General features: G+C 45.0%; 3 protein-coding genes and 1 pseudogene across 6 annotated transcripts; 2 read left to right on the plus strand and 2 right to left on the minus strand.

The window, feature by feature from the left end:
- The first annotated feature begins 13,161 nt into the window (after positions 1-13,161).
- MYOG (myogenin) lies at positions 13,162-16,034 on the plus strand. Its single transcript, XM_032636857.1, has 3 exons — positions 13,162-13,677; positions 14,442-14,523; positions 15,129-16,034. The coding sequence occupies exons 1-3, from the start codon at positions 13,207-13,209 to the stop codon at positions 15,248-15,250; spliced, it is 675 nt and encodes a 224-aa protein (XP_032492748.1). The 5' UTR covers positions 13,162-13,206; the 3' UTR covers positions 15,251-16,034.
- A 6,965-nt stretch (positions 16,035-22,999) lies between these two features.
- On the minus strand, positions 23,000-56,956 carry PPFIA4 (PTPRF interacting protein alpha 4). Of its 2 annotated transcripts, XM_032636847.1 has the most exons (29): positions 56,723-56,956; positions 54,619-54,720; positions 54,068-54,232; positions 53,679-53,753; positions 53,358-53,447; positions 52,591-52,782; positions 52,145-52,291; positions 51,741-51,875; positions 49,775-49,858; positions 49,347-49,478; positions 48,919-48,981; positions 48,137-48,228; positions 46,169-46,277; positions 44,405-44,613; positions 42,634-42,874; positions 42,145-42,180; positions 41,794-41,927; positions 41,324-41,490; positions 39,335-39,428; positions 38,767-38,848; positions 38,025-38,225; positions 37,259-37,321; positions 36,626-36,652; positions 34,724-34,899; positions 31,139-31,236; positions 30,212-30,387; positions 27,626-27,694; positions 23,745-23,922; positions 23,000-23,139 (listed from the first exon to the last, which is right to left on the minus strand). In XM_032636847.1, exons 1-29 carry the CDS (start codon positions 56,954-56,956, stop codon positions 23,090-23,092), a joined length of 3,621 nt encoding a protein of 1,206 aa, XP_032492738.1. In that variant the 3' UTR covers positions 23,000-23,089. The 2 variants fall into 2 exon arrangements, with proteins under 2 accessions (XP_032492738.1, XP_032492728.1); XM_032636837.1 differs by lacking the exon at positions 36,626-36,652.
- Positions 56,957-71,320: 14,364 nt separating this feature from the next.
- Positions 71,321-85,219, minus strand: TMEM183A (transmembrane protein 183A). Of its 3 annotated transcripts, none has more exons than XM_032652756.1 (8): positions 84,997-85,219; positions 84,713-84,802; positions 83,731-83,898; positions 78,749-78,908; positions 77,691-77,871; positions 75,196-75,276; positions 73,430-73,585; positions 71,321-72,082 (listed from the first exon to the last, which is right to left on the minus strand). In XM_032652756.1, exons 1-8 carry the CDS (start codon positions 85,103-85,105, stop codon positions 71,897-71,899), a joined length of 1,131 nt encoding a protein of 376 aa, XP_032508647.1. In that variant the 5' UTR covers positions 85,106-85,219; the 3' UTR covers positions 71,321-71,896. The 3 variants fall into 3 exon arrangements, with proteins under 3 accessions (XP_032508647.1, XP_032508657.1, XP_032508666.1); XM_032652766.1 differs by having other exon boundaries at positions 71,386-72,082; positions 78,749-78,905; positions 84,997-85,186; XM_032652775.1 differs by lacking the exon at positions 71,321-72,082 and having other exon boundaries at positions 73,449-73,585; positions 75,196-75,256; positions 84,997-85,186.
- A 57,637-nt stretch (positions 85,220-142,856) lies between these two features.
- LOC116740735 lies at positions 142,857-143,552 on the plus strand (annotated as a pseudogene).
- The last annotated feature ends 68 nt before the right edge of the window (positions 143,553-143,620 follow it).

Here is a 143,620-nt window from a genome sequence, read left to right on the forward strand (position 1 = left end):
GTGTGTGTATATCCAGGTGATCACCCAGATAAAGGCAGTGTGCTTATAAGTAGAAGACATTAAATGCTTATTAAATAAATAAATCCTGGCTCTTGAGGACAAGTCAGGCAGGGGTTGAAGCCCAATATGGCTTATTCCACTCTGCCATCTGTCACCTCAGGCAGGCCACTTCCTCCTCTCTAGTTCTCAGTCTTTCCTCTTTAAAATAAGACAGTTGGTCTAAGGTTCTTCCCAGCTCTGATTATCTATGCATCTATGATTTCACTGTAGTTAGCAAATGTGGGGAAGAGGAGTGTTGGGGATATTGGAGGTCAAAAGTCAAGATCTTGGCTATCAACCTCCAAGGCCAAGAACCAGGCCTTGGCAAGAACAGCCAGCAAGAGCAAAGCAAAAGGAAGACAAGTCAAGAGGCGCCATCTGTTCTGTGTGGCAGGGAGTGAGGTGCCATGAGCACCACTGATCATGCCAACATCCACTCCCAGGGCTATGCACTGGTGCCAGGCATGCCCGCCAACTGGTGGATAGAATGCTCCCAAATTCATGACTCCAGGAGCGAGGCTGTCTGTCTCAGAATAAACAAAGCGCCAGGCAACTTGATGCAGCTCATCTACTCCTCAGAATGCAACAATCCTTTTTAAGGTCAAGGTGTCGGGCTTCTTGCCTCTATTAGTCTACAATTCTATGTCCCTCTGAGCCACATCTTCGTTTTTTTTTCCCAAAGGGTATCAGTAACATCCAAAGGGCCAGGAATTCACCCCAGGTCACAAAGCACGTGGGCCATGATGTTCAGGTCAACCCAGAGGAGAAGTGACCCTGAACTCTCACTCTGTGCCATAGAAGGGACTTGCTTTGATGGGCTTCATTGTTTAGCTCAGCTAATTAGTAAGCATGTAGTGTGCAGCCACCATGTGCACTTGCTGGGTACCTACTATATACCCAATCTGAAGAGAAGTTGGTTACCAAGGTCATCCAAGGCCTGAGTCTGAGGTAGCAGACCATAATGGAGAAGACTGTCCACTGAATTTGAGGTTGGTCAGGCTGGGTTCTAATCCTGCATCTATCCTCAGTCAGTACCATTAGAAAATTTCTTAACTAGAACTCGCAGTCTGAAAATTGTAAGATACCTACTTCATAGAATCATTGTAGAGACAAAATAGTGCCTGGCAAACAGGAAAGTCCTAAATGATGGTGTAGCTGTTGATGATGACATGGTGATGATGGTCACATTGTCCCCCCTGAGTCAATCCTACTTCAGGCCCAGGGTACTTCCCTGACTATCCAACACCCACTGGGTGATACTAGATGGAGAATGCAGCTGGCTATGGGTTCAAGAATACAAGGAAACATTTCCCCTCACTCCTGGACCAGGAAGCGTGAGAACCTCACTAGCAAACAAAGGAAACTGCCGCTTTCAGAAATCTGGATACAGTCAAGAAAGATGAGAAAGACAACTGGAGCCTTCGAAAGCCAGACACAGGTTTGTGAAAGCAGCCCGATTAAGAGACCAGGGATGAAGGAACAGGGTGAGGGAAGGGTAGGTGCCTGAGATCCTATCCCAGTCTGGTCCCCTGACCCACCTCCCAAGACCTCGACTTCCCCATCTATAAATGCGGAAAAGCAAACTATAGGCTGAAGTGAACTATGGCTAGAAATTTGAAGTCAGGGCTATGTCTCCATCATTATGGAGCCAAGATGGGGTGGGGACATGGAACATACGAGCTGGTGAATGTTTTGATGTGTGAATTCCATGGGTGGTCTGAGAGTGAGGCTTGGAACTTTAGGAATGGAAACAGCCTGCTGAGGAAAAGTCCCTGGACCCAGGAAGCAAGTTTAACCCAACTGCACATTTACTTCCAGGAGGCCACATGCTTTCAGAGGCAGAAAAGCAAATGGGTCCTGCTTTGGGCTGGCCCAAGCTCCCACAAAGAGGGGAATGCAGAGAGGCAATATGGCTCAGGGAAAATACTCCAGGCACCAGGATCTGGAGAGTGGAATGCAGTGTTCCCACAGCTCGCTATGCAGGGAACGTAGCAGATGGAACTGCCCTGACTTGGGGAAACATTTGGTTCCTTGTCTCACACTGACTCACTGTAGAGGATTGTGAGGAGGGCCTGGAGACAGACTAACAAAAGAAAAGGTCAGGAAAGGGAAAGCCAGGAAGCTGTGCAGAAGTTTCCTAAGATCCTTCCAGAGGCCTTGAGCAGGTAGTGACAAAAGGTCAAACTGGATGGGACCTTCCAGAACACCGAATCTAATACTTTCATGTTACAGATCGGGAAACTAAGGCCCCTAGAGAAGTCAGCATAGCACAATTGAAAGAGGCTGTGGAGTCAGGGAAACATGAACTAACCGCTTAAAAGCTATGTGATTTAGTACAAATTTCTTAACTTCTCTGAGCCTTAGATTTCTTCTTTGTAAAGGGACTGTGTCACTTGTAAGAAGTGAGTGAGGTAATGTATGTAGACCACTTAGCATAGTGGCCAACTCACAGTAGAGACTCAGTAAATATTAGCTTCTGTTTCTCAAGGTCACATTGTGGTTATCAGCAGACCTAGGACTAGAGTAAAGATGTCCTGACTCTTGACCCAATGAGTTACACATTCTACCATCCAGCTACAGAAGAGTGTCGAAGACAAAACGTGCCTGTGATGTGCCGTTAGAGATGGGGTAGAGAGGGGATAAAGCGATGTTAGAAGGGATTTTCTCATGACCAAAGAATGGGAATGTATTACCAAAGGTTCCATTTTGGGAACTTATTTAAGTGTGTGCTTGGAATGGATTAAAGGCTGCGAGTGAACTAAATGTCATCTTGATGACCTGTTTGGCTCACAGATGCAGGAATCAACTTACCAGAGGCAGGGCTGGTTATACTGTTCTCTAAACCCCCCAAAAGAAAGGAAATGAATATGCAATCATTCATTCAACAAACATTTATTGAGTACATGATATGCTCAGAGAAACAGGGTTTCTAGTTACCATTTTGCCTATGAGGAAATGAAAGTTCCAAGATATTAAATGAATAAAAGGCCATACAGCTAGCAAGTGTCAGGACTAGGATTCAATGCCAACTTGATCTGATCTTTGCCCTGCACCACATTGCATCTCCTGTCTTCTGATAGAGAGAAAGGAGTAAGATTGTGTCTGGGGCTGACATCCTCGGAATGGTGTGCATGGACAGAAGGTCTAGGGGGAACACCCGGCTTGCCCCTTCCTAAGAGCAGAAGTAGTCCCTGGAGGATGCCTTGTGACCTTGTCCCCGGAGCTGTGAGCTTGCTCTGGGGGCCACCCTGCCCTGGGTAGGAATCTCTGTCTAGAATCCCATGGCTCTCTCAACCAGGATAAGACATCTCCCAGGACCACTCTCCAAGACAACCTCGCTGCCCAGGAACTCCACTGGGACTGACATATTCACACCCAGAGTGATTAGGGGCAGGCAAAGAAGGAAATTCAGGCATAGACACAGTTCCTGTGTGAAGGGGGAGACATCAGGTAGCTCTCACTCTTTAGGGAGATTCAGCCCCTTTCCCCAGAGAGCTCCCAGGAATAGCATAAACTTGTGCTACTTGTGCTCTTAGAGAGCTCCCAGTCTGATGGGGGACACACAGACAAAGGTAGGTTCAATAATAATCATGGAGCTAAAGCTTACTGAGTACATACTACATGGAAAAGCATTCATATAAATATGAACTCTTTTAATCCAAACAACAACTTTATGAGAGAGGTCTTATTTTTATCCTTGTTAAACAGATGAAGAAATGGAGGTACAGAGAGGTCAAGCCACTTACACAGCTAGAAAGTGATAATGCCAGGATTAAAACCCAGGCAGTCTGGCTCAAGGGTCTCTAAAATAAAAGAGAAAGAAAAAGCAAGCCCGTAGGCAGTGCTGGACAGTCTGGGGATACTCGAACTACTGGTGATTCCAGGTGACCAGCAACAGTGGTTCTGGTCCAAGAAGGCTGCCTCAGGAGCATGGGCAGTCTTAAGGCTTGTTTGGAGCTCAGGGCCCAGGGATAAGGGTCAGAAAGCAGGCCTGGGGCAGAAAGCAGGGCTGCTGAGATTAGCAAGCCAGAAGTGAGGGCAGTGAAGGTGAGACTCCTAGAGAAGCAAGACCAGGTAGTCTTGTGAAAAGTTTAGATAGAGCACCTGAGAAAGGCCCATGAGCCTGCCATGGAGAGAGCTGGCTAGGGACAGAGGAGCCCCAGAACAGAGAGGAATTAGGGTTGGGGAGAACAACAAGGAAACATCCAATGGATTATTGCGAGGATTAAATGAATTACAGGTTATCTAGCACTTAACATAGGGACTGGAAGAAAGGGCTCCATAGGCAATGACCCATGAGTTATTTAAAAGTTTAATTTCCAAATATTTTGGGGGTTTTCTAGAAATTTCTGTTGTTGGTTTCTAATTTAATCACATTGTGTTCAGAGCACATGCTCTCTATTATCAATATTTTTAAATTTATTGACACTTGTTTTGTGGTCCAGCATATCTCAACCTTGTGCAGCTACTGTTGGGTGGAATATCCTACTAATGTCAATTGGCAAAATTGATTGATAAAGTCGTTTAAGTCTTCTATTCCCATGTTGATTTTATCCACTTGTTCTATGAATTACTGAGAGAGGATTTTTGAAATCTGTAGCTAAAATTTTGGATTTGTCTCTTTCTCCCTTCAGTTTTGTCTTTATGTATTTTGCTTTATGCATTAATTTTTGCTTTATGTATTTTGAAGGTCTGTTATTAGGTACATATACATTTAAGACTAACATGTTTTACTGATAAATTGAGCCCTTTATCATTGTATAATGTATCCCTTTATGCCAAGTAATATTTTGTTCTGAAACCTACTTTTTCTGATATTAATATAGCCACTCCAGGTTTCTTACGACTAGTGTTCCCATGGTATATATTTTTCTATCATTTTACTCTCAACCTATCTGTGTATTTGTGTCATTAATTTCTTCTAGACAGCCTATATTTGGATCTTATTTTTTTTAATCTAGCTGATTTATATTTAATGCAATTATAGATATGGTTGGGTGTAAATCTACCATCTTGCTAATTGTTTTCAATTTATCCTATTACTCTTCGTTCCTTTTTGCCTCTTTTCCTGTCTTCTTCCAGATTAACTGAGTATTTAATATTCCAACTTATCTCCAGTATTGACTTATTAGCTATAGCTCTATGTTTTATTTTTTAGTAGTTGCTCTAGTTTTGACAATATTCTTCTTTAACTTATTACAGGCTACTTTCAGGTAATGTTACACCACTTCACATATAAGTAAGAACCCTACAACAACAGTATACTTCTTTTCCCACCTCCCATTCTCTGTGCTATTGTTGTCATATATTTTATTTTTATGTTATAAACCCTACAGTACATTGCTATTGTTTTTACTTTAAATAGACAACTATCTTTTAAAGAAATTTTTTAATGAGGGGGGAAAGTCTTTTTATATTTACCCACATGTTTACCACTTCTGATGCTCTCATTCCCGTATGTAGATGCAAGTTTCAATTTTGTATCATTTTCCTTCTGCCTAAAGAACTTCCTTTAACGTTTATTATAGTGAATATCTCCTGATGATAAATTCTGCCAGTTTATCTTTATTTGAAAAAAAGTCTTTATTTCACCTTCATTCTTGAAAGATATTTTTTGTTGGGTACAGAATTCTCATTTGATAGATTTTCTTTTCTTTCAGCACTTTATTGTTCTACTATCTTCTGTCCCTCATAGTATCTGATGATAAATCAGCAGCTTTAAAAAATCTTTGTTCTTCTATACATAATGTGCCTCTTTTTCTCTGACTGCTTTAAAAATTTTTCTCTTTATCACTGATTTTCAGAAGTTTGATTATGATGTTCCTTGGTGTGGTTTTCTTTCTTTTTATCCTTTCTGGGGTTCATTAAGTGACTTAGATTTGTGAGTTCATAGTTTCCATCAAATCTGCAAAAATTTTAGTCATTATTTCTTCTAATATTTTTCTGTCCCCTTCTGGGACTTCAATTACATGTCAGTTAGTCCACTTGATATTGTCCCACATGTCAGTGAAGCTCTTTTTAAAATAATTTTTCTCTGTGTTTCATTTTTGATTTTTCCTATTGCTTTGTATACAGATTCAATGAACTCTTTCCCTGCAATGTCTCATCTGCTATTAATCTGTTATGAACTGAATGTTTGTATTCACCCCCCTCCCAATTCATATGTTGAAACCCTAATCCCTCAATATAATCAATGTAATTGTATTGATATTTGAAGATGGGGCTTTGGAGAGTTAATTAGGTCATGAGGGTGGGGGCCTCATCTCATGGGATTATTACCCTTAAAAGAAGAAACACCAGAGAGCTTGATCTCTCCTTCTGTGCACCAGGGAAAGGTCATGTGAGCACACAGCATGAAGGCAACCATATGCAAATCAGGAAGAGAGCTCTCACCAGAACCCAACCATGCTGGTACCCTGATTACAGACTTCTAGCCTCCAGAGCTGAGAGGAAATAAAATTCTGTTTAAGCCATCCAGTCTATGGTATTTTGTTATGGCAGCCAAAGCAGACTAATACATAATCCTATCCAGCGAAATTTTGATTTCTTTTTATATCTTCTATTTCTCTCTTCATTATGCTCATGTTTTTCTTTAAATCCTTAAGCGTATTGAGCATATTTATAATAGCTCTTTTAATGTCCCTATCTGCTAATTCTATCATCTCTGTCATTTCTGGGTCAACTGACTATTTCAATTTACTAGTTTTTCTCCTGATTGTAAGTCACATTTTTTCCTGCTTCTTTGCTGCCTACTAACTTTTGATTGAATAACTGACATTGTGAATTTTATATAACTGAGTGTTGAATTTTATCATATTCCTTTGAAGAGTGTTGGACTTCGTTCTGGCAGGAAGTTAAATTAGTTCGACCCTTTGCTTGAGGCTTATTTTTAAACTTTTAAAAAGCAGATCTAGAGTACCTTTTACTTTCATTTTACTACTAAGGTGTGACTGTTTTGTGAGGTTCTTGCTAAAACTAGTGGAAGTTCAAACAATTCCTGGCTTTATGTGAAGCTAGGAATTGTTAAGATACAGAGGGGAACAGAGGTTGAGGGGCTTTTGACTAATTGGATTTGGAACGATAAGAGATAGAGAGGAACTACTGGGTGGTGGCATTAGTCATCTACAGTAAATAGGTGGCAAAACCACTGTGGTTGACAAGGAAGACAGTACTCATCATCCCCATTTTAAAGATAGAAAACTGAATCCCAGAGGGGAAGAGATTTGCCTCAAACCATACAGCCTGGGACATGGCAGAAGAGATCCTACCCCCTACACCTGGCCACCTGACTTCCTATCCCACAAGGTTCCCTCCATATCAGTCTAGAGCCTTGGCCACCCCTGCAGGAACCTAGGAAAAGCTGGGTGCCTGAGTTCCAGAGAGAGGAATGCAGGGAGGGTCTTATAGCACATTCTGGGAAGAGGTGGCTATTGGGAGAGGTATTGGGGAGGAGAAGACAGAGCTGGGAGAAAAGCAAAGGCACCTCCACCCAGTCAGCAGCTGCTCCCAAATATGTCACAACTTGTCAAAGAGGCAGAAATAGAAGCTGTCCAGGGAGTAGAAGGGGGGTGGGGTGGCATGCTAGGGCTCTCGGCCCACAAGGAGGGCAGAATTGAGAGGCTGGAAGGGAAGGGGGACAGGAGAGGGGCTGCCGTTCGGAGATGAGTGTGACAAATACATGCCAGGCAGTTCTAGGTAGGCTGAAATGGGTCCAGAGAACATTCCAGTTGCCTTTCAGTGAGATTAAATATGGGAGCAGAAGTGGAGATGGGAAGGGACAAAATATCCAAGGAAACCTGCCCTCTCTGATCCTATGAGTTCACCTTCAGAGCTAGGTCTGATTCAAACAACACTCAAAACACCTACCCCCGACCCCAGGAGCACTTCCTCCAGCCCCACATGCTGAGTCAGAAAAAGAATGTCACCTCTCAAAGGGCCGTTTGAATCATTCAATCAAGTATCTTGATTTATAAACAGGGGAGTTGAGAAGCAGAGAGGAGAGATGACAGTAATATGCCCTGACTCCTTATCCAGGGTTTCTTCCTCCTCTTTCCCTGAACTTTCTCACAGTATTTGTCTCAACCAGGAGCTGAAGTTCCAGCCCTCATAGGGATTTCATAAGAAATCCTCACCTATATTTCCAAAGGCCCTCAGGTTCACACTGCCACACACTCTCCTAAGCTCTGGTCTGGTTATTTAAAAAACTAGCTCTGTGCTTTGTGTCTACCAATCACCTCTCCATGACCCTAACTTCCCAAGGACCTATCCCCTTCCACCTCCAGACCTGCACTTCCCCACCCCAAGGCCAGAGATTCTTGATGAATGAGCCTGGCTCTGAGCTCCAGATTCCAGGCAGGGACGGATTTCCCAGCCGTTATTTGATGCTCAGTTCTCAATGGAAACAATGTGTGGCCTCTGGAGGCCTGGAGCCCTCCCCTCCCCCTCATCTCTCCACCCTGGCTCCCATCTGCCTCCAAACCTCTCCTCCTGTCTCAAGCCCTCAGGATTCCCCCTGGTCTCCCCAGCCTATTGTCTCTCACCCTTCTCTTGTGTCTTCTTTTCATCTCTCCATCACTACCTCTCCTGATATCTCTCTGAACGCTCCATTTGAAACCTAGAGCACCTCCAGTTCCCTCACTGCCTCCCACCTGTGGCCTCAGGCTCACCTGGAAAGCATGTACTCACCTGAAGCACCCTTCTTCACCTGTCAGCCTCAGAGAGGGAGAGGAGGCACCTTCATTCAGCCCCGAGGCCTAAGAGGCAGTCCAAGAGCTTAGGTAGTCTAAGAGCCAACACTCGTGTTCACACTTCTGACACTGGTGCTCTGTGCACCCAGTATGTAGAAGGAAGAAGGTGCACTAGCTGATCCTTAGACTACCTTACACCTCTGACATTCTATGATTCTGTGATCTGTTCTCAAAGCCCCACAAATAATGCTGATTTGCATGACGTGTTCTTGCATCTAGGTCCTGTTGAAATTTACATGCATTCCCGCCACCCACCTCCCACCTGGTCCTCATCCATAATACCAGAGAACCAGCCTAGGCAAACAAAATGTGGGGCCTGTTTGGAGAAGCCAGAGGCTCCCATTCTTCCAGAACCTTCTCCTTGATCCTCTATACCTAGACACGTGAGACTCTGGGATGGGAAACTTGCTTTGATGTGAGTCAAGTAAACTAGCAGCCCAGGTCAGCCCCCCTGTGAGGTCAGTAGGGACTGGAAGATGCTGGGAGTCGGAAGGTTGGGACTGGGTATGCAGCAGATGTGGAAGGAAAGAGTCAGGAGCAGGTGAAGGGGATCGCTGAGCATTTTGAAATCCAAGCATTACCATGCAAATGAGATCAGCCCAGCATGCAAATAGACAGAATCCAGTTGAGACACTCAGGGTGGGGGCACAAACAACCTGGCCCTGGAGCCCCAGCCAGGGATAAGGGCTTCCTCTGGAGGGAGCAGGACTGCTGGAGGAGGAGGCTACAGTCAGAGCAGGGGGCCCTGAGTGCCCAAGCCAGCAGGGGTGAGGATTAAGGCCTGACGCCCTGCTGTCAAGTTAGAGCTGATGGATCACCACTGGTGGCAGAGCACAAAGGCTGTTCTGTGCTTGGCACCAATGTGTTCCCATCCATCAGAGGGCAGTTTTCATGGGGTGGAGGAATATGCAGGGGGAGCCTCTAGGGGCAGCTTTTCTTCAGCTCAGTTCTAAGAGAGGAACAAGGAGAGAAAAGGGTCAATCGCTCCATTAGGGTTCTGAGGTGAGAGACACCTGGGCCACCCTATCTTCTCAGTCCTGGAAGGATCTGTGCCTCACAGCTGGGACTTAACATAGTCCCCAAGCCACTCACTTAGACAGACATACACAAACACATCCACAGACAGGGAGGGATTCATTGAAACCTAGACACACAAGGTCACCCCTAACCTCCCAGTCCTGCCCTCACATTGGGTCAGAGGCAAACGTCACACAGATCTAAGGCCAAACTCACACCCAGACTGAGGGCAGGGACTGATCTTATTTGCTGCTCTTGCCTATGTCCAGTCATACCTGGGGAATAATAGAGAGTGGGCTCTCAGGAAATTGAGTTGAGCAGAGAAAGGAGTAAATGAATAAATTCCTTCTCTGGATTACAGTAGCATTTTTCTAGCCTACTCTATTATCACCTACTTTGTATAATCACCTTCCTCACTCAACTGTGAGTACCTGGCAGGCAGAAAGACCACATCTCATTCACGTCAGTGACTCTCACACTCAGCACAAGGTGCACAATACCTGTTCCTTGAATGAAAGAGTGAATGAATAAATACACACACGCGTGGGGTGGGGCCAGGTCTTCCCTGCTGTTTTGGTCCCCTAGGGGCAATGAAGACAGCTAGGGAAATAGCCTGAGGGAGAGGCCAGGAGTGGAGAAGAGGACAAAGCAAGTAAGGGGACTAATGTTTTGGAGGTGTTTCCATGTGCCAGGTGCCCTTTCATCAATACAACAACCACTCCCCTATAATACACATGTACCATCCCTTTACCAGCTGAAACACACATCCTCTCCCAGTTGAATCCATCCCCTTGCCTCTGAGTGGCTTGTTCAGGTCTTCAGCACTTCACTCCGGGGTCATTGTCATGGTCTTCTGTGCCATCTCCTTGCCTCAGATTTTCAAGTCCCTCCATTCTGCCTAGGTGGGCCTCCTCTCGTCTTTTGCAGGCTTGTCCAATCATCCACTTACCTGAACCCTGAGCTCCATACAAACCCATCTACCCAATGCTCCCTTCACCCTCCTCTCCGCTTCTCATCCAAATCCTACCTTTTCTCCAAGACCCAGCCCAGGGCTCTCCTCCCCTTCCAGCCTTTGGTGATTTTGATTTTCTGTAAACTTCAACACTCATTTGATGAACCCACTCATTTACAATTGGTCGTGGCCCCCATGTTTACTGCTGAATTAAAATAGCTCTCTCTTGCATTGTAATTTAACATTCACACAGTGTCCACACTCATCAACTAGAGAGTAAGATCCTAGAAATAATCACAGAACAAGCCCAGTTCTCCTGCTTCCATTTTTAGAGGATGTGGGCACATGGTTTAGGGGTGAGGCAGACTGGATCCCCAAAGGACAAAATAATGCAATTTCTGGGTTTCTATAGGAACTTCAACATCACTTTTTATCTCAGCGCTCAGAGATTAGAGTGTAAACTGAGACAAGGGTTTTCTTTTATTTTTTCTTTTCTTGATGGGATGTATGTTAGAAATAGAGATTCTTCTTCAGCCTATCTTGTCTGAGTCAAAGCAAGGTTTACAACCCACAGCCCCCAGGCTGCCACTCTGTATCACAGTGGTAAGGCCAAAAACCAAATGAAGACCTTGCTGCTCCCCCTCAAAATGCTTGGGTTTTTTTAAAAAATTGTCTAGTTATGTCCCCTCCTCATCTCTGTTCCTTACCCCAAAAGGACATCAGCATTTTCCTGGCTCCTCACCACAGACAGTGAGACGGAGGAAAGCTGGGTTTTTCAAGCTCCATTCAGATCTCACCTTCTCTGTGAAGTCTCCCTGAGTCCCTAGCACAGTTCCTCTTCTTCTTGTTATCCTTGCCACTGCTTGGAACTTATAACATCAGCCTCATCTGTCTTAGGAAGAGGAATCAGACTTGGTCCAGAGTGTCCTAGGGAAAAAACTGGGACCACAGGACAGAAGGTAGTAGAGGGAGCAGATTGCAGTTCAAAACCCAGAAGGTCTCCCTGCACATCAGTGGAATGGGCTGCCTTGTGAGGACAACAGATGTCAGACAATGGCCACCTGGGAAGGGGATTCGGACATCAGGGGTTGGGTAGAACCAGGTGACCAGCAGGGTCTACTAGATGGTAAGGTCCTCAAGGGTAGAGACCCTGCTTTGAGCATCCCTGTAATCCTTCAGTCCCAAGATTGAGCCTTGCTCACTGCTGATTTCTGAGGCCCCCCCTACTATATCGGGACCACTGTCCTCTCAGACCCCAAATCTTCTGCTGAGAGATGTCCGTGGACGAAGAAGCCCGAAGATTAAGTAGTCCCTCCTCCACCTGATATTTGAGATCTGCATGATATATATAAAGCTGATGGCTCAGAACGGAAGACCAGAACAACCAAGCCAAGTGGTCAAGGAGAGGGCATATTTAAACTGAGTTTGAAGGTCTCTGCTTTCTCTCCTTTCTACCTCACCCACAGTAAGGAGCCAGGAAAATCCTGGTGTCTAAATGGGGCAGGAAACAAAGTTGAAGAGGTGCCATAGGAGGACAGATAAATGATTCAGAGTGAGAAAGGGAGGAGACAGGGGGCTTAATAGATCTTGACCTTGCCTCTGTGGGGAAGGTGGAGACGTGTAGACTGTTAAGTTCTAATCTCTGCTCTGACCCTGGCCAGCTGTATTAAAGAGAAAACTTCCACTGACACATACCAAAAAAGAAAAATAAGACCAAAAAATTCCTTTTGCCTCAATTTATCCCCAATCACATGAGACTTAAGTGACATATGATGTCAAAGCTTCTTTGAAAACCCAGAAGTTGAATCCATCTGCCAATCCTTGTTACCTCGGACACTGAGTATCAATACATGCCCCCAATTTAAAGCACTCTCACCCTCTGGGAGGGGAATCTTTCTAAGAGTTTCATCTGACTGATATAGTCTGGGTAAGGTGCTGTGAGGAAGCAGGGGGATGAATAAGTTGACTTCTTAAGGCCCCTACCAGCCTAAACCTACCCCTTCCTTACTCCTCCCTCCACCCCCACCCCGCCTCTTTGGGACTAGAAGCAGGCAGGCCGCCCAGCTAGGAGTAATTGAAAGGAGCAGATGAGAGGAGAATGTGTGTCCTCCCCCACCTCCCCAGCCCCCATGGAGGCTGTTGAGAAATGAAAACTAGTCAAATTACACCCTATGGCCTCCCTACCCGTGCACAAGAGCCGGATGGGGGTAGGCTGGCTGGGGGCAGGGGTGGGGGTGCGCAGGGGGAGAGGGAAGGGGAATCACATCTAATCCACTGTAAACGTCTTGATGTGCAGCAACAGCTTAGAGGGGGGCTCAGGTTTCTGTGGCGTTGGCTATATTTATCTCTGGTTCCATGCCAGCGGGGAGGGTTTAAATGGCACCCAGCAGTTGGCGTGAGGGGCTGCAGGAGCTTGGGGGCTGGTGGCAGGAACAAGTCTTTTCTGACCCCATGGAGCTGTATGAGACATCCCCCTACTTCTACCAGGAACCCCACTTCTATGACGGGGAAAACTACCTGCCCGTCCACCTCCAGGGCTTCGAGCCACCGGGCTATGAGCGGACTGAGCTCAGCCTGAGCCCCGAGGCCCGAGTGCCCCTCGAAGACAAGGGGCTAGGGACCCCCGAGCACTGCCCAGGCCAGTGCCTGCCGTGGGCGTGTAAGGTGTGCAAGAGGAAGTCGGTGTCTGTGGACCGGCGGCGGGCGGCCACGCTGAGGGAGAAGCGCAGGCTCAAGAAGGTGAATGAGGCCTTTGAGGCCCTGAAGAGGAGCACCCTGCTCAACCCCAACCAGCGGCTGCCCAAGGTGGAGATCCTGCGCAGTGCCATCCAGTACATCGAGCGCCTGCAGGCCCTGCTCAGCTCCCTCAACCAGGAGGAGCGCGATCTCCGCTACCGAGGCGGGGGCGGACCCCAACCAGGGGTAAGTGGCCATCCCACCCACCTGCCCCAGGGGGAGGGGGGGCAGCAGGCACCTGGGTAACCTTAGAGGACCCCGTGGTAGGGCTCAGTCAGATGGCTAGAGCAGGAGCCAGACAGGGTCTTAGGAGGCTGCAGGATGTCTTCCTTTGTTAGAGCTAGGCTGCCCAGCTGACCTCCTGTGTCTCTGGGTCCTTTCCAGACAAGATAAAGGCAGTGGGGAGAAGAAGCATGTGGAACGGGACTGAAGGAGGGATCCAGGAGCAAGTCCAAAGTCAGCTGGATGAGGGGGAAGACAGGACCTAAAAGTCAAGGCCAAGTGTACCTGAGAAGACTGCTTTGCCCCTCACCCGACCCCCTCCTGGGTATGGCTGAGCAGAGAGCAAACCCACTCAGTCTCTCTCATGGAACCCCAACAGGCCTGCACAAAAGCGGCCCTGGTTGGGCCAGACATTCTGCCTCCTTCACCCTTATCCCAAGGTCAAGAAAACCACAGACCCCCTTAGGCTGGGTGTCCTATGAGGGCAGAATCACCACGCAGAATGGATGCTAGGAATGGCCCTGAAGCAGAGGCTCTGTGGCCGGAGAAAGGCATGAAGGGAGGTGATTTTGAAGATTCTGGAACAGGGGGTGGGCCAGGCTGGAGGGCTGCAGCTTGTGGCCCACCCTCCAACCCCACCACAGGTACTTCTGCCCATTGGGACTGGACGAAGAGACACCACCAGGAATGGCAGTGCCCTGACCTTGGGCCTTTGCCCTGTCTTGCAGGTGCCCAGTGAATGCAGCTCCCACAGTGCCTCCTGCAGTCCAGAGTGGGGCAGTGCACTGGAGTTTGGTCCCAACCCAGGGGGTAAGTGAGACCAGGACCCTGGTTACTGTATTGACTCAAACCCCACAGGCTATCTCTAAGCCCAGTTCTCCCCTCTTATCTTACTCCCTGCTCTAGTCCTCTTCCCTTGGCCTCTGTAGGGACCTTTCGAACCCAGGGCCCCAAATGGTGGGCTAGAAGGCCATGTGCCTCCCTGAAGCCTTGACCAGCTAAGGAGTTGTCTAGGCCTCCTGCAACTCCCCAGCTGGTGCCTGGTAGATGACCTTCCCCACGGAGAGGACAATGTCCCTGCCCCAAGGGTCCCTGGGAATTGCTGAGTCAGTGCTGCAAAACTGGGCCAGCAAAGGGCAGTTCTAGTCTCCCAGGATACACCATTCTGGCTCCACTTCAGAATAACTGCTTCTGAATTCTAAGCCCACCAGGGGATATCAGAGAGGACACACTGGCGTGCACACACACATACACACACACACGTGCACACAGCACTAGGAGAGGCATGGGCTGGGGAGTAGGACCCTGAGCTTTTCTCACCCATCTGTCTGGGAAAACCAAAGGGCTCAGCCCCTGTCTTGGGTCTTAAGACACTTTTATCACCCAGGTAACATCTTCCTACCTTCTCCTTACAGATCACCTGCTCACAGCTGACCCTACGGATGTCCACAACCTGCAGTCCCTCACCTCCATCGTGGACAGCATCACAGTGGAGGATGTTGCTGTGGCCTTCCCAGATGAAACCATGCCCAATTGAGATTGTCTGCCAAAATGGGCAACCATGAGAGCCCCCCAAGCTGGCCACAGGTGCCACCACTCCTGCAGCAGGGCTCTCCTAAGCCAGGCTGTCCTGATGCCAGGAAGCCAGCCTTGGGGCTGCCAAATGCCAGACTATCCCCCTCCTCATACATATAAGGTTAACCCACCACCCAGAGAGGGAATGGATGCTCTCATTTAGCTAACTCCTTAGAGCAGAGAGCAGTTCTGTTTCCAGGGAGACAAAGCAGGGCACCGGAGTGCCCCCTTGTGTAAGCCCCCTGGCTCAGGGGGCAACTCAGGAGCTTCCCTTTGATCATAATGCAGCCTCCAATTCCACCCCCTGAAAAGATACACTTTGAGAGACGAAGACAGTGTCCTGACCTGGACAGACTATGTACATCTCCTGTTGTTGTCTCTTCCTATGCCAGGGTTAGGCTGGGCCTGCCCTGAATTGAGAGAAGGGAGAGGAACAATCAATCCTCTGTTCCCAAGTCACTGGGGGGCCAAGCTTTTGCAGTGAATGCTGGGAACCTTCCAATGGTTTTATGTTTTGTTTTGTTTTGTGTGTTGTTTGTAAAGCTGCCATCTGACCAAGGTCTCTGTGCTGAAGTTGCCAGGGACAGGTGGGGGTGGGGGGTGGGCGGGGACTCCTGGGGTGATTTATTTTGTTAACTAAGCATCGTGTGGTTTTGCCATTGTTTTGTATATTTTTTTTCCTTTTTTTTTTTGCTAACTTATTTGGATTTCTTTTTAAAAAAATGAATAAAGACTGGGTGCTAGAAGAGTGTCTGTGATGATATAGAGGGAGGAGACGACTAATGCTATAGCCTCTCCCACCTCAGTGGTCCAGACACCTGGCAGGGCCAGGGCTTGTGGAGCAGATGGGGCTCCAAAAGCGTCAGAGGCACCATGTTGCTGGTGGTCACTAGGCGCTGGGATCCCTGCTCTTTTTACCATTACAAAGGAAGCCAGGTCTGGTCCATTGGCTGGGCGAAGACAAGATTCTACAGAAATCCTTGTGGGACACGCAGGAAATTCCGTTGAGCATTCTGTTGCACTCTAATTCATAGACACTGTTCACAGTCTACTACACTCCATCTTATATCCCAACAGGTCCATTCCCTTCCAATTAACTGAGCATATACTCATATGCCTAGCACTCAGACCACAGCCAGCAGACAGGGGTGTGGAGCTGGAATTTGTGGGTTTCCCCTCTCTAATCCCTGCCTCTCCTCTGGTGCCACATTAGCAGGAGTCCTGCGAGGAAGTGGGAGTTAATTCAATCAGGGTGATTAGGGTCAGACACTATCACTTTCTTCCAGGCCAACTAGCATGTCCCCTCACCACACCCTTCCATTCCTCCAGGCTGCAAGAGATTCTGGTCCCTGTCTACAGCTCAGAGAATGAAGGCAGTTCTGCTGTGGGTAGGGGAAGGGGCTTACAAAGGAAACAAAGCTGGGGCTCTCTTCATGTGGGATGCCATCTTCCAAAGACTGGCTTCCTGAGGGGGAGAAGGTGGGTGAAGAATTGGGGAGAAGGAATTTGGATAGAGATCGCATGATATTAACTGAGAAGGCATCAGGAGCTAGAATTTGAATGGACTAAAACCTTTATTAATTCCAACTGCTTCACGCTAAGTGTGTCTGATTTATTGCAACTTATAAGTTTCAGAATCATCACAGAAGTCAGGGGATTCAGAGTGTGCTACATTCCATCCTGCATTCAATTCCTCAGGGCCCTTTATAAAACACTTAACCCGGTTTTATCAACCAGGCCCTCATACCCATTCTGCACTTGCTCTGGGCTCAGCTGGGCCGTCTCTACCACACCTGTCCTCTTGATTTGTTCCTGGAGAGGGGAGTCAACACACTGTTCCCAGAGGTTTCTCCAGAAACTCCATTTAAGCAAAAGGTGAAGTAGGCTCACAGAGCTCAGGTGAGGGTGCAGAAGGCAGGGTCCCCCCCGGGGCATGCTCATCCCAAACCACCAGTCAGGGCTGGGCCTGTTGGGAATCATAAACTGGCCTAATCTGTCCCCGTTTGTGGGATTTTCTTCTTGGGTTTATGTCATTGTGTTTACAGCTGTGGACAGGGAATGTTGCCTGCCATCCCAGTAAACAACAAACGTTGCCTGCCATCAAACTATCATCCACTGTAGTGGCAAGGTACTCCCTGAGGGGAATGCAGGATGGAGAAAAAACAGGAGGCATTATGCGCTTCGGATACTGGCCCTAGACTGTTAAGATGCACACCTAAGGAATAATTTCAGTGAGCCTGGACTCTTGCATCTTCCCATACATAGAAAAGCACTAAAATCATTAATTTGATATGCCTATTTTTTGTGATTAGCAGTAATCTTTGACATCTGACTACATTTTTTTTTCAGCAAAAACCCCCATATATCCTGGCTCCTCCCTTAACTCTTCAGAACGGTTCCTCAGAGCTATCTGAGAGGCTGTCTCCTGGGCTATAGTCCTCAGTAAGTTCCCTGAGTAAAACATATCTTGCAACTTTTAGGTTGTGCGTTTTTCTTCAGTTGGCACAGTTTTACCTTCTTGGAAAGGCTGGAGAGGAATACCTAGGTCACTGCCACAACTCTTAGCTCTCCCTGGCTCCCTGCCCTTGGAGATGAGGAGAGTAACATGTGTGGGTGCAACACCTTGGCTCTCCAATCTATACTCACTCCCTTATTATGCACCAATAATACTGAACTACCCATTCAAGGGGGATCTTCTCCCCTCGGGTTCATTTCCTCTGCCCCTGGTACCTCCCAAGCTCCTAGGGTAGATACAAGCCTGCTGCCTTCAAGTTGCCCTCCTTCTTACTGTGGGCTCGGTCTGACCAAGAGAAAGGCACTCATCTCTCCTAAGGAACTGATGGGCTCTCGGGTTGCTGGATATATTTCTTAAGTTTATTCCTCTTCAGTTATCATGTCAATTGGAATCCGAGGTTCATATTCATAATCTGTTACGAATGAACAGTTCTAAGCAATGGCTATTAAGGTCGATTGTTCCTGACCATTGTCAGGTGTAGTCATTGCCTGCTTATTTCTTTTTCAGTCTTTAAGTCCTTAAGCCTCCCACCAGGAAGAAACAATTTGCTGGAACTTCACATGTGTGAATGGCAAACTTTGCCAAACTGGAGCCCAGCCTCACTCATTATTTTCACAGAAGAAACATTTGTCATCAAAGCACAGGGACTTTCTTAAATTAACAAATGCTTGACCTGCACAACTGAATTACAGATAAGACTCCAATTAACGAGTAACGAGTCATAGTTCTTTGGGGAAATTAGCTTACGTCTGGTCTCCCGTGGAAGCACATGCAGTAAATCAAAGTTAAACAAATGTTGCCTAGTAGGGGACTTTAGGGAATCTGCCAGAATAAAAAGATAAGATTTGAAATTGACATACCAATTGTCAGTGTGTAGAGAGGAACTTCTTGGAGTCTTTAGACAGTGTGAATTGCAGAATGCTTGAAGTACTATTTGCTGCACTCCAATAAACATCCTTCGGTATCTAACTTCTCAAAGTAACCTACTTGGCAGACTGAAAAGCCTTTCTAAGTGCTGCAGGTACAGTAGTAGGAGGTTGGACCAACTGGAGAGGGAGGTAAAGGGGGTAAAATGGAGGGTGAGCGAAGAGGAGCCCCCTCGGCTCAGGTATCTGTTCCTTGGACAAGACCCACCGTGTCACGTCCCCTGGACTTGTCTGAATTCCTGGTTTCTGGGCTCCAGGCTAGGGCAGAGATGCCTGGAGGTGAGCTAAAGCTCAGGAAGTACTGAAGGCTGTGAATTGGGCTAGGATCTTGGCTAAGGAGGCACCACCTAGGCCCAAATGGGATCCCCAAACCCCACAGCGATTCTAGCTGTCCCTCACTGCTCAGCCACAGGAAACCACCTGATCCAGATTCTCTGCCTCTCACTCTGCTGGGACCGTTCCTAAGGGAGGCAAAGGAAAGTGTCCTAGGAAAGAAACCTAGAGTCTTCTTTCTCTTTTACAAATGCTGACAGAAACATGATGTTGGGGTCTCATCTCAAATGCAGCATGTCCAACATCAAGCTCACATTTTCACATGAGCCTGTTCCCTCTACATTCCCCAGCCCAGTAGATGGCAACTCTGGGAAACTGTAGTTTTCCTGGATTCCTTCAGATCTCACTCCTGTAGCCAGCTGGTCATCAAGGCTGGTCAACTCTACCTTTGATCATTGAGAGGGTGGGAAGGGACCCCCAGAGGCTTGTAGGCACTAGGCCAGCATCTTCCCTTGCCTGTTTGGCCTCCCTGAGTCACAAGTTGCCTTGTCTTACTCCCATCCTGCCATCTGTGCCCATGGACTCTGCCATCCTGTATCATCAGTGGGTCAGTTAGCCTTGGAGAGGGTACAAAGCTGGATGGTGGATTATGCTGCCCTCAGGGAGTTCACCATTCAGATGAACAGAAGAAACAAGGCTCCATGAAAATCACAGGAGCCAAGTGCCGCATGAGTGGTACAGATGTAAGAGTTTGAGAAAGGGAGCTGCGAGAGGCTTAACTTCAGGGTAAGGTCTTGGGCTCACTTAAAAGAGAAGCAAGTAATATCTGTTAAGCACTCCTGGTACTGGGCCAGAAGTTTTAACAAACATCTGCACATCTATCTTACCAGCTGCATGGTCTCAGCTTTAGAATTTCCTGTTCTGCAAAATGGTGATGACGATACATCACAGGGTTGGGAGGATTTCACGGGCCAATACATTTAGCATGCTTAGAACAGTGCCTGGCACACAATAGTTCTCAATACTTTTTAGCTTTATTTAATAATAATCCTTATAAAAACCCTCTGAGATAAGGTTGGTTCATTTATTCATTCAAGTATATACCTAACCCTAAAGGAGCTTCCCCACAGCCCAGTGGGAAACAGACAAAGAGAGGACAATGGCTGGGCAGCATCACGGTGTGCACAGACTGCCAGGGGCGCAAAAGGTTGCTGGTTATCTAATTCTTCTGAGGAGAGGCAGGCCATGCCTCCCAGGTGATGCTTGAAGTGGGTCTGGAAGGTTCACAGCTGCAAAGGCAAGGGAAGAAGTATTCTGTGCTGCCTTCTGGTGATGGGCCTGCGTAGACGCAACACTTCTGAGTCAGGTGGACTCGAGACTGTTGGGAGGAGAGGGCACTGGAAGAAGTCATGATGGCCTCCTGTCCTACACCGAGGAGTTGGACCTCAGTGCTGGGGAGCTGCTACAAAAGCGAACAGCAGCGTGATATGACTAATGGGTGTTTAGCTTCAGTAACTCTTGCATCAGTAGGAAAGTCTACGAGGATAGTGAAGCAGGTGTGTTCAGAGGAAGAAAAAGAAATAAATCAATCCCAGCAGTCAGGACTCCTCACTCCTTTTCCTATACTCCCTTGGCACAAGTAGCTCAAACAGTAATCTATCAACCCATGGTTATGTAAGTAAACAGAAGGTTACTGACTACAAGTTTAAAAAACTCTGATATTTACTTTCCAGATTACAGCAGCCCTTAGGACTGTGGAATAAGCTAGATGCATCAGGTAAGCTCAAAGTTTAAAAAAAAAAAAAAAAGACCAAAGCCATATGTATGTTATCTCAAAACCAGGTTATTTATTGGTATGTACACACTCACACACACACACACTCACACTCATACACACCCATACACCCATTCCTGATGCACTGTGTCGGCAGTACGGTACTGAGAAGGGACCTGAAAAGATACAGGAAGCTGGTGAGGGGGTATGGGTCACAAGTGACTCCCCAAATAAAAAGTATATTGACTGTGAGGCAAGGGATACACCAAGACAAGAGCCTTCCATCACTGTGTGCATCACCTCCCTGCAACAATCCCAAGATGCCCCCAAAGAGACCTGGGTCCTGCCAGCTGCTGCCTTATGACATGACTAGTTAAGATAGGGTTGAGTTGTAGAGGAGAGGCTGGGGCTGAATTTCCCACTATGCTAGCCTATCAGAATTCCCTGAAGGAGTCAGATGGCCTTGTGGTCTCCAACTTCACCGATCTTAGGAATCTGGGGTTTCTCCATAATCTTAACATCCATTACCCAGGGATAGGAGCTCTTTCTCTCCATCCAACTTAGTTTCTGCTCAAGAACTCCTCCAGCTCCATTCCCAGTGGCCTGACAGACAGGAAGGGCAGGGAACAATGAGGGAGAGCAAGGGAAGGGGAGTTGGATGCCTTGCCCATACCCATGGGAGCCCACCCAGCCCCACCACTGGTGGACCTCTCCTCTACTGAAAAGCAGCAGAAACCCGTAAGCCTGGTACTGCCCCAGGCTCCAGCACTCCTTCTGGACAGGGTGCTCTGACCCATCATCCCACCTGCTAGCCTAGCCACCACTCAGAATCCAAGTCATCAGCTTGCAAACCAGCTGCTCAGCCACCTGCAGGGTGGCACTTCACTGGCTCCTCTCCAGGAAACATGCTTCAGGCACTTTTCCTCTCCTTTCACTTGGATGAAACCTTAGGTTCCATCAGCTCACCCTGAACTTGGGTCCCAAACACTTCCAGGCACCTTTGCGGGACGAGTACATGGGTTAAGAAGAGGGATTTCTTGGAAATAACATTCCTACCAAAGTGGGACCTGTATCCCTCAGCCCTGGATGCTGCCGTGCTACTGGGGAAAGCAGCTGAAACTGGGCAGGTCTCAGGAATTTCTGGACGAAGCAGTCCCTGCACACCAAAAGAGCCCTGAACAAGGGGGTAGTGGTGTGGGGACAAGCAAGAGAATGACAGTCTTCACCAACACTGGATTTCCTGGACCTAGGACATGATTCACTACAGGAGAATCTTTGTTTTCTTCCTAGGAGATCAGAGGAAGGAAGCCTCAGATTACCTTTTTCCCAAACCAGACTTTAAGGCCAATGGCCTTAAATCCACCCATTAGGTATATTCTTATGGGGCTGGAATTATCAAAGAAGTGGGGCAGAGGGGGACAGAAAGGGAAGGAATACTGGGAGCATAGCTGGCAGTGCAAGGTTAGCTTGATCCACAGCCAAGATCCACACAGTTCCCTCTCCCCCCAGCCCAGCAGCAGCTCTACCCTACAGCTGGGGCAGGAGGCATTCCCGCTGCCATCTGGGCTTAAGGTTACCACAGGCCATTGGCTCTCCCTCTAGCTGACCTGCCTGCACCTCTCACTGGGCAGGTGGGCTGAGTTTCCCCATCCTTATGCTTGGTGTTTGGGATTCAACTTAAACCAGGGCCTAGAATCTCCACCTTAGCCTTCCCTCTTCCCAGGTTCATCATCCTGAGGAAGAACGGGGCCTTCTACAGCCCTTCCCAGCCCCCAAGGAGGTCCTGGAGGTGAGGCAGGAGCTGCAGCTATGCAGATGAGTTGGGGGAGGGATAATGGTGAAGGTGCCAACCAAGAGCAGATGTAGACCATCTAGTACAACCAAGAGGCGGACAGGAACCAGAAAGCCAAATAACCCAAGCAAGGCAGTCTGAAGTGCCATTTTCTTGGAAGGGCCATCCCCAGCCCTTGACGCTGTGTCCTGGTCTCTGGTGGAGTTTGCAGTCCAGACCAGCTAGATGCAGAAGAGGGAAGGTGGAGTCCATCCATCTTGGGCTGCCTTCCTCTCCCTCCCGCAGACCCACAAGCATGGACAACCTGGTTGCCTCCACAACACCAGGAAACCCAGCCACATCCCAGAGAGCCTTACAAGGGACACACGTTGGACTTGGGGTAGAGGCACGGCTAGGGGGTAGACAGTATATTCTGAGACAGGAGACTAGGAGCCGTGGGAGTAAGGGGACCGAGCAGGAGGGTTAAGGGCTCTCTGAGCCTGTGAAACCAAGCAGGAGGAAGCTGGCCTTGGGGGCTGTAGCTAGTCCCGGAAGGCGGAGAGCATGTGTCCGTAGAGATAGTGAGAGTGTGCTAAAAGAGAGGGAAAGAGACAGGCGTTGCGCGGTGAGCTGGCAGTGAGTCCCTGAGAGACGGGTTGCAAGGTATCTGCGGCGTGCTCGCAAGCTCCAAGCGCCCAAGGCCAAAGAAAGCAGAAAGGGTAAGCCGGGCACCGGGCGCGAGCAGGGCTGGAGCGGCACTGACGGCCGGAAGCCAGGGACAGGTGCGGGGAGGCCTTTGTGCGGGCGGAGGGCTGGCCGAAGAGCGCCCGTGCCCAGGGCCTGGCCCACGTACCCCGAGCCTCGGGCACAGCCCCGTCAGACCCGGGGCGGGAGGCGGGGTCAGCAGGAGTAGGTCCGAACCGTGGAGGTCTCCAGTCTCTGCGCCCCCGCCGTCCCGGCTGGGAGGAGTCGGCAGCCGCGGGAGAACACAGAGCGGCGGGTTAGTGCGCGCACAGCTCGCCCGTGGGGCCTTCCCGGCCGCGCCTGCCCGCGGCGGCCGTTAGTTAGTGCAGCGCCGGCGCCGGAGCTGTTTACCCGCCTCGGCCTCGCCTGAGCGCCAGCGCCCGTCCCACTCCGCCGCCCGGGGAACCTAGGTCCTGCTGGGCCGCGGCCACGCCCAGCCAGCCTGCCACTCACCTTCGGGCATGATCCTCTTTGGCGCGGCCGGTGGAGGCTGCAATGGCCCCAGGGTGGACACGCGGAAGCCTACCGGGAGCGTTTCGGCAGAGGCGCTGAGCAGGGCGCTGCCATGGTGGTCCCGCGGCCGGAAGCGTTTCCTCCAAGAGGGTGCGCGGCGGAACACCTTGTCCTCCCCCTGCACCGTGGGGACACGCAAAGGACCAGGGCTACCTTGGAACTGCCACGCTCACTCCCTGCCTGGGGTAGGACAGTCAATGGCTGGTTCTAGGGGTACCTTTCCCTTCGGAAAGAAGGAAGCAAGGTCACGTCCGCTTTTAGGCCCTCAGCTTTTCCTTGTGTAAAGTGAATGGGGCAAGTGGATGACTCCGGGGAGCCCTCGCGACTCTGAAGTTCCCTGTCTCTTGGCTCGCGGGGTGGGGTCCCCCTGTTCGGATGTGGCATCCTGCAGTTGAACTGTTTCTCTGCCCACCCCAATCATCTCAAACTGGGCTTGGGGTGCCCATTGACCTTTAAAGTATTCCTCCTCTCAGGCTCATCCATGGGAAGTAGTCACCAGCCAGCCTCCATTCACTCCTCCCTGCCTTTCTGGGGCCTCAGTATGGCTGCAGCACCGGTGTGCTGAAAGAGCGCTGGGTCAGGAGTCAGGAAACCCGGCTTCCATTTTATCAATACTAGCTATGCGACCCCGAGCAAGTAACCTCTCTGAGCTTCAGTTTCCTTATCTGTAAATGTAAAATAGGAATAACAGCATCTGCCCTACCTATTTCTCAGGCTGCCTATCCCTGAGGGGATCAGGGGAGAACATTGACCCATTGATAGTGATGGGTCAGGCAGATGGCCAGTCAGAGGCAGGTTCCTCCAAAGGCTCCTGCTGTCTGCCCTCTCACCCGTGCCAGCCAAGTCTCCAAAATAACTGTCTCTGCCAGAGGGCACCCAGAGCCATAACTCTACAGGATGTCCCTCTGCACAAGCACCCACCCCACCCTTCAGAGCCCGCATCCATCCTGCTTGGCAGCCATGCCTAATCCCCCTCAACGCTTATGTTCTTGGAACTGGTGCAGGTAGACTGCTAGCAGCAGGAATAAGAGACACTAACCCACCAGTTCTCACCTAAACAACCTCTCCCAACCCCATTAGGGTTTGTTGTTTGTGCCCTGAGTAGGCCAAATGCCCCCATCAGTTCTTAGCACCATGTATCTCTGTCATAGCATTTTTTTTTTTTTTTTTTTTTTGTGGTATGCGGGCCTCTCACTGTTGTGGCCTCTTCTGTTGTGAAGCACAGGCTCCGGACGCGCAGGCTCAGCAGCCATGGCTCACGGGCCCAGCCGCTCCACAGCATGTGGGATCTTCCTGGACCGGGGAACGAACCCGTGTCCCCTGCATCAGCAGGCGGACTCTCAACCACTGCGCCACCAGGGAAGCCCTGTCATAGCATTTTTAAATGTACTTAGGAGATTATTTCATCAATTCCTTTCTCTCCCTCTCTTCCTCCCCCCACCCCACCCCTTTCAAATTCTATGCTTCATGGGACAGAGATTATGATCTTTTTTGTTCCAACCAATATATCCGCAGACCTGAGTAGTGCCTGGGAACACCATAGGCACTGGATAAATATTTGCTAAATGGCAGCTGGCTCCCTAGGCAGGCATCCCAACCCTGAGTTTATCAGGAACTTTCCTCATCATTTCTGTCTTCGCCATGATCCTATCTTTAACCTAATCTAGAGACCCTTCTCTTCTGCACGCTCTCTCTCCCTCCATTTCTATCTTCAGCCAACCCTAAGGACTAGTTTCTGTTTTTCTCCCCTGTCCCCTAATAGTCAGATGTTCTTTGTGTTCCTCATCTCCTCATTTCCCTTGAGTCCTGACATCCATGCATGGGAGAACTGGATATAGCCCTCCAGGGCCTTGAAGCTTGAGAGGGGAAACTGAGAACCAGAATTGTCAAAGGAAAGAGTTGAAAGAGACAGCTCAAGGTTGCTGATGGTGTGCCGGATGGCTGGACAGGAGGCAGTCTCTTGGATCGCCACCCTCCCACCTGCCACTCCCCCCACCCCCAAATCTCACCTTATTCCTAGGACCTGGCCTTCTACTTAAGCTTCCTTTTAAAGAATCAGTTCTCTCCAGCCCCACACCTAGCTGCATCCCAGAAAGCCCACTACATTGCCAAGATGATGTCACCTACTCAGTAACCACCCCAATGCCTGAAGCCTGATAGGACAGCTGTCTCCACTTTTAGGAGGCAGCAGGAGGTAGGAAAAAGAACACAGGAATCAGATACACTTTTGCTCCAGTCTGGCTCTGCCACATGTCAGCCTGTGACTGCAGGTAAGTTACCTCTTTGAGCTTCAATTCCTCATCTGTAAGATGGCATCATAACCTGTCTCACATGATGACTGTTAGCATAAAATAAGATGTCTGTCGTCACTGCACCACCATGCCTTGCCCAATGCCTGGCCCAGAGTAGGCATTCAGAGAATATTTTTGTTAGGATTGAAGGAGTAAAGAGTTTTCTAAGTTAGAAAGCGCCATTCAAAGATATATGGGAAAGCTGTATCAAAGAAAGCTTAGAACCTAGTGGGTGGGGAATAAGTAGGAGGGTCCACCTTGCAGGGGCACTGGGAAGATTCAGATCAGAGTGGGGACATCTGGTGGGGTCTGGCAGTTTCTCTCCTTGAGTGGAATACACACACACACATATGTAATATGTATGTAATATATGTGTGTGTGTAAATAACACACTCCAAATTTCAAGGCACCTCTGTGAAGAAAACACCCCTCCACAAATTCTGTATGTTTCTGAGTGTGTCCTATCTACCGAGGTGCAGTAGTCATTCCACAAAGGTGGGGTTTAGCCCTGTTAAACCCAACTAAGAAGAGACTAACTGATAAGCAGATAACACTAATGGTGTCCCACAAGGAGGCCCAGAAGTCTAAACAGAGGCATTGGTAGAGGTAGGGGTGCTGCAGAGAAAATGGGGATCAGAAACAGTTCTGATTGATGATGGAGAAGCTAAAAATAAACAGTCTGGGCTCTTTTTTAACTTGTTTGGAACCAAGGCAGCTAAGGCAGACCTGACAGCAAAGGCAGGCAAGGTTACTGGTAAGAAAGGGAGGAGGGAGGAGGGAGGGGAGAGGAGGCAAGGGCTGGGGAAGGGGCTGTGCCCTCAGGAAACACGTATGTTTTAGGAGGAGCATTATGCTAGGAGCATCAGTCTAGCATCCTAATGCTAGATTAGGAGCATCTCTAACAGGAGCATTGTGGCTGGAACTTCGGAGTCTTCCAAGACATAGTCCAACCTGAACTCGAGGAGAAGGCCTGATGAAACTCAGTTGGAAGGGACTGTTTCTTCAGTGACCTGGGGCATAAGAGTAAAACTAAGAAAGGAAGCTGGGATGATAGAAGCCTGAGCCATGTGTTTAGCTGTGTCAGACTGCACTGAGGAACATGTGAGCAAACCTGTCATCTAATGACCTCAGAATAATGTCTACCTCCAAACAACCACACTATTGGATGGGTGGGAAAACGTAGCAGGCTGGAGATGTGCTGTGCTCACAGCACTGAAGAGAGGGGCTCTAAAAGATAAAGAAAAAGGTATGATCCCAAAGAGATGACCTTTGGGGAAGACCTCTGATCCTGTGTGGTTAGGAGGTTTAGGGCACAGAGTTGGAAGAGGCTAGAGGTACCCAGAAGGAGTTTCATAGAGACTTCTCCAGGCCTATTGCTAGGCCTGTCCCTGCCTCCCCAACCCCCTGATATCATGCCCATCCTCTATGACTCTCCTCCCTTAGGCCACCCCACCAGTCATTAGCCCGAGGAAAGCAGAACTCATGAACTCCAACAAACCAACAGTGACCAGTTCACAGCCAGGTACTCACGTCATCCAGTTTCCGGTCTGTGCCTAAGGCCACCAGGTTGTTGAACTCTCTCTCCATCACCTGGCGTGCCTGGAGTCCACAGGGTGAAAGGGGGAGAGAAGGGAGGGGCTATAGTTAGTGACCTCTAATGCCATCTTTCACCTGTTTCCTTGGGGGTCCAAGGGCAGAGATGGGGTTTTCAGTGCATTTAACCCATTAGCCCTTGATGCCGCTCCTTTGAGCTAACCTTGGTGTCCTCTGAGAAGTCAAAATGTTAACCTTACAATTTTTTTCATATGGAGCAAATTAGAAAACTATAATTTTTTTAAAAAGTAGGATCATAGAACACGTGGATGGACAGACTTCACCTACTGGGGAAAACCACCCCCCCCACCCCCCAGTTTGTCTCTGTAAGGGAGTGTCATGCCATGCTATCTTTCTGGAGGGGTAAATAAGCATGCAGACCATGGATAATGAAGATTTAACTTATTTAGATTATATAAATGTATTTTATAAAGTTCCACATCAAAAATTAAACTTAGGAAAACTGCTCAGTCATGGATATTGGTGGCCCTTGGGCTGAGTGGGGCATAAAGGCCTTCTCTATAGGCCTCTCAGCAATTTCTTGCTAGGAGATTTGAGAAATGCCAGAAACAAGAACATTTTCAAAATTACCACCAGATATTCTGAACCATTTTTAATGAAGGATTCCATATTGGGTCAATCCTACTTCCCCTAATAGCTAAGCTAAATGAATGGGTCAGAATAATAAGAACAGTTAGAGAGCAACAGAGAGTAGCTCTGCTACTCTTTACAGATGTACTGTTGTCCACAAAAAACTGGATGTATTTAGAGATAGGAAATGAGAGAAAAACAAGCCCATTTCTGGGTAGATAATATTAACCATAGAATTCTGTGGGGACAGTCTTTGTTGGTATTGGGAACATAATATTTTTTTAAGTGATCAGAAAGGAGAAGCATAGTTAATTTTCAAGTATCCAGGTGACACTGTTCCTCTGGGTAATGAAAGGTGACTATGACATTTACAAACTTCAGAAACATTTCACAAAGTTGTATGAGTGGGCAAGAAAGCAGCTGATGGGGTTGGAAATGGGCAAGCCTAGAAAAATTGCATTGGGATTTCCCTGGTGGCGCAGTGGTTAAGAATCTGCCTGCCAACGCAGGGGACATGGGTTCAATCCCTGGTCCGGGAAGATCTCACATGCCGTGGAGCAACTAAGCCCATGTGCCACAACTACTGAGCCTGCACTCTAGAGCCCACGAGCCACAACTACTGAGCCCGCGTGCCATGCAGCCATAAAGAAATAAATAAATAAAATTAAAAATGACTCCTTGATTAAAATAAGAAAAATTGCAGCTTGGGGGAAATCTCAGCTCTTCCTAGAGAGCGAGGGGAATCTGTGCTATCCATTCTGACTGCTTGGGATGGGTCATTGCAGAGAGACTGTAGGATGCCCTGGCCCTGTGTGCTGCCATCACCCCTAAAAGGCCAACACTCCACCCAAAATTACAAGACAACTCAGCCCTATCCTCACACAAGCGAAAACTCGTCTGCTCCCAGAATAGCTTGTGCAGCTCTGGTGGCTGAATTTCAAGAGATCTGACAGCTGCAAACAGTCCAGACAAGGGCAGCTAAAATGATCAGGGCATGGAGACAAGTCTATATGAGGAAAGGCTAAAAGAATTAAGACCACTCTGTCTGAAGAAGTAAAAGCTTGGACCCAGAGGCAACACAATCAGAGTTTATGAAATCACAGAAGGTGAGAGCTAGTCAAATACAAATACCCGTACTAAATCGTAGACAATTAGGATGAGGCAATTCTCTTCCCCGGGGGAGCCGACTGTGGGTACATTTAGGACAAATAAAATTAGGTAGTACTTTACACAACAGGTAGTAATTCTAGAGTCCATTACCCACAGGAAGTTAAAAAAGCCAAACATATAAATAGGTTCAAGAGAATTTAGGTATATTCTTAGATGACAGCTCCATAATAATTATCAAATGTAATGGAAGGAGATGTCTAATCTTTTGAGCTGTTGACAGGGAGACAAAGCCCTGGCATGGAGAAGCTCTGGGCTGTGTTATTTGGTATATTTAACTTTCTAAAACCTAGGGACCCAGGAACAGATCCCCCCGGGGGTGTGGGGGGTGGAAACAAAGGGGATATGGGTTCTCTGGTCCTTGTGGGCCCCAGCGCTAGTTTTCTTCTATGAATAGTCAGGTCAGAGAAGCAAGTAGAGGAAAAGTCTCAGCTGTAAAGATGGGGCTGGGAGGAGACGGGGGTGCTCACTGCAGTGTGGGGATTAACACAGTATTCCAGGCCTGTGCTGAACGTGCTCTGTATGTGAAGGGCACTTGTTTCCTAGGGGGGCTTGGTTATGCACAGGGACCACTTGGAGGTTTGAGGACATTTGTGATCCCCTCTAGAACAGGCCTCCAGAAAGCCCTCCCACCAATCCATAAACTTGCACATATCAGAGGGAGAGAGAGCAAGAGAGTGGAGGAAAGGGAGAGACCAAGATTGAGACTGATGACCAAGATGAGACTGATGACCAAGATCAGACTGATTGAGACTTACAGCCTACCTGGGTATTCTGCGTGGGTATCTGGAGGACCAGGGCCAACGTGTTGTGGTCGAAGTTCTCGTCCAGGGCCAGCAGAGCACCATGCACACCACTCTCATGGAGGTTTCCTGCATAGTCCCGGAGCCCAATAGACTGGACCCAATGAACCACCTGGTCGTTGGTCCAGACCAGCACATCTGGAGGGCAGGGGAAGAAAAGGAGCAGAAAGAGACAGGTTTGGCCAAGGCCCCTCCAGGGACAGAAATAGAGGTTCCTAGACCCAGAGCCCCAGTCCACCCTGTTCTCTTGGCTCCTAGCCACCCCTACCCCCCTCAACTTTCCACATCTTCCTTCTGTCCTCCCTGGCACCTGGGCTCTTGGAGAACCAGCCCCACACCACTCCATTCTTGCCAGCCTGCAAGACTCAGGGTCAGGCTAATAGGCTTTCTCCCCAGAGCCCCTGTACCAGTCATCCACTGCTCCCAGGCGGGAATGGCCCTCTTCTTATTCTTTCTACCTTCAAGGTCTCTTCTAAGACTTGCCTTTCTTTCCTGTCCAGCCCCACCCAGATCACCAAGTTCCACGAGCACTTTCTCACACCAGTCTATAGCACTCTCCCAAGGGGGTCATTGCATTTGTCTCGTTGGTGGCCATTGTCTAATGTGCTGGGGAGGGGGATGTTGCAGCTGATTGGGCGGGGGCTATTTTTCCTCCACCAGATGGCAGCATCCTTTGGGCATGGATTGCGTCTCCCTCATCAGACTGGGAGCTCCCTGCTCCCTAAGGGCTGTGTCTTCCCTCTTAGATTTGGAGCTTCCCTGTGGCACAGAATGCCTCTTCTCCCTTCACTCAGCCCAAGGCAGGGATCTGTGAGGCAGGTCCCTGCTCCCCCAAAGCCGCTCCCACCACAACTTTCAGAGGAGGCTCCATTGAGCCTGACAAGCTTACCCTTGATCTCATGCTGGCTTTCCTCCCGCCTCTTCTCCAGCTCCTTCCGGTCATAATTCAGCCTCTTCAGACACATGATGCCATACTGAAGACTGGTTCTGCAGGCACACAGCCCCCCTGAGCCAGAGCCTCACTGGGGCCGTGTTTTCTACCACGTCTGCCCCATATCCAGCACCAACCACAACCCATCAAGACCTATATGCTCCAGCACAAAGAGCATCCCAGCCCACTCCTTCTCCTCCTTCCCCCAGGGCTTAGACATAGTCCATCACAAGGCTACTTCCCTCTCTCTGCCTACCCCAAGCCCTCCCTCTCAGCCAGGGTGTGGGCCTGATTGACAAAGGAAAGTTCTTTGAATGATAGCAACATATCCCTCCCTCTCCAGGCACTGGAATGACAAAGAACCCTCCAGATATTCTTTTGTGTCCCCATTTCACTCAGAGTCCTTACAATGGCCTACAATGTGATACATGATCTGCCCCTATACTGATAGCCCTGCTGTTCCTCAAACGTGGCAGGAACGCTTGGCCTCTGTGCTTTGGGGCCTTTGCAGTGGCTGCTCCTTCTGCCTGGAACACACCCCCTCCCTGCCCCCCAGTCTGCTACATGGCTTACCCCCTTGTCTCCTTTAAGTTTTTGCTCAAATGTTATATTTTAAATTCAGTAGTTACCTTGTCCACCTGATTTAAGACTGCAACATCACCAGCACCACCAATCCCCCTTACTCTGGTCTAATTTTTTTTTTTCTACCACCTTTTATCTATTAACATTCTATATATTTATAATTCCTTGTCTGTCTCTCCCAGTTACAATGTAAGCTCCATGAGGGCAAGGAGGTTTGTTTTGTTCACTGATGTATCTCAAACACCTAGGATGATGCCTGACACATTCCACAAATGTAAACACCATGGATGCTAAATGAATGATGTGAAATAATTCACATAAAGTACTAAAAGTACTTTAAACTGTACCAGGTGCATAGTAAGCACTCAATAAATAATTACTAAGCCAGGCCACGAATCAAAGAATCCGTAGGTTAGAAGGGACCCCACACATTATCAGTCCAAGCTCCCCACCTAATGCAGGAGTCACCTCTGTAACATCCTTCTGAGTATTATGAACACCTGTGCCTAAATACCTCTGGTGACAGGGAGCTCACTACCTCTTGATGCAGCTCATTCCATCTTGGGCAGCTTTCCCTGTAGTGTTCTTCTTTAAACTTGAGCACTACTCTGTCATTCAGCCTCTCTGGGTTTTGTCATCTACAAAGTGGAGGAATAAAATAGGTCTCTCCCAATTCCAAATACTTTTGACTCTATCATTGAGGCCATTGCTTTGTGAGATTAAATTATGCTTGATTTCTCCCTACTTCTCTCCCCTCAGTTCTACCCAGGTAGCCCATCTGCCTAGAACAAACCCTTATAGCTCAGAGACACCACTTCTAAGGAATCCTGCTCAAGGCCACTGGTTTAAGCCTTGGTCCCCTGGAGGGCGCAGATGCACACATACCTCCTAACTGGAAATGCCTCCAATTTCAATCTCACTTACTATAATTTTCAGTTCAGTTCCTATGACTTTCAAAGCTGTTGCACAGCTTAGCAAAAATATAAAGCCCTTAAAGTCAGATCAACCTGGATCTGAATGCCAGCTGTGCCACTTCCCAGTTGAGTGGCACTCAGCATATGTGAGATGGGGGTCATAACTCTCCTGCAGAGTTACTGTGAGCATTAAAGGTGATCCTGTATGAAAGGGCTTAGACCAGCCCCTGAACATCAGAGGCATTCAGTAATGGTACCACGTTTGGGAGGACATTACTAATTATTGTGTGTGCTTTTTCTCCTATCAGAATAGGAGATTCTTATGGAAACCTGCTCAATAGAACACTACGGTCTAAGGAAAAGAGCTCTGAGTTGGGTATTAAGAAAGAAGGATGCTGGCCCCATTCTGTAACCACTTGGCTGAGTGACCTGGTGACACTCAATCTCTACTGGACTTGTTTTCTCCATCTGTGAAAGGAGAGTTTTTAAACAACCCTTTCTCATCGTTAAAAAAAAAGTATGATTTAAAAGAATTTTTAAAGATATAAGAACATGCTTATGAAATATTAAGTGGAAAAAAAGCAGTTATATACCTAATTGAGGTAAGAAATGTGGACATGTTTTAGAAACTGTGAAGTACCCAAGATTTAGAGCTAAATCTGGAACCGTGTATATAGGCTGAGAGTCTCTCATGGGCAAAGGGTCGGGGAAGGACTTCCATAATGCTGTGTAGGGTTGGGCTGCCTGATCCTCTAGCAGCCGAGGCACATCTCAGCTTGCTGGGGAATGGCCCTTCTCTCCCCAGCCCTATCAATCACTGAGGAGGGAACAGGTGCAGCTAGGCCTGGCAGCCTCCCGGATTGACAGAAACAAAAGATTCTCTTTCAGCCCCGGTGGTGAGGGAGGGGTGGTGCTCAGGGCAGACACAGATGGGGGTTCCAGCATAGGCGGCTCTGCAATGTGGTGGCAAGAGAACTGGGTTTCAGTCAGGAGACTTGCATTTTGCTAGCGTCCCTGCGTGACCTTGGGCCGCTCGCTGCTCCTTCCCATGCCTCAGTTTCCTCACCCATAAAATATGGAGGCTAACTAGATCCCTTCCAAATATAACTTTCTGCTGTTTGTGAGTTGGAGAGACCAAGGGACACCTGCAGAGCCCTAAAAGAACCTTGAAAAGCCACACACTCCCAGCTCCACCCTTTGTCACATTAACTACTCAAGATAAAAGACCTGGCTCAAATAGCAGCTTGTGTGATTTGAAGTTGGATGTTAAAAAGGACTTCCTAAAACCTATCAACTCCTGGAACCATTACCGAAAACCTATGTCTTAGGAGGGCTGCCTCCCTAGCTCCAGCTGGTTGTTTCCATGCTGGGATGTGCCCAGAGAGCTTTCTCTCTTTCAAGAGAAGCCAGACATCCAGAATTTTGTTTAACATTTCCTAGTGTTTAAATGTTGGCAGCTAAGGTCACAGTTTTAAAAATACAATGTAGGCCAAACAAAGTACATGTGTGCGCCACGTTCCGCCCTCAGGCTACCAGTTTGTGACCTCCACTGCAGATCCTTTTGCACGGAAGACCTTTTCAACAAAGAAGAGGAGAACACTGGATGGCTTCCTGTACAAAAGGATGTGTGTTTAAAACTGAGAGGCTCAGATCTGGGATGCCGGCAGGGCAAGCATCCAGAAAGAACTTTCCTCTCATCTTGTAAGGAATTAGACACCTAAAATAGATGCTGGGTTCAGTGTGAGTCTTCTCAGGGTAAATGTAGAGAATTCAGCAAGCTCAATGACAAGAAATAAAACTCATATCTAGGGGGAAAATTTTCCAAGTGAAGCTAAAGAGAAATGACTGTGTCTTAAGGGTTGGAGGTGAGAGGCCTAAACCCTCAAACTGCAGGGGAGACAAAGATTTGGCTTTCCCCAAAGGGAGACCTGTTACCACCCAGAACAGGCAAAGAAAGAGATGGAAGCACCTCTATTCCTGGAGACAGACCCCCAGAGTTGGGGGAGACCTGTGTAGGGAGGTGGCCCCGGGTTCCAGCCTGGCTCACCGGTGGAAGCTGTCCACCATCTTCAGGTGGACCCGCAGGTCCTTCTTGGTGAGGTGATCCAGCATGCGAGCGTCCACAAGGCACTCCATGAAGTAGCTGCGGTACTGGGGGAGCCCCAGACTGGGCAGCCACTGGTTCCCAATCCACTCGTGGTTCATGTCCCCATAGGCCAGGGTCTGGAGAACAAGATGGAGGAGGCTGGGGGCAAAGGCAGCGCTGGCAGGTTGCAGCTAGCAGTTCAAAAAAATCTCAGCTTACTTTCACTGAGGGGCTGGTAGAGGCGGGAGGTGAGGATTTTAAATGGAGCTTTTTAAGATCCTGGAATGATATATTCCCACTCACTTATCAATTATCTACACTAATGAACAGAAGCAACCACCTAGGCAGCAAGTCATAGGAAATCCTTCCCATTGACTCTGAAATGCATTTGTGGTGCTATAAGGCAGACTCGCCTTCCTGATTTTCAGTCAGCCTCAAGCCTGCTGAGCCCAGCGGATAGGCTGCATTACAGAGGGCTGCAGAGTGACAAAGAAAGCCAGTCTCACTTGGGAAACTGGCCTCACACGGTCCACAGGGAGTTACGTTTGGCTAAAGATATAAAAAAATGAAGTAAGGTGAACTGCGCCTGCCAGCGCTCTTCTCTAAGGCTTGGTTGTCTCTCCAGAGATTCTCTAGGTCCTTCGTGTGCCGCCTCCCCACCCCACCACACACTGTGCGCCCCACCACCCACCCAGTCTGGTTCTGAGAGGCCTGCTCCACTTAGTCGTTGCCTCCTGCCTTGAGGGCAGGGACCTCCTCAACCATCTATCCTTAGAACAAATTTTAATGGTAACCCTCCATCACTCTCTTTCCTTACCCACCTTGATTTTTTTAGAATTGAACATTTTATTTTGTTATCTTTTAAAATAAAACGATTGATACATATAAAACATATGTAGCGTATGTTCATTACTAAGCATAAAAACGAAGTTGACATCATTGGACACCATCCATGTTATCCACACTGTTGCATCCATCCTTATGCTCTTTTTCCCCATCTTATGCCCTACTGCCCCCCTAGAGGTAACCACCATGCTGAGTTTTCTGTCCATGATGCCCCTGCTTGAAAAAATTTTCTTATAGTCACCAAGGTATATTTCTCTAAATAATATGTTTAAATTTGCTTGTTTTTGAGTTTTAATAGAAAATCTTTGGGGACTTACACTTTTCACTTTACACTATATGTCTGAGTCATCCATTCCCTTTGCTAAGTAGTGTTTTACTGTGAGAACATACTGTAACTGATCTGTCCAGTCTCCTGTTGATGGGGTTGCCCAACAAGTACAAACAGTGCTACGTGCTTCGTTTTTATTCATGGCACTTACATCTATCTGATATATTATCCATTTATTTGTTTGTTTACTGTCTGTTTCTCCCCTAGAATATAAGCCCCATGAGGGCTAAGTTTGCTCACTTCTGTATCCAGAGGGCATAGAAAGGCCTAACACCTAGTAGCTGCTCAGTAAATCCTTGCTCACCAAGTGAATGAATGAAAGCCCTTTGCTCAGCTCACCAGGGGTACCCCTGAGAGGGACAGGAAGAGGAAGAGGATTCATACTAATCTAAGTCTCATTACTCCTGGGAAGAGGGTCGAACTGAGGGGAAGAGGCAGGCATGCTGGGGGCACAGCCCTCCAAGGCCCCTCACCTGCCATGGTGAAAAACCAGAAGTAGCTAAAGGGGAATGAGGAAGGATGGAGGTGGGTGGCTTCAGCAGAGGAGAGAACCTGTGCCCAGGACTCTTTGTATGAAGAGGGACCTAAAAGACTGGGGCTCAGAGAGTCCTGCAGGGGAGCGAACCTGCTGGGAGAACACTACCCCAAACTGCTGCGAGTTGGTTCTGGACAAGAGGAGGGGGTCTTACCTGAGCCCAGCTGCCCTCCTCACTGTCCTAGGAATGAGTGCAGCATGTCAGGGGAAACAGGCAAAGTCAAGAAACCTGGCAGCCTCCACCCAAGGTCCCATCAAGAAGGAGAAGCAGACACCCCAGTAGCTGAATGGGTGACTAGGGAAAGCTTGTTAGGAAGGTTAAGAGAGCACAGAAGGCTGGTGCACGCGCCTGTGTTTGCAGCGAGAGGGGATCAAATGTGTGTGTGGCAGAAACACAGTCAGGCGAGGTGCCAGGTCCTCCCAACCCTCCCTGTTCCTCCACCAAGGTTCAAGCACAAGGGTTACGGACTCTGTGGCTTCATGACAATAGCAGGGCAAAACGCTCCCAAGCCCTGCTCTTCTTCACTGGAGTATACCAGTAGCCCAGGGTGAACTTGTGACCCCCTGGAATAGACCAACCCCCCCCCCCACACACACACAAACTGTTTCCATTCTCACTTCTTTCCCACCCACCCACCACCCTGAGAACAGAACTCCATCACACATCAGGGATACCAATCTCGTATTAGATCAGCTACAAGCCCCTTTGACTTCCCACAACCTTTCCCTCATCCTCATGCAAGTCATCAGCCCTAACCCCAGGCCCAGGGTCCAGGGCCAGACTCACTGTTTTAGTGGATGTTGCCAGAGTTTCCATCTCTTCATGGGTGACCCAGACATTCCCAGAAGACTGTAAGCAGAGAGGAAACCTAGCTGGTCCTGCGTGTGAGCTCCTAGGCTCCCCATCAGGCTGGGAGCCCTAAGGACAAGACATAGCTCCCTTCCCCTAAGTCCTCCCACAGGCCCAGCCCAGAATTCTGCACATCGTCTAGCTCTGAGCAGCCCTCTTTTATTACCGTATCTGCACTGCTGAGCACAATGCCTGGCACATAGAAGTACCCAACAAATGTTTCCTGAATGAATATTAATAAATGGTGCGAATCTGGAATAAGGGCTGACCCCAATCACAGAGATGGACTACAGTGAAAGGTTTTACCCTGGGGGGTCCATGGAGAGGTTTACATTCTTATGGAGAGGTTGGCGGACCAGAATTTACAAATGCCCTACTCCCTCTGCTACCCCAATCTGGCAAAAACACAGAACCCAGAAGTCCTGTCTTTGGAAACTCTGCCCAAAGATCTAAAATTACCGGCAGGGTAGGTATGGGGAGATGGAGCTCATGAGTGGTACATGGGAGGCAGGGAACTAGGCCTGCTGGGATTCTGCTAGCAACAGTGTTACCTCCTCTTGGAGACCTGGTGGAACCCTTTGTGGGGATGGGAAGTAAGGGGCAGGACTCAAATGCTACCATCTTCCCAATGACCAATATGAAACTTTGTAAACACTATTTTGGGGCTTCTGAAAATGTCCTGGGTGAGGGAGAGGCCACTCACAGTCCTGGAGGTGGGCGGGGCAGAGGGGCTGGTCAGCGACACCATCTCCTGGATAGCCAGCCGGAGCTTGAGCCGGTGCAGGGCATTGCTGATGCCAATTTCCCGCTGGATCTCTGTGTCCGAGAGGGCTGACATGATGGCACCACTCTTGACGTTGGCCCGGCAGGCTGCCACATACCAAGCAGGCATCCCCACCCAGAGCTGCAGATATGGGGCACAGAGGGTAAATTCAGCCCCTTTCCCAAGATCTGGGCTCCACTGCAAAAGTCTGGCAATACTGAGAGGCAAGGGCCAGGCCTCATCCATGGCCTCAGAACAGCAAATGAAGAGCAGAGGAATTTAGAAATGTGGAGATGACCATCATCAAATGCCTCTTTTTCCCCACTTTACAGATGAAAAATCTGAGGCCTGGGAAGGTGAAGGGACTTTACCAACATTGCATGGGTGATTAGCTCCTGGGGGCACCTATAGGAAGAATGAAAGTCTTAATGGGGACACCTGTGAAAGTCTTAATGGCTCAGTCTTAATTCCCCTTATCCAGACTTAGCTACTTGAGAGGCATGAGTATATAGCATCGATTCTGGCTAAGTGCTAGGTATGGCACTGTGCACTTGGTACGGGAGAAACATGCTGGGAAAATTCTAGAAATACCACCCCTTTGCCCAAGGAGTCCTTGTCCCAGTCCACACATCCTTCCCACCAGACCCCTGAGTAGACTTAGACTCCCTTTGCCCAGGTTTACCTCTAGCCAGGAGACCACAGTAGGGCCGTCCCACTGGGCAAAGGGCATTCCTTTTCTGCGGGCATCTTCAAGCAGCTGGTGTCTTGCAGGAAGAGGAACAACAGACTCACTAGTCCTTCCTTCTTTCTCAACCAAGCTTACTCCCAGGGACCATGGGCTGTGCCAAGAGTTGGACTCCCACTACCCCTTCTCCCCACCGTTGGACTGCCACCCCTGCTCTATTCCTGAAGCAGTGTGACACCAAGACATGAAGCAGCAACACCTCTCCATTCCCAGAGGTGAGGGCTCTCGCTTTGTTTGCACATGGCCTGAAACACATTCTACTCTGCTCTGTCAGAGATCCCCAGATGCTGGGTCACTCTCCCACAGCACCTTGTCTCCTTCTCACTCAGGTCATCCTAAGAACAACTTCCCAAACCCTGCTGTGCCCACTTAGACCAGGCCAACTCAGTCCAGAAGGGGCCTTGCTGGGCTCTGGCTGCCTGAACTCAGTCCCATGGCAGTCCAGGGAAAAGAGTGTATGAGGGGTTGGACCCCACCCTGGCAGAGACTGGCCGGTGGCTCTTACTTCTTCTTCAGCCGCCGGTCCTTTTCTGCCTGGGTCCCCAGCTTGGTAGGTACCATGGGCTCCTGCAGACCGAGCTCAGAGTCTATTAGCAGAACTAGAAGGGAAGAGATGGCATATCAGCGAGGCCCTCTCTGCTTCTCCTCCCTTGGCCTGGGCCGGGACCGGGGAGCAGGCCAGCAGGAGGCTCCTCAGCATGTGACAACCCGAGGGTCTGATGGGACAACCCATTATTCCTGGAGCCTCCACATGACATCCCTACAGCCAGGCAGTCCCACAGTGGCATCGAGTGGGTCACTCCAAGCCCAGAGAGCCTTCCCCTGGGAGCCTCAGCCCTGGAGGTGTTTTTCAGCCAGACGGATGGAAGTCGTTCCACCCTAACGGCAGCAGAATCCTAGACAGAACTTGTCCCTCCTCCAAACCAAGGGGAAAAGGAAACCCAGAGAGCCAGAGTGGGCTTCGAGGCTCAGACAGAATTATCCTGACCTGGGTTGAGGGTGGGGAAAGAGGCACGTTCAGAGATGTGTGTCTGGGCCTCTTTCTCAGGGCCACTCACTTGCACAAATCTCAAAAGGGAACATGCATAGCTCTGTCCTCTTCTGTTAAGGATCTCCTGAACCGATGCTAGAGTTCATGGCAGGGGCAGCATTTTACAATTCATTTAAGCCCTGGTCACTCCTCACAAGTGCACAGAGGACCGAGGGTGTTGGTAATCCAGAAGCCAATCTGGGATGCTGTCTTAGGTTTAGGTGCCAATGTGGTGTGGGGAACATAGGAAATCATAAGGCTTCAACACGAGATGCCTCTTCCACTGACCAGACCTTCTCAGCCCTGCCCCCTCCCATGTGTGGCTGGCTCCACAATATATTTTGCAAGGCCCTTATGAGCTGGCCCCAGCCTAGGGTCTAAACTCACCTCTTCTGCTCCCTCTACCCTCTTCCCTCCCCACTCTGAATAGACTCAACTGCTTACAAAACTCTCACACCCATGAATCTTTGCCTTTCTCAGACCCCCCCCACCCCCCCGCCTCTTCCCCTCACACACACACACACACACACACACACACACACACACACACCTCTTCTTGGCTTGGCTAATTCCCACTTAGCCTTCAAGCTTCTGCCCAGGTGTTGCCCAGCAGAGAAAGCTTCTCCTGTCGCCCCCACCACTCCACGGCTGACCTCTGAGTTCCAGAAGCACCCAGAGCCTATTGCTATCTTAATATTGTTTTAGAATCATCTCTTTATTTTTTCCTTTTCATTAGAAACTGAACTCCTTGAAGGAATGCACTATTGCTCCGATACCTAATACTAAGCCTTGTTTACAGTAGTTACTCAATACATGTCTATTGAACAAATAACTGAATAGATGAGGGAAAGAGAAGGAGGAAGGGAGGGAAAGGAAGAAAGGAAAAAAGGAATAGGGGAAGGGAGAGGAAGATAGCTAACATTTATTGTGTACCTACCACACACCAAGCACACACTGGAACTTTATGTCGTCATAGAGGTGTTAATAATGCTACCCTTGCCCAAGCACTTACTTGACTATAATGTCTACAAAGTCACGATTAGGCATTGTGATATTTTGAGTCCTGAAGGCAAGATGTACTAGGAATTAAGAACTGACTCTCTTAGAGAAAGAACTAAGAAATTTCTCCTGAAGGTCCTGAGCACAGTACCTCAGAAAACCTCCAGATTGGAAGAAACCTCAGAGGTCCAACCTCACGCTGAATACAGGAACCCCTTCGACAGCGTATCAAATAAACAGCCTGATACTGATGCCTGACACTTCTCGTGGCAGGAGCTACCACCTCATGAGGTAGCCCTTCCCGCTGTGAAATAGCTCTAACAGAAAACTTCTTCTCCGGAGCTGAATCTCTGTGTCTGTGGCTTCTGCCCACTGGTCCCTGGGAGGCAGGCAGAGAAGACTGGATCCAAGGATACCCTCCTGCTTCTGCCCTCTACTCGCACCCATTTACTAGGAGACAGAGACCATGGCCCGTGGCTCCGCCCTGGCTCAGCTGGATCAGCCTGCCTTTCTCCTTCTTCCCAAACAGGCGGCCGATGGATGATTTGATGCCCTTGCGCTTGGTGCCCTTGTGCAAGGAGTCCTGGCTGCTGTTGCTGCTGCTGGGGTTGCTGCCTGGATCCTCCAAAGCACTACAGGATGACAGCCAGGAGGGGGTGGAATGAGAAGAAACATACTTAAATTACAGCATGAGAGATGGAAGTTAGACTTCAGGAAGAACTTACAGTAAGTGTCAGAGTTGGGAGGGTTAAGGGGGTATGATCAGAGCATGTGACCAAAGGAGACATGGGACTGTCCTTCCCTGATGGTGTTTCAAAGACAAGTGAGATGTTCAGACACCTGGGACAAGTGAGATGCAGCCTGTTCAGAGGCAGAGAGAGGGACGCGTTAAACTTGGGAATGGAGAGGCTCAATATGGGGTCCGCTCCATTTACCTCTTGCTTTCTTCCTGGCTCAGGGCTGGGTGGCCAAGCTTCTCTAGCTGCAGCGTCCTGGGTGAGGAAGGAGGAGAAGTCTCACATTTTATGGTGGCTTTATCCTCTCGGTTCTCTTGCCGAGACACTGGTGACTGAACAGACAGTGAAGCCGTCAGGGGATAGAGGGAGAGATCTGGGGCCTGCCTACCCAGCCCAGACAGGCAGAGGAGCACGGAGAAAAGCAGAGGGGAGGCCCTAGGGGCCTCTCAGAGTTCAGACTCAGACTCAAGGGCCCAGTGGGGAGAAGCCAAAAGGGAAAGGCCTGGGAGAATTAACCTATTAGTACCTGCGTCATCAGGCAGCACTCACCAGCAGCTTCCTCCTATGCTTTCTTAAGTCACTGGGCTGGAAGAGAGAGTGAAGGGTGAGCTTGGACTCACCCTTTGGTTGCTTGAAAGTCTACCCCAAGGGGAGCCCAGTGGTCTTAGGATGAGAAGATAGGATTCAGTGCCTCACACAGGCCTGAAGAGAATATCACAGCAAAACAAAACAAAACAACAGCAACAAAAAACTGGCTTGAGAAAATAAATCAGGGCTACCTCTGGAAAGAGAAAGAGGTATGGGCATTGGGTGAGTTTCTTAAGCATTACCCAAGGGAGAGGGTAAGGAAGATACTACATAGCCCTTTCCAGACCCAGAAGGACATGCTGGTGACCTGGTATGCCAGGGTCTGCACACATCATGAGAAGAAGATGCTGGGGCCCAAATGAGAGAGTGAGCCCTGCTGTGCCTTCTCAACTCCCCTCGGCCAAGCCCAGTGATGACAAGGTTGTTCATCAACTGCCCCAAGACTCTCACCAAGGTCATGACCCCCATTCGGTCCAGGTCCTGGGTAGCACTGCGGGAAGTAAGCTTAGGTGTGGAGCGGCCGCTGAACGGAGGGGATGCGCTGGCCAGGGACAGGGCAGTCAGAGAGGTGGGGATGGAACCACGTTTGCGCAGCTGGGTCAGGTTTAGGGCCTCCATGCTGCCACTAGTCACTCGTGTCTCAATCTCCTCAGCACGGAGCTCTGTGGACTCCTTCTCTTCCTGGATCATCCTGGGAGGCAGGTAAAACCGGATCTCATGATTAGCCCCAGAGAGGACGAGCAGGAGGCAGGTGTGGGCACTGCCTGCAGTCACCACCCAGTGACCCCAGGTAGAAGGCAATGGCCAGGTGTGCCCCATTGTTTTCGGCATTGCAGGGACATACAAGGCCCTGTGGGCAGAGTTGGTTCTATCCCACTGCAGCTTAGACAATTTTCTCTCTTTCTTGTTAACTGGCCTAATGTAACAAAACTCCCTAATTTAACAAAAGCAGTTGCTGGGAAAGGAGGCAATTTAGTCAGTGGAATATAAACCTTCATGGAAGTCAGAATTCTTGACCTACCACTATCTATAGGGCCTCAGTTTCCCAATATACCCAATGTCAGGAATGGTCTAGGTCAGTATTTCTCAAACACAGGACCTTTAATTGATACTGATCCCTGATGGAGCTTTTCCTGTTCCAAGGAAAAATTAGAATAATAGTGATAATGTCATGTGTATGAAGGGGGCACTCAGAGAGGAATGTGTGTATGCACACTCACACACATGTACACACACACTCTCTCTCTCTCTCACACACACACACACACACACACACACAAACTAATGTAAACATGCCAACTATCCTTTAGGAACAGGACCTATCTTTATTCTCAGAGCATGTCTTTCCAACTTTAGGGATGTTAAAATATCCTTTCTTTTGTAGAATGGTTGTGGTAGGAAATGGTAATTATCTTTAATGTTTCATTTTGCAGAATGAAAGTTGGCAGTCCTATGTTAGTACCCTTCTCTTTGTGTGTGTGTGTGTGTGTGTGTGTGTGTGTGTGTGTGTGTGTGTCTAGTGTTTTCTTCTTAGCTGGTCTGTGAAATCCAAAAGTGTGGGAACCATTGAACCAGATGACCCCTACAGCCCTGTAAAGCTCTGACATTCTCTGGTTTGGATTTTCTCTTGCTGTTTGTCACAAACATTAATAAACTCTCTACAAAGGCAGGGTGAAGTGTAGGTCTTCATAACGTTCCCTGCCAATGGTTTCTGTTTGATGCCTCATTAGAGACCAGAGGCATGACACAGTGCACTGAGTTTAGACCCGAGTTTGAATCCTGGCTCTGCCACTTACTGTATCGCTTTGGGCAAATCACTTAATCTCTCTGGTTTGTTTCCTTGTCTGTAAAATGGAGATAATGCTGTCTCCTCCAGTGACTGTGATTAGACTGACCAAAGCTCTCACCCTGAGTTGGCCTCAGTATGTGGGAACTACACTCATAATGGTTATGTTTAGCTTCAGGAGCTTCAGGAACACAGTCTCCATAGACCTGGGAGAGAAAATGAAGCCTAAGAAGTCAATCTGAGGTCCTACCCCTCTCTGTCCAGCACTGGGCCAGAACCTTGCCCGATGCCCCACGCAGGGTCCCTAAACTGTGGCACTCTAAGGTCCAGCTGTAAGAGACAAGCAAACACATGTAGAATCTCTCCTGCGGTGACCAAACACAAAGAGCCTCTGTCCTTCAAGGAACCTCCCAGGCCCTCCACCCCTGCCCTAACCTGATCTCCTCGTTGATAGCATCCAGCTGCTCCTGCAGCATCACGGCCAGGGTCTGGGCGTCTGAGTGGCTGCTGGGGGAGACAACGTCCACGGAGCCCACCAGACCCCCTGGCTCATCCTCATCCACATCAGAGATCTCAGGGTCACTGTCAAAGGCAGGGGTGGCTGTGGGGACCAGCACCCCAGGCAGTGGAGATGGCTCCCAGTCCTTAGCAGAGAAGGAGGATAGAGGAGTAGTAATAAGACACACCAGATGACTAAGGAGCAGGACCCTCCCAACCTATACCAGCAGCATTGGCATCTCCTAGGAGCTTGTTAGATATGCTAAATCTCTGGCCCCATCCCAGACCTACTAATTCAGAATCTGCATTTTAACAAAATCCCTGGGTAACTTACTTGTATGTTAAAGTCTAAGAAATACTACACAAACTCAAGGAGCCAGATAGCAGAATGGTTAGGAACAGATTCCAGAGACTGCCTTGCTTTGAATCCTGGCTCCACCCAATACAAGCTACGAGAGAGTTGTTTCACCTCTCTGTGCCTCAGTTTCTTCATCTGTAAAGTGGGAATGGTAATAGTACCTACTTCATAGGTAGCTCTGAGGATTAAATTAGGAAATGCATGTAAGGCACTTAGCACAGGGTCTGGCACCAAGTAAGCATTATGTAAAGGCAATCTGTTTCTACTCACACAAAAGGTGACTAGATATAGGAAACGAGAAAAAGCCAAGCAGGCATGACTGTCTTGTGTCTCAGAGTTTCAGCACATTACAGGACCCTCCGATCAACCCTCAGAGGAGGTAGCTTCTCAGAAATCATTCTACAAACCCCTTCGGTAGACAAAGGTCCAGAAGCAGAAAGAGCACAGAACTGGGCTGGGAGTGTGAGAAGAGCAGCGGAAGGAAAGGAAAGAGGCCATCTCTAACCCCATCCTGTATGACCCAAACCCCCAAGATCCCCTTAGGGCTCTTTTCCCACTCCTGCAGCCTTTAGACTGAGGTCCTGGGCAGCTGCTGTGCTCTTATAAACAGAGGAAAGGGAGAGGGGAGAGAGAAAAAGAGATGACTTCAGACTTCAACTCCCCCCTTACACTAGGGGTTCCCTAATGGCAGAGATGAATCTTCCACCATCAGACTAGGAGTTCCCTCCTTCTCCACCTATATCTTCTGGTGCCCTAGAGCATGTAGAGGATCTGGGCTCGAGACAGAGCACGGTTAAAAATTATGGGGCTAGGAAGGAATCAGACTTCCCCAAAAGATTGAAGTCAGTCCTTTTCTGCCCCTAATCTTTCCTGTTCCCTCTAAATCTCCCTAGGCAGACTCCACATGAGCTACATGCTTCTCAGAAAACTTCAGGTGCTGTCCCATGGCCAGTTAACCTGTCATCCTCTCTCACCTACCCATAAACCACAGCTTTTGTTCCAGAAAGCTTGCCAATTCCATCTTGCCCCTGCATCCCCCACCCCAACCACTAGAAATACGTGCTGCACACCCAGGTACACATGCACAGGCTTCAGTGGGGCCCCAGGGACTAGCTGACCACCCACCAGCCTCTACCTCTTGCCCACCAGGAGGTCGAGGCGAGACACAGCTGTTGCAGTGATGGCCCCAACCCCAAGGCTGCAGCTGTCGTTGACACGGGGGAGGGTAGGGGGAGGATTTGCATCACACCAGCCGTCTGTGAAACTGGAGCAAGGCGCGTGGCTGAACTGACCCCAAACTCCCCAGGGTAGACCCATCCACACTCACCCCTCCACCCCCTCACCTTGGCAGACTCTCCCCGCAGTGCTGAGTAGGAACGATGCAGACCTTGAGGTACATGGGCGGTTGCGCTCAGGGAGAACTGCACATCTGCTGCACTGCCTATGTGCGCCCTTGAGTGGCGGATGGGGGAGAGAAGACGAGCCCTGAGGACTGACAGCCCCAGCTTACACCCACTGGGCCCAAAGAGTTAAGGGATCGTCAGCTGGGAAAAGAGAAGTCTTAGCAGGACATGAGCTTTTGTTAATGCCTTAAGGGCTGCCAGGTAAGCAAGAGATTAGGTTTATTCTCTGGTGCTCCAGGGGTCAGTATGATCCAGGGGAGAAAGCTCTAGGGAGGCAGCTTTCCACTTAACACAAGAGGCACCTTCAAATAGCAAGAGCTGGCTTATGATGCAACTGGTAGCTTTGAACAAGCTGCACTCCCCTCAGAGAGGTATTCAGGTGGAGACTCCCTGGCCACCTGACAAGAATGTGTGGGAGGGGTCACGGCACCAAGATAAGTTGGAAGGGATGATCTCTAAGAGTCCTTTGAACTCTGAGCGTCTTTGTTTCTTGGTCTTCTCCCTAGCAACTACCTCTGGTCTTCCTCTGGACTAAGTCCCTGGCCAAAATTCAAGCCAGGCATACTCCCTGTCCGCAGGAAGCTTCAGGAGGCCCTGACACTGTATCAGAGACACGGGCTAGAGAAAGCATTTTGACTGCCCCAAGGGTCTATCCCAACCCTGAAATTTTAGGATCACAGTAATGATCCTCTGGAATATCTGGAGCCTCCCCTACTGACATTTCTTCCCTACGCCTTCCCAGTTTAGAACTTGAGGGAGCCCAGAGCAAAGGGACAGGGTGAGCCTACAACAGGTTACACAAGCTATCTGGAGGGATGGGGGAGTTTCTGCTTATTCCCCCCTTTTCCCTGCAACTCAGTCCCAATTCCATGATGGGGCCAGTGCTTCTATAGTCACAGCCAAGAACTCCCAACCATTAAGGAAAGCAAGCAGTGCCAAATAGCTTGGTGAACTCTGGGCTATGCCTTTTTAATTGGCGTAGGGGGTTGGTCTCTTCTGAGCAACCTACAGGAAGGGGGAAGTAGGAGGAATTCCAACTACCATTTTCTGTCTCTATTCCCTGCTTCTCTCCACACTCCTATACAAATATTCCTAACAAACTTGAAATTGATACCCAAGTCTCTAACACCCCAGAAACCCACAGGCTTCTCTTCTTCACGTTCAACATCTCTTTCCCTAATTTAAGCCCTACCCCTCTGCACATATACATGTACAATTTTCCTTTAACCTCTCTTCAAAGAAGCTGATCCCTATCTCTCTGATCTAACGAGAGCATGACCATAGGGAACCTTATGTGTTCTGATCTAAGAGACTTTGGTTTGGACAGAAAATATCCAGGAGCCATGAACCTTGAGTGGCCTCATCTACTTCAGTCTCCTCGATCGTCAGCCTGCCTCTCTGGGCAAAGAACTGAGCGCAGGCATGAGGTCTGAGTTCACTGCCAAATGCTTCACAAAATATGAAGAAAAATCCAGAAGTTCCCTAAAACATGGGCCTACTTTAAGCATTAGGTTCAGAGCCGTAAATAAGGTGTCTCAAAGTAACTAGAGTGAACCAGATACTCCCTGTGAGCAGGCCCTGTGGGACACAGGTGAGCATGTAACTCAGCAGACCCCTCTCAAGGGCGTGCCCTCTGTCAAGGAAGCAGGAATCATGCCCTGCGTCTCATGGCAGTGGCGAAGGATCATCCTGTGCTTTAGTTGCCTCTCAGCATCCCTCAGAGGACAGGTGCTCCCTTCTTAACTGCCCAAGTGAGCTGGGTGACTTTACAAAGTTCCCACCCTGAATATGAGCAGGACCCTGAGATCCTGGGCGGTGTTTTGGTGGGAGGAAGTCTCCTCCCCCAGGGCCTGTCTAGGTCTGTCCAGGACTCCATCACAGCACACTAAGCCTCCTGAGCTCCAGTACCTGGAGTGGATGCCATCCACTAATGGCCCTCCTCGACCCTTCAGCTGGTCCACCTCTTGGCGCAGCTTCTCCATCTCTTCAGACAGACGGCCCTGTGCCAGGCAGAGCCATGGTGGGGGTAGGGGCGAGGGAGGAGAAGAGAGAGGAGAGAAGGACCAAGAGAACAGCAGAGTTGGGGAGAAGCAGAAGGATGCACTGCAAAGTCCAAAGCCAGGGACCCAAGGCCAAGCCCACAGATGACACCAAAAGAGAAGAGGTCCAACTGGAGAGTGAGTAGAAGAGTTGGCAGGGGCAGGGCCAGAAGGAAGGTCTGTCTGGAAGGACTCTACCAGAACAGGCCTGCTGAGCTCTCACTAACAAGCAAATGCATGACAAATAAGGCTGGGCAGCAGAGGGGCCCTCAGTGAACTCCCAGACCTCACAGACATTGCTAGCACAGGGATAGTGGCTAATCCGGCCCAAATCACCAGAAAGCAAGAGCTTCACCAGGTTTGAGGCCCCACCAAATCCTTCTGTCGAGTCCTTCACAGCGTCCTGCCTCTCTGCTACCCACTTTCTGCCCTATGCTTACGGCTAAGTTTCTTCTTCACAGGTGGGTGGCGGTGATGCATCTACTATGATAGGCTTTAGGGAGGATTAGTGAAATAATGTGTGTACATGGACTAACAAACTGGCTAGCACAGTGCTGGGTTTTAGGGCAGCTGCTTGAAACACAGGCGTGTCCCTTCCTCACAGCAAGCCCAGCCCTCCCGGGCTGGCAGGGCTGGCCAGCAGCTGGGTACCTTGTCCTGCTGCCACTCTTCAATCTGCCGCTGGGAGCTCTCCAGCTCTTGGACCAGTGTGTTCTGGGGGAGAACAGCTGTGAGCCAAGATGCCCCCCTTCCCCTCCACCCCGGCTCCTCTACTCCGGCTCAGGCCTTCCCCTTCCAGCAAGATCTGCCTTCCGGTCTGCTCTCCCAGCCCTACCTCTCCTTGCCAGACCGCCCCACCCCCAGCCCAGGCTGCTCCTCTTCAGCCTAACTCCACTCCACAGCCCTCGGCAGTCCCCGCCTCGCCCAGGCCCCCACCCCCGCCCGCTCCAGACTAAGCTCTCATACCCCAACCATTCCTGCTCGCCCGGCTCCACCCACACCTTTACCCACCCCGCCCCTTTCCGCCAGCGCAGTCCTTCCGGGCAGCCCTGCCCATCCAGGCCCGCCACCCACAGCACCTTCTCCTCCAGGGCCGCCATGCGCTTCTTGAGGTGGAGCTGCAGGCGCTCATTCGACTCGCTAAGCAGTCGGTCCACGGTGTCTGACAGTCGCTTGCCGTGGTCCTCGTTCATCTTCTCCCGCTGGCGCACCTGCATAACCAGACCACCTTGCGCCAAGCCACCCCAGGGCCATCTCACTGCAATCCCAGGGAGCCACTCATTCCTGCTGTGGTTCCAGCCCACTCACCTGTCCCCTTCTTATCCTCCGGGGGCCCCTGTCTGCAGCTTTCCTGACCACCTCCTCCCACCCCTCTGTGGCTCTGTCCCTGTCCCTAGCCAGGTCCTTCCCTAGCTCTCACTCTTCCTCCTTTCCCTACCCACAGACCATCCTGGGATGCCGCCCTGGGGTTGAGAGGAGGCTCGAGGGTCTGGCCCGGTAAGCTCACCCTTGCCAGCTCTTGGTTCTTTTCCTGCAGCTGTCCCTCCAACTGCCGCAGGTGCTCCTCAGTGCTGCCATGCCGCTCTTCAGCCTGGAGGGAGGAATGGGTCAGTGCAGCCCGAAGATCATCTGCCTTCCTGCTCAGACCTTGTATCCCATGCACCCAGGTGCCAGAGCGGCCCTTGGGAATCAGGGCCTCAGGGACCAAGAAAGCCAAGCTCTCCACTTACCATCTTGGAGCATAATTGCCACCACCGTTGCCTTTCTTTCCAAGTACCCCAACCCTGCCGCTTTCCCCCCACCCATACCCCCTCCTTCCTGCTCAGGGCTATAGCCTTGAAACATCCCAGAGCTGGCAGCTCAAGAGGCTAAATTCTCCCTACGCTTCCAGAAAAAAACCCCACTTGAAAGCATGAGCGACCATAAATCTCTATGCCTCCAGATAGATGGAATTGTCCTTAAGAACATGGACTCAAACCAGACTGGTTCAAATCCTGGCTCCCTCCCTTCCCAGCTGTGTGACCTTGGGCAAGTTACTGAACCTCTATTGAGCCTTTATCTCCTCAGTTGTAATAACAGCACCTACGCCCATTGCAAGGACTAAAGGTGATAATCCACGGCAAACACTTAGGACACAATAAGCACTCAACAAATGTTAGCCATGGTGATTACCTTTGTTATTAAAGCAGCCTGGGTAGAGTGGTCTCCCCTTCCGTTCATGCATCTTCAGAGATGGAGACCCCACTGCCTCTTCTGACAAGGTATTCCAGACTATCACACATCTTACAGTCAGGAAATCCCTCCTTAAGGCCCTTCTACTATGACTCCCTTGAACATATGAATCACTTCAGTCCATCCCTTCTTGTCAGTTTTGAGAGTTACTAAAACTGACTGCTCAGCATCCCACACATAACGTCTTCTGCTGCACTTTAAACTCTGTCCTTCACTCCTAGGGGCCTGAAAGGCCTTAGAGACGACCAAATTCAACCCCATCATTATAGAGATGATGACATCATCACAGAGATAATGACACAGACGCCCAGTTAGGGAGGGAGTGACTTTTCCCAGGTAACAGAGCAAGTCAGTGGCAGAAGCAAACGTGGTCCCGAGTCTACCGAGGTACAGCCAGGCTGCAGGTTCCATCCCCAGAGCCCCCAAGCTGCCACACTGGCACAATGGCCAGCCTCTATCCTCCAGAGGCTCTGGGGTCTGATGCTTATTAAATATTGGTTTTCTTCTCTCCATTGCTTGGGTGGGTAGCTATGGTGATCCCACATGAGGCACCCCTGAAAGCCTCCGACCCGCTGTAAACACTCCTAAATTCTCTTGATTAAGCCACCACATGTAGATGTCCATGCATTTACATAGCTCTTCCAGACCTAGGATGTTTTCAGCCTGCATACCTCCATAAAGTTAACTATCCATTGGGTAAAATTATATTCCCTTTTATTTGTCCAAAAGCTGAAGCCTTCAAACAGCTAGGGATGGTCCCTAGATCTAGAATGCTTCAATTTGACAAAAAAAAAAAAAAAAAAAAAGATATGCTCAGCCTAAACTCCCACCCCATTCAGAGATGTATAAACTTTGATCATATTTCCTCTCAGATTTCACCTTTCCAGAAATGAAAGTTCTATTTTTTCCACTTCAGACCCCCGACCAAAGGAAGTATTAACTACAATGGTGTAAATGATAATAAAAATATTTTGCATCAGCACAGTTTCTTCTACTTATTAAAGTACTCTTACATCCCTTCTTATGGAACTGTCACATCCCTGTGGGGTGATGAGGGCAGGGATTACTCTTCCATGTGACAGACACAACAACAAAGTGTGTTTCCTGGAGCCATGCAATGAGAAGCAGTTTCCTGGCCCCCAGCCCAACGTGCGTCCCACTCTCTCCATTCACTGCCTGGCTACATAAGAGCTCAGGAAGCAGGGAACAGAGGAAGATTCCCAGGCCCTTGGCCCACTTGCCTTGGTGAGGGCTGCAATTCTCTGGGCCAGCTCAGCCTCCACCTCTGGCAGCGTCTCAGCCTTGCGCATCGTCTGCCGCAGTTTCTGCTCCGCTACCTCCAGTAGCTCCTGCAGATGCTGGGCTTTCTCCTCACACTAGCAAAGTAGGGGGTGGGGAGAAGAGTCAAGAGGGAGTACTGAAGCTTCCCCCACCCCCTGGCCCATCCTCAGTAGAGAGCAAGTGATAGGTCAGAAGCCGCAGGGAACAATCTTGATTCTTGGCTACCCAGAGATACCTGACTTTCCCTTTCCCAAGGCGACCAGCACCTCAGGGTCTCCTGGGCCACCAAGGGGAGGTTCCAGCATGGTCATTAGGACCTCCAGGGTCAAGTACAGTGTCCCCCAACCCCATCTGCAGGAGTTACCTGGCGGTGCAGGGACTCCTTATTGGCCAGCTCATTCTCCAGTTTGTCATTGAGGTCATGAATCGATATGGCCTCACGCTGAGCAGCCAGGTAGCGCTTCTCCAGTGTGGTTATTCGCTTCTCCACGTCCTCCTTCTGGGCTAGAGCCTGAGCGGTACAGGAGAGGATGAGATGAAGGTCATCAGCTTTTTCCTGCCCTCATCGTGTCCGCACCTCCCCACTAAATCTGGCTGGCTGTATCTCCTCCACATTATCCTATCAGTTTCTGACCTTGACCCATCCCTCCCACCACTCGTCCCCACGTTGGACCCTACCAAGTGTTCAGTCTTACACTCCTCAGCCCTTGCCTGGCTCTCCCTCTACACCCAGGACATCCAGCAGCTATCTTCCTGAGTGCCAAATACCTGCACCCAGAAAGATAGGGTCAGGCCCAGGCCCTTGCTCACTTCCCGGAGGTCCCGCTGATGTTTGCTGCTCAGCTCCTCCGACTTGATAAGGTCCCGGCGGGCCGTGCCCAGGTCCTCCTCAAGTTCGGCCACGGTTGCTGTCAGGGTGACCAGTCGCTCCCGGGCCTGGCTCAACTCAAAGTTCTGCTTCTCCAGGAGCTCCTGCAGCTCTTCTACCTGGCCTGCGTCATGCTCCAGAGACAGTGAACTATCAGTCAGTCATCAGAGCCTTGGGCATCCCATTCCCCTGCCCTGCCCTGGGGAGGTGGGAAGAGGGACAGCACAACCAGAGCAGATCACAGCTCTGCCCCCAATTTTAGAGCACACCTCCAGGTACACCCTTCTTCCTCTGGCCTCCAGAAGCTCATTCCAGACAATGACCAAACACTCTCACTCTCCTGTGTATCCCTTGAAAAATAATCATGTCTAGTTTTACCTGCTGTTTCAGCCTCTTGTAACCTAGAAAGGGGCATGGCTAGGGGAACAGAGGCTCAGAAAGAGAAGTGATCTCTTAGGTACATGGCACCTAACAATGCAAGTGAACAAACACATTATATGCTTAGCAGTGTGCGTACTGGGCACTAAAACAAAAATATGTAGAGTTCTTTGCAGATGGGGTAGGGGGAAGAAGGAAAGAGAGATGGTACCATTGGAGATAGCTCCAAATTTAATTCAAGCAGTTGCTCTACTGCACTAAGAGAGGGCAGGGCCCCCACCTCCTGTCCGGGGTAAGACACGTCCCCTCTATGCAGCTCCCCATGACCCACCTTCCACAGGCATTTCGGTCCCAGTTCCACAGTCCCCTCCTCTTTTGCTACTCCATCCTGAACCCCTGCCTCCTGCTGTAGGGCAGACACCTGTAGGGCACAGTCCCCAGGGCAGTGAGTCAAAGAGAAGAGAACCTCCTATATATTCCAGGCCCTTCCAAGTCTCCCACCTCCTAGAGAGAGATGTCTCCTGTTGGCTAAGAGTCTCCAGTTAAGACAGAGGGGAGAAATCTGATGAGGAACAGAGTAGGGAAAAGGGGTAAACCAGCCTTGGCTTCCAGGAGCTGTAGTCTACAGATGGAGGGAGGGCAAGCAGCTTACCTGCTGGTGGGCACCCGCCAACTGCTCTTCCAAGGTGGTCACTCTCTCCAGGGCCACCCGGAGCCGCTCTCGCACCTGTCCAAGATGAAAGGGGAGATGAAGAAAGAAACAGAGACCCCACTGGACTCAAGTTGGAGAAGCCTGGGCTTGGTCGACCACCACTGAGCATAAGGCAAAGAGAAGGACCTGCCAAGGGGCAAATTTCTGAGAGGGAACCTAATAGGAGGACCTGGAAATTGGATTAATGGTAGGAGGGAGCCAGTTATGAAGCTAGAAGGCAGTTTTCCCTAAACACAGGATTCAGAAATCTCAGAGAAGGGATGCATGGAGGCTCTGGGGAAGCCTGGCTGGATTGGGGGTGGAGGCAGGCTGTGGGCCAGCCTAGGTACCTTCTCATCCAGGGCCTTGTGGTGCACAAACAGTGACTTGAGAGCCTTCAGCACCTCCACCTCACTGGAAACCCCTGAAGGTGACTGAGCCTGACGCTTCACCACAGTCATCCTCAGTGACCGCTCATGACGGGACACTAGGCACTCCAGATGTTCCAGAAGCAACTGGCAGAGAGAAGGGGAGGGCAAGAGGAAGGGCTGTGAGCCCAGGGGCTATAAGCAGGGTCCACATGAACAGCCAGCAGACACGAGTACTGCCATGTGTACCATTGTTAGAATGGTGAAATACTTCTGTGTGGGTAAACAGCTGCTGCCCCAACTGAATACCTGCCCTAGCCTCTCTCCCAAGACCCCGACCTTTTCCTTGACCCCGAACTAGAGGTGAAAAGCCTAGCACTGATGGTTGAACAAACTGACTATCACCCCAGGGTGATATAAGGCAGGAGGAGGTTAGGATAGGGCTGGGGATGTGCTGGCCCTGGCCATGCCTGCTCCCTTGGTCATACCCCCCACCCCCAAAGCACAAACACACACCAGGTCACCCCACTTACCCTCGTGTTATTCCGCTCTGCTTTCAGCTCTGATATCTCTTCCTCCCTCTCTAGAAGCTGCTCCCGACACATACTCAGCTCCCGGGTTAAGGTGGCAAATTCCTGAAAACCCCCAAGGCCCCTCAGTGCTTGGGGATCCACCACCTAAGCAGTATCCTGCACGCCCGAGTCAGCGGTGGGATCCTCTCACTCGTCCCTTGCTTCCACCAACTGTCCCCAGAAAAATCCCTATCCATCCATACTACTAGCATGTGCTTCTCCAGAGGGGAAGCATTCCAAGGATGTGGTAGGGTGCAAGGGAATACAGTTGCACAGAAGAGTGAGAAAGTCACCAGGTCTGCTCTGCGCCCCTTCCCCCTCCAGCCACCAATATAACCGGATTATGTCCTCCCTCCCATTTTGTATTTCTGTTTCTCCAACAATCCAGTGACATTTCCCTTTAGAAGTGGATGGAGGGGAGTTTCACTTCTGGTTTGGCATTAGTAACGTCCCTCCCCAACTCTAACCCCTCTGACACACTGCTGCTAAGGTAATCTCCCAAAGCACAGTGTTGTTTACACCATTAAATCCAAACTTATTATCCTGGTTTCCAGCTTCTCTCTCACAGTTCCTTTCCATACACCCTAAGACCTGGTCAACCTGGGTAACCGCTGTTTACAGTCACTAGTAAACTTCTTAATTCCACACCTTTGCTCAGTGGGCTCCCCCGACCCCTGAAAGCCCAATCTTCTATCAACACCTGATCTTTCAAAGTCCATCTCAAAGGACACACCTCCTTGGGACCTTTCCAGACTTCCCAGTGGAAGGCTTTCTCCCTCCTCTGAAAACCGTTACGAACACAGGCACTCTGAGCACCTACCATGTACCAGCTCCTGTGCTGGTCACTGGAAACACAGTAACAGAAAAGACATAATCCCTGCCCTCATGAAGCTCCCAGTGAGGGGTTGAGATCAAATCTCAGGTCTGCCCGTTTGTGACCTTGGACAAGATACCTAACCCCTTTGAACCTCTAATCCGAAAGACAATTATCTGGAAGCTATTTTAGGTGTTGACACTGTTTTAACAATCCTTTGGGGGCCCCTCTTCTCTTCCTCCACGTTTTCTTCCTACCATTTGGGTTCTTGTCTATCTCCTTTCTAGTGTTCGAGCTCCCTGGGGGCAGGGACTGGCTCCTTCATCCTGGGGGCGGGGGGCTTGTTCAGGGCTCCGAACACAGCAGGGTAGGATGGGCCCATCTCCCACCCCAATTTCTCACCAGGGCTCCATATTCCTATCTACAGAGCATCACAAGACTATGCCCTCCGAACGCTTCTGGACCCTGGGTAGGAAACTCAGCTACTCTGGTTCTTCTCCCCACACGTGGGGGAGAGGGCCTGGAGCTGAGTCCTGAGCTGTGTGGCCCCTCAGGGCTGCCTCTCTAACCCTTGCAGCACCCCCACAGGCAGGGTGGCCATGAGCAGTTTACCAATCTCCTCAAGTTTCAGCTTCATCATTTGTAAAATAGAGATGATGGCGATAACAGCGCTAACTTCGGCACTGTGGAATTTAGTGAAGGAAATTCCAGTCAAAGTGCTTAGCACACAGAAAACACAATAAATGGTGACCATTATTGCTAGTAGTCATGTTGATTGAGGAGAATAAGGGGGGTATCACAGCTCTGCCTATAATTTTCCATGTGATGCCTCTTGTTTTTTTCATCTGTGCAATGAGAGGTCTAAGGCTTCTCCCATCTCCATTCTCTGTGGTTCGCCACCCACCACTTCCAAGAACAGGACCCTGGTGAGGAGCCTCCAAGGTGGAGGTGTCTTTCCAGTATAGCCTGCCACCTTCTGGCTGCATGGGTTCACTGCAGTTGGCAACTAAGGCTGGGTTTTCTTCCCGCATCAGTCCATCCTTTTCTCCAGGTGGAGCCAATTTCAGCCTGAGGAGCTTGGGAGTAACAGGGAAAAGTATTATGAAGCAAGGCGAAGGAGAGTAAATGCTCTGTGAATTCCATTTGTTGAGACGCTAATAGACGAAGAGAGCTGAGGGCCCAGAAGCTGAGGGCTCTGAAAGGCTGGGTGAGGGGAAGGGGATGAGGGAGATGCAGACTATCGGGCCTTACCTGGGGAAGGGCAGAGTTAAGGTGGCACTGGAGCTGGTCTCGCTCATGCAGGGCATCCTGGAGCCGGCTCTGTGTCGCCGCCAAAGTCTCCTGATTCTCCCGAAGGGACTCCAGCAACTTCTCCCGCTCATCCAGCATGTTCACCATCAGCTGCTCAAAGTTGGCGTCAGCATCCGTTCCATGGGGAGACCCCAGGGGGTCCCCCTCGTTGATTGTGGGCATCACTTCACACATGGTGGGGGTGGGCAGGGCCTTCTCAGTGTCAGGGCACAGGGGAGGGGTTCACAGGGTTGGCACCTCCAGGGCGACCCGTGTAGGGGTCTCAGAGCAGGCAGTGCCAGGTGAGTGAACAGACGGCATCAGTTACTCTCGGTCTGAAAGGGGCCTGGTGCCCAGAGCGCCCCTGTGAAATGGAGTGAGAGGGCCTGGTTTAGCCTCTCAGCGCTGGGGCTGGGTGCCCTATGTCCCCAGGCAAGCAGGCAGCGGCTGAGCGTGGCCATGACAGGCAGGGAGAGCAGGGCTGGAAGAGGGCCCTTTCCTTAGACTGAGCACTGGAGCCTGGCAGAGTCCCAGCTGGGTCCAGCAACAACCATCGTTTCCGGAGGGCAGTGGTCTGTTGGGGAAGAGACTGCTGTGAGAAACAGCTGAGCAGAGAAGGGCATCCAGGAGGTGGGTGAGGGGAGAGGAGGCAGGAACGTGGACCAGAACGTGGGGGAAGAGGGTGAAGAGTTGGTGCATGGCCCTTCTCCGGGCTTACTCACTCAGATGGTGCCTTCCTTAGTTCTCCCAAGAAATGCACATGCCCACTGCTGTAGCCTCTGTCACCAGCTTCCCCCACCCACAGCTGTCAGAAGTGCAGCCGCAGTGGAGTGGTTCCCCCACCCACGTGGCTTGCTGGCCAAATATAGAAATAATTCAGTAAGCGGCAAGGGAGCAGCCAGAAGCCTGCCCAGAGTCCTCCCGAGACCTGAGGCTGTGAGAGTGGGAGGAGAGGAAATAGGGTCCCTACCCCACCCCATAGATTTCTCCCCCACATTCAGGCCAAGGCAAGCACAGAAGGGGTTAAAGGGCTCTTAGTGGGTGTGAGTCCCATACAGGATGGACTACTGGGCTCATAGGAAACAGGGACAGAGTAGCTCCTACCCTGACCACTGGCACAACATGGCTCCTTGAAAAGGCACAGGCTGGACACTGGGGCAGGCAGATAGCCCTGACCTGCTCCATGCCCATCATTCAGGGAGGAGGCTCTGGCTCAAGTCACCCCCTACTCCTGAAACCTGGCAGACAGCAGGCTTCCATTCTGAACTCATGGCCTACCACCTCTGGGTTGGAGCAGAGACAGAATGATGTAAAGGATTCATGTTGGTAGGTGGGGGAGATGTTACTCTCCTAGGGCAGGGCTTCCATGTGGGGCCCCTGCTCGTGCCTGGGAATCTTCTCCCTCCATGTAACTTCCCAATGCTGGCACTGTCAGAAAGTCACCAGCTAGGGTGGTTAGCATGTGCACAGCCTGGCAGTAACGCCTTGAGCCTGGCACAGGGAAGTCCAGTGGTCAGAGCAAAGGAAGGTGAACCGAGGAAGGCAGCATGCAGCTAGGGATTTCTGCCTGCCGTCAGCTTCCAACCTCCCTGCTCACTGCTGGAAGGGTACCGCCTTAATCAGTTTTCAGAGGGAGCTGTCTTCAGAGCTCCTGTTTTATGAGAGATGGGATGTGAGACACCCAGCACAGTAATGGGCACTCAGAGAAGCCCTGTAAATGGTGCTTTCCCTCCTTCCCTACCCCATCCCCATTTGGGAGACACAGGGACAGCTTCCTGTTCACCCCTCAGGTAGCAGACTGGGGAATAGGCAGACTGGGAGGGTCAGGGAGAGGACAGGCGGCATCTGGACCCAGTATGAGGTGAAAAGTCAGACACAGGGAACCTCTGGCCTGTGGCAGGGTTGAACCTAGCAGGGGAACCAAAAACGGGCCGTGTCTCTTCTACCTGAACCCCCCTGTCATCCCCTTATCCCCTCCCCCAGAAACGGGGGATAGCCAAGGTGAGGCTGGGGAGGAACTTGGGCCTGGATAAGATAAAAGTTAGAGTGCCAGCTTGAGAACTCCCAAGCTCATACCCACAGCCATTCCCAGAGGGCCCAGTAGTTCAGGCAGCATGTGGGCGTGCCCACACAGGGAGACACAGGAACTTGGAGACTTAGGACATACACATGTTCCCAGACACAGAAACTGGATACACACTCTGATCCAGGGATCCATTCCCCAAGCCGGACAGCCACCGTAAAGGGCAGGGTTCCAAGAGGTGAAAAGTAGCACCTTGGTCTGCACCCTACCTTACCCCAATATCGCTGCCCCAAAGAGCAGCTGGGAGCAGGTAGGAGGGGCTGCTACCCCAGTCTTGCCAGAGGTGCCATCTCACTAATGCTAATAACAGCAAGTCCTCTGATTCTCCTACCCACTTCACCCTAAAGCTCCAATCTGTGAGGTTTAAAGGCCACATTGGCCCCCCATACCTCTCCAAGCTCATCAACAGCCAGGCCCTCAACCCTTCCCACTCCCCTACCCCCATCCCAAGAAGAAATGAGAAGCAGAAAAGAAGGCCAGTCTGGGGAAGGGGCCCCCTATGGCAGAGGCTGTCTTTTGGAGAAGAGTATAGTGTGCTCAGGAGCTCAGGGACTCAGTCCAACAGATCTCCAGGCAGCCTGCAGTGTAATATAGAGGAAGGAGCCCAGAGCGGGGACTCTGGAGACCTGAGCTGCACTTCTGCCAGACCAGCTGAGTGATCTTGGGCTTGTCATGACCTACTAAGGCCTCTACTGTAAGAACCCACAGCCCTTATTTAGTCCACCTCAGAGGGATGAGATCATGGATAAAGAGTTTGGAAAAGCACCCCACAATTGTAGGGGAGTACGAATTACCTTAGTAGTGGGCAAAGGCGGGCCTGTGGGTGGGTTTTGCCCCTCTCACTGTTGTGGCCTCTCCCGTTGCGGAGCACAGGCTCCGGACGCGCAGGCTCAGCGGCCATGGCTCACGGGCCCAGCCGCTCCGCGGCACGTGGGATCTTCCCGGACCGGGGCACGAACCTGCGTCCCCTGCATCGGCAGGCGGACTCTCAACCACTGTGCCACCAGGGAAGCCCTGTGGGTGGGTTTTTTATGGCTCCTTATGGGAAAGGGGTTGGGAAGTTCTCAGGAAGGAAACATAGGACCTCAGGCTGCCCACAGTGATGTGCTGGCCATTTGGTCTGACTTGGCCTCCTCAAATCCTCCGAGTCATTCTGGTAACTGAGAAGCTGGCTTCAGTGCCATCAGCCCTTTCCCAGCCTCCTTCCAAACCAAGAGCCAGGTAGCGACTCCACTTGCCCTAGTGAACTGGCAACATGTAGAGCAAGTTGAAGATGAGCCCAGAGATGTACGCCAGACAGATGCCCGTGAGATGACTGTCCAGGACTTCCTCTCCCCGTCCCCACAAACTGCACAAGCATGGTGAGCAGATGGGAGCTTGAAGACAGCCACATCAGGACGCCTGGCTCTTCCTGGCTCCATGGCCATCTTTAAATAGCGCAATTATCATCTCAGCCTAACACAAGCCTCCTCAGCTCCTGCATAATTTCTAAGTAACACTCACAAGTCCTGATTCAGAAGCGAAAGCTACCAGCCCCCAAAGCAAACATATGTGAGGGGTTTTGCCAAGTGAGGAGTGTGGGCAGGCTGTGACACAACAGAGAAGGGCTCCAGACTGAGCTGATGTGTGTGTGAGGAGGGAGGGGTCAGATGAAAACCAGGCCTCTGGGGTTTTAAACACAGAAGAGGCAGACTCTGAGGCCTCTTTGGCTCCCCCAAAATCACCCCCATCTTTTCCTAACAAACAGGAGGGATGGGCACTTGGGTCTGATGCTCTAGCTGGCCACATGCACACACAGACAGGCTGGCTCCCCACTGCCCTGCCAGATGGCAGGCCCCACCACGGTGAGACAGCTCGGCAAAGGCAAAGCTACCAGCTCCCATAGAAGCCAAAGGGCCAGGGCAAAGCTTCCAGGAGCTGTGCTCAAGTCTAAGTGGGCCATGAGCCACACAAAGAGGGCGCTTCAAGGTAAAGAGGTAAGAGAGGAAGGTCAGATACCCACCCAATTGGGAGGTCAGATACCCACCCAAAAGGGTGAAGACCTGAGGAAATGGGGAGGGAAGTGGTCATCTAGGAAAATAATAACAATTATAATAGCAACTATGATTTATTCAATATTTACCATGTGCCAGACACTGTGTTGTCAGTGGACATATATTAACTTACTTTAATCCTCACAAGTCCTTGCAAGGAAGACACAATTCTTCTTCTCATTTCACAGATGTGAGAATTGGGACTTAAGTCATGTAATCAAGTCTATTACAGCTAGTAAGAGGAAGAGCTAGGATTCAAGTCCAGTCTGTCTGACTCCAAAGACGGGTAGGGGATGGAGGAAGAGGGAGTGGACATGACTCCTTCAGGCATCGTGTTTCTTCCAAGAGGCCAAGGCACTTGGGCCCGGCCCTTGTCGCCTTCATCCAGGGAGATGGCAGCCTAGGGATAGCTCACCTCGGGCCTCCTCCACTGATCCTCCTCTAGCTTGAGCGAAGGCCTCTGTGTAACAGGCATCACGGTCATGAGGCAGCCACTCCCCCACTGGAAGTGACCTGTCTCCAAAGCCTCATCTACCACCTACCCAATTCTCTCCCTCTACCGCCTAGCTGGCTCCATACTGAGTTGTAAGGAGACTGCCTGAGTTCCCCATACCATACCACATTCCCACAGGAGCTACAGAAACACGTTCTTCTGAGCCCTCAGCCCCCCTCATCCTGTGGGGTTTTCAGATACCATCCTCCCAGTAGAATGAAGTCTCACTCCCCACCTCTTTTTTCCTCTAATCCAGAAGCTTCTCCTCCTCCCTTGTTCCTCTCCCTATCCAGCTCAACACCCCAAGAAGACTTGCCCTCACTCATCCTCTTCTCCAAAGCCCAGTCAAGCCCTTTCTCCCCTGCTACTCCCTAGCTCTGCCCACTGTCATGCTCCCAGAGCCCACCTATTGCTCATGAGCTTCTAGCACCTCACCTGGCCTGCCTCAGTCTTCCTTTCCATGTTAGTCTAAGGAACTCCTGATCACCCTTCTAAGCTCATCTTAAATACCACTTTCTCCATGGAGCCTTTTCTGATTCCCCCCCATACATAAGATTGGCTCTTCCACTGACCCAGCACAGCCTTTCCCTCTGTTTGTACAACACAGACTCATCTGAAGACTCTAACCTAACTATCTTTGGATGCTCCAACACTTACCATGGTCCTAACATACAAGGAGCTGAATGGATACATGTGACAGAGTCATTCTGGGAAGTGTATCTCTGACCAACTTTAAAGAAGGGCAACTCTAAAATAGAAAAAACTGACTCAAGGCCTGGGAATAGGTTCATTTGTCTTCCCCTCCGAAAAATTAAAGCTTCTTTACAGCAAGATGGAGGCCACTCCTGCCTCGAAAGGAAGACTCTGGAGCAGGCTGACGGGCTGGCTCCTCCACTGACGTGTGACTCTGGAAAGACACCTAATCTCTCTGAGCCTCCGTTCTTCATCTGTGAAATGGAGATGACAATAATATTCACCTCACATAGCTGATGTGAGGATTACTAGAGCTAACATATGCAAAGTGTTGACATCCGTGTCCAGCAAACACTCAGTAAGTGTTAACTCTTAGCACCCCAGGCTCCTGAAGCACCTCAAGGCTGGGCCCACTCCAATTACAATAAGAAAACTAAAAATCTGTATTAGCTACAGGAAGCCTTCCAAGAGAAAAACACTCTTGGAAAAGCTTTATTGACAGTTTCTCACTGCTGGCCACAAATCACTTCTAAGTCAAATCATCCAGTTCCCTGGGCCCCTAAAAGGCCAGCAGTTAGACTTTCTCTGGGCATCAGGTTCCCAAATCTGGAAAATGAAGGTTGTAACACACAACACGAGACAGTGATCTTACAGGGTGTCATGAGGGTCAAAGGAGTTAAGAGACACGAAACTGTTCTGAAAAGTATAAAATGCTACCCAAGCACAGGTTAGCACTGACTGCCAGCCCAGATACTCAACTTCCGAACATCGGCGCATCCTGCTGATTCAGGAAGAGGCCTCTCTATCTGACAGGTTCCTCTGGGCCCGTATCTGTGAAGCCCATCCCTCCAGCTGCTCCCCAGGAGTTAGCTATGAACCACCTCTTGCTAAGACACGGCCTATCATTTGGGTAAGCAAACAACTTTCTGTCCAAACCAGGAGAGTGAATGGAAGCACTGTTAACAACCACACCAGGACACAGATATAAACTGCAGCTGCCCCGGGCATGCCTAGCCGTATGCTTACTCGCATTCTCACCACCCCAGGAGGACTAATGTCAAAGGCTATTGGGGAAAGGAGGACTGCAAGTCTCTGTGCACCTCCAGAATAGTTCCGCTTCAAAATTACAGCCATCACAACTACATCTTTAAATTAAGCCAGGGATTTGCAAACTGGGCTTTATGATATAGTACCTTTGGGGCAGCCCGGGACGAAAAAAGGGGAAAGAGGTGAGACAGACACAAAGGGCTCTGAACCCTCTTTCCTTTCTTTAATCTCATCAACTCCAAGTCTGTCAATTTTACTGGACATGTGATTAAGGTTTCATTTGTATAAAAGGGTTCCAGGCCTAAAAGAGGTTAGAAGATCCCTGGTAAGTATTGTCTACAGAGACCTCTGCTAAAATAAATACATGTTCTCTCAGAGAGGCAGCACATCAATGCAACAGAGAAAAAAACCTGGGAAGGCTACACAGGTGACACTGGGGGCCCACATTCTAAATGTCTAGTAGAGATCATTTATTTACAAAAGCTAAGATAGGCAGGACCTGGCTTTCGCTGAACTTACATCATTAAGTACAGTAACCCTAGCCATCTTCTGCTAATCAGAGCCGTTGATTAACACTTACAGATGTCCTCAAATAATGTTCGCAAGAGAAGGAACAAAGTCATAAATGTCATCTATTTGGAGGATAAAAATCTTTCAAACTAGAGGTCTGTGTGGGACAAATATGGGTCCTCTGGTGTTCACAAAAAACTGCTCAGAGGTTTCTGCGTTAGTAGGTCAGCCCATCAGATTAGAGGGCTGTCACGTAGCAGAAAACAGAACTGCTCAGGGGTAATCAGGAACACCAGAAGGGAGTGCTGCCAGGTGCTGGGGTGTGAAAGGTCTAGAGTACACAGAACTACCCAGAGACATGTAGGCACCACAAAAAGTGTGTATGTGTATGTGGTCACAAAAGTATGGGGGCTATATGTGGTTATGACACAGAGAGAATGTGGGGGAAGGCATGTATATTCACACAACAGAGTGTGTAAGTGCATAGTCATGAGAATTTGTGGCGTAAATGTGTAATCATGAAAGAGAAGCGTGTGTGTGTGTGTGTGTGTAAGAGTATGGTCATGAGAATGGGGTCCTGAATGAGTATGTATAATGGTGAGATTGTGTGTGGATGTGTGTGGTCACAAGTGTATGACAGGGCTCATGATGGTATACGACTGTGGTCGTGAGAATGCATCTGGGAGTCATGAAACCATGTATGTTCATAAGAGCTCATGGGTGCCGTGAGAGCTTTGTGTGTGTGCATGATCATGAAAGCGTACCACTGGTGATGAAAGAGTGCAAGTGTATATGTGGTCTTGAATTTCTGTGGGAATGTATGAGAGGGAAGGATGAGGATAATAATTAAGGAATGAAAATTCCACTTGTTCCATGTGCTCTGTCCCAAACAAGGGCCAACATTTGGGGGTACTCCACAACTGGCCTAGTGTGAGCTGAGGTCAAGGAACTGGGCCCAGCCCACCCTTCTACTCACCACCATCCATCAGAGCTCTACTGCCTAATCTCCCAAGCCCAGGGCTCCGTGTGCATTAGAGATGGCGGTGGTCACCCCCTAAGTCTCCCAGAATGCTCACTCTTCACGGAACAGTCAACGTCAAGCTCCTGGCCTGGCTGCACTTCCCAGGCCCTCCTCTCAGCAGCTATCCTCTAAGCCAGCGGTCCGCAACCTTTTTGGCACCAGGGACTGGTTTCGTAGAAGACAATTTTTCCATGGACGGAGTTGGCGGGGGCATTGTTCAGGTGGTAATGTGAGAGATGGGGAGCGATGGGAAGCGGCAGATGGAGGTTCGCTCGCTGGCCCGCCACTCACCTCCTGCTGTGCTGCCTGGCTCCTAACAGGCCTTGGACTGGTACCTGTCTGTGGCCTGGGGGTTGGGGACCCCTGTTCTAAGCCAAACACAGGAAAATCCTCTTCTGTAGTAGCTGTCAAGAACCTCTATCATCCAGTGCCGACCCCCACCCCTGCCCATACTTGGAACTGCAGATTCCTGCAGATTCCATGCAGGCCAACCTCCCACCCTGGCAGGGAGCTCCTTCCACAACATCCCTGACAGTTCAGTCTTTACTTGATTATCCTTCAGGAATAAGGAGCTCACAACTAAATGAGGAATCCCTTATTGTCCTAAGGAAGTATTTCTTAAATTAAATGGAAACCTATCTCTCCTTTAAAATGACAGTTATCTATCTGAAGACAGTGGCCATGAAGTCACATCAGACATGCATTTAATTTATGAGAATAAATTTATGAGAATAAATAAAATTCCACTGGCTGGGCAAAGTGAGCAATAAAGGCCTCTAAATGCAAACCAGCTATTTCATCTGACACTTAACTACAAAATTATACTTGTACTTAAATACTCTTTTAAATCATTGTATACATTATGTATTTTTATAATTACTATATAATATATACTATATCTGTACATTAGTATTATTATTCAGAGTTATAAACCTAAACCACATACCATGGCTTTATGGGAGATCTAGGAATTTTCACTTCACTGCCTATAGAATCTAATTCCCCCACTGATTTAATACCACTGTATTGGGTCCCCAGAGGATCCTCTGCTCCTGGTTAAATATTTCTAGTTGCAAGGAGGTTTCATTGAACCCAGAGGATCTGAAGACAGATCTCTTTAATTCAATCCAACGATTACTGTCAGTAGACTTCCTATTCTGTAGTAGATTACTTACTTAGCTAGGAATTGTCATGGATACAAAAGGCAAGTAAGATACAATCTTTACCCTTAACAAGTTCACAGTCTACCTGAAAGAACTTAAGATATACAAGTAATCATTTGGGAGCAATACGGAGTAGCATGTGATCAAAGATTCAGTCTCTGGCACAGCCTGGGGGTCAACACTGAGCACCACTTGGAGTATGACCAACTGAATTAACTGGTGATAGTTTCTCCTCCAGCTCTTTGAGAATGAAGCAACCCCAGCCAAGGCCTCTCAGCCCCTGACTGACAGGCAGGAAACTGCTCTGGATTAGAACTGACTTCACCTGGGGGAACAGAAGACACTTGAGGGAGGTGGGGGGCTGCAGCTCCCAATGCTCTCTGAAAGCAGAGCAATGAGCTGGGCAGCAGTCATGCTTCTTGTGTGACTGGTGAGCCAGTGGCCAGGAGATAAGAGGGGAGTCCTCAGGCTCTGCCAGCCCTGGAGTTTCATACCATCCTGGCTTAGAGCTCCTTCCCCCACTGCTATTTCCCCATGACATTCTCAGGTCCTAACAGGCCACTCCCAATTCAGAAAAGGTCCCCTAGAAACACCCCCTCTCAGAGTTCGCCCAGCACCAGCACCTCTCTGAGTACTCTTTACTCTGCTGGCCATCCCAAGTGCCACACTCCTGTGAGCCAGCACCACATGCCCTCCAGAGCTAATTATAGCTCAGTGAGCAAGCAGGCCAGAGGGGGGATGTATGGTGACTTCATGTGGCTGCAGTACACACTCACCCCGCCCTCTGACCCCACTCCTTCCCCTCCATTTCTCCCAATTCCCTACCTGGGACCTAGACTCTGAGGCAGCTTTCACTCAGTCCTCCCTGCTCCATACCAACTCCTCCTCTCCAGCACACACACACCACACACAAATCCATACCACTCAGAAACCACACGTTGTTTCTATGTCAACCCATCCAAGGGCCTAAAGCCCCAGAGTAGAGTGTCCCTGGCATAGAAAGACCTCAGCTATCTCCCCCATATCCTAAAGCCCCATTGGCCCCCACCTCCCTGGCCCTGCTCCTCTCCCTAGCTCTCACCCTGCTATCCTCAGAGGCTCTCTCTGAAAGGATCCACAAGCAATCCCTGACAGCTCTTTCAGCTCTAAGATTTCAGCAATCTCCTAGACAGGAGACCCAGCAGCCTGTCTGCCTGCCCTGCCCTGCCCCTCCAATCTCTCCTTAGCACCCAGCTGCCAGACCTTCCTTATACATGCCACAGTTCTGGCATCATGACGTGCTCAGCTGCACATGCCCAGATACCACTGGACGAGATTTCCCTTTCACATCCCCCCACCCCTACTCTTCTATCTTCCAGAGATGGTGTCTCCCATTGTGCTGGGTGTCTAGTGCATTCTTGGCCCCCGATAACCATTGTGCCATTCATTGCTTCATTTTTATCTTGAGATACCTTTTATCCCAGGCAGCCTCCTCACACCTCAGGACAAAGTTCTAGAAAATAGCCAAAGGAAATCATTCAAACTGTTCCTTTTGCTAAGGTAGTTTTCCTTGGGACTGCCTGCTAATTAATAGTGGTAGGGGGTGGATAGGTTGGAATCCAGTTCAGACAGTTATTTGAAAGGATGTGGACAGGGCTCTGGCTTTTTCTAATCCAATAGCAATGTAACAAAATTGGGGCTGGTGGAGGGCGGGGAGCGGGGGCTGGCGGTGTGCAGAGCTGTTAACAGTGTCTACTGTGTGTACCTTTCAGGTGCTCCATAGCCCTAAATTGCCTTCAGAAGACTTAGCACCTAGCATGGTGTCTGGCATTATAGTAGGTGCCCAATTAATGTTTGTTGGATGTCAAACAAAGTACTAGGTACCAGTTCCAACGGGGAAGACTGGGGGAAGAACCTGAAACGTGGCTACTGGAGCAGCCCCTTAAGCTCCCTCCAGGAGGGGATCTCCATGCTAAGCAGTCTCCTCCTTAACCACTTGCTCACCACATAGGACAGCAGCCCCAATTCCCCCACCCCTCTACCAGCATACCTCTCCTCAAAGGTGACTTTAGCACCTGGTGGTACCTTGTCCTCAATCCCTCTTCCTCAAAACAAAAAACCCAGCCACACCTCGTTTCCAAGTCTTTCAACCGGACCTCTCTCTTCCCACCCACCACCAAACTGTACGGGGAAAACACCGCTACTGCGTGGTCGAAAGTCAGTTCCCCACTCCCACCCTCCCAGCTCAGGAATCTGTATTCCAGCACTCTTTTACGGTTGCGCCCACACTCAACCCCACCTTCACCAGACCTCGGATTGGCCGCTCCTTCCACCCCACCGCCCTGGCACTGCAGAGATGGGGGCATCTCTGGCACAGCCTGAGACTGGCAGTTCGAGGAATGGAGAGCTAGCAATATTAAGAACGGGTGATATGAGCAACGTGGAAAGGAATAAGACCCCCGGGAAGAGCGAAGACCTCAGTACCTCTTGTGCCAAAGGAGCGGAGCTGGCCCAGGCTCTTCTCTGACTCTCCTGGAGGGGAAATGGGGGCGCAGTCCATCCAGTTCCCACCGGGAGAGTTGCCAACTCAACTCCCCCTCCCCAAGCTGATAGAGCTGAAGGCGAACTCCACGCCCTCCTCGCAAATCGAGAATCGTCCCCCCCCCCCCATTCTCACCTCCAAGGGCACAGGGCACTGCAAAGGCTGGTGAGTGGCGGCAGAAGCAGCAGTAGCGAAGTCTAAAGGAGACGACACATTTGAGTAAAAAGGTGCTGTTTCCCCAGAACCGCTAGACTGAGACCCCCTCCCCAAACTGTGAGGGGAGCTGAAAGTGGGAAAAAGAGGCATCCTTCCCCAACCCGGGCTCTGGACGCTCACCTGCCTGCAATCACTGAAGGCCGGGCAGCTCGTATTCGAGCAAGAAGCCACCCCGGACCCCGGGAGCCCGACGCGTCCTAGGGAGCCGAGCAGGCGCGGACGTAGCTGCAGCCTCCACCAGCGCCGTGGCGCCCCTCCTCAAGGTCCTACCCGCTCCTTCTGCTGACAGTCCCTGGCCCCACCTCAAGGGCGGGGCCTGACCGACTCCCTCGAGGCCACGCCTCCGCCCCGGCGCTCCCTCACACGTGACACAGGAGCCTCTTTGATGCTGCGCGCCATCTTGGTTCTGCCCGGAGAGTCCCTTACGAGGTGGCGGAGAGCCGAGGTTTTTACCCAACGCCAGTAAAGTTTCAGAGCCCAGCGGAGTCCTGCCTCCTTCCCAGTGAGGTGCAGCACATATCCCTTTGAACTTACCTTTGTCTCTAACCACCTGCTCTCTAAATTGGCCTCCGTACTGGCCTTGTAATTGTCTGCCAATGGTTCGTCACCTTTCTCTTGCGCCCATTTACTACTTTTACTCTGGTTGTACCCATTTTGTAAGTGGAGAAACCTAATCCAGATATATTTCCCTAGGGTGCACTTCAGTGAACTGTGTCGCTTGCCTGAATTCAGGTATTTGGCTGTGCTAACACTTACTATAAAATGAAATGTTTGTCTATTATATATACATAGTATGAAGACAGTCTCAATGCCAAAATTCCTGAGAAATTTTGGTTAAATCTGTACGTTTTCTTGAATTGCTCCTTACCCTGTCACCTGTGGCTATTAATGCATCTTTCCCATCTAGTTTGTGAAGTATCATCACAGTGCCTACTCAATCCTTTCCAATACCCAGTACACACTGCTACAAGTGTGAAAGATTTTTATATACATGCCATGTGTACAGACTTATACACACACATGTTCTATATCAGCAACAAATGCTGTAGTTGAGATCAGTGGCACATATAACCATTAATTTTTTTCTTTCCTGCAATATATTCACCTTTTGGCTTAGTTTCCTTGTATCTTTGGTAGAAGGCAGGAAAATCTGAGTAATTCTGATTTATTTGAGGGGTAAGAAATGAAGCTAAGTATTTTGTTTGTCTGACCCTTAGAGCAAAATCAAGGTACATATTTAAGGAAGTGACAAGTACAAAGCAGTTTTTACAAAAGCAGTTCAGAAAGTTCCAACTCTTCTCCAGGTAGTTTCAGGTTCTCATCAAAAGGAAATCCCTGAGACACTTCATATCCTTTCACTAATGAATCAGGAATCATCCTAGAAAAGGCAACTCAGTCAGTGCAGAGGGAAGGCTGAAGCCATGATAACCTTTGATAACATACTTTACCAAGTGTCTGTCAATATTACACTAAGAGAACAGCTGAGGCAATATCATCATACCATGGAGTTTCATACAAAAACTAGGAAGATCAGTCAGAACACAATTATTAAGCCGAATTTATTTCACTCCCCTTCTAAAAGTGACTCCTAAATGGGGGACACAAAATCCACCAGGACAACTCCCTTCTGCTCCATGGCATCTTTAATTCAGGGAACTAGGGACTGTGTGCTTCTCTCCTCTTGCCTCAAAGAGGCAACTTCTGATTGTAGAGATGGTGCATATTGTTCAGGGGTTTTTTGTTTTTATCATTTAACTGTCCAAATTCTGGTTTTCACTGACCCAGGCTCACTTTCTGTGTGAACAGCTTGAGTACCACCCTCAGTGCAGGGTAAGGTTAGCTGTTAGCAGCTGTATTAAGCAGGTGCTTCCTAAGAATATTCTTTAAATAGCAGGGGGTAGGGAATGGTAAGGAAAAAAACAACACACTAATTTAGCAGTCAAGCTCATGATAATAACTACCCCCATGAGGTTTTCATGTTTAAAGAATATGGTCGTGATGCCACCTCTAGCTAACATCCAGCTCCCTAGCTAATTTGGGTGGGGGGCAGGTGGGAGGAGACAAGCAGCAAACTTATCTTGTTAGCAGAAACAAAACAAAAACATGATCCTCTTCTCAGAGTACACAAGCTATACCAAGTCCTCTCACCAAGAGGACATGAGCATTTCTGCAGGGATAAAAGGCCAAGCTCTCATAGGCAGCACAGGGCAGAGCAGAGCAAAGGAGTCACTGAATTCTTATAGTGCAGGAGTCTGGTTTCAATATGAGAATGCAATTTTTTAATGACCTTCATAATAAATGCCCTTCTAACAATTCAATGAAAATATCACTATCCTTCCTGCAATAACTGTCTTGATTTGTTTTACATTTTACTTGGAAACACATATTTAAAAGATTCTTTCATCAATCTTATGTAACTTTTAGGCTGATCAGGGATAAGGTATACCACAATCAACTTTTTACTCACCCTTTTACTCTTTCTATCTATGTACACTCTGCCTGCTCCCCTGTGCCACCATCTACCACAAGAATAATGAGACTGACCTTTTAAATTGTGGCACAGCAAAAGGACCTGGGTCAGAATTCTGGCTCTGCCACTTATTGGATAGTATGGCCTTGGGTAAGTCACTGATTCAGCTTTTTCAGCCAGAGAATGGGAATAGTATCACCTACCTTGCAGGATTGTGAGAACTAGAGATATTATGAAAAGTTCCTAGTGTAGCACAAAATCATTATCATTACTATCAGCTTCATGCAAAAAAAAAAAATACCTAAAATCCAAAACTGGCAGAAAAATATTTATGTGACAAATATTTTTAAAGAAAGATACACAAGTCAATCTCATAAGTTTATGAAAACCCTGTCACCTGCTTTATTTCTAGAGAGGGGTAAAGGGAGAAGAGGAAATATTCACTTGAATTTGAGGGGCAGCTAAATTGGAAGCAACAGTAGCAACAATTTTAAGCCTCTAAGGTTACTCTGATCCATAAGGGAATGCTGAAATTTCCTTGTTTGGAGATTTAAGAGTTTAATTTTCCCCTAAAGCGAGATCATCCACTCTGGCTGGGATAAAAGAATAAAGAACAAACTCAGTAGCACCAAATGGGGTTTAACACAGAAAATAGGGCCAGGTTTCACCTTTCAAATGCAAAATTTTACATTAAAATATGTTTATAAATCATAATGTTTTTACTCCTGATTCAATCCTTCTCCTTCCCCTAGAAGGAGCCCCAGAAACCTGAAGAGCATGTGCATTACTGACCAGATATACAATCAGCTGCCCCTTCCAAACTGGAATCTGATTACAAATGGACTGGCCTAGCTCAGGGCTGCCCTCAGTGACGGGAAGCAGTATCTATGCCCTCAGGGAGAATGGATACTGAGGATGCCACCAGTCAAAAAGTCGAATGCTGTGCACTGGGTCCAGGATGACTTGCACACCCTGTTCACTGCGCAGTTTCCGACCTCCATGGACAGGAGAATCTTGGAACACCAGTCTCACTCGATGATGCCGCATGTCCGTGCTCACATTGATAGTAAACTGGGAGGGAAAAATAAATTCGGTACTCAAATTAAACAACCTTGTTTTCCTATGACTCACTCTAAAATGAGACAATCTAGAAAACTGACATGAACTAGGCCACAAAATAATCTCTAAGTTATACCAACAGCACTATACTATCTTTCTATGCAAAGATATTAAAAATTAAGGGTGATTTTTATAAGTTTTTCTTAGCTTCATATATTTAAACTGTGCTAAAGAAAGCCTCTCAAATGGCTGAACAAATTAGGACACATGCACATAGACTACCTTAATGACAATTTTAAAAAACTGGATTAGAGCTATAAGAGATGACTTGAAGGGATTCTGATGAGATATTATTGAGCAAGTTAAGCAAGATGCATGAAACTGGTCTGATCACATTGTTTTGGAAAACAAACCACAAAATCTCTAAATGTTTATGTATACGTAAATCTGTATAGAATTCTAAGAGTAGGAAGTATATGGAGTATAAGTATATAAATAAGTCATTAATGTGGCTTAATGAGAGATGCCTACAATAAAAACAGATATATGACATAATCTCAATTATACAAAATTATTTAAGAGAGTGGGTATATACATGTATTGAATATATATTAACAGATACATTAAAGAACAGTTCCCCAAAAGTTAACTGCAGTTATAGGATAGCGGAAGTCTAAGTCACCTTCACTGTTCTCAATGTGTTTATGTATTATTTAAATTCTTCACATGAAGTATGAATTATTTATTTTACCATTAAAAAAAGAATAATGCTATTTTCAATGTGGAGGGGGAAACATATCTCTGAACATAAGCTTAAAATACAGAGAAGATAAATTACATGAACTCACCAGTTGCCAATCCAGTTAAAAATGTTAAAAACACGGAAAATACACCAGAAGCATATTTGTTGTTTACTAATCTAATTCTTAGCTAAAATCTAATTCTTAGCTAAACCTTGAATAGTCAGAGCATCACACAAAAGACAGAGCTGGTAACGCTACATTTTAATATTCCATTTATGATACCACACGCATGCCTCAGGTCCTGACATACTGTGTTCATGTATAAGCTTCTTCATTAACCTTAATGGGATAATGTTTCTCAAACATTAATGAGCACTACACAGGAGATGCAAAAACATTCTGTTCACTATAGAGAAGGAAACAGAAGTAAAATATTCTCAGACATAATTAACTTCACAAATATGTCTGTTCCTAGTATACAAGTCTGCTTTCAGATTTTGTTTAAAATTATTCTTCAAAGATTTCTTCCTCAATGGTTAAATTTACAAATTTCTTTCAAACCCTAAGTATAGTGAGTCTATGAAAGAGCTGAGGATGACATCCTGTCTCCACTTACCAGGGTAAATATCATTCCCATGACAATTGGAATAAAGATGAAATTGAGGGTGGTGACCTGCAGTAGGCAGCAGTCCTGGTCTGGGTTGGTATGAACATCTTCATACTGAATGGGAGGCTGCAATCCTCCCATACACTTGCTCTTTAATCTAGGGGACTGAAGAGAATTAAGAATTACTCTAATGGGTTAGAGAAAATGTTTATGGCTCTAAGACTCCACCAATGAAAATGGTATGGCTTAACTAAAGCTGCTGAGATCCATTTTTCTGTTATCTCTTCTCTCTTTAATATACATATCAGTTTCTATACAGATCAAGGAAAATCTGACCTTTGAAAGACATGGAAACACATTTGGATGAGAAATGTGACAGTGGGTGCTTCATTTAGATGGTGTTTCCTACCATCTGGCAAGACATGGAAACTTATAGCTCTATCAGAGGCCCTCCAATGTTTGAGAGATCACAAATTCCTTGTGACTTGTCAGACTCCAAAGAACATCTGCTGCACAAAAAGGGATGGAAGCAGAAGTGGCCATCTAATTCCAGGCATCATAAAACAAGAGTCACAACTCTCAGAGCTAGAGGAAATCTTAGCATTCACTTTCCTGCAGCAGCTCTGGTCTTGGCTTGTATACACTGTGAAGATTGCCCCTCAGTTCCCTCCCAAAAAGCTGCTATGGTGGACTCTCTACCAACATCTAATGGATATCATAGATTGTGGACATCTTATTAAAAGCAAATGATCAGAGCCAAAATTCATCCCTAGAACCGTGTTTTTGAAAAATCAATGTAAAAATATGATTTACTTTAAATACAAACTTATCTGGAACACACTTGTCATCAAGTGAGGGATAACTGTAATTCTATTTGTAATGTGTCACCTCAGTGAGATACTAAGTATGGGAGACAGGTGGAGGAAATGAGGCTGCTGAGGACAAGAAGTAAAGACATGCAGAAGAGATCCTCACTGTAGCCAAGATCTCAGGTACAGTCCAAGAAAAAGGCAGAGATAAAGGTGCAATAGTATCTACTCTTCTTATAGACTCTTGGCAGTCCCTCTCCCCATGGCTTGCCCAAACTGCCTCAGATATAAAACCATATGAAGTATTGTTGTTTACAAATACATTTGCTTTGAAAAACAAAAAAATTCTTAGTCAAATAACCTCAGTACATTGTTATAACAAGTTTTTCCCTTTTCCCCACTTTTAAAGTCTTCAAATATATAGAAAAGTTAACAAAACCATGCAATAAACTCCTGTATACCCTTTACCACTGGATATTTTGCCACGTTTGTTTTCTCTCTCCCTCACCTCTCATTTTATATATATTCACATATTAAGAAAAAAAAAACCACATGAACTCTTGGGGTAGGGGAGGCAAAGCCATTTGAAAGTAACACTGGCATTCCACCCTTATTCAACATGAATAAAGATACATATATAACTTAGTAACATGATCACACCTAAGAAAATTAACAATAATTTCATGTAATCTAATATCCAGGGCATCCTCATATTTCTTTAATTGTACCAAAAATGTCTTTTATTGCTCTTTGTTCATTAATCCAGGATCCACTCAAGGTTTATTTACTCTTTGCATTAAGCTATTAAATCTTTGTGCCTCTTTCACACAAAACAGTTCTTTCTTTCATTTTTATGACATTATATGTTTTAATGTGTATTATCTGATTTTAATGAGGCAATTTTATGTCTAGTAAAATTAGAGTAAGCTATTACCTGAAAAGCAAAGAGATGATAAAAGCACACACCTGCTTTTTGAACTTGAAGTTGAATTCCCACATTGGCTCCTGTCTGTTCCCAACAATCTTTCTGCACCAGAAAAGTAAGCACTGTAAGGAAATAAAAATAACCTTTCTGTTTGCTAGCACTAAAGCCAGCCACGGTCCCAATGCTGAGATTTCACTTTGGCACGGATAGAAACCCCCACCTCCCCCGCACCACCACTACAATTTGACACTGGTGCAACATGAAAAGAGACAATCCCAAGGCTATTCAGTAAAGAGAAGAGGTACCAATATAAGTCAACCTCAGATGCTATTGAGGTCAACCCCTATTGTTCTCATCTTTAAAGACAGAAACATGGTCTCTAGAGACTGGGGCATTATCTGATTCAGCAGGCCACTCCTCTATATTAAAATATAAGGGCAGCCAGTAGCCACCAGACAAGATGATAACAAAGCCATAAGGCAGGCAGAGACAGCCAGCCCTGTACGTAATAGGAGCAAACCACTCAGGACCTTCTGGGAGCAGACAGCCGGTATGGAAACTACAGAGGTGAGCTGAATTCAGTCTAGAGTAAGCCCCTCAAGGAAAGTCAGGCTACAGCTAGGGTTAACACAAGAAGTTAAGTACCTCCCAGGGGATAAGGGGTGGGTCGTCCGCCGTGCCAGCTGTCCTGCCCTTCAGACATGCCCTGTAGGTCCTGCTGTTCCATCAAAAATAATGGGCTTGGCTTTAAGGGGCAAACACTTCTGCTGCCAACACAACGGCTCCAGTGTCCCACACAAGCTATGCTACTGAAAAGAGAGAGAGGGAGAATCAAATACGAAAAGGTGGAGTCCAGGAACATGGGACAACTTCCCTTAGGCATGCTGGCAACTTCCTGAATGCCATGCGATGTGGTTATACTAGCAAGGCCATGCATGGGACACCTGCCACTGCAGGTCCCACATCCTCTTCAGAAGATCTCTAACAACAGGTACAAAAGCAGCAGACAGGTAGCCTAGCCTTCCTGTCTGGATTAAGACCTTAGTTATCACCACCTTGATTTTAGCCACTTAAAAGTCACTTTTTTAGTCCACTTAAAAAACTTAATATACAATTATAAGAATATGAAGACATGGGTATTTTAGATTTAGGCAGTAGCACTTGCATTGTGCACTGGAGCCGCGAGGATGTGTCAAGCATGAGGAGTTTGCCTAACGCTGCTCTGCTCCCAACAATTGATTCACCCCTAGCATGGTTAGCTTTGGGATGATCCCCACCTCACCTGACAAGATCAAATGTTTTTTGGGGGAGAAAAACTATAAATGTGAAATGATACACTGTCCACTCATATTACAAGGAGAAGGAATGAAATTCTACTCACCCAGCATTCTAATCCTGCCCTAAATCCATCAGCTAGTGTGACATTAAATTGGCTCAGCCAATGGCCCTGACCACCTCAGTTTGCAACCCTGGGGGGAACCATGATGATCTCGAATCAACAGTTCCCTTTTAATCAATATGTATCAGGTAGAATGTTACCACACTAGAGCTGAACTAGGGGAAAAGAATCATTATGTAACATCCAAAGCATAAAAACAAAACAGAAGAGAACAGGAAGTGCCACAGAACACCAGACTTTGGGTAGGAACAGAGTAATAAAAGTTATTAACAAACGCAAAAGATACAAAATTTAGACAATAGTATTAGTTGAATGAGAAAAAGGCCGAGACATCAACTTGCCTAAACGATCATATATGCTATACTAGTCTAGCTTGGCAAAGATGTGTTCACTAGATATTTCATTATGGCAAAAAAAAAGGAGAGAATGGACCAAAGGCTTATAGACCTACTTACAAATCAGAAGAATGCTAGAACCTTGAATACAATGTACAAATATAAACTACTGGGGAAATTCCAAGATATAAGGAAAGGCCTAGAACACAGTAAGAATTTTAGAGGGCTAAAGTCTATGAGTGGAAGTACCTTATAGTCTCTGAAACAACCCACCCCTGAGCCTGGCAATAGTGGGCACTTTGCAAATGCTGAAGAAGTCCACACCAGAATCTTTTAAGGTTAACAAGAAAGTGGAAATCCAGATGTCAAGGTCACATTAGAAAAAGAAAATTAGTAAGTTGTTTTATATCTTTGTATCATGATTTAAAGCACCTTTTAAGAATTATAGTTTACATCTACCATTTGAGTTGTGTTCTTCCTAGCCCAAACCATCAAACCATCTAAACCATCTAAAGTGGCCCAATGTATAAGGGGCATGAAGATAAATTAAAATAAAGAGAATAAGGAATATGCTAAAAGCACAAGAAAGCTTTAAGGTAAAGATAACATGAGCCAACACAGCACAGCAGGAATGTCTTGGGAGAAGAGATACCCATGAGCTCTGAAAGTTTACATTAGTCCCTTAGCAGCCTGGTACCTATGGCCCTAGACCACCCCATCAAGGAAGCTGGAAACAAGCCATGATAACAGGCCCATTATACAAGAGTCCATTTGTTAAACCCCAACACTAATTGTCACTTACTTTGGAATTCTTTAATGTGCTAGGAGTGCTTTCTGGAATGGCTGGATTCTTGGAGATTCGAGCAGCAAATGGCTCATACATATGGTACAGAGATCGGATCACACATGCCCGGAGACAGCGCAGCTTCTCCATTGACTCTGGTCGCAGGCGCAAAGGCAGAGAGGCATCCAGCGTGTAGTGCCTAAAACATGACACATTACTCCTACTAATAAGTGACCTCTCTCTTCTGCTCTAGGCCAGTCTCCTAGGACTCCTAGGCTCAGTACAAATTTTACTATACTATTCCACTGGCCAGTAGTTAGTTTGTCCCTAGTGCTCTCACATACACACACACAAATCACTATCTCCTTCACTTCTTAGCTACTTTTGCGTCTCTTCTATGCAAAACCCAATATACCTTGTAATCCTGCACTCCTCTATTCATTTAAAAATTTTAAATCCTCACTATTTCACTTTAAAAAGGGGGCAAGTCTCTGACTTTATACCAGTACAATATTCTTCAGCTGCTCAAAAAGAACCTGCACTGGGGAAGATCCACCAAGTTCTCCTGTCACATGTCTCAGAAAGTTCTCTACTCCCTGATACCTCACCATCCCCTTCCACCACATTCTTACTGACGATTTATAATCTTCACTACACTTCTAACCCTGCATCAAAAGTCAGCCCTCTTACTAATCACATCATTCACTCCCTCTTCACCACTACTATACACAGAGCAGCATAACTACAAAGACTATATGATACTTCAAGATGACTAGCAAATCTAAGAAACAACAAATCCAGTTGCAAAGATAAACAGATGGGCATCTATAACTTCTGAAAATTCTAGCTAAGATAAACCGCTGAAGAAAAGTTGGTAACCATAGGGAAGACAATTACCAGATGAATTAATAATATCAATTTTAAATTAAAGAGGAGCTCAAGGAATTCAAAGCTAGGTTCATGCCCAGGCATGCAGTAGAGAAAGTGAGAAGAGGTCACCATCCAGAGAGTAGCTCCAAATCAAAAACAACAAGAAATAAGCTACACAGATAACAGTGAGCTCTCTGTGGTCGCACCTTCGGTACAACCTGGTCCAAAAGGCAGCAGTGCAAGTGACAGTCCAGGCATTCTTACAAATCAGGGAAAAATTCACAATGTCCTCAGGACGGATATAGGAGGCCAGTAAGAGCCAAATATCCATGGGATACTCTTCTCCTCCAGCCCCATCCAGATCTTCTGAAACAGAAAAAAGAACTATAACTTTTGACCTTCTATTATATGCACATATAAAGATCCCCAATCATTTCAATTCTCCCAGGGCTTGCACAGTTAAGAAAATGGTTTAAATAGGTCCAAGGAAGCCTCTCAAACTCATCATTTCCTGCTTATTCTAGCTGCTGAAAACTTTTGTTTCCTGTTGCCCAAGTGAATAGGTCTTGTTCTTAAGGCCTTTATTTAACCACTATTTACATACTATTTTGAAGTTTTCAAAGTACCTTTGCATACATTATATCATTCAACTATAATAATTTTTCAGTGGAAATAAGGAAAATATTATTGTGTCCATTTTACTGTAAGAAAACAGAACGTTGCACGTATTCAAGGTAAACAGAACCCAGTTTTCTCCCAAGTCCAGCTTTTCACTATAAATTCTGCCCTTGATTTCCCTTGCAGTTCCCGTCCACCAAACATTTTCTTCAATTCAGTCATTTAAAAAATAAAACTGATTTTAAGATGGTATGAGGAAACCTCAAAGTACAAACTAAATTAAAAAAACCAAGTAAGTTACAGTGTATTTTCATTACTCAGTAATTGCCTTAGATATGTGTCTTCTGGTTTCTTCTTGTTTCATTGTCAGCTTGATCTACAATTCTGGCCACAAGCATCCAGTATTCAAGGATACCCTGTGATAATGTATCCCCACCTCTTCCTCCTTCAGACCTCATTAGGATTAATTCTCTTGACCCTGAGGTCCACTATACATGTCAGGTTCAAATAAAAATTCACACTCCACAGAGATACCAGAATCGGGGCTAACCATAATCTTTAATTGAGACTTAGTTATATAGCTATCCAAAACACAGCTTTTTTCTTTCTGTTTCCTGAGCAGAAAAGCCCCTACAACTACCTCCCTGAAGCTGCCTCTGCTTTTCTAGCTGCTTCCTGCAGCTCTATGACTCAATCAGGTTCTTGCATTAGGTTCTTCGTAACAGAGATCAATGCTTCTAAAACAACATCGTCTTTTTTGGTTCTTATGCTTCTTGAAATCTCCAGTAACCATTTAAGGCTCAGCCTACCACATTTGGGGCCCCCTTCTCCCACATTAAATCTCTCTCTAAAAGAGAAGGCAAACAACTATCAGAATTTCCTCCACTGAGACCCATGAGGACTTTCACAAAGCAGAGTACTATTAAAAATTTTCTGTTCTTAGGGACAAAACTCAGTAATTATAAAAATTGCCAATGTTTTACACACAATTATTAAGAAATTTCAAAACGTAGGAAATGGAATCAGCAAAGGAAAGCTTCATGGAGATAAGTTATGAAGGACAAAAAATTTGATATTCATAGGTTAAGGGGAAAAGTATTCCAAGTGAAATAAACAGCTAACATGAAGCCTGGATATTTAAAAAAACAAAACACATGTGAGGGCAATAAAGAGACAAGTCTAACAAGATTTTGATGATATTAAGAAATTACTGTTGGGCTTCCTTGGTGGCACAGTGGTTAAGAATCCACCTGCCAATACAGGCCACACAGGTTTGAGCCCTGGTCCGGGAAGATCCCACATGCCGCAGAGCAACTAAGCACGTGTGCCACAACTACTGAGCCTGTGCTCTAGAGCCTACAAGCCACAGCTACCGAACCCGCGTGCCACAACTACTGAAGCCAGCGCGCCTAGAGCCCATGATCCTCAACAAGAGAAGCCACCACAGTGAGAAGCCTGCGCACCTCAATGAAGTATAGCCCCCACTTGCTGCAACTAGAGAAAGCCCACGCGCAGCAACGAAGGCCCAACACAACCAAAAATAAATAAATAAATTTTAAAAATAATAATAAAATAGCTTTAAAAAAAAAGAAATTACTAACTTTTTTAGATGTGATAATTTTTTTAAGAGCATTTATCTTTTGGTGATAACTACCAGAATATTTACAGATATAAAAATGGAATATCTGGAAATTGTTTCAAAATAATCAAGTGTGTATGGGGTGTGTGTGTGTGTGTGTGTGTGTGTGTGTGTGTGTGTGTGTGTTGAGGTGGGGGTGAGGGGGTAGTGGCTGAAACAAAAGTGACCATGAGTTGATAACTGAAGCTATGTAATAGCCACATTGGATTCATTACACTATTCTCTCTTCTTTTGTATATGTTTCATTTTTAAAAAGCTAAAAGAGGGGGAAAAAAAAGACCAGTTTGATGAGAATGAAGGACCCTAATGGGGGTAAAGTGCAGCAAGGAAGTAAAAGATGAATTATAGCTAAGAGCTTGTAAACCACAAATCATGTATCTGATAAGTGACTGGTCTCCTGAATACATAAGAATTCTTACAACTCAGTAATAAAAAGATAACCTAATGTAAAAATGAGTGAAGAATTTGAATAGACATTTCTCCAAAGAAGATACACAAAAGGCCAATAAGCACATAAAAAACGCTCAACACCATTAGCATGCAAATCAAAACCATGAGATACCACTTCACATCAACTAGAATGCCTATAGTTTAAAAAGTTAGACAATAACAAGTGTTGAGGAGGATGTGGAGAAACTGTAACTCTCATTCATTGCTGGTGGGAATATAAAACGGAAACTTCATAAAAAACTTGGCAGTTCCGCAAAAAGTTAAACATAGTTACCATGCGATCCAGCAATTTCACTCCTACCTGACAAAAATAAAAATATATGTTCACACAAAAACTTATCCATGAGTTTTCATAGTAGCATTTATGACAGTCAAATAAAAAGCAATAAAAAGGAATAAAGTACTGATATATGCTACAATATGGATGAACCTTGAAAACATTATGTTAAGTCAAAGAAGCCAGACGCAAAAGACCACATATTATATGATTTTGTTTATCTGAGATGCCCGGAATAGGCAAATCTGTAAGGACAGAAGTAGATTGGTGGTTGCCTGGGGGAAGGGATGGGTGGGAGAGAGTGTTGGGAGGGAATGAGGAATGATACTAATAGATTTGAGTTGATAGAAATGTTCTAAACTTAGATCATGTTGATGGCTACACAACTCTCTTGCACTGCTGGTGGGAATGTGAATTGGTACAGCCACTATGGAGAACAGTATGGAGATTCCTTAAAAAACTACAAACAGAACTACCATATGACCCAGCAATCCCACTACTGGGCATATACCCTGAGAAAACCATAATTCAAAAAGTCATGTACCAAAATGTTCATTGCAGCTCTATTTACAATAGCCAGGAGATGGAAGCAACCTAAGTGTCCATCATTGGATGAATGGATAAAGATGTTGTGGCACATATATACAATGGAATATTACTCAGCCATAAAAAGAAATGAAATTGAGTTATTTGTAGTAAGGTGGATGGACCTAGAGTCTGTCATACAGAGTGAAGTAAGTCAGAAAGAGAAAGACAAATACCGTATGCTAACATATATGGAATCTAAGGAAAAAAAAAGGTCATGAAGAACCTAGGAGTAAGACGGGAATAAAGACACAGAACTACTAGAGAATGGACTTGAGGATGTGGGGAGGGGGAAGGGTAAGCTGTGACAAAGTGAGAGAGTGGCATGGACATATATACACTACCAAACGTAAAACAGATAGCTAGTGGGAAGCAGCCGCATAGCACAGGGAGATCAGCTCGGGTGCTTTGTGACCACCTAGAGGGGTGAGACAGGGAGGGTGGGAGGGAGGGAGACGCAAGAGGGAAGAGATATGGGAATATATGTATATGTATAACTGATTCACTTTGTTATAAAGCAGAAACTAACACACCATTGTAAAGCAATTATACGCCAATAAAGATGTTAAAAAAAAAAACTCTGAGAACATACTAAAACTACTGCATTGTACACTTTAAAGAGATGAATTTTATCTCAATAAAGATGTTTTAAAAGTCTGTAAGCTCTTATGTGGAATGTGCTCAAAACCAAAAAGGAAAATCAAGAGAAATATCTAATACAATGGTGATGACAAGTAGGGATTTAAAGCAAGAAATTAAGGAACAAAGAAGTGTTAGGAATGTCTATTAACATTCTTGGTTCCGGAAAAGAGCGGTATCACTGACAATAATTGGTATAACTTCAAAGCAAAGTCAGTTCATTAATTTATTGATTATTTCAATATATTTTAACATATGCAAAAGTCTGTCATCTGATTCTCAAGTATAGGTGAAAGTTCTCACAGATCTGAGACCAAAAATACACATATCATTTATTACATTAGTTTCCTCCTAACTCTAGCTGATCATCAGAACCACTTTAGCTTTAAGAATTCTGGGCTCTACCCCAAGAGTCTGATTCCTTAAGTCTGGAGCAAACCAGTGAATGATGCATTGGCACATTGTATACCATTAGTTTACCTTTCTTTGTTTCATTTGTGTAAGTTTTATTGCCACTAATACATAAACATCACACATTTTTCTATTTCCTACAGTACCTACTAGACACAAAGCAGGCATTAACAATTGCAGAGCACTTAAAAGTCCACGATAATAATCTAACTTTCGCTGAAATGAAATTGGTTATATACAAACCACATATTTGGGAGAGAGAACATTTTTGTCACAACTCTGCTTCCTTACACATTCAGAAATGCAAAGGCTTTTTGCTTTCCTGTTGCTATATGGATTTTACCTGATAATGATATGTTCTCAATGAATGGCTACTACTGTTACCAATCTCCTTTCCTCTCAACTTTAGATATAAGTAGAAAGCCCTGGTATATTGAAGTCCTGTCCCACTAGAAAGATCCAAACTCTGGTTCTCCACTGGTATCACCTCTTGTGCTACTGAGAAAGTGACAGCTTCAAGTTATCACCACAGATAGGACTAATAATCCAAAAGAGAGTGAGCCCTGTACCTTTGTGCCTCTTGCTTTTCTTTTTTCTGGAGGCAGTTCTTTCATGGATGCTTTCCTCCTGGGCATCAATCTCATCACTGCTGTCAATGATGTCACAGGGCTCACCAGCCCCAGAGAAAGCTTCTACTGCAGGAACCTGGGAGGCTTCCAAGCCACAAAGAGATTTGACTAGAAGAAAATAAGAAGAGAATGAGATGGCAGAGTACCATGGCTTAGGCAGGATATCAGCATCCATACGGAAAAGAAAAAAGAAAACAAAAGCAAAAGCTGTGTGAGTCTGCTAAAGGAAGCTGAGAATCTTAAAAAATATATATATATAGCATTTTAAACACAAAAAATTGGAAAGTAATGAGCAAACTGACTCCAAAGTTGCAGAAACTGCTTCAGACCTGAAGAAAAAGGGAGTGAATTATTCTCCACTATAAACCCTTCAGGGTAAAAGCAAAAGGTGAATGCTATTTTCATTTGCATAAATTCTGAGGAGCAGTGTTTGAGAGGAATTTAACATTATTCCTGGGCTGGAGACAGTACATATCATGAAAACACAAGCTTCAAGGACCCCTGAGTAAGAAGCTTGAAAGTAAGAGAAGCATGAGAAAAGGAAAAGAATAAATAGTTCAAGGTTATTACACAAAGAAGCAAACAGCAGAGTTAAGTGGAGAATATATGTGAACAACAGGAATAAGATTAATAACCAGGAAGAAAGCAGTGGAAACCAAAGAAGAGTACGCAAAGTTTTTTGTTTGTTTGTTTGTTTGTTTATGGGAAGACAGAAATAAAATATTTCTGCTACGGAAACTGCTACTGCTCTTGACTAATCCTTCCCCTCCCCTTGAATATATGAGTAACCATCGAGGAGAGCAAGCATGTTTACGGGAAGACGCCTAAAGGATTGCAAGAAAAACATTGAGGCAGAATCCCAGGAAAATAAAGCACCTAGTTCTCTCTTCACTGAGTCTGAAAAGACTCGTCGGAAGCCTACCTTCCTGCTGAACAGCATTGGCGACGGCTTTCTTGACCCTTCCAGACCTCACGACGGCCGGATCCGAGTTGGCATAATCCGCCACAGTCACTGAAACACAGCACCAAACCTCAAAGGAGGAGGCCTTCTCTCCTCAGCTTCCTCCCCACCAAGATTTCCTGCTCACTCCAAGTCCCCAGTCCAGCCGCCCTCCCGTCGCAGGCAGGCGAGCATTCGCCTCGGTGCTGTCCAGCCCCCTCCCTGCTTCCAGCCCCAAGCCTTTCAACGCCCCCGCCCTCGCCCACCTCGCCCAGAGCAGGCGTCTTGGGCCCGGAACTTGAGTCGCTTTCCTCTCTTGGGCATGGCGACTGTGTCGGGGCGAGGCCGGGTTAGCGGGCCAGGACCCCGGGCCATGTTTCAGGCCAGAGAGCGGGAAGCAGGAGCCAAAGGCCAGCTCTGCCCGGCTCCGCAGCCATTCCGCTCCAGGACCGCAGCTCTCGCGAGGCTTTGGACAGGGCTCCGCGTCGCACTGGCGGCCAACCCCCCTCTTCAGAAACCAATCACCACCTGGTCTAGGCAGTACGTCATCATCCAGCGCCTAAGGGTCAACCTGCGTCTGGTTCCCTAAGGGTAGCTGGTGGTTCTGGGCAGTGTGGGTTTTTTTTATCATACGTCTTGTAAGGTGATTTGGTGTCTCAGACCCGAAACCCACAACCCCGTTGATTAGAACTGAGTTTACATTATGGTCTCCCCGATTTTTCTGCTACTGCCTCTGTCCACACTCCAGGTTCACTTCAGTATCCCAAAAGCACATCTATTGTCATCTTCGTGCTCCATCTCTCAGGCCACGTAGACATAGTCCAACATGGGTCTAAAAGAGTCTTAACTCTAATTTCTTATACAAAAGCTGTAAATTTCTGAATCCCAAAGCTGGGGGAGGGGCTCTTAAAAGTTTATTAATTTACCACCATACTCCAAACTTAATACTAGAAGGATCAATGAGGAAAGAATGGTGTCTTTGCTTTGTATTGAGAGAAAAAACCGAGCGAAGGTTACAGAACTGTGAGGGAGCAGGATCCTGGTCTAGTATCACCAGTACGAATAAGTTATTGTGTGTCCTAAGTTAGGTTCTTTGTCCTTCTAAGTTCTTTGCAGCTCCCAAAAGATGCTAATCCCTGGCTTGAGAAGCATGGTACTTAGGGACCAGGAATCCAAACTGTTGGACCCACCAGACAGTGCCACCCTAACATATTTAGAAGCAGACTTCTGTTTTTAATTACTTAATACATAGACATTCATTAGGCGCAAACCACTGGCCTTTTACTAACATCGTGTAACAGACTATCACTAGAGATGGTGCTAATAGGGTTGAATCAATTAGGAATTGTAATTGAAACTGAGTAATTGATTATAGTCGCGAACTATTCAAATTTATCTAAAGTTATAACATGAACAAGGGTCTAATAGACTGAACTAAAAGAAAATTGTTTCAAATAATTTTTCCATGATTGATGTTTGTAGACAAAACACAGCTGGTAAAGCACCAAGCCTTCTCACTTCACAACATTAATAAAAAGTTCATAACACCCACATGCAAGTATATTTCTGCTAATGTGATACCCTGTTGAAAACACCAAGACATTGAGACTCTGGAGGAAATCAAAGTGCAAAAGAAATAAACCCTATTTTTATGCCGTCACTATCGGAGACTTAAAGGTTTTAACTGAAACATTCATTTTCAACCATATAATTACTATTTTAATTCATTGGAATGAAAGAAGTGCTAACCCCAAAACTGTTTATCTTTCAAATTTCAAGAATATGAAGATCTAAAGCAAAGCCCCTCTTTAAGTCCTTTGGCCACATTAATGGAACCGAACACATGTAAATCTTTTATTTCACCTTTTACTAAAAAGCAGCAATTTTTAATTAATGACACTGCTAAACTCCAAACTCAAAGATACACATTCTTTCTAGGGAGACAAGTTGTAAAAGTTACTAAAAGAGCTGTTATGTTTTTTCAAGTTCCAGAAAGAATTTTATTGAAAACTTTAAAAAATTTCCTTCAGCTTATAGACTTGATTTGGGAATGAATTGACATCTATATACTCTTGAGTCTTTCCGCTCAGGAACTTGGTATGCATCTCCATTTAATAACATCCTATTTTATGTCCCTTAATTTTTTTTTACACAAACTTATTGTTTATTCTTGTCAATGTTTTATTTATCTTTTTATTGAAGTATAGTTGACTTACAATATTATATTAGTTTCAGATTTACAACATAGTAATTCAATATCTTTATATATTATACTCCATTTACAAAGTAATGGCTATATTTCCCTGTATGGTACAATATATCCTTGTTGCTTGCTTATTTTATACATAGTAGTTTGCGTCTCTTAATCTCATACCCCTATCTTGCCCCTCCTTCTTCCCTCTCCTCATTGGTAGCCACTAGTTTGTTCTCTGTATCTGTGAGCCTGTTTCTGTTTTGTTATTACATTCGTTTTATTTTTTAGATTCCATATATAAGTGATAGCATACAGTATTAGTCTTCATCTGACTTATTTCACTAGGCATAATCTCTAGGTCCATCCACATTACTGCAAATGGCAGAATTTCTTTTTTTTTTTTATGGTCAAGCACTATTCCATTGTGTGTGTGTGTGTGTGTGTGTGTGTGTGTGTGTGTGTGTGTACACATCTTCTTTATCCATACATCTTTTGATGGACATTTGGGTAGCTTCCATATCTTGGCTATTGTAAATAATGCTGCTGTGATAATTAGCGTGCATGTATCTTTTCAAATTAGTGTTTTCGTTTTCTTCAGATATCCAGCAGTGGAATTGCTGGATTATATGGTAGTTTGATTTTTAGGTTTCTGAGAAACCTCCCTACTGTTTTCCAGAGTGGCTGCACCAATTTAAAATCCCACCACTAGTGTACTAGCGTTCCCTTTTCCCCACATCCTTGCCAGCATTTGTTATTTATGGTCTTTTTGATGATAGCCATTTTGACAGGTGTGAGGTGATATCTCATGGTTTTGATTTATATTTCTCTGATAATTAGCACTGTTGAGCATTTTTTTCATGTGCCTGTTGGCCATCTGTATATCTTCTTTGGAAAAATGTCTGTTCCGGTCTTCTGCTCATTTTTTCATTGGGTTCTTTGCTTTTTTGATATTGAGTTGTATGAGCTGTTTATATTTTTTGGATATTAATCTTTTATCAATCATATCATTTGCATATATTTTCTCCCATTCAGTAGGTTGTCTTTTTGTTTAGTCAACAATTTCCTATGGTGTGCAAAAGCTTTTAAGTTTAATTAGGTCCCATTTGTTTATTTTGCTTTTATTTCTTTTGCCTTAGGAGACAGATCCAAAAAATATTGCTACAATTTATGTCAAAGGGTGTTCTGCCTATGTCCTCTTGTAGGAGTTTTATGGTTTCTAGTCTTACATTTAGGTCTTTAATCCATTTTGAGTTTATTTTTGTATGGTGTGAGGAAATGTTCTAATCTCATTGTTTTACATGTAGCTGTCCAGTTTCTTCAGCACTATTTACTGAGGAGACTGCCTTTTTTCCATTGTATATTCCTGCCTCCTTTGTTGTAGATTGATTGACCATAAGTGTGTGGGTTTATTTCTGGAATCTCTTTTCTATTCCACTGATATATGTGTCTGTTTTTGTGCCAGTACTGTGCTGTTTTTATTACTGTAGCTTTGTAGTATGAACTGAGTCAGGGAGTGTGATACCCCCAGCTTTGTTCTTGTTTTCTTCAAGATTGCTTTGGCAATTCGGTATCTTTTGTGGTTCCACATAAATTTTAGGATTATTTGTTCTAGTTCTGTGGAAAATGTCATGGGTATTTTGATAGGGATCACATTAAATCTCTAGATTGCTTTGGGTTGTATGGACATTTTAACAACATTATTTCTTCCAATCCAAGAACACAGGATATCTTTCCATTTCTTTCTATAATTTTCAAATTCCTTCATCAATAATTTATAGTTTTCAGAGTATAGGTATTTCATTCCTTGGTTAAGTTTATTCCAAGGTATTTATTCTTTTTGATGTGATTGTAAATGGAATTATTTTCTTAATTCCTCTTTCTGAGAAATTATTAGTATACAGAAATGCAACAGATTTCTATTAATCTTGTATCCTGCAACTTTACTGAATTTGTTTGTTAGTTCTAGTGGGTTTTTGGTAGAGACTTTAGGGTTTTCTATATATGGTATCATTTCATCTGCAGATAGTGACAGTTTTAAGAATTCCTTTCCAATCTGGATGCCTTTTATTTCTTTTTCTTGTCTGATTGCCATGGCTAGGACTTCCAATACTATGTTAAATAGAAGTGGCAGGAATGGGCATCCTTTTCCTATTCCTGATTTTAGAGGGAAAGCTTTTGGCTTTTCACCATTGAGTATGATGTTAGCTGTGGGTTTGTCATAAATAGCTTTTATTATGTTGAGATATGTTCCCTGTATACCAACTTCGATGAGAGTTTTTACAATGAATGGATGTTAAATTTTGTCAAATGCTTTTTCTGTATCTGTTGAGATGATCATGTGACTTTTATCCTTCATTTTGTTAATATGGTAAATCACATTGATTTGTGATTATTGAATCATTTTATGTTTTTAAAATTTATTTTATTTACTTATTTTGGCTGTGTTGGGTCTTGGTTTCTGTGCGCGGGCTTTTTCTAGTTGCAGTGAGCGGGGGCTACTCTTCATTGCAGTGCACGGGCCACTGCGGTGGCTTCTCTTGTTGTGGAACACAGGCTCTAGGCACATGGGCTTCAGTAGTTGTGGCACGTGGGCTCAGTAGTTGTGCCTCTCAGGCTCTAGAGCACAGTCTCAGTAGTTGTGGCACACGGGCTTAGTTGCTCCGCGGCATGTGGGATCTTCCTGGACCAGCGCTCGAACCCGTGTCCCCTGCATTAGCAGGCAGATTCTTAACCACTGCGCCACCAGGGAAGCCTGCGATTATTGAATCATTCCTGGTTCCCCGGAATAAATACCACTTGATCATTGGTGCATGATACTTTTTATAGATTATTGAGTTTGATTTGCTGATAATTGTAGAGATTTTTTTGCATCAGAGATATTGGCCTGTAATTTTCTTTTATTTTGTAGTGTCTTTATCTAGTTTTGGTATCAGGGTAATGGTGGCCTTATAGAATGAATTTGGAAGTGTTCTATCTTCTTCATTTTTGGAATAGTCTAAAAATTATAGGTATTAGTTATTCTTTATATGTTTGGTAGAGTTCATCTGTAAAGCCGTTGGATCCTGGACTTTTGTTTGCTAGTTTTTGTTGTTTTGTTTTTGTTTGTTTGTTTGTTTTTACTGATTCAATTTTACTCCTAGTGATTAGTCTTGTCAGATTGTCTATTTCTTCCTGATTCAGTCTTGAAAGGTTGTATGTTTCTAGAAATTTGTCCATTTTTTCTAGATTGTCCGATTTGTTGGCATATAACTGTTCATAGTATTCTCATGATGTTTTGTATCTGTGTGGTATTGGTTGTTATTTCTCATCTTGTTTGTTTAGGTCCTCTCTCTTTTCTTCTTGGTGAGCCTGGCTAAGGTTTATTAATTTCGTTTGCCTTTTCAATGATCCAGCTCTTGGTTTCTTTGATATTTTCTGGGTTTTTTAGTCTATGTTTTATTTATTTCCTTGCTGATCTTTATTGTTACCTCCCTCCTGCTGACTTTGGGCTTTGTTTGTTTTTCTTTATCTAATTCCTTTATATGGAAGTTGAGGTTGTTTATTTGAAATTTTTCTTATTTCTTGTGATAGGCCCGTATTTTTATAAACTTCCCTCTTAAAACTGCTTTTGCTGCATTCCATAGATTTTGGAAAGTTGTTTCCATTTTCATTTGTCTTGAGGTATTTTCTGATTTCCCTTTTGATTTCTTCATTGACCCATTGGTTTTTTAGTAGCATGTTGTTTAATCTCCACATGTTTCTTCTCTTCCCATTTTTCTTCCTGTAATTGATTTCTATTTTCATACCACTGTGGTTGGAAAAAATACTTGATATAATTTTTATCTTCTTAAACTTGTTGGGACTTATTCTGTGGCCTAGCATGTGCTTTATCCTGGAGAATGTTTTTTCTTTTTGCTGTTCTAATTGGGTGATTTCCATTATTCTATCTTCTAGATCACTTGCACATTATTTTGTATTACCAAGACTGCTGTTCATTTCTTCTAATGTGTTTTCATTTCAGTTATTGTATTCATCTGTTCTGACTGGTTCTTTTTTTTATATTTTATAGTTCCTAAGTAAAATTCTCACTATGTCCATCTATTCTTTTTCCCAATTCTATTAGCATTCTTATCACTAATGCTTTGAATTCTTTATCTGGTAAATTCGTTATTTCTGTCCATTGGTTGTTTTTTCAGGGTTTTTCTCTGGCTCTTCAAATGAGTCAAATTCCTCTGTCTTCTCATTTTGCTTATATTCCTCTGTCTCTATGAAATTAGGTGAAACAGTTGCCTATAGCAGTCTTGAAGGAGTGTCCTTATGTAGGAGCTTCCCTATAGTCTGTGTGTGTCCAGTGGCTTTGGTGGGAGAGTTGTATTTGACATGAACACAAGTCCTGTCTTTCCTCAGGATGTGCTGGCAGCTATCACCTTAGTAAGAAGGGGGGCTGAAAATAGAAGGGCTAGGGCCAGAGTTGGGTGTGAGGCGGGACTTCCTCTCTGCTTAGTGGCTGTCACTGCCCTACTGGGGGTGGGGTCAAGTCCCAAGCTACTGGAGCAGAATCCCTGAGGGTCAGTTCCAAGCTGAATCAGTTCCCTTTAAGTGCGTGCTCTTCCCCCTCCCAGCACTGGAACCCTCGCCCCAGAGGAGAGCAGTACTGGAGTATGAGGGGTTGGCGTGGGTATCTGGTGAGGGTCAAGCATGGTGTGTTGCTGTCTGGCTGCTATCAGAAATTCAGACTGCCTCTGATAGGCTGCCTTTTGCAATCATCTGTAATGGCTGCCCCCTCCCTGCTCAGATGCTGCTTATGGTTTGAACTACTTCGGCATCTCACAGCCAAGCCTTTTCCTTAGTCATGGCAGCCCTTGCTCCAGTGTGGAGCTGCAACGCCAGGTAAGTGGTGCGGGAGGGTTCAATCAGCTCAGGCTGGGGCAGGTACCAGGGTGGTCACAAGACACCAGTCAGTCACTCAAGCAGTTTCAGTCTGCCCTCTCTGCCCTGCTTTGGAAGCAAGCAAGTGTTTATGCACTTCTCTGCAGCAGAGTCCAGGCTTCCCACAGTCCTCCTGTTAGTCTCACGGGTCCTCCAGTCAGCCAAGGTCCTCCAGTCATCATCCTTTTGTTGGATTTGAGTGTTGGGGCACCCAGTGTGTGGCTCAAAACACTCACTCTTTAGGGAGGGTCTCCACCTGTGTAGTCTCTCTTTTACTCTGAGTCCTCTCCCAGGGGCACAGATCCTGACCTGATTGCTTTTCTTCCCTTGCTACCCAATTCTGTGTGATCTTTCTTAAAGTCTTGGTTGTGCAGGAGTCCTTCTGCTAGTCTCCAGTTAGTTTTCAGTGAGAGTTGTTCCACATATAGATATATTGTTGATGTGTTCACAGGTGCAGATGAGTTCTGCATCTGCCATCTTGATTCAAGTCCAAGGAGCCGTTTTTATTTCTTTATTTAATAAAATTATTTCTTTTTATTTAATTTGCAATACCTATCATTTCTTCTTCTTCTTCTTCTTCTTTTTTTTTTTTTTTTTTTTTCCGTATGCGGGCCTCTCACTGCCGTAGCCTCTCCCATCGCGGAGCACAGGCTCCGGACGCGCAGGCTCAGCGGCCATGGCTCACAGGCCCAGCCGCTCCGCGGCATGTGGGATCCTCCCGGACCAGGGCACAAACGCACGTCCCCTGCATCAGCAGGCGGACTCTCAACCACTGCGCCACCAGGAAAGCCCTCTTCTTTTTTTAAATCAGATCATATATACATATTTTTATTAAAGTATAGTTGATGTATAATATTATATGTCTACAGGTGTACAATATAGTGATTCACAATTTTTAAAAAATAAATTTATTTATTTTTGGCTGTGTTGGGTCTTCGTTTCTGCGTAGGGGCTTTCTGTAGTTGCAGCCAGCGGGGGCTACTCTTCACTGTGGTGCACGGGCTTCTCATTGCGGTTGCTTCTCTTGTTGCAGAGCACGCGCTCTAGGCATGCAGGCTTCAGTAGTTGTGGTGCGTAGGCTCTAGAGTGCAGGCTCAGTAGTTGTGGCGCACAGGCTTAGTTGCTCCATGGCATGTGTCGCCTGCATTGGCAGGCAGATTCTCAACCACTGCGCCATCCAGGAAGCCCATGATTCATAATTTTTAAAGGTTATACTCCGTTTATACTTATAAAATATCGGCTATATTCCCTGCATTGTACAATATATCCTTGTAATTTATTTTACATCTAATAGTTTGTACCTCTTAATCCTCTACCCTTATATTGTCCCTCCCCCTTCTCTCTCCCCACTGGTAACCACTAGTTTATTCTCTATATCTGTGAGTCTGCTTCTTTTTCCTTATATTCATTAGTTTGTTGTATTTTTTAGATTCTACATATAAGTGATATCATACAGTATTTGTCTTTCTGTGTCTGACTTACTTCTCTTAGCATAATATCCTCTAAGTCCATCCATGTTGCTACAAATGGCAAAATTTCATTTCTTTTTATGGCTGAGTAATATTCCATTGTGTGTGTGTGTGTGTGTGTGTATACATACACACATACCACATCTTCTTATCCATTCATCTATTGATGGACATTTAGGTTGCTTCCATATTTTGGCTATCACAAATGATGCTGCTATGAACATTGGCGTGCATATATCTTTTTGAATTAGTGTTTTCATTTTTTTTTCTTGGATATATACCCAGGAGTTGAACTGCTGGATCATGTGGCAGTTCTATTTTTAGTTTTTTGAGAAACTGCCATACTGTTTTCCACAGTGGCTGCACAAATTTACATTCCCACCAACAGTGGAACCCAGTGTTCGAGGGTTCCTTTTTCTCCACATCCTTGCCAACATGTGTTATTTGTGTTCTTTTTGGTGATAGCCATTCTAACAGGTGTGAGTTGATATCTCATTGTGGTTTTGATTTGCATCATTTCCCTGATGATTAGCGTTGTTGAGCATCTTTTTTTTTTTTAACATCTTTATTGGAGTATAATTGCTTTACAATGGTGTGTTAGTTTCTGCCTTATAACAAAGTGAATCAGTTATACATATACATATGTTCCCATATCTCTTCCCTCTTGCAACTCCCTCCCTCCCAACCTCCCTAACCCACCCTTCCAGGCGGTCACAAAGCACCAAGCTGATCTCCCTGTGCTATGCGGCTGCTTCCCACTAGCTATCTACCTTATGTTTGGTAGTGTATATATGTCCATGCCTCTCTCTCGCTCTGTCACAGCTTACCCTTCCCCCTCCCCATATCCTCAAGTCCGTTCTCCAGTAGGTCTGTGTCTTTATTCCTGTCTTACCCCTAAAAACTATCTTTTAAAAGAATTATTATATCATAGCTCCACTTTGACTGGAGGGCCAGCAAATCCAAATTATCACTGAAGCAGGAGGCTCTGAGGGGGCCAGAGAGCTAGAGCCATCAGGTTTAACCCCAGAGCCAGCATCCTGTAAGGCATGGAGTAGCTGGGGCAGGATGAGGCTGAAGTGTCACATGCTGCCCCATAGTTTACAGGGTGGATTGACTGCTCCTGGGAGGGGCTGCCCCTTCTCCCGGAGCAGCCACCACAGTGCTAGTACATAAGCACTCAATAGTGGTCACTGATGGTCTGGGACAAATAAGTGCCCCACACCTTTCAGTCTCCAGGAGTCAGCTGGGGTGACTGCCCCTGGCCCTTCTGCTGTCAGTATCCCAGTCCTTACCCCTTGTGTGGGGAAATGTGTGCTGTGCACTCCTGTCAATTCAATCCGTCCCATCAAGATTGAGTCCTGACTGTGCAGAGCCCTCTGGGAAGAGCTGTAGGAGAAACACAGGGAAATCAGACATTGCCCTGCCCCTTGAGGAACTCACGATTTAATAAAAAGCAACACGCAAAGGCTTGAAGGATGTGACATCCAAGATGTAGAGTACAAGCAAAGTGTTTGGAGAGTGGGGAGGGATCAGGGAAGGTTTCACAATGAGGTGGAATTTGAGCTGAGACTTGAAGGATGGAGCAGAAGGAATGTTCAAAGCACAGATCCCAGGACCCCTCTCTCCACTTTGCTAACCTCTACGACATTTGCCCATAGCTGTATGCACATGCAAAGCCAGCAGTCACCTTGCAAACAGGTGCTATACGTAGCCTCTCCTGTCACAGGTGGGCCCTATTGCTCCCAAATTCCTTTTCTCTCTGACATTTCAGTAGTGCTTCCTTTCTTTTACTTCAGGATTTGATTCCCTGGGGCTTGTCATCCAGGAGGATGGTGAACACTGGGCAGTTATCAGGCATTTGCCCCACAGCATAAAAGAGTACATTGGATTCCCTCCTGGAGCAGGTTTCATTAGGATGGGAGAAAAGCATGGGAGTATCAGTGGGCATCTGGCCCCAGGGCAGCATGGGTTGGTGGGGGGAGAGGGCACCTGGTGGGGAAAAGGGGGCAAAGAAAGGGGTAGCTGGGAGCTCTGACAATGAACTTCCCCTACTTCACAGCTCTGACTGGCCAGGCTATGCAGTCTATGCCTACTTAAGCTCCTTCACTCGCTAGACCTCCTCCCTCCTTTTCCCTTCCTCTTCTTTTCTTTCTCCAAGTACCTTTTCTCCTACCCTCTTTCAAAAGGATGTCCCATCATGTCCCAGCACACTGCCTGGGTCCAGACTGGGGAGAGAGGCATGGGCTGGCTGTCCTAAAGATGCTGTGTTTCTGTCCTGGATCTGCCCCAGCTAAGATGCTTGTTAGTGGCCAGAAAGACGTGTGACTTCGTCTGTCTAAACTCTGGTTTCCCTCCTTATAGAATGGGTGGATCTCTGCCTCCACCTTCCTTCCTCTCAACTGGCTATGGTGGGGAAGAGCACAGGACATGGGTTCTGATCTCAATTCTCTTCGCTAGCTATGGCAGCCTAGAGAACTCAATCTCCCCAAACCTCTGTTTTCCATATGTAAAATACAGATAATAATGCTCGCCCCATGTTTTTTGAGGATCAAATAAGACAGCATGTGCTAAAATGCTTACTTAGTGCCTGGCACAAAGCGGGAGTTCAATGAGTTAAGTGAAGGGGTTAGTTGAAAGCATTAAAAGTGGCAGGAGATTTTGCGTATCTCACATATCGTACTGACTCTAGCACAGTGGTGTGGTGTGGTGAAAGTCAGCAAGGGTTCCTCTAACTTCTGATTCTCCCCGTCCCCCCAGGGCTGAGCGGTCTAGGACGAGTCACTTCCCTGGCCACGTTTTGGGGAGCATCCTGCAGGCGGCGCTCTCCCATCATTTCCGCCTCAACAGAGTTGGGGCTGCCGTAGGGAGCGAGGGGTGAGGGGAAGTGTGAAGGAAAAACAGCCCCACGCATCGCTCACATATTTACATCAAAACTGTCAAAATAGTTATTTTAAGTCGAGTTCCGCCTGCTGGGGGTTTAAAATCAAGCAGGGCGGGGGCGCCCTGCTGGGGAGCGGGGGCGGCGGGCGCGGAAGTTTTGTTCTCAGAAGTTTTGTCTGACATGCTCAGCAGCGGTTGCTGCTTAATGGACAAAAGCTAGTACTACTGAAACCAAGTTTTCCAAAAAATCAATATTACTACAACTGTGAAGCCCTTGCCTTCCATCTAGTCTCGCCATAATGAAATTCAGTCGCGGCATGATTTTTGAGCTGCCTTTCTCAGGTCACATTGTTCTACAGAATGTGTTAGTGGGGTTAGTGTCAAAGCTCAAGGCTGTAACCTCTTGTTCCCTCCTAGAAGCAAAGGATATTTAAAAAGTAATTATTTATGGGTTCTTAAATGATGAATTCGGTCGTTGGGGTTGGGTTTGCCACAATTAAGACTGATGTTTACTTATATTGAGGAAACTGGATTGTAATCCTTAAGTCTGACTTTTTGTCATCCCATTTTCAATATTTCATTATTATACATAATAATGTTGTTTAGTTATGTAAACAACACATTGAAACTCAGCCTCTGCTAATGATCAGTGTCATGCTAGATACTCTGGAAAATAAAAATGTGTGAAGGCTACTGTCTGGGTGGGGGAAGAAGACTAATCACATGGAAACGTTGACCAAAACAACCCCATCCTGAGTGTGTGATAAAAGAAGATTGGAACAATAGAAATTTAGAAAAGATTGCAGTGGGTTGAACTTTCATGGGGGCTTCATGGTGGAAGTGGCACTTGAACTGGGCTCTGAAGGATGGATATGCAGGTTCTGGTAGGAAAAAGAATCTGGGAAGGGCATTTACCAAAGGGTGAGAATAAGTGCTGGCGTGCTGTGCTGGGAATCCCTGAGAAGTCAAACTGGAGTGGCAATTGTGTGCGGGGGAGAGGTGGGACAGCGGGGAGATGGGTAGTTAGTTGTTCTTTCCTGTATCCCCTCCAACCGGATTTCCTCCCATTCTAAAACATCTTTTGGTGGGGGCTTTAAATTGCTTTAAAAAGGCAACAATATGTGAAACGTGAAGGTTGGAATCATTTTAGAGTCCTTGTGCTCAGTGGACACGATCTTAGGAGAAGGTCTCATCGGGTGACAACCTACTTTCAGTTTTTGTTTATTCCTTGGATATTTTTTATGAGTTTATAGGCACATCTCAATAAAGAATGTAAATGGTACCTCCTCTCTTCTAGTTGAGGTGCGGGGGGTGACTCTGTCCTCTGCTGATATTTAGTCCAGAGTCTAACTGAAAAAACATGAAGACTACAGGGCAGAAAAGGATGGAAAATGAAACAGGAACTAAATGCAGGAGTGGAGGGCAAGTGGATTCAGACAAGTTAAGAAATTAAAACAGTTCCATAGATTCTAAAGTAAATCTATAGTTACGGGTTAAATTAAAATTGATATTTTCATTGTCAGTATTTAGGTGGAGTTAAACTTTGGGAATATTAAGACATGATACATTTATATTGATTCTTCCAATTGGCTTTCCTTAAAGCATAATAAAATGTTATATGCATAAATATGTAGATGTTTTCCAACATTGCTAGAAACTGAATTTTAATTTACTGAAGAATAATCTTTCATGCTTATTGCTTGAAATTTTGAATTTACATTTTTTTCTAACATCTGGAGATGTCTATAATCACATCTTGAAAATTTTCTTAAAAGTGGCAATATATGTGTCTGCATCTAAGGCACGCCACAATGACTCTGGTTCAGTGTTATTGCTTTGGGTTCTTTGATTTACTGTCCAATGGAATGCCAAGTCTGGTTATATTCTAAACAAATGAATGGTCAATAGAATTTATTCTCCTAAAATTTTTGTTGGGTTTATATGAAGACTGGCATCTGAGTAGTCATTGGAAGTAAAGTATCTTGTGAGGAAAAATGGCTCAGTGTTCCACCTGATAGGAAAACAGGCAATTGTTTTCAGCATTTAAAATAGGTGAAACTTGGGCTTCCCTGGTGGCGCAGTGGTTGAGAGTCTGCCTGCCGATGCAGGGGACACGGGTTTGTGCCCTGGTCCGGGAAGCTCCCACATGCTGCGGAGCAGCTGGGCCCTTGAGCCATGGTCGCTGAGCCTGCGCGTCTGGAGCCTGTGCTCCACAATGGGAGAGGCCACAACAGTGAGAGGCCCGCGTACCGAAAAAAAAAAAAAAAAAAAAAAAATAGGTGAAACTTTTCTATACTCATCTTGATTGTGACATGTTCCATTTACACAAATGTAATTCAGTTAACTGTTAGTTTATTTATATATTTGTAGTTTTTAACCTGTAATAATTCTGATGTAGTTAAATTGCCAAATGTTACTTTGGGAGTTGATGCCTTAGGCCTTTCTCTAAGGTGCCTACTTTTCTCCTAATCCTCCAATTTTTCTCAATCCTAGCCCTTAAGGCTCTCTTGCTCCCTGCTTCTCTCCTTCTTCTGACTCAGCTCATTATTATGAGTTCACCTTTGGCTTCTTTAGCAATGTGGTGGTTATGAATGTACGTTTAGGAGTTTAATCCAGTTGCATCACTTTGTTGCTGTGTGATCTTGGATAAGTTACTTAACCTTTCTGTTTCTCCATCAGTGAAGTGGAATCCTAATAGAATCAATCTTACTTTTGAAGAGTAAGTGAGATAATGCTTGTGAAGTGCCCAGCACTGTGACTGACCCCATAGTAAGCATGAGTATTAGCCAAGGTAGTCTAGTTGTGTTATTGTAACAATCAACACAGGATTTAAGTATCTCTAAAACACACACGTTTATTTTTCATTCACCTGATATTGGCTGTGGGTCTGGGAGACTCTTCCAAGGGTTGGCTCAATGGTAAAGGCTGCTTCGACCACGTGGCCCCTCCATCTCAACACATACTTCTGTGATCGATGATGTAGGTGGAGGCGAGTGGAGGGTCTCACTGTTTGTCAAATGCTTTGGCCCAGAAATGACACATATCACTGCCCCTTAGAACCAATTGGCCAGAACTAGTCATGGGACCCAAAGTTAAAAGAAGCAAAGATGTAATCTTCCCATGTGCCCAGAAGGGGGATGAACCCTGCACTCGATGTTGCTATAGATAAAGAAAATGTCACAGTACACAGTGCAGCCGTATACCAGGCAAATGTCCTCCGGGAAGTTGGCTGATGTTGGAGCCACAGAAGTTTGAAGTTTTACATTAGGGCTTAAAGAGACGTTATGTTTTTCATTTGTCCTCAGAATTGAGGGTTCTGGGTGGCCTGGGTAGTCTAAAATAATGGCCCAAATTTAGAATAAGGCTGATATTTCATAGAAAATACATGAAGGGGCTTCCCTGGTGGCGCAGTGATTGAGAGTCCACCTGCCGATGCAGGGGACGCGGGTTCGTGCCCCGGTCTAGGAAGATCCCACATGCCGCAGAGCGGCTGGGCCCGTGAGCCATGGCCGCTGACCCTGCGCGTCCGGGGCCTGTGCTCCGCAACGGCAGAGGCCACAACAGTGAGAGGCCCACGTACCGCAAAAAAAAAAAAAAAAAAATACATGAACGGTAAAATGAGATGATTTGTAGTGGTTCTGAGAGATTTGGTGCTGGTAATGAGGGTGTGGGTGTGACGATTATTTATCTAAATCCCACGTGGTGTCATTCACTAAGGACATGGATCTGGTATTTTGATCTTTCCCTTGGCGTTATTTTCCCAAGGGAGGGCTTGGCACTGCTATTGATGGAGAGGTTGGAAAGACAGCCCAGTGCACCTTTGGGCCTGTGAACTGGGAGAAGTCCCTGTGCCCCGATGGTTGGATCAATCCTCTGTCACACCAGCACTGACAGTTAACAAAGTACAAAATAAGCCATGGACGTAGAGTCAGGTTTCCCATTCCAACAGGACTGGCCCCAGCAGTCAGCAGTTAGCCATGCGCCACTAATGGGGGCTGGCTGGAGAATCTCATTCACTGTGTGTCACTAATAATCCTGTTCATCAGGGCTGGGTCCACTAGACTGCTTTTGGGGTGACAAGAAAGGAACGGCATTTCTTTGAAATGTTGAACCTTTTTGGTGCCAAGTGGAGAAGTCCCTTTGTCAGCGCTGATTTTGGAGTAAAGGTGTCAAGAGTGTGAATATTCCTTATCAGCTCAGGAAAAGGAATCACTGAACATGGAGAACTGGAACAGAATTGCCATAGAAACTGAGATTCCTTGATTTTTAACATCAACTCCTATAATAACTTGCTGTGAGAACTTGGGCATGTCACGTAATTTTGTTGGACCTATTTCTTTTATTAAAAAAAGAATAAATGCTACACTACTTTAGAAGTTTAATGGGAAAAGCAGATAAGAAAAATGCAGCCCCTTAAAAAGCATCAAAGTAGTGGAATGGATATTTTTCTTGTTACAAAGAAAAATATTTTATTATAAAATTTTGGAAAATATGAATATGGGTAAGTAAAACTTCAACATGAAAATCTTAAAACCAAACAGAATGCCACCACATAGAGTAATGGCTGTTAATGAATGGGTGTATGTCTTTCCAAGAGTTTTATAATCTACTCTTTCTATATAAAGTATATTTTCAACATCTTTTTGTTTTGTTACGTGTTTTAAATGGATGTGTGATATTCCACCGAATGAAGATAAATGGTAAAACCAGTGTCCAGTTTACAGTTATTTTAGGTTATCTTCAGTTTGCCTGGCTCTAGTGGCTATTTAGAACTTCCCCTTGTCTGCTGCCTGTCAGCTGCGTGGTCAGGGTAGGATTTCCCTTCTCCCTCCCCGCCCCAAATCAGCCCTGCTTGGTGTAAACTAACCCAAGGTGGCCCCATGCCCTTTTGCCACAGGGACTGGTTCGGGAGCAAGCACGGAACCGAAGTTAATTCCGCTGGAACGAAGCTCAGTACTATGTTCTATGTGTTCTGTGGCTAGGAAAAGGGGAAAAAATTCCTCTCCTCTAACAGCTGCAGCCCTTAAAAAAAAAAAAAGGCACGTGGAAGCCAAGTTAAGAACAAAGTCTGCACATGGAGGAAGGCAGAGCTGGGAGAACTGGCAGAGAAGCCCAGGTAGAACCACGGTGGAAACTCGAACTACTACTGAACCTTTCAGTGGGTGAACCGGCAGACTCCCTGTATTACTGAGCCCAGTTTGAGCTGAGGTTCCTGTTACTTGAAACCAAAAGCATCCTAGTTGACACATCCGTTTAAAACAGCACTGCAACAAACATACCCAGTTAAATCTTTGTGCCCATCCATGACTTTTTCCTTTGCCTATATTTTAGTAGAATTGTGCAATTAGGGGGTGTGTGTTTGGCCAGATTCCCTTGAATTCCTTTTTATAGTTTTTATGTTCCCACTGGCTGTGATGTGCTTTCACTGCCACAGTAGGTACCTGGGACTCTTTTTGGGAAAACTGCGCTTGGGCTACTGGAGTTTGTCCGAACACCTGGAGAAACGGAAGTGCCTGAAGGTTGACTGTGGTGCCTGGAAATCACTCTGGTGTAGCCCTTAGCCAGTGATGGGTAGATGAAGGGGTAGGAAAGCCCAGCTCCTTGGCTTCAGCTCTGAGGCACCACTTGCACTTCAGAGTGGTGAAACTACCCTCTGCAGGACCTGCTGGGTGTATATCTTTGCCTGGCTTCATCTCGTCTCTGTTCTGCTCCCCCCTCCCCTTGCCAGTCTCCCTGGGAACACGTGCACGAACCCTCATCTTAGGGTCTACTTCTGGGGAATGCAATCAAAGCCAGCTTGTGAACGATCTTCAGGTTTCTGATGGCACAAACATTTAATGGAAATGATTAAGGGCTAGCACGACTGCTAGTCAGATGGGACGTTACGATGGTCTGGACGGTGACATTGGATCTCAGGTACCTTGGGAGTTAGATGAAAAAAGGAAGAGACTTCACAGCTTCTGACAGTGGTTTGCCGAACGCACCTGAGTGCAATTTTGAAACTGGCTTTGGATCGCTGAATGAATGTGTCAGCTCTTCCTTTGGTAAACTGAATATTATCCTGTCTAACAGAGCTCAATATTATGGTCTTTATTTTTTTTTTTTTGCTGAGGTCTAAACCCCCTTCATTTAATACCATCCCATTTTCCTTAGTTATATTCTATTGTACCATCCTAAAAACTCTTTATACTTGGTCCTAACGATTCTCGTTTGATACAAGACAGGCTGCTCTTACATTGGAAAATGCATGAGTCACCCTGCAGGAGAGAGTGACGGGGAGGAGGGTAATGGCATATAAAGCCCTGCGAGGGGCTCTTCCGGAAGGCGTCTCCAGCCCCCGTGTGCTTGGGTTGGTAACATTAGTGCTGTCTTTGAGTCCTGTCTACCCTTCACAAATATCTTCTCTTCATCCTTCCAAAGTCCCTCTTGTCCTGTCCTTGCATTTCCATTGTGATCACGTGCTTTGGTCCAAGTTCACACCTTTTATTGGGAACTGAACTGTATCCCCCCGCCCCCGCCAATTCCTGTGTTAAAAGCCCTCACCTCTAATGTGACTGTATTAGGAAATAGGGTCTTTAAGGAGGTAATTAAGGTTAAATAAGGTCATAATGGTGAGGCCCTAATCAGATTGGACTAGTGTCCTTATAAGAAGATAGAGACATCAGCGGCCTCTCTCTGTCCGTGCACACACACAGGTAAGACTATGTGAGGACTCAGTGAGAAGGCAGCTGTCTGCAAGCCAGGAAGAGAGGCCTCAGAAGAAAGCAACTCTGCTGGCACCCTGATTTTAGACTGCAGAATTCCAGAACTGCGAGAAAGTAAATTTCTGTTGTTTAAGCCTCCAGTCTCTAGTATTTTACTATGGCAGCCCAAGCAGACTAATGCACCATTTTATGTTGGTTTTTTTCCCCAGGAGAACAGTACCTAGAACAGCAGACTAGCATCCTGGTCCCCAGGTCATTTTGGTTCTGTTAAATTCTTAAAGTAGCACTTACATCTTACCTCACACTGAAATAAATCCTTTTGTAGCACGTGAGTGGCACAGAGCGGAGCCTAAAACATTTAGCGGGCCATCATGCTCTCTCTAACCCACCCCCTCGAACCTGCCTTATAGCATCCTCTTTGCTTCCCAGTCCAAACCCTGTGTTCCAGTCTTTTCCCTGTCCCCCATTTATAGTGTCCACTCCTTCCTTGCCCAGTTGGAATTTTCTCTAGCTTCCATGCCGACTGCCCAAACCCCATCTGTTCTTAGGGTCATCCTAAGCCTTACATCTCTGGGGCCTCTTCTCAACCTTCCAGCCAACCTCTGCATCACTCTGGTACTCCCTGCCTTTGCAGAAATTTAACAGAAAGAGAGGAGGGGATTGGAGGCACTGTGCCTAAGACCTCAGGTGGATGAGATTCTTCCCTGCAGGTCAAGTGTCGGGCTGTAAACAATACCTTCAGGGCCTAAACTGAGAATAGAGGGATAGAAAGTGACTTGACTTTGGTGTATGTATGTGTTTATACCCATGTATGTGAAGTCTTGTTCTTGGAGTAGAGGCCCATTCATTTAGAGAAAAAAGAGCCTGCTCCAAATTCCCCATCTGGAACTAGAAATTTGTCCTTAATGAGGCACATGTATAACACAGGTTATAGATTAAGACTGACCTGAAGAGAGCACACTGACTTTCTTCTAAGCACGTCACACGTCAAAGACAGCTAGACGTGGAAGAAACCAAGAAATCAAGCGTGGGATTGCCCAAACTGCAGTCAGTTACTAACCACATTAATAACTTTTTTAAACCTTCTTCACATTGCATCAAAGGGATGCTTTGATGCACTGCTGAGGTCTTCTCAGCAAAGCTCATGGGAATTTGGTATATGAGGATCCACACTAGCGATCCATTTCATCGGTGTCAATCTTTCTGGACAGTTTGGGTGGAAAGGACAATTCCTGAAGGTGAGATACCTTCACCGCATGTACTAGCATTGGGTCTTGCTTGTGTATGTGTCACCGACTTCAGCCTTGCTGTAGCAATAATAGCTAAGATACTGTAGAGCTAAGAGGCTATTTAAGTATTTATAGATATATACATAAGATAAAAGCACCTAACTTTTTTCTACCTATTGCTTACTTTCCACAGCGGTGTCCACACCACACTTTAGGAAACAGTGATGTTGTCCAATTTGTCTTCTCAAATGAAGGTCTGGAGACCTTTCATTGCTCAAGGTCATTCGAGTGTTTAAGGGCAGGATGCTGGGGTTCCTGATTTCCAGGGAACCTAACTTTTCTCTGAAATTATACTGCCACTTAATCTCTTAGCAGTACATAAAACAAATATTGGTGACCTCATGGCATGCCAGCTCTCGGGTGAAATGGAGGTCTGTGATTGGCTCTCCTCTTAAACTTCTAAGAAATGGGAGTCTAGGAAAAAGAAACCCAAAACAGTCATGCAAAGACTCACTGGGCTGGATGGGAGCCCGTGGTCATCTAGCTCAGTGCTGGGTGGAAACCTGGATCTTCCAAGGAGGGTCTTGGAGACCTCTCTGCAGGCCAAGAAGTCAAGGCATAAGGGGGAATAAGGCAGGTTTGCTTCTGTGTCTTCATGTTATTTTCATGTAAGATCACACTGAAATTTTCAAAAGTAACACTGGAAACGTGCTGTGCTTGTCCATTTTCATCTTATAGGTAATGGCATGAAGGCTCAAAGGGGGATCATGTTTTTCTAGTTAATAACAGACAACATTCCTCATCCAGCATTCCTATAGCTTAAAAAAGCAATAGAGGCACGTGGGTCCATGAACGTGGGTTTTGTGGTCACACAGATTTGAACTTGAATCCCAGCAGGGTTTGAATGGAGTTTTTCTCTCCAAATTAGGCAAATTGTTTCTCCAAGGCTCATGGGGTGGTCAGTGTTGTTATAGGGGAGTGAGGTAAAAGCATTTTCCTCACCATATTCTGCCCCAGACATGTTATCTGAAAGGAAGGAAAGAAGGAAAAATGGGAGGGATATTTGGAGAAAGAGGGAAGAAACAAAGGTGGCAGAGAGCATTCCTAAAAGTCCTCCATGTTACTTCTGGTGTGCTTCCACAGGCTCCTTGGACCCTCGCTTGCCAACAAAAATGTTGATTAAGCACTCTGGCTCTTATGTATTTTCTGCATTGGGAACACTTATAGTTAGGTTTCAGGGTTCTGAACTCCCCAAACTGGGGAACTTGTCATTAAAAGGTCCTTTGAAAAAGCACAAGTGCCCCAAAGTTTAATGGCATTAGATTTTGGCAATGATTTCTTGAATATGACACCGAAGGCACAGGCAACAAAAGGAAAATAGAGAAATTGGACTTCATGAAAATTTTTGAAATTGGACGTCATGAAAATCTGTGCATAAAGACACTATCAACAGAGGAAAAGGGCAATCACAGAATGAGAGATGTTTGGAAATCATATATCTGATAAGGGATTAATATCTAGAGTGTACAGAGAACTCCTAAAACTCAACCACAAAGCAAACAACCAGGTTAAAAAATGGGCAAAGGACTTGATTAGACACTTCTGCTAAGAAGATACATAAATGGCCCATAAACACATCAAAAGATGCTCGGCATCACCGATCATTAGGAAAATGCAAATCAAGACTACAGTGAGATACCACCTTACACACATTAGGGTGGCTACTGTGAAAACAGAAAATAACAAGGGTTGATGAGGATGTAGGAAATTGGAACCCTGTGCACTACTGGTGAGAATGTAAAATGGTACAGCCATTGTGCAAAATATCATGGTGGTTCCTCAAACTTAAAAGTAGGATTACCATATGATCCAATTCCACTTCTAGGTATACACCCAACATAACTGAAAGCAGGTTTTCCAAGATACTTTGTATACCTATGTTCATAGCAGCATTGTTCACAATAACTAAACTGTGGAAGGAACCCAACTGCCCACTGACAGATGAATAGATAAGCAAAACGGGGTGTATACACAACAGAATATTATTCAGCCTTAAAGAGGAAGTTCTGACACAGGCTACAACATGGATGAATCTTGAGGACGTGATGCTAACCTACCAGTCACAGAAAGACAAATGCTGTCGATTCCACTTGTATGAGGCACCTAGAGTGGTCAAGTTCGTACAGACAGAAAGTCGAATGGTGGGCGCCAGGGTCTGGGGGTAGGGGTTGCTGGAGGGCAGAGAGTTCCAGTTTTTCCAGAAGAAAAGAGTTCTGGAGATTGGCTGCCGCCCAACGTGAATCTCCTGAACGTTTCTAAACTCTACACTCATAAGTGATACGATGATACAATTTTATGTGCATTTCACTACAAATAAAAACCAAACATGGACTTCCCTGGTGGCGCAGTGGTTAAGAATCCGCCTGCCAATGCAGGGGACACGGGTTCGAGCCCTGGTCCGGGAAGATCCCACATGCCGCGGAGCAGCTAAGCCCGCGTGCCACCGCTACTGAGCCTGTGCTCTAGAGCCTGCGAGCCACAGCTACTGAAGCCCGTGTGCCACAACTACTGAAGTGCATGCACCTAGAGTCCGTGCTCCGCAACAAGAGAAGCCACCACAGTGAGAAGCCCACACACCGCAACGAGGAGTAGCCCCCGCTCGCCGCAACTAGAGAAAGCCCGCGCGCAGCACCGAAGACCCAACGCAGCCAAAAATAAATAAATAAATTTAAAAATTATTTTTTTAAAAAATTACCCAAACACAAGTGTCCCTCGGAGACACAGTAAATATTTTTGTCGTTCACGGTTTAGTGCTGCCTCATTGTCAGGGTGCTAGTCTTCAGTCAACTAGCTGAGAACTGTTACAGAGGGGATGGGAACTTCCATGAAAGAGCTTCTGAAGCTAAGTAGCCTGGCCCATTTCCTAATTTCTTCAATGAATATCTGAGTGCTTGCTGGAGCCAGGCACTGTACTTGGTCCTCGAGATAGACAGCTGTGAAAAAATTATACAAAGATCCTTGCAATCTGGGAGTGAGAGGTGGGGTAGGGAAGGACCCCCAGATAAAAGCATGGAAGTTTTTAGCGTGTTACCAGATGATGCAGGTTACGGGAACAATAAAGCATCAAAGGGAAAGAGGGCTACCCTAATTAGAAGGGGACATGTGGACAGACCCGAGGGAGCAGCCCCTGTAGATACGGAGAGAAACAACATTCTAGGCAGAGAGAATAGTAAATGCAGGAGGCTATGGGGAGGGAGCTGCTAGGAACAGCCAGGGACAGCGTGCCAGTGCGTCTGGAAGGGCTTGAGGCAAGGGGAGGGACGGTGTGTGTGTGTGTGTGTGTGTGTGTGTGTGTGTGTGTGTGTGTGTGAGAGAGAGAGAGAGAGAGAGAGACAGAGACAGAGAGACAGAGAGAGATAGGGATGGGGAGGGGAGAGAGGAAGAAGACTGCTTTTATTCGAATCCAGATGGGAGCCTCTGAAGGGTTTTGAGCTCCGAGTGACACGATGTGACTTGGGACTTACCAGGATCACCGTGACCACTGTACCTAGAACAGATTGAATGGGAGGGGGCAAAGCAGAAAAAGGCATTTGGAGAGGGTGCACAGAAGGGGAGAGCAGGGCTGGTGGGACCTGAGGGGAGAGGTTTTCTGTCTCTTGCAGGGTGCCGGCTAGGGTTTAGTCTGGGTGTGGCCGCCCCACTCCCCGTCTGCAGCACTCTGCCCTCCTCACCTCCTGTAAACTGAGGCTAACTGCATCCTTGAGGCTCTCCCAGAGAGTTGATGGCCTGCCTGGGACAGTCCTGAGTCACAGCCCCTTGGCTGTAACCAGCTCCACGGATGCTCCTGTCCTGAGCATTAACCTCCCTCAGGGGGAGTCCTCATTCTCCAGGGAGGAAATGGATATCTCACTGCTGCGGGCTCTTAACTCCTGTAAAGCTGCAGGACAAATGACTTCGCTGACCATGCTTCATGCAGGGAGGAGTGGGTAATCTCAGAAAAGGGAATAAAACTTCTGAAAACTCCGAACCAGGGGATTGCAGAGAAGCTCGCTGTCTTCTCTCTTGGGTGCGTGTGTGTGAATCGGGGAAGGAGAGGGCGGGCACCGACTTGGGTCTCGGTTCGCCCCCACGGACCATCCTTCCAGGGCAAGTTTTTCTTAGCGTCACTCGATTTCCTGAAGTGAGAGAATGAATACCCAGTGTAGAAAAGGGGGAAGAAAAGCGTGTTAGTTAGCATGAAATATGGTCATCTGATGACTTGTCCATTATGTATTTGAGGAAGCGGAGATTCTGAAGACCTTCACCTACTCAAGGAGAGGAAATTGCCTGTCTACACCAGGACCTCTTACTTTTGCCACTGGTGACATTTTGTGTCCGATAATTCTTTGCTCTGGGCTGTCCTGGGCATTGTGGGATACTCCTACAGTATCCCTGGCCTCTGCCCAGGGGACGCCAGCAGTCCTTCCCCAGGTGTGACAGCGGAAATGCCTCCAGAAATTGTCAATTGTCCCGGGGGCGGGGAGCTGGGGGAAGGGGTGCAGAGTTGCTCTGGGTTGAGAGCCCCTGACCCAGGCTCAGCAGGCACATGGGTGAAGTCAGGACTGTGTATGTCATGTCCTCTCTGGCTAACAATAATCGATGGAGTTAAAACTAATAGTGGTTTCTGCTTGGTCACTGGGACAGCAGAGCATTCACTGTTCTGCCTTGAGAGAACAATTTTCCTGTGTTTTAACTAATAAGGCCCTTGTGATGGCTGGATTCTGGGCACCCCAACTAATAAGCGTGACTATAAGGCAAAGAAACCAAAACCAACATCCTCCCTGATTGCTAGGGAGGGGGCATGTTTTCTTTCCTCTCCCTCTCCTGGATCCATGCAGTAATTAGCCAAAGTAAAATGAATATTAGCTCATGCTTAATTGTCTTTATAGCGTACTTGCCAGCACTAATGCAGTAGTGCTGAACCAATTTTTTTTAATAAATTTTAAAAATTTTATTTATTTTTATTTTTGGCTCCCTTAGGTCTTTGTTGCTGCGCATGGGCTTTCTCTAGTTGCGGTGAGCGGGGGCTACTCTTCGTCGCAGTTCGTGGGCTTCTCATTGGGTGGCTTCTCTTGTTGCAGAGCACGGGCTTTAGGCGCATGGGCTTCAGTAGTTGTGGCACTCGGGCTCAGTAGTTGTGGCTCACGGGCTCTAGAGCACAGGCTCAGTAGTTGTGGCACACGGGCTTAGTTGCTCCGCGGCATGTGGGATCTTCCCGGACCAGGGCTTGAACCTGTGTCCCCTGCACTGGCAGGTGGATTCTTAACCACTGCACCACCAGGTAAGTCCCTAAACCAATTATTTTTTGAACTTTATGGATTTAAATAATCCTTGGCTCTGAAATTCCTTGTACCCCTCAGCTAGGTAACCACAGGCCCCTCTGCCCTAAATCCTTTTCTTATACTTTGTAGCTTTTTAAGCAAGGCCCCTCTTTAGGAAGACATAATCCATTCTCTGTAGAAAACATGAAAGACTTGAACAAATCAAGATTTCTCCATGGAGAATTCAGCTAGTCCTGTGCTTAGCTCCGAACAAGGAAATCCATCTCTACACCAAGCACGCCATTACCCAGACTAATGCCTGACTTGAATAACAAGCAAATTATTGTGCTTTTAATTGTACCCTGCTGGGTCACAAAGCACGTGTGAGAGAGGAATGTGCCCAGCTTCTCCAGGAGAAACAGGTCAGGCCTCTAATCCTCCTTTTCTGTCACCTTCCCCTCCCCCTTTCTAATCCTTTCTCTTCCCAGCAGAGCAGAGGGAACAAAAAGAGACAGCTAAATTATGTTTAAAACGGAAGAGTCTAAAAGAAGAAAAACGGCGGTCAGTGCTGACTTGGGAGAGGATGAATTATCTATCCACAGCCTCTGCAGTGTGGGCCATTTGAGGACAATCAGTGCTCTCACCGGCTTGCTGGAGGGCGATATCTGAGAGCCTAAACCAGGCTTTCTCAGCCTCAGCAAGACTGCTGGGTGGGGTTGGATGCTTCTTTGCTGCGGGCCTGTCCTGTGACGGAAGGACTTTTAGCCTCGCGTAAGCTGTGACCATCCAAAGTGTCCCAAGACACTTTCAAATGTCTCCTGGGTGCAAAATTGCCCCTGGTTGAGAACCACGGCCCCAAGCCCTTCCATATTGGGATGTACTTGCTCTCTCTCCCAATCTCTCCCCCCGCTCCCCAGTACACAAAACCCAAGAAAATCATGGTTCCTGTGTTAAAACTGGGGAGATCAACGTGCTCTTCATGTAGGTAGAATGAGCGGAAAGGAAAAAGACACTGACTTGTGTGTAGACAGCGGACACAGTAGGAACCCCCTCAACGCCAAGACTGAAAAGAGTCTTAGGACGTGGGTGTGTTTGTGGCTCCCGCTGGGAAGTGGCAATGCCCCTGGTTGAACAGGCCAACTTTCAAACGCCTCTACCCTGTGCACTTTGGAATCGGGCTTGCTGTGGGCGAGATGAGGAGTGATGGCGAGGCTGCAGAGATGAAGGCGCCTCTGAAGGTGCTGACTGTCTCCTCCCACACTACTTGGGACAGGGGAGAACTACCCAGCTTCGGAGAGTTACCCATTGCTCAGACAATGACGATCCTGTCTTGGACCTAAACATCGGGATGAAAGAGGGCTACTGACAAGACAGACGTTGTGCAAGCATGGGGTTGCACTTTCATTACAGACATTGAGGCAAACATTTCACTCCTGGTGACATAACGAGACCTCCCTATTTTTAGGAACTTACAAGAAACATTATTGCTTGTCCTTACCTGCCAGAAGGAAAAGCAGAACGAGCACAGTGCAGTGAGCCCTCATCTCCACTAGATGGCGGAGTACATCTTCCTCAGAAGCCAGGCGGGCAGCGCTCTGGGCAGCTCGTTGGCCTAAGCAAGACAAGGGCCACTCTTCTTTTGGGAGACAAGCGTCTCCTCTCATTGTCGGCACAAACAGCCCCAAACAATTGCACTGACCACACAGCCCTAAGCCACGTTCCCGGGCACTGCCGTCTGTTCAGGAGTGAATGCTGGGAAAATGAACCACGCTAATTTGCTTGATTGGGGGCAAAAATAACATCTCAAGTGACAGTGGGTGTAATTTATTTTTCCAACAAGAATAGGGGCAAAGCCATTTCATCACCCCCCCAACTGCTGCCATAAATAAAAGCAATCACCTAATTAGTCCTGAATTACTAACTGGCAGGGTAAAGATCTGCTGGAAATCAGATATATATGGGGGGAAGATGGCGGAAGAGTAAGACGTGGGGATCACCTTCCTCCCCACAGATACACCAGAAATACATCTACATGTGGAGCAACTCCTACAGAACACCTACTGAATGCTGGCAGAAGACCTCAGACCTCCCAAAAGGCAAGAAACTCCCCATGTACCTGGGTAGGGCAAAAGAAAAAAAGAAAAAACAGACAAAAGAATAGGGACGGGACCTGCACCAGTAGGAGGGAGCTGTGAAGGCGGAAAGGTTTCCACACACTAGGAAGCCCCTTCGCGGGCGGAGACTGCGGGAGGCGGAGCGGGGAGCTTCGAAGCCGTGGAGGAGAGCACAGCAACAGGGGTGCGGAGGGCAAAGTGGAGAGATTCCCGCACAGGATCGGTGCCGACCGGCACTCACCAGCCCGAGAGGCTTGTCTGCTCACCCGCCGGGGCGGGCGGGCCTTCGAGCTGAGGCTCGGGCTTTGGTCGGAGCGCAGGGAGAGGACTGGGGTTGGCTGCGTGAACACAGCCTGAAGGGGTTAGTGCACCACGGCTAGCCGGGAGGGAGTCCGGGGAAAAGTCTGGACCTGCCGAAGAGGCAAGAGACTTTTTCTTCCCTCTTTGTTTCCTGGTGCGCGAGGAGAGGGGTTTAAGAGCGCTGCTTAAAGGAACTCCAGAGACGGGCGCGAGCCGCGGCTAAAAACGCGGACCCCAGAGACGGGCGCGAGCCGTGGCTAAAAGCACGGACCCCAGAGACGGGCGGGAGACGCTAAGGCTGCTGCTGCCGCCACCAAGGGGCCTGTGTGCGTGCACAGGTCACTATCCACACCGCTCTTCCGGGGAGCCTGTGCAGCCCGCCACTGCCAGGTTCCCGGGATCCAGGGACAACTTCCCCGGGAGAACGCACGACGGGCCTCAGGCTGGTGCAACGTCACGTCGGCCTCTGCCGCCGCAGGCTCACCCCGCACTCCGCGCCCCTCCCTCCCCCCCGGCCTGAGTGAGCCAGAGCCCCCGAATCAGCGGCTCCTTTAACCCCGTCCTGTCTGAGCAAAAAACAGACGCCCTCCAGCGACCTACACGCAGAGGCAGGGCCAAATCCAAAGCTGAGCTCCTGTGAGCTGTGAGAACAAAGAAGAGAAAGGGAAATCTCTCCCAGCAGCCTCAGAAACAGCGGAGTAAAGCTCCACGATCAACTTGATGTACTCTGTATCTGTGGAATACACGAATAGACAACGAATCATCCCAAATTGAGGAGGTGGGCTTCGAGAGCAAGATTTATGATTTTTTCCCCTTTTCCTCTTTTTGTGAGGGTGTATGTGCATGTGCAGGTTTTTATGAGGACGTAACTTTTCAGTTCCTATGGGTAAATACGAAAGAGCGTGATTGCTAGATCACTGTATGGTAAAAGTATGTTTAGTTTTGTAAGAAACTGCCAAGTATCCTCCTAGCAACAAATGAGAATCCCAGTTGTTCTGCATCGTCAACAATTTTGGTATTTCAGTATTTGGATTTTAGCCATTTGAATAGGTGTGTAGTGGTATCTCATTATTGTTCTAATTTAAAATTCCCTGATGACATGGAATGTGTAGCATCTTTCCATATGCTTATTTGCCATGTGTCTATTTTCTTTGTTTAATCATAGTTGTTTTGTTTTGTTTTTTAACCAATGCCTAGTAACTGTTGTCCTCCTGTGTCTACTTATATTCTTTTTACTTTTTTTTTTTTTTGAGCTTTTGATCATTTAGTCTTTTTCCTGGTATGTCCAATTATTTTTTATATTAAAATTGGGCTTATTTTAGGAAACTATAAAGATACCTCCACATTCTGGATGTTATTATCGTTCTCTTGAAAAGATTTCCTTTTGCCCATGGCAGACAGTTACTATAGGGACTGGAAACCTTAGTCCATTCTCAGTTTGAGCTCATTCAAAGCCGTTTTTCACTCTGTGTGAAGGGTGTTCTATTTCTGTCTTGTCCTTCCTCCACGGGTGTTGCCCTTTGGGATTACCATGTGAACGTTTGGATTCTCCCTATTCCCAACTACCCTTGTATTTGTTAGGCTTTAAATGTAATGGTTCCCGCAGGCCTGTGAGACTAAGGATACGTGTAGCTTGTCATTCCATTAGTTGTTGCCTTTAGCTTGAGCTGTTGCCCTTTGGCTTCTGTGCTTAGAAGCCACAAGGAGGTTGAACTCCTTGGCTTTTCAGCTCCTAGGCTGTAAGATCTGAATCAGCAAATGCCCCAAGGAGAAAAGCTGCACCAAATGTCAAGCTTGCGTCTGTATTTCCCTTCTCTCCAGAACTTGGCCCACATGTCTTGGTGTCTCTCTAGCATTCAGATGCTTGTGAACAGATGTTTTCTTACTTTATCCAGGTTTTCTAAAATTTCTTTAGACTTCACCTGATCTTATGTTATTATTGAAGTATCATCTCATTTATCCCTAGGAGGAAAATTTACAATTTTATGTTTTATTATTTTATTTTCTATATTACCTCAGTTTCTGTAGAGACCTTTTACCTGATTGTTCAGTCTAGTTCCTGTGTTACCAGTAAGATGGAGATAGGTGGAGGCTAAGAATATTGGGGGGAAAATCACTGATGAATGATATGTCTTGTTCTTTTTGTTTTTCCTCTCCTTATTTACTCTGGCAGCCTACTATTGCCCTTCTTGATTTAACCCAGTTGCCCAAATAAGCAACCCACTCTGGCAAAGAGCTGACTTTACTCTCATAAATGTCTGCATGTTAGGATTAGCTAGATGATGAACACCATGCCAAAGTTCTTTGTGTGACCAGTCAGAATGGCCATCATAAAAAATCTACAAACAATAAATGCTGGAGAGGGTGTGGAGAAAAGGGAACCCTCTTGCACTGTTGGTGGGAATGTACACTGATACAGCCACTATGGAGTACAGTATGGAGGTTCCCTAAAAAACTAAAAATAGAACCACCGTACGAGCCAGCAATCCCACTGCTGGGCATATACCCTAAAAAAAACATAATTCGAAAAGAGACATGTACCACCATGTTCATTGCAGCAGTATTTACAATCGCCAGGACATGGAAGCAACCTAAGTGTCCATCGACAGATGAACGATAAAGAAGATGTGGCACATATATACAATGGAATATTACTCAGCCATAAAAAGAAATTGAGTTATTTGCAGTGAGGTTGATGAACCTAGAGACTGTCATACAGAGTGAAGTAAGTCAGAAAGAGAATAACAAATACCGTATGCTAACACAGATATATGGAATCTAAAAAAAAAAAAATTGTTCTGAAGAACCTAGGGGCAGGACAGGAATAAAGACAAAGACGTAGAGAATGGACTTGAGGACACGGGGACGTGGAAGGTTAAGCTGGGATGAAGTGACAGAGTGGCTTGGACATATATACAGTACCAAATGTAAAATAGATACTAGTGGGAAGAAGCCACATAGCACAGGGAGATCAGCTCAGTGCTTAGTGACCACCTAGAGGGGTGGGGTAGGGAGGGTGGGTGGGAGATACAAGAGGGAGGAGATATGGGGATATATGTATATGTATAGCTGATTCACTTTGTTATAAAGCAGAAAGTAACACACCATTGTAAAGCAATTATACTCCAATAAAGATGTTAAAAAAAAAATTTAGAGAGTAAAAAAATACAAAAGAATTCGCCACACTCCTCCAACAGATTCTCTAACATTTAGCAGAACAGAATTCACACTGAATCTGGTTTATGAGTAAAAGACAAGTCAACTTTAAAGTGGATCACAGATGACAACATTTCTTTTCCATGTGCCTGCTTTGGAGCCATATTTCTGCTGACCACTCAAAACCTTCCTCTTGAGTATTCTGTGATATATTAGAACCAGGAATAAGGGATGTTAGTGCTGGAAGGGTCAGCCAGTGGTCTCGGATTTAATTCACATATCCTTTCTGCACCAGGCTCTTTAAGATCATTGAGTTAGCCTAAGAATTTTGAAGCTGTAGAATTCAAGACAGTACATTACAATACGCCAATATTACTATTCTCCTGCTCTGACATTCTCCACTGATGGACAGATGAAGGAGAAGGAAGGGCAGTCACCAGTAACTGAGAGCAAATAAAACTGGAATATTATAATTCAGTATCATTTGAGTGACTGAATTGGCTGGCAGAGTGTTCTGCCGTTAAGGGTGAGGAAAGATTAATTCTGCACATGACAGCACTACTGTATTTATACAAGTCTACTGGGACAGTTGTTTGCCTTGAATTGTTTTCTTCATTCATTTCAGTCAGACAGTTGTGTTGACTGATTTTCCTTTTTGATGTATGAAATGACTGTTTGACTGAATTTACCATTTAATTTCCACTAATGCACTGTAAAAACAATACATTAGTCAACTTGGATTGGCAGGTATGAAAATGTTTACCCCAGAACTAGACAGAAATATAATATTGCCTTCTACAGAAATGTAGGTCGTATGCCCTGGATGTGGGGGAAATGTTCCAATTCCAACTATTTTGCCACGTTTCATAAATGTAGGGTCACTGATCCCATAGTAAAAATAAGAAGATCTGTGAAGTCCAGATAAACATAGTTTTGTGTGACTCTGACAATCACATAACACAAAAGAAAAAAACTATTATGAGATAAATTTTACTGAGTTTCATACTTATCAAGAGGTGTTTCTATGTTAAACTTTTGAGTCTTATTCTAGAAGTTCTTTAGGAACAAACACTTCAAATATATTCATAGAAAACCCTCTTTATTTATAATTTCATTCTTCCAGTATTTATAGTTATTACGACAGGCCATTTCTCCATGTCCCATCCCATGATTCTCTGCTCCTACTGAACATTTGGAAATTGGTGGCATGAGCAGGAAAGTAAAGACGTTTTTGAGATTACTGAATAATGCTGATTTTATAAAGACTGCTTTCTTCCACAGTTGACAAACTTATGATGGTACCGATGGTTGGATACTACTCTTAGAGATGAAAAAGGTCTTAAGGAATCTTCCGTATTCTATTCACCAATCTGTGTTCTTGTTCAAAGCAAAATTAATTCCTTTCAAAATTAACATATTAGCTTAATAATAATTTTTAATCTTAAAATTATCTGTGAGAATGGGAATTTTGGGTAGGAAGAAGTGACAGAAGATGGGACAAAAAGAGAATTCATAGAAAGACAAAACAGAATATTTTAAATAGTGAGTACGAAGTTCTGTTTCCAACTCTATCAGTTTACCTTAGGAAAACATACTAGAAAGGCCAGATAAATCATAAGCAACATTTGACTGTGAGCGTTAGAAAGCTACGGAGGTAGCCATGACCTAGAAAAGTAAAATAGAGAAAGAAACTCACTGAAGTGAGAACAATACTCTGCACATGCGTTTCTAGCCCAGTCATTTAGAAACTACTGATGAAGAGCAAAAGTCTGAGAAACCAAATGCAGCTCCTAAGAGGTAGAAAAGCCAGTAGATCTTAGGACAATGTCATAGGACTAAGGAAACCAGAGTTGGAATTGAGAAATAACAAGGCAGCTAGAATTTTAAGGACCAAAATCACAGAGAGAGTAAAGATTCAGAGAACGGAGCTGGATTCAGCAACAGTGTTCCCTTGCAGTATTTTCCATGTATAATAGGTAGACAAGGCAAGATGCTAAGAAGTCAAACAAAAGCTAACTGAAGTCAAAGCAAACACTTAATTGGCTCATAATGCTGAAGAGACAAAATTGGGGTTCAGAACCTATGAAAGATTTGTGGCCCAATGGAAAACTAATGATATGAATTAGGACATTGGAAGTCTCTACATATGTGTGTGTGTGTGTGTGTGTGTGTCTGTGTTTGTGTGTGTGTCTGTGTGTTAGGAAGGTTGATGCAACATCTACATTGAACCTTATAAAGAAGGAAAATGAGTATGAAGTTGGTCCAGTGACTAAGGTGATCTTCCCCTCTGCTCCCTACCTAAGAATAGGAAATTCTCTCCTCAAGAAAATACAGTTGACCCTGGAACAATGTAGGGGTTAGAGACGCTGACCCCCTGTGCAGTCAAAACTCCACATAGAACTTTATGGTCGGCCCTTCTTATCTGTGGTTCTGAATCTGAGGATTCAACCAACCACAGATCATGTAGTACTGTATTACTTATTGAAAAACAATCCATGTATAAGTGGATCTGTGCAGTTCAAACCCAGGTTGTTCAAAGGACAACTGTAATGTCATTCAGATTCTCTACAACTTGTCATATCCCAAGTCTGGTATTCACTGAAGAACCACCAAGACTACCAAGAAAAGGAGAATTAGAATAAAAGACAAAACAGAAACAGAATCATAGATGACCTAAACATTAAAGTTCATACATATTTTGGTAAATATTATCAAGTTCAAGAAAATAGATGACAAGGTGGAGAATTTAACTTGACAACTAGAAACCATAAACTGATTGAAGTTGAACTGGTAGAATTAAAAATTATATGAAATTTAAAACCCGGTAGTGGATTGGACACAGGTAAAGAAAGGTAAGTGGACTGGAAGATAGAGTAGGAACAATATTAAAACTAAAGCATGGGAAACGAAGAGAATAAAAAGTACACAAAAGCGCATTTGATACATATGGGCCACAGTAAACATTTTTATCATATGTGTAAACTGGAATCCAAAGAAAAAAGGAGAGAGAGATTGGGATGAAAACAATATTTCAGAAATATTAACAGCTGAGAGTTCTCTAAAACTAAAAAGAATATATGGAGTCATAAATTCAATAAGCACTAAAAAAATGCAAAGAAAATACAAAGAAAACCACGCCTAAGATCACCACAGTACAATTCATGAATAGCAAAGAAAAACATGACATCATAAAAGCAGCCCGAAGAGAAAGAGAGAGATTACTTTCAAAGGAACAATAGTATTAAGATTAGAGCTTACTTCTCAGCGGAACTGACTGGATACTAGAAAATAATGGAATAACATTTTTAAGTGCTAAAGAAAGGAACTGCCCATTGGGAATTCTAGAGGCAGAAAAAATGTTTGGAAGGAAAGATGAAACAAGGAAATTTGCAGACAAACAAAATTTAGAAAATATTTTCTCATCAGAACTGAATGAATTAAATTATAAAGGGAGACCCGCAGGCATAAGGAAGATTATCACAGATGAAAATATGGACTTTATAAAGAATTATGTATAACAGAAAGGATAAATAAGTGGATAAACCTAAATAAAATCTAACAACACACAAAAGGGTAATAATAAAATATATCAAAAATTAGAATGCATTAAAACAAATGGAAGAGGAAAAAGTAGTAAAAGAAATTTAAGATCTCAGCATTGCTTGAGAAGCAGTAAAAGACCTAATAAGTCATGGTACATGTGTAACTGTTACTTGTGTAAAAATAACAAGCTAATACAAGGGAAAATGGAATTTGAAGAAATCTCACAGGAAGAAGAGCAAAAGGAACATAACAAGGTGGGACAAATAGTAAACAAGGAGTAAACGGTCTATAAGAAAATACATTAACTGTAAATATTCAAATTAAAGGACAAGGATTATTGAAACAAACAAAAAACCTAATTCTATGCCACCTACAAGAGATAAGAGTCAGATTGAAAATGAAAGGATTCAAAAATTATGTCATAACAATAAGTAAAATTGAAGATTTTTTAATGTTAACATAGATTTGAAAGCAAAAAGTATCACTGGCGATAAGGCAAGATAATAAAACCCACTGTTACTTTACAAGGAATATATTATAAATCTAAACTTCAATGCAATATATGAAGGGAAATTCCAAAAATCTAAGTAGAAATAGAAAAATCTAAATTACCTAGATCAGTAACATAGAATCACAACAACAAATCAGCAGATTATAGAAGATCTGAATACCATCATTAAAAACTTTGGCCTAAATTTACATAAAACACTGCACCAACAATGATGGAATATATATATACTATGCAGAAATTTTTAGGTGCACATGGCACATTTATAAATTTGACTATATTCTGGTTATAAAACAAGACTCTGAATAAGCAAGAAATTAAAAAATATATAACCAATATTTTACCAAAGAGTTGGATATTAAAAACATACTTCTGATCATTATGTAGGTCAAAGATAAAGTCGCAATGGGGATTAGAATTTTATTAATTGAATGATAATGAAAATATGCCATAACAAAACCTGTGGGTTGCAAATAAAGCTGTGGTCACAGAGAAGTTTATGTATTCAAATTATATTCTCTAAATGTAAAAGGGAAAGGAATAAAGCAACTAGAAGATAACCCATCACCCTGAGGTAGGCAGCTTCTGAATTGTACCTGGTGGGGAAGGCAGGACAGAACTTCAGGAGGCCAGCTGAGAGCACGGTGAACACCTTGTCAGGAGCAGTCTCCAAGAAAGAGAATTTAATGTACAAAGGGATGACTAAAATATATTTAAGAGCTAGCACCCTGACCCCTCTTAAGGATGACTTACGTTGCTGGGGAAAATATAAGAAGTGCTCGATGTAGAAGGTGAATAGCTTTATAATTCCCAGGAGAATCTTGGTACCAGGACCACACAATGAAGAACTTGGAGTCCCCGTGGCTAATCCAGCAGAGAGAAAAGGAGGAACAGAGATGCGAGAGAAAATAAAGGGAACTCTTAGTGCAATTTGGTGCTGCTGCAGGCCCAAGTCCAGGTATGTGCTCTCTATCTCCACATCTTAAATAAAAGCCACCATGTGCCTCAGTCTTTCAGGTACTTAGAATTTCTCTTTAGAACCTGAAAATGGGGTCAGGTTTCCTGACTGCATCGCTACAGTACAAAATAGAGGCAGGATGTTTGCAATAGTTCTCCATCTGGCAGAGGAGGCCTTGAAGCTGTGAGCCACTCACTGCAAACCAGCAAGACATGAAGGATTCTTGCACAGATCTGAAGCTACTGGGAGGCCTTTGAGGAGTTAAATCCCATAGTAAATACTGTACCTTCAATGGCCCCTTCTCCCTCTCTGTCCAGTCTTCCTCCACTCCCGTGGGGGCCCAAAGGGGTTAAATGACCACTCTTTGACTTGTACTTGGTGGTCCCAGAACTTGACGTGGGCTTGGAGACTTCCATGAAAAGTCTGCCTTCCATCTAGTGGCTTGGGTTTCTAGGTCTCTCTGCTCCAGGCGAATCCCTTCAACGTGCTTTTTCCATTTCTGCCAATAATCCCCCTCTCCAGACCTTCCTAATGCTCTTCTGGGGCAGGAGGAGACTTACTGAGGGCAATGTTTATTTCTAGAGGGAGAGGTGACCACATGACTTCACACTGGTCGTCCCCTTGATTATTCAGTTTCTGTCTAGATTAGTCTTGGGTGTTTGTGCACCCCAGCCTCACCCTCAGGAGGCTTTAGAACACTGTCTTTATTTCAGCACTGAGCCTCTCTCTAGCCTCCTTCCCTCTCTCTCCTTACCCATCTTTACTCACAGACTTGCAGGCTTTCTGGACCTCTGAGGAAGATAAGCACTTCACAGAACCTCTGCTACAGAACCAAATATATTGAAATGACTCTTTATGAAGATACTGAAACAAAAGAAAAAGAATACATGACGATTGTTTCTTCTGAGGGTTCAGTTACCTAGGGGGCCTTTAGCAAACTTTGATTGATAAATCTAACCTTTCCTTCCTTGGCAATAGTTGATCACACTGTGAGGAAAACAAGTTAGAGAATGGAAAAATAATATTTGGATTTCAACGAAATAATAAAGATTCGGGGACTATCTTTGACTTTTGCAAGGTGAGAAGAGAGTTTATATTTTGATTATTTGATGGCAGGAATCCCTTTTAAAACAGGGTCAGTCTGCATGATGCGTTTAAAAATCAACCTTTTCAAATATAGCCATAATCCCCACAAGATTTCTTGATTTCTCTGGGGTCAGATAAACCATCACATTTCACAGTGGTGCCCTGTATATGAAAGTGATAAACATAATCTGGAAGCACGGCAGTGGCTAAAAATATGGAGCTGGGAGCCATTCGTTGAAATGATTTTTTGCTTTTAATTCATTGCATAAAATGCTAATGTCCAAATTCAGGCAGGTAGATCTTACCAACCATCAAGAGCTTCAACCCTGCTAAAAGCTAAGTATGCACTTTTAAACCCTACTTTGACTGCTCCAGAAACTTACTGGGTTTCTTTAATGCCTCTGTTACTATTTCCTTTGTGTCATTTTGTTTTTCTTTAAACACATAGCTGTGTGACCTTGGGGAAGTTATATTATTTCCTTGAGACTTGGTTGCCTTCTCTGTGAATATCTGGGTATAATTTTAGTATTGCTCAATAGAATTTTTGGTGATAATGAAAATATTCTATAGCTGTACTATGCAAAGCAGTATTCAATAGTTACATGGAGCAAATAAACATCTTTGAAATCTGGCAAATGCAACTGAGGAACTGAATTTTTAATCTTATTTTTAAATTTGTTTAAATATAAATAATGCCACGTGGCTAGCATCTGTTGACAGTACAGATCTACATAATATTTTAAGGACACTCTCCACTCAAAAACTCTACCATTCATTAACTCAACATAAATATTTTTGCCCTCTGACAAACAGAAAATAATTTATGCTTCCCTTGAAATTATCTGTCAAGACCTTTATCAGTTTGGGGACATTATATTCTTAAAATTGACTTTGCTTTATGAAACTTTAATAATGTTGGAGTTCCCTGCCCTTGGTACCACCTTTGTGATGATGGGAAATATTGTGGATGATCAAGGACCATTTTAAGAGATCATGGAGAGAAACCTCCTTCTGGATTTAATTTCATTATGAGGATGTCAAAATGCTAAATTACTTAAAATAAAACCCATACCGATTTTATGCTAAGTTATATTCTACATGTAGCTGGAAAAATGTTAAAAAGATTTTTAAAGAACTGCGCATCTGTTTTTGAAGCTGATTTGGCTGTTCAAGGCTTGCTAGCACTTTATCCATCTCAGTACTATTTCACTTAGTAAACAAATGCAGTTGCCATAATTGCTGCATATGTGTCTGTGTTCCCTTCTAGGCTATATGTTTTTGAAGTTAGAAACTATATTTATATCACAGCCCCTATGTATAGCACAATACCCATTGCTAATTCAGATTGTGTTTTAAGATATGAGACAAAATTTAAGACTTTTATTATAGTCATAAACATCTAGCAAACCAACCAGAAAATAAAAACTAATTTTCAATTGGTTGGCCAAGAACAAAAAAGAGAGGAATACCTAGTGCAAAACAATATCTCTAATAACTACTGTTGGATTTAGAGCACACACAAGAAAGAACTTGTCCAAGTTCTTTCTCAAGAAGTATCTGAAATAAGCCTAAATTCAGAGTTAATCAGACTGGCCTGCTTTCTCAGATGGACTGGAACTCATTGCTCTTTCCCCTCAACTCCCTGATGTCAGTGGCACTTTCCGGAGAGGAGGTGGACTTCTCTGCCTACTGCAGAAGTGCAGTTCCCCGCGGGCCCACTCCCTGTCTGAATCCCACACTTGAGGCCAGATGCCAGCCTTCCCAGAACATTCGTGGCCTCATTTCAGTTTTTGACTTGCTCAGACTGAGTCCCTGTATACTCTTTCTCAGCTTGAAACCCGATCTTCAACCCCTTTCCCTGACCTCGATGGTTACCTTCCTACTTTAGGCCTCAGGTGCTTTACCTATAAAATGATATATTTTCCCTTAATTCTAAAGTCTTATTTCTAAAGCTCTACAATGTGGTGGCTCCTTGAAACTGTTTCTCTTTGCTGGTTTTAATTTTGTAGAGAATTAAAACCACAGCTACTCTAAAAGACAGTAAGTTACATTGGATAAGGAAAGTGTGCTTTTGTAGTTAGATTAACAGGGATGGAAGACAACTTAGTATGTTTTAAGATACTCATGATCCATCCTTGTGAGAGTCAGGGGAAGAAGGGGAAGAGAGTTAATAAAATACCAAACGACTGTGACAAATTAAGTTCACCAAGATGTAGCTGATTAGTTACTACCTGAATAAGCCACACAAATCCAATTCAAGTTATCCTTTATTTTTCTAAGAAGAATCACAGTGAACTGAGTCCCATGTTCAGTAACTCCAAGTTCAATGGCTTAGTCTTTAAAAACTGTTATGTTGCTGGAAGAAGAAATCTTGCCCATCAGTCCTAACTGATATTTAGCTATAATGCACATTTGAAATAAATTTATGACTTTGCCTGATCTCAGTGTAATACATTCCAAAGGGGCAAAGAGCACACGAAAAGAAGATGGAGTCTCCATCTTCTACACTGAAGTGTGCAATAAATTACATATTATTTGGCCGTGAAATTCACAAGCCATAGAAACCACACCATTAGCAATGTGTACAGTGGTAAACAGCAGGTAATGAGAATGATATAAAACAAAATAGACTATGTGTGTTGGCACTGCTGCCAATAAAGCAATCATTAAATGCATTCAGATGCATCTACGCCAGGTAAGCTCTTTGAGGGCAATTGCTATGAATTCTACATACCTGTCAGGATACTATATACAGCCCAGTTTCTATGGCGTTTATTCAAAGACGCTGAGAAAGGGTTACTCTGGGTAAATTCAGACCTTTTCTCAATATAGAATTTGGTCAACATGCATTCTGAACAGCAAAATTTCACAGTATTTTCCTACACTAATTGCCACCTCAGCAAATGCAGGATTAAGTATAATGGATTATAAGAAGTTAGAAAGGAAAGATGGAAGAAAAGAAGGAAGGTAGAAAAAAGGTGGGTATGGAATACTTCAACATTTATGTAAAGAGTGGACCTAAAACTAACCTGATGTTTCCCTGAATTATTAGCATATGCTATAGAAACTTAAATGAAAAAATAAAAAAAACCAGCAAGGGAAACTCAAAGATTCTTTGTTTTTTCACTTTACTGCATATACACGTCCATCTTAAACAATCTATGTGCTTATATTCAATAAGAAAGCATTGTTTTGCAAGGCTATTTGGGTTCTATCAGCATGTAAAGGTCGGACAACTCAACTTTAGCAGAGTTAGCCTTCAGGCGAATAATTGCTTCTTTCAGGTTGTGAGCATTTGAATTTTCCAGAAATGTTTCCCAAAAAATGAAAACTAAAAGAGTCCTAGGACAGCATCCTTTAGAAGTTTTATAGTATCAAGGTTTTTGGAGGAAGAGTATCCTTGTCGATTATCAACACAATGATTCCAAGCAGGTCAATTTTTGCTGAGAATATTATATAACAGAACCCACTTCACCTCCATTATACTGACAATGATCTTCCTTACTTCAACCTTGTGCTTCTTAGTAAAGTTGAAAATACTGAGCCAAGAACAGACAGTGACAATGCCAGAGACTCAGATGTACCTATAGGTGCCTTCAGACAACATCAGCCACCCAGGCTAAAGTGCTGGTTTAAAACATTCCAACATGAATGAATCTCAAAAACCACATGCTGAGCAAGTGAAGCCAGATCAAAAGGGCACCTACTGTATTATTCAACTTACATGAAATTGTAAACTCGGCAAAAGTCATCTCTAAAGATAAAAAACAGATCTGTGGTTGCCTTGGGGTGGGAGATGGGGATACTTTTGCAAAAGCCTAGGAGGAAACTTTCTAGGGTTTTAGAACTGTTATCTATCTTTATGGGGGTGGTAGTTAAACAAATGTATACATTAATTAAAAGTCACTGAACCATTGACTAAAAATGTCTGCATTTTATTGTATGTAAATTATACCATAATAAGGTTGATTACAAAATGAACCAAAAACAAAACAAAGCAGAAAAAAAACTTCTCAAGACCTCAAAGGAAATACACTGTTTTCTTCCAGGGTACCAGATTGGAAATGAGGCATTGGTCTGTTCTACCCTCAGATTATCCCTAGGATTTTCTAGTCTATTTTAAAGTACCAGAGTCCCCTATCAGGAACACTCACCCCATGTTTAATTACTTTGATTTCTTCTCTGCCTCTTCTCCCAACACAGTGAGGTCATTTACGGAAGAAAAACCAGCTTCTTCCAACTTTGCGCCATCACATATTCTTTCCAAAGCTATTATTTATGGAATAAAATTTGGCTACACTTTGTAAAGATCTAGCTTTTTGAGCCTTACAAATCTTAACAGTTAACCTATTGCCTCCACTGGAATTTGGGGAAAAAATTATTTTGAAAAGGAATAGCTGAGACTTGACATTTTTTTGTGTGTGATTTTCTCTTCCCCTAAGAGAGAAGTGAGTAGGAATGAGAAACACATACATAAAGAAAAAAAAATTATCTTGCTGCCTTTGCATGATTGTAATTTATAGGAGGCCCTTTTCAACAATAATCTATTATCAGAATCAATAAAATATCATCTCCATGAAGGCCAGGCCAGGATACTTGTCTCTTTTTCAGCAGATTGCAATACAAACTACATTCATGGATATGCTTCTTGATGATCTTTGTAATACTGTAACAGTTGCCCATTTCCTCATGCCTCTTCACCTTAACTTCAACCTGGTTTTTCACCAATGACCTCACATTTCCTTCTCTATCACTTGGTTGTGGGCCTCTTTTCCAACTCCAACCCCAACTCGCATTTCACTCTGGCACCAAAGGAAGACTCACACCTTCCTGCTTTTTAGTGATACCTCAAGGTCATTACCATATTGTGATCACCCTGAAGAATAGCCAGACAATTGTTATTTCAGAGCCATCTGACAGTTTGTAGCTCTAAAAATTAACTGAGGACCGCATTTGTCAAAAATATCCTAGTTTAAGATTTTGGTAATACAGCAACAGTAATTCCGAAGTCATTTTTGACAATCAGTGTGGGAAGCACCCTCCTTCGGGAAGATCCTTTGCCATACAATACTCTTTCCCTGTCTGGTAATAAGGAAGAATGGCCGTGGAAAGTAACCTTTTGTGGAAAGAAATACTTGGCTTTGAGAAGGCTTGAAGTTCATACATTTTTCTTGAATTAGATTCCCCATTAATTACTTTATCCACAAAGAGGTAATCATCAGAGTTATGTAAGCAATTAAGGAGATGCTACTCCACATTCTTTCAGCTTGTTGACCTTTCTCACTTTATTTCATGTGGCTATCTGAAACATCAGTGATTTACATGCCTTTCTTTTTTTTTTTTTAAACAGATTTCTGTGTGTGTGTGTCCCCATGATGAAAACATCATTAAAGTAAAATATCATGAATAGATTCTTAAGAAGCAGAGTCTACTTAAAGTCCTGGAAAATGTGAAAGCACTAATATTCATGGACAACTCTACACTCTGAAAGTTACTCCAAATGTTGTTGATCTCTATTTCGTCTAGGAGTTTTTCAAATTTCCTACCATGATCATTTGTTAGTTTTATAATTACATAATAAAGGCATTACATCATACAATCTTTTGTTATCCATTGCAGTTTTAAAATTATTCCTTTCCTTGTCCTCAGCAGATATGTCATAGATTATTAGTACATAAGCAAAGACTTTCAATGTAACAGTACTTTATAGTGAGGAGAACTATACTGAGCTATCTCTATCGTAAGACAATGCACTAGGAAAGCACTAGGAATTCTTAAGCACTAGGAATACAGAGACGATCAAGGGGCAAGTTCCTTGCCTTCGAGTATACATAATCATTATAGCAAATGTTTAAATAGCACTTAGTATATAACGCACCACAGCAGTCTTATTATCCTCCTTTTTAATAGGTGAGCAGAGGAAGCCACAGGGAAGTCATAGGGTAAAGCCAGAATTTGAACCTAGGTAGACAAGTACACTCTCCACAGCTTTAACTACTAAGTTAAATATATATATAATCTCCAAGTATTCCAAAGTTACCGCTTATCTACCAAAACTCAAAATGGAGCATACAAACTTGCATAGAAAATAAACATGTAAAAGTTCATAAATAAACCACAATATAAACTGCTCCACATAATATACTGACTGCAGTGTCCTGGGCCTCTCCCATCCTTAGGTAGCTGGAAATTACAACAAAATAATACTTTTCATCTTTGGAAGCCACACCATCTCTCATACCAACCAACCAACTACTTCCTTAGAGAGAATAGGAAATCAACCTGAATATCATTTTATATATATATATATATATATATATATATATATATAGCATTAGTGATGTAGAATCTTTGTTTAAAGACGATAACTTCAATAGCAGAGGGAACGTTACCATTGCAGGCTTCAGATAACCTCTATATTTCTCAGATTTCATGCTAAATCATAAAATGCCATATTGTGTCTGAAGCTATTTTTTCAATAGTCCATTTTCTTAAATGGACTAGCAAAGCAGCAAATACTGAGGAACATTTTGGCTCCCAAATCCTAAAGCCATTCTGATTATGCCTGGGTGATCATGGGGACGTCATCGGAACTACCAGAGGACTGGCTGAAATACCAGTGTTCTGGCCAGCTTACAAATTAGAAATTATACAGAATCCAATTTTATTTTTTTGTTAAGTAATTCCTATGAGGCTTTTGGGATGTCAATGTAAAGTCCTTTGATGTGTAATTTTATCCATTAGATAGGGAACAATGCCAATCCCCATCATAAGTACTTTTACAACCTGACACTGAAAATCCATTGCAGGGCATAGGACCCGCAAATAGGATGTGAATCACACACATCCATCCACTCATTCAGACAATCCACAAAGATTCATTTTTAAGTCTACTATATGCCAATAATGTACCGGCCTCTCAGATGCTAAACTATGCTAAATGCTGAAACAGACATACTCAGTTCGGGCCCTCCTGGAAATTATTACCTACAGAAGTGCCTTCATTGTAAATGGTCAGGTCTCAGCCAATGCTATTATCATCAGCAGGTGACCAAATGATAGAGCTTGCTTTCTAAACAAGCTCCACACTCTGCTTTCAACATTTCTGCTTTCCTTCAAGGCACATAATCCAGCGGTCAGTTTCTCCCAGTTAGTGAGGTTTGGGGAAAAGGTACCCAGTGAACAATTCCTTGTGGCCTCACTCTTTCCTCACACTCTCCTCTGTGCTCTTGAGCTAAAGAGACCTGGATTAAAGTCACTTGCTCTAACCTTATTATTTTAAAATAGGGCTGCTCCTGCTTTGAGGATTTCCACTGGACCAACACAGCAGCAAAGCAGCACTGAATCAGAAGCAGGTAAATTTCAAAATGACAGCTCTAAACATATCCACTCTCCTTTTGTTCTCCTCCTATCCCTTTGCTCTGAACACCTCTGCCCTGAGGCTTTACCTTTACCCTTCTCTGATTACTGCTCCAAAAGGGTTTCCAAGAGCAGGGAGTATTTATGGTTTCATTTGCTCCCAAGTCCTTTGTGGAAAAGGATACTTGCTTCCTGATTCTTACTAATTCCACACTCACATCCTTAACACAAAAATCATCATTAAAAAAACAAATTTCCTTAGCGTCATATTTCTTCTGGGCCAACACTGAAAGAATATTTTCAAAGAAACAATATCCTCTCTCCTTTGCTCTTCTGAGCTTCACGTTCTTACCTCCAGTCTCATTTTCAACCCTTATTACGGGATGCATCACAAAAACAGAAGAAAGTTCTTTGTGCTTTCCTGTACCAGCTAATTATTCTAATTTGTTCTCCTGATTATGCGACCTCTTCCAAGGGAATGGTCTGAGAGTTGTCTATTTACTAATGAAGCTCTGTGTGTATTAAGGGTTGACTGAAGCAATCATCAGGAATTTTCATCCCTTAGATTAGTGTTTTCCACCAGATGCACATCTTTCATTTCGGATAATATAACTTTTAAGTTCAGGATACAACTGGACAAAAGAAAAGAAAAAAAGGTAACCAACACAACATTTGCAGTAATAACACAGTAACAGCTATCATCCTTCCCTGAGGAATTCAGACTACTTTATGGACACAATTTAGTACAAACTCATAAGAAAGCTAACAAAGCCCAAAACCACTTCACAAGAGTGTAGAGAGAGGTAAAGGTCAGAAATTATTACTGCCAGACCCAGCAGACAATGGCACCTACCGGAAAGAGCACAGGACAGGAAAACCTGGAAGCCTGTGTTCCAGTTTCAGTTATTCCTGTAAGCATTAGTATGATCTGAGTGAACTCAGCCTGCCTTGCTTTTTCCGTTTATAAAAACCTACATCATCCTCTCAGTAGAATGAAATGCCACATCTGAATAGTTGCAGATCTCTTTAGGAAAGAAACAAAACGAATGCTTTCCAACCAAAATGGAATAATTCAGTCAATGGAGACAATAAAAATCTGCCATAAAGCAATTGTTTACTTGAAATCTATCTTTTGTGGTATATTTATTGGGGTAAGGAGTGTAAGGAAATCATAATTAGAGTTACCAATTATTCCAGAAGTCAAGGTCATTAAGTTCAGATTCCAACTCTGTAAGCCTGACCCAGGCTTACAGAGATGTAAGATGTCCCAATACCTCATATCCACCATACATGGGAGAAACATGGTATGCAGACAGATCCTCTTATAAATATCCCATATGTAGTGGTTTTAATACAGGGTCTCAGATTCATTGCCATTCTTCGCATCCAGATGTGGGCATTTTCCCTTGAATTTGGGCAGGCTTTCCATGGCTTCAAACAATAGAGCAGGGGTGAGTAAATTATGGCTGGTGGGCCAAGTCTAGGCCTCTACCAGCTTTTATAAATGAAGCTTTATTAGAACACAGCCATGTTCCTTAGTATATGTATTGTTTGTGTCTGTTTTCACATCACAGCAGCAGAGCTAAGTAGTTGCAAAAGAGACTTTATAGCTTGTAAAGCCTAAAATATTGACTGTCTGACACTTTATGGAAAAAGATCTCCAATGCCTACAATAGTATATAATGAAAGTGATGCTATGTAACATCTAAGACTAGGTCATAAAAGGTCATGCAGCTTTTGCATGATTCTCGTGGAATACTTGAACCCTGGACACTCATTCTCGGGATACTCTATCTTGAATCCTAACTACTACGTTATGAGAAGTCCAAGCCACATGGGCAGCCATCTATAGGCACTCCAGTCAACAGTCCTTGTTGGGCCCAGTCTTCAAGGGCCAGACATGTGAATTAAAATTATCTAGATGATTCCAGCCCCAGCCATTTGAATCCTCATGAGCTGAGGTTTCAGACATCAGTCATGGAGTAGAGACAAGCCATCTCTGTGTACTGTTTGAATTGCTGACCCACAGAATCTGGGCACATATTAAAAATTTTGTTTATTTCACCCCTAAGTTTGGACTTCATTATTATGTAGCAATAGATAACTATAGCACTGTGTCTGTACACAGATCAACATTTCACAGAGCATATACTTTTAGATGTGAGTGTTGACTGCTCAATTTCTAAGAAAAACGTATACACACATATAAGTACAAAATGTTTATGTATATGTAAATATTAGACCTATATAAACTAATCTATGTTATCCATAAAATGAGGGGGGCCTTGATAATAGCTAACATTTTTTTTCAGTATTTATTGTGTTCCAAGAACTGATAAATTCTTGCATTGTATGAATTTTCTTTTAACCCTCATAGCAACTCCCTGAGAGAAATAATGTTATCTCTATTTTATAGATGAGAAAACTGAGGCAAAAACAGATAACATGCTCAAGAGTACTCAACAAGTAAATTTTAGAGTCAAGATTTGAACCCAAGTTCTCAAGTCTTATATCTCTTACTATTAGTCACCAAGCTATATACTGAGGAAGGGGATGAAAGCTGAAGCCCTTACCTCATGCTCAAAATGTTAGACAGAAGCTTAGCAGGTATGGTTGAAAGAAGATAGGACTAGGAGTTGTAAGTCCAGAGCCTGAGTTATGAAATGAATTCTCCTCTCATCTAGATATAGGTTTGTTTTTAGAAAATGAAGAAGAGTACTGCATATTTTGATTGTTAATTTCTGTAATTAATGATTACCAAAGAATGGAATTTTACCAGGGAGCTATTTTGCAATGACATAAATTATTGATTCAAAATCAAACCTTTATTAAGTCTCCATTGCATCAGAAGTCTTTCCCACTCTTCATTTCTTTTTAAACTCTTTCCTGTCTACTCTTGGCCAAAGCTTGAAGCCTAATTTAACATTTGGAAATAAAATAATGAAATAGTCATAACACAGCAATTCCAATGCCTACTGATATGGAAGCTCTAAATAATTTTTCAGATAATTTAGGAAATTAAAAATATTTACATCACAGATGCAAAGACAGAAATTACTTGTGTAATAAAATAAATGGTGAGACAAAAAGTTATGGTCAAGTAGATTTGTTTAAATATGAACACTAATCTGAGTTCTACCCCTGTGCTAAAACCCAGTGATAGGTTGCCTACAGCTTCTAAAGGGGTAGTTCAATGCATTGGGTCAAATTCATGCCATAAAATGTGGTATTAGTAGTAGTACTAGAAGACAGAGTGACTGTCTTCTTTGGGACATAGATGAACACCCCAAGATAGACAATATCAAGGACAAACTATGTAGAATAAGATATTATCTCAGTCCTTGGAACATGTCATCCAGGATAGAACAAGAAGTAGATTTATTATCAAGTACATGAAGCCAGAGACAGTAAGCAATGAGTGGTAGTTGGTTAAAATAGACAGGTTTTAGAAGTAGAGGCACGGATGTAGAAAACAAACTTAGGGTTACCAGGGGATTGTGGCGGGGAGGCTAAATTGGGAGATTGGGACTGAAATATACACACTACTATACATAAAATAGATAACTAATAAGAACCTGCTCTTCTTATTAGCACAGGGAACTCCATTCAGTACTCTGTAATGGGCTATTTGGAAAAGACTCTAAAAAAAAAAATAAAAGTGGGGCTTCCCTGGTGGCACAGTGGTTGAGGGTCTGCCTGCTGATGCAGGGAACACGGGTTCGTGCCCTGGTCCGGGAAGATCCCACGTGCTGCGGAGCGGCTGGGCCCGTGAGCCATGGCCGCTGAGCCTGCGCGCTGGAGCCTGTGCTCCACAACAGGAGAGGCCACAACAGTGAGAGGCCGGCGTACCGAAAAAAGAAAAAAAAAAAAGTGGATATGTGTATATGTATAAGTGATTCACTTTGCTGTACACCTGAAACTAACACAACACTGTATATCAACTACACTCCAATAAAATTTTTTTTAAAAAACAGGTTTTAAGAACCACAGTCAGGGAGCAGTGTGGATTGGAAAGACCTGGCAAGAAATATTTCTGCATCCTCAGACAGTGCTCCCCAAGCTGGCTATTGCTAGGGTGAGCATTTAAGAGATCTTTGACCTAAGGAGGACATGAGATTAACAATCTATCCCAATGTGCATGAATTATTCTCCTCGGTGCTATCAGAAATCAGATGGCATCCTAGAGCAGGGGTCAGCAGATCTTTTTTGTAAAGGGTTAGATAGTAAATATTTTGGATTTTCTGTACCATACATCTCCATTGCAACTGCCCATCTGCTGCTGTAGCACAGAAACAGCCATGCACAATACGTTAATGAATGAGTACGGCTGGGTTCAAACAAAACGTTATGTACAAAACCAGGAGTCAAGCGAGATCTGATCAGTGGGCCAGAGTGTGCGGACGCCAGTTCTGGGTCAGTGTTCACAGCTGAATGAGTCATGAGGCCTTAAGTTCCAGTTCTCATTGTACTACTTTCTACCTGGGTGAACTTGGGTTCATCCTTTTATTTATATGGGCCACTGTATTAGTCAAGGTTCTCCAGAAAAACAGAACCAACAGCATGTGTATACAATGTGCCCATATATACTGACAGATACAGATCTAGATATCGATATTGATACCTAGATCTATATCCATATCTACATAAAGATAGAGAAAGAGAGAGAGAGATTTTAAACAATTGGTTCACACAATAATAGAGGCTTGGTAAATTCAAAATCTGCAGATTAGGCTGTCTAGAAACTCTAGGAAGAGTTGCAGTTCAATTTCTGTAAGTCTTCTGGCAGAATTCCTTTTTGCGACAGGGAGGTAAGTCTTTGTTTTATTAAGAGCTTCACCTGATTGGATGAGGCCCATGCATATTATGGAGGATAATCTGCTTTACTCAAAGTCCACCACCAATTTAAATATGAATTTCATCCAAAAACACCATCACAGGGACTACCCTGGTGGCACAGTGGTTAAGAATCCACCTGCCCATGCAGGGGACACGGGTTTGAGCCCTGGTCTGGGAAGATCTCACATGCTGTGGAGCAACTAAGCCTGTGCACCACAGCTGCTGAGCCCATGCACCTAGAGCCCATGCTCTGCAATGAGCCACCGCAATGAGAAGCCCACGCACCACAACAAAGAGGAGCCCTTGCTTGCTGCAAATAGAGAAAGCCCACGTGCAGCAATGAAGACCCAATGCAGCCAAAACTTATAAATAAATAAAACATAAAAATTTAAAAAAACACAAAAACACCATCACAGAAATATCCAGAATAATATTTGACCAAATAACAGGGCATGGTGGCCCAGACAAATTGACATGGAAAATTAACCACCTAAGCCATAGTTTTGTCATCTTTTACTGAGAAATTTGACTTATCTGAACTATTTTGATACCTAGAAGATACCTTCTAGAGGTAACACCCTCAGTTTTTTACATGGTAGGCAGCAGAGGGAAAGAGCCCATTTGCCCAGTCAGATGACACCTAAAAGGATAAAATTTTGTCTTCTCTCTCCAACCCACAAGGATGAATGCCAAAAATACATCACTTATATCTGCTTTAGCTAACATAGGATAGGTCTGGAACAGATCTATGCTCCCAGTAAGTCTCATGAAATGCTGTTTCATTAAGGAGACTTTACTTGCTAAGATTAGAAGCCAAAGAGAGTGGTGGATGAAAAACTGCCCAAGGATATAAGTTCATGCTAGGAAGCAGGAGAGAGGATGGGTATCCGAAGATGTGCGCTCTGAGCCAACACTAATTCCACAGCATCAGGTTGTAATTCAGGGAGCCCAACTGCTGGGGTTCTTTTCCCCCTCTTTTTTTCCCCCAAAGAGGGACAAATCAAGCATACTGACAAAGGAAGAGCATTAGTCACCATAGATAAATTCCTTTTTAGAGGTGATCTTGCAAAATGATTTGGCTCAGTGTAGACTGATTTGGCTCCAAAAACCATAAGCTAGAGCATTTCATTCCAGGTCCCTCCTCAAATATCCATGATAGGTAAAAATTTGGCATCAGTAGTTTTTGAAATCTCCCCAGGTGATTATAATACGCAACCAGGGCTGAGGATCTGGAGATGTAGAGAGAATTTAAATTGAACTTTAGTTAAACAGTAAAGCAAGCTCTGACTCTACTGGCTGGAGCTAGACAAGGGATTTAGTGGGATGAGAAGATAAAGAACACCAGGGAGTAAATCAGATGCTTTACACCTGTGTTTAGCTAATTGTTACTCAGATAATTCAGACAATCTTACAGCACCTGAACCCTGAAATTCCTTAGTTCTGTTTAAAAAAAGTAACTTTTCAAGTAACTGAACGTATGTAAATCATAAAGAAAAAGAAATCTTATTTTTTGAATTAGTTTATTTCATATATACTCTTTCACTTTCATGATATTAACTAGTTATCTTTCTTTCCATTTTATGTTTGAGGAAAGTAAGGCTTTAAAAATCTCAGTAATTTGCTCAAGGTCACTTGTTAAGGGTGTGGTAGGCAGCATAATGGCTCCTAAAAATGCCCTCACCCTAATCCCTAGAACCTATTAATATGTTACCTTACATGGTAAAGAGGACTTTGCAGATATGACTGAAGTTATAGACCTTGAGATAGAAAGATTATCCTGGATTACCGCATGGAACAAATCTAATTGCATGAGTCCTTAAAAGCAGAAAACCATTCCCAGCTGTAGAAAGAGAAAGAGAGAGATGTCCTAATAGAAGCAGAATCAGAGAGATGCAACATTTTGGGTTTTGTAGGTGGAGAAAGGGGACTCTGAGTCAAGGACTACCAGTGACCGCTGGAAGCGGATAAAGTCCAGAGGACAGAAACACCCCTAAGAGCCTACAGAAAAGAATGTACCTCTGCCAACACTTTTTTTTTTTCTTTTTTAACCATCTATATTGGAGTATAATTGCTTTACAATGGTGTGTTAGTTTCTGCTTCATAACAAAGTGAATCAGCTATACATATACATATATCCACATATCTCCTCCCTCTTGCATCTCCCTACCACCCTCCCTTCCCTATGTCACCCCTCTAGGTGGACACAAAGCACAGAGCTGATCTCCCTGTGCTTTGAGGCTGCTTCCCACTAGCTATCTATTTTACATTTGGTAGTGTATATATGTCCATGCCACTCTCTCACTTCATCCCAGATTACTCTTCCTCCTCCCTGTGTCAAGTCCACTCTCTATGGCTGCGTCTTTATTCCTGCCCTGCCCCTCGGTTCTTCATAACCATTTTTTCTTTTTTTTTTTTTTGATTCTATACATATGTGTTAGCAGACGGTATTTGTTTTTCTCTTTCTGACTTACTTCACTCTGTATGACAGTCTGTAGGTCCATCCACCTCACTACAAATAACTCAATTCCATTTCTTTTTATGGCTGAGTAATATTCCATTGTATATATGTGCCACATCTTTATCCATTCATCTGTCGATCCTGCCAACACTTTTACTCTACTCAATTGAGATCAACATCAGACTTGTAAGGTAATAAATTTACGTTGTTTTGAGCCACTAAATTTGAGGTAATTTGTATGAAAGCAATAAAAAACAAATACAGAGATCATACAAGAGCCAGGCTATATATTTATACTTAAGTATTTCTGAAATGAATTTAACCTTGTGATTGACAGCAGCGGCAGCAGCTTCCAAGAGATCCCACCACACACCTGAGGCAAAAGCAGCCTAATACAAAGCAGTGACAGCAGCAGGTCACTGTCCCACACTTGGGGTAGAGGGGGACTTGATCTACTATAGCAGCAGCATAGCCTGAATGGGAACCCATCCTCCTGTGGCACTAGTCCCATCAACATTAGTCTAATCTGCTAGCATCTGCTGTGCCAACAGGCCGAACATATACAAACCCTCCAACTCAGTAGCATTAAGTGAGCCAGGCTCAGTGTTTCCTGAAACCCATATCCAATGGCACTGGAAAGCCCAGATATCACCTACTGTTATGAAAACATAAAAAAACAATAACAGAAGACTGGGAACTTCAGAAAGAAAAGGGGAACAATGGAATGGGTGAAAACAAATGGATAAATATAAGAGACTATCATTAGTCTCATGAGTTTCTTAAATTCTATATGATGGTCAAAGCAAAAATGATGACACCATCTGATGGGGTTCTCAATGTAGAGAAAGGAAATACTACAGAAAATCATACTTTAAAACTGGGGAATATTAAGAGACCTAAATGGAAGTAAAATTTTGTAACTTCACTTGAAGTAATAAAACACTGATTCCAGTAGGCTATGATAAGTTACATATGTATACTGTAATGCCAAAAGCAACCACTAAGAAAACTATACAAACAGTATACACAAATGATTATAAATAAATTAAATTAAAATGGACTTATTAAAAATGTTTAAGTAACCCACAAGAAGGCAAAATAAGAGAAACACAGGATTGAGAAACTAAGGTAAAAGACAAAACAAAAAATAAAATGGTAGACCTAATCTTTAACATAGCAATAATTACATTAACTGTAAATGATCTAAATAACCAAGTGAAAGACAGAGATTGGAAGAGTAGATTAAAAAATCACAAGCATGATCCAACTATATACTGTCTATAAGAAGCTTACTTTAAACATCATGATATAGGTAGTTCAAAGTAAAAGGATGAAAATGATATATCATGTGAATGCTAATCAGAAAAAGCAGGAATGCCTATATTAATACTAGATAAAGTAGATTTCAGAGCAAAGGAAATTATTAGGGGCAAAGAGGTTCATTACATAAAGATAACAGGAATAATCCACCTAGATGACCTAGTGATACTAAATGTGTGTGCACCAAACAACAGAAGTTCAAAATACATGAAGCAAACACTGAAAAAGGTTAAAGGAGAAAATTTGAAATCCACAATTATTATTTGAGACTTCAACACAGCAATTTAGAGAAATACTAGAGAGAAAAATCAGCAAGGATATGGAAGAACTGAAAACATCATTAATCAACAGGATATAACTGACATTTAAAGAACACACTCAATAAGAGCAGAATACATATTCAAGCATCCATGGAACATTCACTCATATACCATATACTGGGTGATAAAAAAAATTAACAGATTTTAAAGAATTAAAATCATAGAGAGTATATTCTCTAGCCATAATGGAATCAGACTAGAAATCAATAACAGAAAGACAACATGAAAATCTTCAATCACATAAAAACTAAACATCACAATTCCAAATAACTCATGGGTAAAAAAGACAGCGTCAAGGAAAAATTTTTAAATGCAGAGAATAAAAGAAAATGGAGATATAACAGATCAAAGTTTGTGGAATGAAGTGAAAGCAATGCTGAAAGGGAAGTTTATAGTACTAAATTGGGAAAGAAAATATTTCAAAGCAATAATCTAATTTTCTATATTAAAATAGTAAAAAAAAAAAGGAAGAGGAAAAAACACTAAACAAGCAGAAAGAAGGAAATAATAAAGATGAAACAGAAATCCATGAAACTGAAAAGAGGAAAACAGGGGGCAAAAAATCAATGAAACAAAAGGCTGGTTCTTTGAAATAAACAATCTAATCAATAAAGATCTAGCAAGACTGATAAAGATAAGAAGAGAGATGGCACAAATCACAGATATCAGAAATGCAACCAGGGATACCATGACGTGTCCTGCAGGTTAATAAGGGACAAGTTATTATGAACAAGTCTACACTATAAATTCAAAAATGTAGATGAAATGGACCAATGCTTCTACACCCAAAACTACCAAAACTCAGCCAAGATGAAATAGATAATCTCAATTTTCCTGTAACCATTAGAAACACGGATTTTTCATTTAAAAACTCCCAAAAGAAATATTCAGGCTTAGATGTTTCACTTTTACCCAAGACTTAAAGAATTAACACCAACTTTACATGATTTGATAAGAAATAGAAGTAGAGGGAACAGTTCCTAATTAATTTTATGAAGCCAGTATTACCTTGATACCAAAACCAGACAGGGATAGTATAGAAAGAAGAAAACTACAGACCAATATGTTTTATGAAATTGGCTGTAAAAATCCTCAGCCAGATATTAGCAAATTAAATTCAGAAATATATAAAAAGAATAATATACCATGACCAAGTGGTATTTATTCCAGTTATGCAAAGTTGGTTTAATATTTGAAAATCAAACAGTGTAAGTAATCCACCATATCTAATAGATTAAGGGGGAAAAGTCATGTGATCCTATCCATTAATGCAGAGAAAGCATTTGACAAAATCCAATCCCATTCATGATTTTAAAATAAGAAGAAAAAGAACCCCAAGCAACTAGGAATAGAAAAGGAACATACTGAAACTCATAAAGAGGATCTACAAACAACCTATACTGACATTATATTTAACTGTGAAAGACTGGATGCTTTCTCTGTAAGATCAGAAACAAGGCACCGATATCTGCTCTCACCACTTTTATTAAATATATTACTGGAGGTTCTAGTAAGAAAATAAAGCAAAAATAAATAAATAAATTTAAAAGTTAAATTTTTAAAAAGTTTATTTAAAAGATAAAAGGACTATTCCTACTATGTTGAATAGGAAGGAACATATCCTACTGAATGTTGAATAGTAATATATCCTATTATATTGGATAAGGAAAAGTAAAACTGTATCTGAAGATGAGATGATAATCTAAATGGAGAAAATACCAAGGAATCCACAAAAAGCTTGAGAAATATTAGTTTGTAAATGTTTTAGAGTACAAGATCAACACAATTTTATCAAATTATATATTAATAACAAATGTGTAAAAGCTTAAATAAAAATATGTGATGTCATTTACAACTGACCTAAGTAAATACTTAAATATAAGCCCAATAAGACATCTATAGGACCTCTATACTGAAAATTACAAAATGCTGATGAAGAAAAATTTTAAAGTCCCAAACAAATAGGGAGACATACCTTGTTCATGGATTAGAAAACACAACATAATAAAGATGTCAATTCTCCCCAAGTTAAGAGGCTTAACACAATTACTCTTAAAATGCCCTCAAGGTTTTTGTGGATATAGACAAGCTTATTCTAAGATTTATATGGTAAGAAGAGGCTGAAGAATAGCTAAAACAATTTGTAAAGGATTAAAATGGGAGGAATTAATCTACTCAATTTCAAGATTTTGCAGTAATGAGGGAGGGTAGATACACAGATCAATGGAATGGAATAGAGAACCCAGAAATAGACTGACATAAATACATTTAACTTGTTTTTGACAGCAGTGCAAAAGCTATCAAGGAAGAATAGACTTCAAAAAATGGTACTGAAACAGTTGGACATCCCTCGACAAAAACAAACAAACAAAAAATGAACCTTAACCTAAACCTCCACACCTTACACAAAAATTAAATCAAAGTGGATCATAATCTTAAATGTAGAAGCAGGACATTTTTAGAAAAAAAAATAGCAGAAAATCTTTGGCATCTAGAACTAGGTGAATAATTCTTGGACTTGACACCAAAAGTATGATCAATAAAAGCAAAAACTGATAAATTGGATCTCATCAAAATGAGTTAAAAATGCTTCATAGAAGATCCTTTTAAGTGGATGAAAACTCAAATTGCACAATGGGAAAACATATTTGAAAATCCCATATGAGACAAATGACTTGTATCTATAATATACAAAGAACTCTCCAAACAACTTTAAAAAATCCAACTAGAAAATAGGCAGAAGACAGGAACAGACATTTCATGGAAGAGAATATACACATGGCAAAGAAGCACATGAAAAGATGCTCAACATCATTAGCCATTAGGGAAATGCAAATTAAGACCATAATGAGATGTCAGAGAACAACTAAAATTAAAGTATAGTGACAACATCAAATGCTGGCGAGTACGTAGAAAAATTATATCACATCACTGGTGGGAAAATAAAATGGTTTAGCCACTCTGAGAAACAGCTTGACAGTCTCTTTTAATCCTAAAAGTAGATTCACCCTACAATGCAGTACTTGTACTCTTGAGCATTTATCCAAAAGAAACAAAAACTTAATTAAGTTCCCACAGAAACTTACACATAAATGTTCATAGCAGTTTTATTTATAATAGCCAAAAACTGGCAACTACCCAAATGTCTTTCAATGGATGAATGTTGAAACAAATTGTGATAAAATCTTATGATAGAATACTACCGAGCAACAAAAAGGAACAAATTATTAATATATGCAAAAATTGAAATGAACTTCAAGGGAACGATGCCGAGGGAAAATTTTTAAAAAGCCAATCTCCAAAGATTAAGTAATTCATGATTATGTTTGCATATTATTCTTAAAATAACAAAACTGTGGAGATGGAGAACAGATTAGAAGTTGCCAAGGGTTAGAGATGAGGGTAGAAGGTAGAGCGGGGTAACTTTGTGAGGTTTTTGTGGTCGCAGTACAAATAATACAGCAATCTTAGTTTTAATCCCTAAAGATTTTTAAAAGCAATTCCTAATAAGAGGTGTCCAGATATTCAGCAATGGCAGCAGATTGGAGGTATAGCTCCCCAACATGACAACTTCAAGAGATTGTACTAATTCAACGCATATGTTAATTTAAAAAAGGCCAGTCACAATACTTAAATGGTATATATGTTAACAATATTATACTAAGTATCCAGCTATACCAGAAGGACTAGCAGGATTTTCTGTACATTCAATCTTATTTAAGACAGTAAATCTTATAATAAGACAGTTAAAAAAGAAAAAAAAAAACAAAACCTCAACTACAGTTGGATATTCTCATAGGAAGATGAGGTGAAAATATGCAGCAGCGGTTCAAAAGCTTAAGCAGTGGCACCTAAATTTGGTTGCACATTAGAATCATCTGAAGCACTTTTAAAAACCCTCACACTGACGGCTGGTCATCGTAGACCAATAAAATCATTTTAAATCTCCTCAGACGATGCCAGTGTCTAGCCAGAACTGAGAACCAGCGAACTAAGCAGAAGGGGATGTTTCTACAAAGATCTCTTAACAATAAGTCCTTTCACCCAATCAGATTTACCTCCCCGCAAAGGGCTAAAGAACCCTAGATGTTGTCCATACTTGTTTAGCTTTAATTAGCACTTGTGACTTGCCCAAAACCTAGATCATGTTTCCCCTAAATTTCATGTTATTCCCTACGTTTTTCAAACCCAGGGCTAAGGGGTTTGCCAGGATGAGATTTTAAGTGCTCACACAGGGGAAGTCCCTGGCAAACCAGGACAGCGGTCACTCTACATTGAAATGTAAAGCATCCTAAATAACCCTGCCACTGCTCCCAGATCCTAGTCTGTGCCAACCAGTGGAGAAAAGGCATTCTCCATTACTACCACGGCAAATGCTGCTGTACTTGCCTTGGCTGGTCCCTATCTTTTCCAGGCACCACTCCCCTTCACCTGCTGGTGGACACTTTGGCCAGCTGACAATGCAGATATTTTCATTTCATTTAATGCGAATAAAAATCATCTGGAGGGCCTGTTATAACAGAGATCACTGAGCCCCACCAGAGTTGCTAATTCCATAGGGCTGGGACAGGGCCCTAAAACTTGAATATCTGACACATTATTAGGGGACGCTGGTAAAGCTGGTCAGGTTGTTACCGAATGCAGGTTCGTGTGTCTGAAGCACAGTGAGGCCAAACAAACCTAAAAGTTGGAGTCTGGAGCAGAGAAAGGTTTATTGCAGGATCGAGCAAGGAGAGGGGTGGCCCGTGTTCCAAAAACCCCTGAAATCTCCAGAGGATTTCAGCAAAGCATTTTTAAAGACCAGGTGAGGGAGGGACGTCCCAGGGAATGTGATCAGCTCGTGCACAATCCTCTGATTGGTTGATGTGGAGGCCACAGGGCAGGTAACATTATCCATCCTTAGGTGCCAGAAGGTCTGGGGGCTACGTGCTCGTGATCATCAAGGAGTTAATTTCTTCCATTGGGTGGTGGTTTTTAGCATCTGAAAACTCAAGAAATATGCCTGAGATACTATTATCTGAGTACTTCAGAGAGGAACTACAGCAGAGGATATGGGCGATGGGTCTGTCCTAGGAAGGCCCCATAGGGTACTGCTTGGTTACAAGGTGACCATACGTTGAGAACTACTGCTCTAGTGGCTTGGAATGTTAAGAAAGTAATGGAAGAATCCCTTCCCAGATCTAGATTCTAGTATCGCCAGCTATTTTGGTGGGGGGAAGGGTAAGTTTTGTCCTTTCTTGGACTTCTTGTTCATTTATATCAAAGCCTATTTGAGGCAGTGCGCTCGGCGGTCCTGCAGATCTGTCTTTTGCTTCAACAGTGTTTGGAATGAACAGACCCAGGGACGCTCCTTGCTCCAGCCCCCGACCACCCTTCAACCTTTCTTCCTGTCGCAACCTTTGGAATCAGCCACTCAGCTATCCTCAGCCTCCAGGACAGACCAACACCGTTTTTTTGAGACTAGCTCCTTATCACTGATCAACCATGAATTCCCAGGTTCGTCGGAATTATTCCATCGAGGTGGAGGCCGCCGTCCACCGCCTGTTCAACATGCATCTGTGGACACTTACCTCTCTCTGAGCTTCTATTTCGACAGCAACAATGAGATTCTGGACAGTGTGGGCCACATTTTTCGCCAACTGGCTGAGGAGAAGTGTGAGGGTGCCCAGCGTCTCTTGAAAATGCAAAACCAGTGCTGCGACCGCGCCCTCTTCCAGGATACGCGGAAGCCTTCTCAAGATGAGTGGGGTAAAACCCAGGACGCTGTGGAAGCCGCCATTCTTAGGGAGAAGAACCTGAACCAGGCACTATCGGATCTGCGCGCCCTGGGTTCCGCCCGCGCAGACTCCCACCTCTGTGACTTCCTGGAGAGCCGCTTCCTGGAGGAGCAGGTGAACCTCATCAAGAAGATGGGCGACCACCTGACCAACCTCTGCAGGCTGGCTGGTCCGCAGGCTGTGCTGGGCGAGTATCTCTTTGAAAGGCTCAGCCTCGAGCACAAACAGGAGTCTCCGAAGTCCAGCGGCCTCTGAGGAGCCCCTCTGGCATCAGAGCTTCTGCCTGAAGCCCCGCTCTGCAGCCACTAGGCAGCTTTGTAACTGCCCTGGAGCAGTTCTCCCAAGCCTTGGACCAAATGGAGACAACGCTTTTTGCAGAAGAAAACAAAAAAAGCCTATTTGAAACACAAACAGAATAAAGAGTAATAAATAAATAAATAAATATATATATATTCATGTTCTTTTAACATA

Source organism: Phocoena sinus, chromosome 1 (assembly GCF_008692025.1).
Source record: "Phocoena sinus isolate mPhoSin1 chromosome 1, mPhoSin1.pri, whole genome shotgun sequence".
Lineage (NCBI taxonomy): Eukaryota > Metazoa > Chordata > Mammalia > Artiodactyla > Phocoenidae > Phocoena > Phocoena sinus.

Bases quoted from the DNA above. Each gene is read 5' to 3' on its own strand.
- MYOG (XM_032636857.1), top strand. From the start codon at position 13,207: ATGGAGCTGTATGAGACATCCCCCTACTTCTACCAGGAACCCCACTTC. The intron at 13,678-14,441 runs GTAAGTGGCCAT...CCTGTCTTGCAG, and splicing joins GGGGCGGACCCCAACCAGGG to GTGCCCAGTGAATGCAGCTC. The intron at 14,524-15,128 runs GTAAGTGAGACC...TTCTCCTTACAG, and splicing joins GTTTGGTCCCAACCCAGGGG to ATCACCTGCTCACAGCTGAC.
- TMEM183A (XM_032652756.1), bottom strand. From the start codon at position 85,105: ATGGCCCGGGGTCCTGGCCCGCTAACCCGGCCTCGCCCCGACACAGTC. The intron at 78,909-83,730 runs GTACAGGGCTCA...TTTCTGTTTCAG, and splicing joins GAAAAGCAAGAGGCACAAAG to AAGATCTGGATGGGGCTGGA. The intron at 72,083-73,429 runs GTAAGTGGAGAC...TTTCCCTCCCAG, and splicing joins TGGGAATGATATTTACCCTG to TTTACTATCAATGTGAGCAC.
- PPFIA4 (XM_032636847.1), bottom strand. From the start codon at position 56,956: ATGTGTGAAGTGATGCCCACAATCAACGAGGGGGACCCCCTGGGGTCT. The intron at 31,237-34,723 runs GTGAGCCAGGCT...GTGTGCCTGCAG, and splicing joins ATGGTGGACAGCTTCCACCG to AACCAGTCTTCAGTATGGCA. The intron at 23,140-23,744 runs GTGAGTGGCAGG...CCTCTCTTTTAG, and splicing joins AAAGAGGATCATGCCCGAAG to CACACTCTCACTATCTCTAC.